This window comes from Takifugu flavidus, chromosome 15, assembly GCF_003711565.1.
Source record: "Takifugu flavidus isolate HTHZ2018 chromosome 15, ASM371156v2, whole genome shotgun sequence".
In the NCBI taxonomy this organism is placed as follows: domain Eukaryota; kingdom Metazoa; phylum Chordata; class Actinopteri; order Tetraodontiformes; family Tetraodontidae; genus Takifugu; species Takifugu flavidus.
Genome location: NC_079534.1, coordinates 10,094,499 through 10,236,171, shown reverse-complemented (window position 1 = coordinate 10,236,171; position 141,673 = coordinate 10,094,499). Strand labels below are relative to the sequence as shown.

The following is a 141,673-nucleotide window of genomic DNA, read 5'->3' as shown; positions in this document are numbered from 1 at the left end:
GACTATTCAGCCTTGACTGTGTTAAAAAAAAGAAAAAAAAGACTAAACCGGCCCCTTTGGAATCCTTCAATGGTCATTATTAGTATTCTTCAGGGAAATAAAAGAGCCCATCTGTAGAGGTGGGGATGGTGGGCAAGCGGACAGGAAGGGGAAGTGTTGGGGGGGCTCCCCTGAGAGTTGGAGGGATTAACCACTGACACATGGAGCCTGCTAATAAGGTGTCCTTACACAAGATCTGTAGATGCATATGTAACATGCACCTGACATGCACACAAACACCCTTACATATATTTATTTATATCAACCTGGCTTTCAGTTAACAAACTGATTCCAAGTCCTTGGAGCTCCTGTCTACACACACGCACACACACAAAGGAACTTGCAGCTCTGTGTCTTTATTAAATTTGGAATAGGACCACATCTGGTCATACACACCCGGGCAACAAAGCAAAGATGGCAGCTGCGGGGGTGTTAAGCATCAGACATGGAGATTGGAGTCTTTGCTGAAAAGTATTAACGCGTGCACGTCCCAAGCATCTGTCACTTATATAATTGGAGGGTGTCAGGTGCGGACATGGGGTGCAAATTCAGTCCACCCTCAACACAAATGATCTGCTGCCATGACTGGTAGAATATACGTGCCACCATGTATATTTATTATGGTGCTGACCCAGAGGTGGGGCTGCTTATTGGGGGATGAATGACTCCCAGGATTCTCATGAATCATTCTGAAACTCCCTGCAGACTGGGGCATCTCGTTTGCGGCACTCTCCGCATTGTTATTGATTGTCCAAGACAGATTTTTGGTTAGTTGAGTTAAAATAAAGGATGGGGAAGGGGCGGTCTCCACGTCTGTCACATTAGACATGTTTACACTTGAGCTTAATGGAGCATCGCTACAGGAGCAGTAAAGCGGGACATGTTCCAGTGATCTTGTGGCCAAGTGAAACACACGGTGTTCCAAGAGAAATGCAGATGAGGTGCTTCAGCTCATGAGATGCAGCTACTGGTCACTGCATCCACAAACAAGCTCCCGCAATGGAAGTCCCCCACCCCCGAATCATACGTGGTGGTAGCCGCTTCAGCAGGTTTGATTATGACACTTGCTTCACAAGTTTGCTCAGGATGTCACTGCTGTGTGTGCTGCTCATTACTGTGATCGTTCATTCATGGAAGGGGGATGACAGGGTTGATGACACCGATCACAGCGGGACTTTACTCGCGGGGCTGGGCAATTAGCAAGCCCCAAAGAAAAACCCACCAACGATGCGGCAGGGGGAGCCTAAATTTAACCCAAATGACGATAAAAATAGATCACACTGATCAGAGGAGAGACAAGGTAATGTATTGTCACTCGAAGTAAATAAAGTCATTGGCTTCCTGAGACACAACACAGAAATAGAATTCTGCTGACACAGGAAGGTACTGGGACTAAAGATCGATGCCACGCTGCTCAGCTCTGTGATGGTTTTTTTGTTGTTGTTGTTGTTGTTTGTTTGGTTGTTTGGATTTTTGCTCTGATGCTGTCTGCTAGTTCAAAGAGAGAGATAAATATAATTATACAAGAAAAATGTGCTCACAGAGGCAACCTGCTTCTAAATTCCTGTATTAGACTACTTGATATTTTTAGATTTAATTCTTGAATCAAAGCCATTTATTGGGTTTGTGAATATATAATTATACAGTGTTTTCTGTCACTATTGATCAACATGTATTCTACATACACTTTGAACAAAGTCTGTTATAAATATAGAGTTTATCATCAAGGGAACACCAAGATTAAAACATTTTTTGCTTCATTGTGGTTGACTGTCATCTTCCTTAAACTTCTATAACCTAAAACCTAAATAATTTGTTCATTGAAAAGATTTCAAAACAACTGTCAGCCAGCTTTATTTTGTCACAGTATCCTGCAACATTCTTCAGTTACGTGTGCATATGGCCCCAAACATGCTCACAAGCTGCTGTCAGTCAGTGACTCGCTGCCTCCCACACCAAGCTCTCAGAGTGATGAGGGCCTATGCAAAACGGCAGCAGATGGTGAATATTCTGTTTCCGTGAGCCATTGAGACGGACACCTCCGAGACTCAGGCTGAGTGACAGCTGTTTCTTAGCGTGCCTCTGGTTATTGCGCAACTGTGCCGTGACTGCCGTGATGTGACCTGCAGGTCGGATGAGCAGCAGGTCCAGCAGATGTGATGTCACCAACATGAACTCTTTTTGGTAACACTAATAGCGAGTGGTCAGATGATTGCACTATTGCATTTGCACTGCTGCATTTATTTTAGAGCACAGCTTGTACACATAAGTCGTACTTCGTAGTGAGGGAAAACCAGTTAACTGCTCTCTGATATTTTTAAAGATGCCAGTTGTATCATTGTGGAGTATATATGCAGTTGTTAGATGCAAACTGGAGTGTGTGAGCAATAATACCCACAAATATTTAAGAATGAAACAGTCACATTTAAAAATGTATATATCAAATCATGCTTTATACTTTTTCCTCCTGTTCTGGCATTTGTTTTCTTTCTTTTTTTTAAAGCGTGAATGTGTGTTTGTGTATTTGAATGCTTGTGTATTCAGCTGTTGAGTCAGGAACATTGGCAGAGAGTCCTGCAAATCCCCCACCCCTGCACATGCTTTCTATAAACATTTAGAACATTTTAAAGACCAGCATTGAAACCATATTCAGTCAACTAGATTATATGTAATAATTAGCGTCAAATATCTATGCAGGTTTATTTGGCTAATAATTAGTGAAAAATCTTAATTTATTAAAGAAAATGTTGCATGTGTGTCTCTATCCTGGGCCATACAGTCAATAAAATTATCTTACACTAATTATCTTCAGTCTGTTTTTACTCGATGGCTTCATGGATGCTGAGCAGTTGTTCCCAGTGAGGGTGGTGCCAGCGTACAAGGTTATCTTCTGACTGGCCATGGATGACCAGTCGACCAAAATAGCCTAACTTGACAGCAGCAGGAAACAGGTTGCTGGAAATTTTGAGAAGAAGATTGAAAAGGCAGCAGAATTGTCGGTGATTCAAGTTACTATGATCTCTGCATCAACCCGACTTGTTAGGGTTTTTACTTTTCGCCTTCTCTCCAGTAGGCTTCTTCAGTTCTTAACTCACTGAGGGCAGAGCTTGAAAATATAGCCCTTGTAGTCTGTTAACATGCTAATGATCTGGTTGGTCACCTGAGAGTTCTTGGCAGGGTCGTTGGTCAAATCAAATCAAATCAACCTTTATTTATATAGCGTCTGTTACAATCAAAATTGTTTCTAGGCGCTTTACAGAATCCCAGGGCCTGACCCCCAACCACCAACAGTTGCAAGGAAAAACTCCCCTTGAACAGAAAGAAACCTTGAGCAGGACCGGGCTCATGTAGGGGGACCCTCCTGCTGATGGCCGGCTGGGAAGAGAGAGAGGAGAAGGTGGAGGACAGGTAGTGGAGAGAATAGGCAGAGATCATAGAAATACATTAATAACACAAGTTGCTGGTATAAGAGTAGAGTGGGTCAGCAGGGTTGGAGGTCAGCAGGCCGGCATACAACTATAAAGGCGGCTAGACCTGTAGATGGATACAGAGAGGGGGAAAGAAGCAGAGAAACTATACAAAGAATAACATCATCAATGATCTACGTGGAGAGGAGAGGAGAGGAGAGGAGAGGAGAGGAGAGGAGAGGAGAGGAGAGGAGAGGAGAGGAGAGGAGAGGAGAGGAGAGGAGAGGAGAGGAGAGGTAGCCATGACCTAGCAGGGTGACAGAGGTCTTTCAGGTGATCATGATTCTGGACCCCGCCAGCCTCGGCCTATAGCAGCATAACTAAGATGTTAACCTAATAATTACACGACCCCCTAAGTATGATAATTTGTCTGTCTAGGATAATAACTGAAACTACAAAATTAGTGATAATAAGCTTTTTCAAAGAGGAAGGTTTTAAGTCTAATCTTAAAAGTAGAGATGGAGTCAGCCTCCCGTACCTGGACAGGGAGCTGGTTCCACAGCAGGGGGGCAGGTAGCTAAATGCTCGGCCCCCCATTCTACCTCTAGAGACTCTGGGGACCACAAGTATACCAGCATTCTGAGAGCGGAGCGGTCTGTTGGGATTATAAGGTGTCACTAGCTCCTCCAGGTAGGATGGAGCTAAGAGGACCTTAAGGGTCAGAAGAAGAATTTTAAAAATTATTCTAAGTTTAATAGGCAGCCAATGAAGAGACACCAGTACGAAGTAATGTGATCTGTTTTGTCAATACCTGTCAGAACTCTAGCTGCAGCATTTTGGATCACCTGGAGGCTTCATAAAGAGTTGTTTGGACACCCTGATTTTAGAACTGAAGAAGCCTTCTAGTGAGAAGACAAGTCCAGTTGACACAGACATCTTACTTTGATAATTACTGATTCAAGCAACATTACATAAAAATGAATGGTATTATCATAACAGCAGGGAGTAACCCTTGATTGTTATGGCCAACATGAACTTGCACACATACGTATGTTAATCACCACTTTTCTCATAGTGCAACGTGAGCCTCAACATGTGACTTTGAGTCACTGCAGTTCGGGGCAAAGATGAAGAGTTTCCTGACGTAACAGAAGTATGAAACAAATCCAGCTACAGACTGCAGATCCTGCAAATCATGTGCAAACGTTTGAAGGGCTGCCTCACAACTCGCTTATTTGTGCATTAAACCCCTTCATGCTTAAGCAAACTGCCTCCATGCAGGCAAGAGTGTGCTCGTAGCTCCTGAAAACACAAAAACAGGTGACATCAATCATCAAAAATAAACTTTATATGTAATACAAGGTTTGGCACTGAATCCGCATTTTTTAAAGGATGGGGGAAGGGGGGGTCTCCACTTAAATTATTAAAACTTACTGAAAATTGGAAGTGAAAAATATTACATTCTGGTATGACACTGCTCTGCACTCAGGTCAGAAACGATTATCCAATGAAAAGATGACCACAGGGGCATATTTTAATGAGGTACAGTTATGTTTTTGGCTGTTATGGATGTATGCATGTACTTTGGTTGGTTGGTTGGTTGGTTGGTTGGTTGGTTGGTTGGTTGGTTGGTTATGGTTATGACATAATAGAAGCTAGAGTTAGATTTGCATGGAAAAGGAGCGGTTGAGGTAGCTCATGCTGTTGACATCAGACTGTAATCTTCCAAGTTACCATAACAACTGCAAATGTAAAGAAAACACTTTCTCCAAAACACAAACCCTACGAGCCATCCCAAAGTCTAATTAACACAGGATCATAGTGAATCATTAGAAAGACAACCACTTTAACACTTTTAAAAAAAGCGTGTTCCAATTTATGCTCCATTTCTTCATTTATTCTGCACTTAAAACAAACAGGATAAAAAACCCCGTCATGAGAGGGTGTGAATTTCTGCGAATGCGCAGCTCGCTCTTTCACACTACGATGTGTCGTCAGTGCCAAATCCCAAACACGTTAATAAAAGCACACAATGGCAAAAAACAATGCCAATGTGATCATTTTACATCACAGCTAACTGACAAATACAAAAACACACGACAGTTCTTTCATTTGGTTTTGATTGTATCCCTTCACAAATGTGAGCAATAAAGGCACATTTCCTTACAAAAAAGCCCTGATTTGCATCCTATGATGTTTGCCTCTCAGTACAAAAATAAAAACAGAATGCAAAAATTGCACCAAAGCAAAGAAAGAGAACCATCTGTCTGTCTTTCCATTAAAGTCAAATATGCAGTGAGAGGTGAGAGCTCTCTGTCATCACACTGAATGTTTACATGAGGCAAGTTGGAAAGAAGTCCCATCAAGCACAACAGGAGCCTAGAAATATTGTTATGCTTCGCACAAGCTGATTTATCAGAGAACTCATGTTTATGCAGATGTTGAAAGTTATTGATGCTGGATCATTTCGATCCCGTCTCATCTATAATGCTAGTGATGAGTGTCCATGTCTGGAGGAGACAGCCAAGAATATTACTGATCTTCCTTTTTGTATGAAAACTAGTGCTGTAAAAAAAAAAAAGAAAAACATTTAACCAGATTAATCAAAAGGTTTCTTAGGATTAATTTCAATTAATCATGATTAAAATATCATTAATTTTTTTTATCTACTGTATCTTGATTACATTTAATTTCACATTAGAAAACGGATTTGAAAAAAGTGGAGGGTGATTTGTCACGCGTTTGCCGAAGTGTTGGCATAATCCCCGACTACCATATGCTTTGTGGTAATGTGGTATTTTAAGATGGAAGTGCTTCGGTGAAACAAGAAATTCTTCCTGCAGAGTGTGTTTAGTATTTTATGCCGGTCGACTGTTCCATCTTGGGTTTTTTTATTTGTACATCAAGAGAGCCAACGTGCTGCTTAGCATCTTTCATCTTTAGCAGTAGTTTCTGCTGCCGGTCACTATCAGATCAACTGCCTCTTTGTGCATGCATGAAGGTAGCTTTACTTAAGGTAAACTGCTTGAAATGCTTAACTAGAGACTTTCAGAGTCTTTCTCTGCTCCAGATGGGCTATTTTTGTTGAAATTTTTCATAAAGTTCATTACAGTGATGGATTAATCCACGTCAGCCTGTTAATTTTGTCAGTCTTGATTAAAACCAAAACATGTAAAACAGTTTTTTATGTCCAACCTAATGATATCAACACAGGTGTCGCAGGTGTCTTAACATTCTTTCTTTGTGTCTTGTTAAAAGGATATTTGATCTCTGCATTCCATCCCTCATTGCATCCATTTTATGTTTGACTGCATGGATGCTCGTCCACCAGCAGCTGACCATTATAAATTCATCATGGCATGAGGGTCTTACAGTGATTTGGAATGTTTGGACAAACAGGTGTGATCCATAATTCCACAGCACATATTCAGGGGTCTAGAGGAGTCCATGCCTTGAGGGGTCAGGGCTTTGTTGGTGGCAAAAGGGGTCCCAAAACATTAGGCAGGTGGTTATAATGTTAATTCTGATCCGTAGATAAGCATTACTCTTTTTTCTTCACAGAATCCTACTGATGCGTCATAATTTTGTGTAATTTCAGATTGCGGGTCTGTGTGACACAGACAGCCTGAATTTTTTTTATTTATTTATTTTTTGGGAGGGGGGGCACTTCGACTGGTGTAACTCAGAGAAAAGATAACACGTCAGGTTAGCAGAGAAGTCACAGTGACTGTGGAACATTTGTCAAGTAAAAATGATTGAATCTGAACCAAGCATCATTCTCCCAAGAATGCCAATTCTGGACTGAACTAGCTATAACAGAAAAATTGACGGGTCATGATCAGAAACGACTGCTTGTTTTAAGACGACAAATTGAATTATGATCTGCTTGGAATATTCAGAGCCAAATTAGTCCCACTTTAGCTGACATCTCACTGGGAAAGAGTGAACAGACACTTTTTGAATGAATCTACTGTATCTTATTTATTTAAGTGTGATTACAATATCGATGTAGCAAAACCACAAGAGCTTAAATGTTTTTATCAATGTGTCAATCAATACAACAACAGACCCCCAATGGGAAGAACTACATGGGAGGAGAGCTCTCTGACAGAAGGGGTGGGAGACACAAAGGAACTACTTGGAGTTGCAGGAAGAACCTGTCTTCCTCCGCTGTGCAGATGCTGGCCCCCATGGAGTTGAAGATGTCGCTCACTGTTGAGAATGAGGAGATTGGTTGGGTTCCTGACGCCTGAAGCTTTGCTTTTTCCAGACAGTTCCTGAAGACATATAGGTGTTTCTCTGTTGTTTTTTTCCTCCTCTGTTTCTCTCATACCTATGTGTGAAATGGTGGGAAAAGCCTGCGTCTGTTCCCCGCCTCCGCCACCACATGAAAGAAAAGCTGCTGTGCGTAAGAGATTTGGGATCTCCAGGATCTCGTTGGGTAGAAGTATCGAAGCACGGCAGGATGGTGAATGCCTGAAAGGTACATTTTGCAAGAAAAACAAAGGCAATGCGAGAACTGAAAAAAAGAAAGGCTTCTAATTATGGCGTAAGATGTTGCGATAACAACGCCATGTGCATTTTTAGAGGCTACATTACAACGGTCTTCTCCACAAACTTCCTCTTTCGTTTTCACATTCATTTTACCGTCTATTTTGTAGGCTTTATTAAGATTTAGACAACATCAGACCATTGTCCACCCAGCCACCAGGTGACATAAACACAGACCACGATCCAGTTTGAAATGTCTACCCGTGAAAGCCTGATATCTCATTCTTAACAAGCTTCTCATTCACAAAATTGATCACAGCGTCTGAGCAAGGGTGAATGACCTGGAACCATGACTGTCTGCAGGGGGGTTAATGGCACGACAGTCTCACAGCCGAGAGCAATGGGGAGTAGACTATAACAAGCATTAACATGATTTCCTTTTTCTCACCAATCTCACACTGTGGATTTAACACCTTACTGCTTCAGTGATGATACATTATTCAGTGTTTGTGCAGCCACACCCAGGCCAGAATGAGACGTGTGTTAGTGTTAATGTATAATGAAATATATTTTTGGCAAAAAAACTTCTTAGGCTCATGAGAATAGGTATGTTTGTAGCAGCTCAAGACATCACGCTTGAGTGGGACACATGCAACCAGGACCCCCACCGCACTGACATTATGGAGAGACATTTCAAAGTTGAATATGGGACATGATACGGCTCTGTTCATGCCCATTGGAAAAGCATGCTGGGAGAAGAAGTCAGCTTTCGAGAAGCATTTTTGATGATAAAGGGGAAAACGGAGCCGTGAGCTTCTGAGACCTTTCGGATGAAGCGCGGCGGGGGATGAGGATTCTGTTTTAAAATGTGCGCCTGAACAAATTAGGGTTTGCACTGGCTTTCACTGTTATAATGGCCTCAGCTGTGAGAGTTTAAAAAAGAGGAATTCACTCTGGGATGTGTTATGCCTTATCTCAAATCATTCATGCCGCTTTAACGTCTGTTTATATAATTGTACATCCACCTTGAAATGCAGGTATTTTCTTCAATTTGTTAATTTTTGTATAATTTATTTATATCATATATGTATAATATGTATTACCGGTATATATTTTATATTTTTTTCACAGCTGGAAAAAGGAGGGTGTTGGTTCAGTTCGATGTCACCACTAGATGTCTCTGAATCTTCCACACTACAGCTTAAAGAAATCTAGCTTTAAAGATTTGGCATTTATGTAGTTTTCTACTGGTTTCAGAGCTTTAAGATTTTTTTTTTTGCTAGTTTAAAAAGAGCCCTGGGGATTATGTTTTCTGATTCTGTTCCTGATTAAATCTGAATTAATAATCAAAGGACTTGTCCTTATATCTCTGTCCTTCTAAAGCTCTCAGAGCCATTTCAATGTTATTGTTTTGTCCGACAACAATAATTTATGACAAGAATAGTGTGAAAATGGAATCGCAAATGATGAGCAGATTGCTTGTTGGCGCAATAAATCAAGTCAAATTTATTGTGCCAACAAAAAGTTAACATTATTCTGACAATTTCAACTTTTTTACACATAAGAGCCCTTCATATCTTAAGGATCAGTGTCACAGGAAGTCAAATCTGTACATGTGGTCTTCAAACATATATCCGAGCTGGGAAAATGAAAGTGAGTGTATGCCATATTGCTTCCTCACCATATAGCCTCATTATAAATTATGTTTAGCAGTGTTTTCCTGTGAGTACACAAGCAGAACAGGTGAAGTGTCTCTGTCCAAACCGAAAGCAACTGCTGTTCAGTGGTTGTGTCTGGAAACCCTCAGCTCGGGGGGCTACTGTTCACAATTCAGTTTAATAGTGACGGAGCCCCAAAATTGTTTTAAAGAGGTAAGGCCAAGACTGTTAGAGTCTCCAAACCCGAACCACTGAATCATTAATCAAAAGATTGTGCCTGTGTGTTTGTGTGTGCCTCCACGTTGCCTCTCTAGTGAGCACTATTTTCTTAACCCTGACACACAAGAGGGATGAAACAGGTGTGGGAGGAGGAAGCATTGTTTGTTTTGCAGGCAAATAATCATGCATGTGCACACGTGCATACACACAGCAAACAGTCATAAATAGCATGCAGTGGATCTGTATTACACAGGCATACACGCTCCTGCTGGGACATGGCCATTAGGCACATGGCCACAGATGGATGTGGCGGTGTTGGTGCAGAGGGAGGGGTGGGGGCATGGGTATCCCCACTGGAAAAGCCCTGAACACAAGCCACCCTTCCCCCCTAACCCCTTATACATAATTAAGACATGTCCAGAGGCACAGGAGGACAGAACAAATTATTAAATACTACGTGTGATTTAAAGCTTCGCAACGGTCTTATTTCACAGCTGCCTATCAAGAGGCTTTTCCTAGTTTTTTCCTCAGAGATACAACCAGACACATCAGTTGGCAATGCAGCCTAAAAGGCAGCAATGGGGAGAAGAGCCGTGGAGGAGCAAAAGGAGGAGCCACCATTTCATTGATTCCGTTATTAATGTACATTATGCGCAAACTGGTGGAGGACGCCCCCTTCATGAATGCAGCCACTCAAACATATTGGAGGATTTGTCTCTATATCATATTCACTTATGGGTGTTTCAGGAAGTGGGGGTTGAATCCAGTCAAGAAGCTATTTAACTGTAAATGAATTCAGATTCACCCTTCACATGCATTTAAAAAAAACAGTCTTTTTGACAGGGGGGTTAAAGAAATGGAAACAACCCAGCACGTCACCTGACAATCAGTGATCTGTCAACCTTTTAGCAACCCGGCACCTCCAGTGAAGCAACATCCCTCAAGGGAAGAAAGACAGACGTATGTCTTCTGTGTATGTTGCAGGTTCTCACTCCTGATTAATTTACTTGAATTTCATTAAATATAATTACCACCTGCTCCAATGTTGCTGCTATTAAGGGGGCATCCAAAGCAACTCTGCAGCACAGGATCATAATTCTGTCATGAATGGCGTGTACAGAAACCTCAATGTGGGATGAAGGTCTGCCTGTATGAAACACACACATAAAGACTGCACACACCGGCACACTTCACACGTACATACATACAACTGAGTCCCTTTGTGAACCGTTGCCATGCAACATTTCTCTGATTGGGTTAGCCAGGCACTGGTGCGTGTGTACGTCTTTTCTGCCACACCCATCCTCCCCTCTCGTGGGACACAGCTGCACTTCCAAGGCCAAGGATGACGGGAGGGAGAGAGCAGAGCTCATTCCTGGAGGAGGTTAAACTCTCCGCTGCTCGGTCCAGGGTCACAGTTTGCCTCAGCTGTCTCCTTGGAGATGTTGAATGGTGGCTTGGTTTGAAGTCTGGGTGTATTATATACCTTTATACCGTCTCTTTTGTCAGGTTTAGATTTTAAAATATGTGACTTGACAGTCTAAACGCACCTGGAAATGTCATAGCATCCAAGGATTAATCAATAAACTGTCAAATTGGATTTTTTTTTTCCACATAGGAATTTGACTTCATTTTACAGCTGCTTATACAGCTATTTTTGGTTTTACCACTTTTTTTCCATGATATTGCTCTGGTGTTGAAAGGGGAAAATAGAAGACAGAGCGTTTGCTGGATTATTCGACGCTGCTCTCTCTGCCACTTGCCTGGTTCATGGGATGACCTTTGACCTCTGACAACCAGTGATGTTTTAGAACCCCAGAGGTTATATTCTGCTTGCTGACGTGTAAATTGCAAACAACGGTGAGCTGTGTGCCACGCCAATTAGCTCTGAATTGTATTAAAAGTGGTGAGTACCAAAGATTAGACATTGATTAGAAAAATGTTGTTTACAAAAATTTATTCATACAAATCTTACAACACTTCCATAACATTGAGAAACGTAAAACTGGATATAAGGACTCCTCTGTTTATAATAATGCCACTGTACTATAAGGTTCACTTTAAAACACATTGTTTTCAGATAGATAAGAGGTTAAACATTGAAGTAAGGCGTTTGGCGCTTTCAGAAATATCAACAGGCATTTTCTATGATATAAACAACATTTCTGTCATGTTCGGAAACCCTTTTATTCTAAGTAATGATCAAGAAAAGAAGAATATACCAGGGCTATTTTCTGATTCATAAATTACTGACTAATATTAACGTAATGAACAACACCTCATAGTAAACAGGAACAAACACTGGTCATTGTTCACAACGCTCACAGACACAGAACACTCCAAACTCATGCACACACACATCGCCACCAGCTCCACCAACATATAGATCCTATTCATTTAGGGTTTTTTTTCCTCATAATGAATCATTGGCCATGCTTTAAAAGAAAGCCTAATTCTACTACTTTCAGGGGCATACTAAGCAGAACAATTAAAGAGAGCAAACAAAAAAGTTTTAATGCAAGCTAATGGACTGCAGCATCGTAGGGCCACTAAAATTGCCATCTGTCATTTGTGGCGATTTTTTTGTTTTTTGAGTTTTCTCACGTTGAAGCAAGGCACCGAGGCCAAAAGCTGTCTCCACCTCCACACTCAACGTGCTCAAACACCAAACGCACGCAGACTCATAGGTATTTCAGCTACAAAACACACACAAATGCAGACTGATATGCAAACATCCACGCACATTCATTCAGAGAACATATAAAGCCAATTTGAGTAATTTGAACTAAATAGAAGAGAGTTTTGATCTTTCCTATGGGGTGGGTGGGCAGCTAGGTGGGTTTGATGTACAGATCAGTGTTTGGGATGCAGGCTGAAAAGCTGTACTGGTATAATATTCAATGAAAACATGAAATAGCTCCTTGATTAAAAAACAGTGGGAAGATCTGTCTGCTAGAGGGTGGTGTAATAGCCAGAGAGTGACCTTGGCCAGATTAATCTTCCAAAGTGAAGGGAATTAAACAACTGATGCTTTTGATCAGACTCATTGACCCTGATATCAGTGGCAGTGGCCCTCTCGCCGTCTTAGTTGTCTGTGTGTCCAGGTGTGGTAGGCTTTCTGAAGATTGTGGGTCCGTTGACCTCTCTTACTTCTAACACCATACAACCTCTCCTCGTTTCTCTCTAACTTGCTCTGTCTCACACATGGCTTTCTTTGTCTCCTACTTGCTGCTCCTTCCTCACCTATCTTGTCACTGCACAAACCCAGTTGGTCAGTTTGTGGATCTACTTCATCTTAACATACCTCACTGTCAAATCCATAACCACAGAGGCAAATCTATAGTAAACTAAACATGAAAATGTCTCCTGACATGGATGCTGATGCAAACACGGTCAACAAAAGGGGGCAGGGGGGATTCCAGTGTCTACAATACCCACAACAACAGCAGCAACAAATCAACAAGTAAGTGCAGTACCAGTTTACACCACATTGAACACTCCTCATCCCAACCCATCTGGGGTGGGGCCTGATGATGATGTTGAAATAGGCTTAGTCCAGCCCACCACCCAAACAGCACAATCCATTAAAAACGAGCACACTGGCATGCATTTTCCAAGCAAAGTCAAGGTGTCAGTTTCCACATGCACCACTAGATAAGAGAAAAGATTGACATTCCCTTTGGTAACCCGGGTGCTCTTGGAAAATGTTGCATTTCCTTCATCTCACATGTTCCCGCTTTGCTCTGAACTTTCACCATGTGGACCAAAGGGCACGACCAAATCACACCTCCACATATTTTTTCCGACTCCACCACAGAAAACTGATGTTACTATATGCACTGGTGCCATTTCTCTACTACAAATAACACACAGATGGGACATTGTTTACATTGTCCTGGGGAAACCGATTGATCTCCTGCAGTGAATGACTTTGAGGCAAGTGAGCAAGCAGAGTTTGTCGCATACTTTTAGCATTTTGGGCACTTCCTTTTGTCTTTAGCAAAGGTGTGGGCACCCTTGAAGTTAAATATTCAGTTTCGGATCCAGTTGGATTGAACCACCAGCTCCATGATGACCATGCAAGTTAATGAGCCATCCATCAAAAGAAAGGCAAAACAAGAGAAGCCATCTGAATTCCCCCGCAGTATCCAGCTCTAGGCTACAGAAGCCTGCAGGGCCCCCCTGCTTAAAGGAGTGAGGAAAAGGATGGACAAGGGCAATATCCATCATTTAATATAAGCCTGATATGCCTCACATAACATGCTCACTGCTTCTTTGGGCCTGCTTGGAAAACAAACAACACTAAAAAAATAGAACGTCAGTTACAAAAATAAGTATAACATTCAATACTTTGATTGTCTTTTCAAAATCTATTTATTTTCTGCATATGTAGATGACTTTTAGAGATTTCAAGCGCATAAACGTTGAAGGTGCACACTTATGTTTTCTTCTGATTTCTGCTTTTTTTTGTCATTTTTTTCTCTTCTTCTCAACATCTAAACATGAAAAATAAAATATTGGTCCACAAGAACTGTGCAGTATCAAGTGATTTTATACAAAAGAAAAAAAAACGATATATTATTATTAAAATATTCATTTTAATGGCTTTACTTCATACATAAATACATGTTGAAAGAACACAGGCGCAATCCACTGGTTGGTCAGATATATCTGAATGACTTTGATTTAACGACTGGATGTATTTACACAGGACAGTTTGGGCGCATCTAGAGCGCTACAAATAGGCAAGTCGACGTCCTTTGTTCCTAACTCTCTGTCTGTACCTTCTTCCCAGAACGGCTGCCAGGTATTTCTGCACGGCCATCTGCTTTCTATAGCGGCTGTAGCTGTCGGTGAAGATGCCATCAGAATGTCTCTTGGATAAGGGCTCCGAATCCTCCTCCGCGCTGCTGTCTTTTCTAAAAAAAAAAATAATAATAATAATAATAATCAAAATAACAGCAATGTTAAAATCACCATCCTCTTAACCTTAAGCTTCCCACTTCTTTTTTGCATGTATACATTTTTATTCTTCATGAATTCTCAATAACGTAGTTTGGGGCCTTTTTGTGACATTTTTCCGCTTAAAAGGAAGAGCAGCAAGCAAGACACCGTGAAGAAAAAGACTGATTTAAGCGTTTTAGAGAAGTTATAAATTATTCATATGCAACCCACTGCATATTCCGAGACATCCACTGTCATTGGGGGGAAACAAACATCGATTTATGGATTAATCCACCATAAATCGTGCAGAATAGATCTCACCGTGGGTCATGAACGCAGTGCCACGCCACAACAAACACACAAACAGATGTCACAGAGGGTTTTTTTTTAAGGAAGAATGAGAGAAAACACGCACACTTCGTGTGATAGACATGAATGCAGCAGCCAGGACTTGTGCGGGGGGGAGGGGGGATGCACAGAAAAGATGATGACTGCAGGTGAACGCTGAAAAGAAATGCCCTTACCCACGAATTGTCATCAGAAAATGCCGATAATGCCTCGCTGTTAACTGACCCAGGATCTCCCTCAAGGCTCTATCTAATTCTTCCTCAGCATGCCTTTCTGGTCTGAGGTGATAAAACGCCAAAACACACAGATCGTCAGTGACCAAAAGCGCAGACAAAAAAAAATTATGAACAAAAAGTAGCCTAAAATGTCACCACCCGTCCACAAGTTATTACGGTGTTATTAAAAGAGAGCCTCGAGATCTTTTTTTGCGTTACTTTAGTTTTGCGCTCGGGCTACAGTCTATATGTGCCTATTAGCGGCATTATTTAGGCTATTTGAGCCAACATTTTAGGCTACCCAGTATGAAAATAAGACTGGACGCTATGAGAAACTCTGAGTAAAACAAAGCAAGCAAACAGTATCGCAAACGGCAAAAAAGAGGAGGGGGGTCACTGAAAGTGGAATCCAGCCCGAGCATCCCTTACCTCTGTTCCTGTGGGTAGTAGAGGGAGTACGCATCGTCGTCTACCGATGGTGGGCTTCGTATAGCAATCTGGTCGCTGTCAAAACCCATGTCGGTTAATGAATTGCCGTCCTCATCGAAGGCTCCGTTGTCAAGTCTGCGGAGTGACAGTCAGCGTCACAGATCTGTACACAAGTGGGACGCGGCTGTGCAAAATCTCTGCGTCGGTCTACGAATCAGTGGGAGTTTAAACGCTTTACGCGGAAAGAAAACTGCAAAAAAGCAGTAGGTGTTTGAAATAATAATGACTTAAAATACATTCAACGAATAATTCACGTTCCTTTCGCTAACGACGGCTTGAAATGCGTTAAACGCGCGTCTATTCCGTTCATTGCTTTTACTGAACGCGTAGACAACAAAGGAAACGTGTTTGCATCTGTGCGCCACCTCTTATCAAGGCAACTTTATTAATCATTTAAAAGTAGAAACGGTGGGTGGAAGTTGGGCAGAAATTATATATTTAATTCTGCTATTTGGTGTGAAATATTAAAATCGACGCGGACCACGCCCAGATTATGGACACGATTGTCACAGGAGGGGGTGAAAGAGAAAACTTAGATGGATAGAGATCTCCTATTCGATTCGCCTCGCCTCTCCTTGGTGACGCCAGCTCGCCGTCATCCCAAGGGCTAACCAGCGCACTGGCTGCCCTCTCATTTTTAATAAGGGGCTTTGGGTGAGCCATCCCAACGGACAATTGTCTCCACGCAATTTCCATCGCAATTTTCCACACAAGAACCGCAATTTCCCTCGTAATTCATTCATAATGCCACATCCTTTTGACACCCCAGTGAAAAAAAAATGCGCGCATAGTTTGGACGTATTCACATGTTTTTAGAAATAAAACCTCCAAAAGTATTTGATAAGGAAAAACTGTTTCTCGACATTCAATTAGGCTTTTGAAAAATTTGCAAAAAACAAAAAAATTGAGGCTGACAAAGACGCACTTACCTAATCTTGGGGTAACCTAATCCGATAGGTGTGCAGAAGACGCTGTAGTGCATTAAGATTCCATAGATGAGCAAGATTAAAGTGGCTTTACTCGAACTGGCCATGCTGCAAACAAACAGTCAAAATAGATGTAACATTTAAAAGGTAACAGTTTTTCCGGGAAACAAAGCTGTTGCCTTTTTCCCACCTAAAAATTCACATGCTGCGCTCTTGTCTGACATAAACCCTCATTGAGCTGCAAAAAGCACATCACCCTGCCACTCCAAAAACAAAAAAATCAAAAGAAACAACATTGATCTCTGTTTCAATCATCCTTTTTCTCTTAAAAGTATAACTCTGGCATCGACAGACACTTTGCATGCAGCACCAAAGTAACCGAAAGCCGGGAGGAGGATCTCTGCTTCAATTGAAAACTGGTTTCCGCTACTTTATCACGTTTCCCATGAATGGATTTATCCGAGAAGCTTTAAAAGAATCCAGAGAAAGCACATACCTATAACAGGGAAGCAGGGAGAGCTGTGCTGTGGTGTGCTGGGATCCGGGTGCGGCTGTGATGTTGTGCGTGTATGTATGTATGTGTGTGTGTGTATGCGTGCGTGTGTGTGTGTGTGAGAGAGAGAGAGAGAGACGGTTATCTTTCTCACGGCACTTCTTCCCTCACTGAAGCGCCTCCGTCGTCTCCTTGTGTTCCCCCTCAGATCAGCCGAGCTCGCTTTTATATACAGTTGATCAGGAGTCACACCGCTCAGGCACGCCGACAGAAAAAAAACTCGGTGGGAAAGTGCGTCGTGTGTTCTTCTACATATCGCGGCTGTAAACTTTTGTCCTGCGCCGTGATTGCCTTGGATTTTTATCCGCTCATCTCAAGCCTCCCTCCCTCCCTCCTCCCTCCAATAAGTCACATTAAGGATGCTATAGACGTCATCAAGTCTGCCTCCCGGAATATAAAAGTACAGTTCCTTCTTCATCGATGCATCCGTCAGACACCCCCCACCCTACCCCCCCCCGTGTGTGTGCGCGCACACATACAAACACACACACACACACACGAAAATACACACGCACACACACCTCCTCTCTGAAGTTTTCTTCCAAAACTTTCTTTTTTAAAAAGACAGAAAACGACTGCGCACGATTTGTGAAGTTTTTTTTTTACACCACAACGCCCTTCGATTTTTTTCCCTCACCAACGACCGTTGTGCGTTTCTTTTTCCTCCGTCATCGCGCTATCAGTAATACCAATTAAGGTTTTTTCCCCCTTATTATTATTGTTAGTACTTAACGGGGAAATTATTGTTTTTTTGCTGTATGATTGGGTGGTTATGATGGAAGGGAGGATGTAAATCAGGCATCCGCCAGCCCGAGGCCTCTGGGGACTCCAGAGCTGTCCGCACTCAATCCAATCTTCTCCAATTGCGGCTTCGCCGTATTTACAGTAATGTTTCATAATTTCCTTGATTCGGCCAGCGCATATATGAGTGGATTTTAATGGCCACGCAATGGCAGAACTAAAGGCCTCGGCCTGTTGGAAATATAAGAGGCTCCTAATTTGATATGAATGCCGGCTGGTGACGCAGAGCGCCGAATCTAAAAGCTTCTAGCCTGCGTGTCTTTATAAGACATTACCCCAATTTCACACTGCTCTCAAATTCTGTGAATGATTAGTGAGGGGGGGGGGGGGGGGGGGGGGGGGGGGTACGTTTTAGCGATCCAATAAGCACTTGGGCCTAATCCCCTCTCATATTCGCTGCTTGGTCATTCGTTTGGAGGAAAATTTGCGTCTGCGCCTTTTCTATATTATACTTTTTTTATTATATAGGCGCATAAAGCCGTTATAGACCCGTGGTACAAAGACATAGGAATGATAACTATGGCAACAAAGTTGAAAGGGTCTCAGATTAGGAATTAGTTAATCTGGTTGGAAAAGCGTGGCGGGTCCGTCATCACCAACTCAGGATTGATGCACCTTTTCATGCAGCACTGCACACTCAGACAGACGTAGGCCATGCCTATAGCTCGGCAGCCAAGTGAGCAGTATGCCCAAAGAGGGGCTAGATTCACGTCAGCGTTCGGGCGACTCTGACGCAATATGACGAACAGGCGGTGCGAAAATGGGGGCGGCGATCTTTGTGTGTGTGTGCGCGCGCGCGAACGTGTGTGCGCGCGGGGGGTGGGGGTGGTCCAGAGCTTGCCGGCGGGGCGCGGTACTTCCAAGCAGAACTTTAGCCGTGTGTCGGCTTCAGTGTGGACTGCTGAGTTCCAGTAGGTGCCTGCTGTGAATCCTGGGCTTGCAGCGCTACCACGAGGAGAGAGTGCGTAAAAATATCCAGCCTAAACTTCAGGAGCACTAACGTGCTATTTTTTTTTATTTTATTTTTTTTACTAAAATAGCTCATGGGTGACCTAATCTTCTTTTTTTTTTAATTGCCCAGAAGTCAACCAATGCTGGAGATAGTCTGACACCAGATCTACTTTTCCACAGCCACATTATTTGTTCGTTAGAAAGTTATGTACTATAAAAATCACTCTGCGTAGTGTAGTCTAAGACAGTAGGGGTCAGCAAATCCCAACGTCTAACGTGCTGTCTCTACAACAATGATAGGTTATTTGGGACATTTAGCATGATAGAATAATCCCATATGAAGATTTGTTTGCTTCCTCGTAATGATTTCGCTGTGCTTTTGTTGTAAAACATATACTGTGTTATGTTGATATTTACGCAAATGAACCATGCGATCTTAAAGATGTAAAAAGAAAGAAAGAAAGAAAGAAAGAAAGAAAGAAAGAACTAAACAAAACGCAACGTTTAATCGGTTCGTGAACGTACAATTCGAGGGCCAAATTATTGAGCCTTTCACAAAAAAGGCCACCAGATGTTGGAACAAGGGTATAACAATACAACCTGTATCTGATTGATAGAGTTTAAATACATTTATAATTGTTTTATATAATGTTAAATGAATGAAATGTTGAATGATTTGCAAATCATATATCTTTACGACGGACTAAACTGGATGACTTTAGCTCATTCTGGAGCCATGCTGTCGGCCATATTTGGCAGGAGGGAAAATCATTCATATTCCTGATGCGACGTTTATGTGTAGTAGGAAATAAAGCATGCGGCTATTATCTCTATACTTCATCTTACTCAGGAATGTTATCGGAATTGTTACTTATAAATGAGCGCTGTTTTATAACGCCTCTATTAATATATAGCAGGGCCTGTTTTTGTAACTTCAATTTATTCAATAAATAAAAAATAAATGTTTTATGATCAAGCAAATCCGCAACGCAGGACTGATTCAATATTATAGTCAGTGTTTAACGTGTGGTCACAAAAGAACAAAATGAGATGTGTCTATTGTATTAATTTTGTTTAGCTCTGTATTGTGTTATCCCATTTAGTTGCTGAACGGAAATGACTTTCTATTGTATTAGTGCTTTACGACTGTCTGATTTACGTGTTTAAAATTGGCACGTGAAGGCAACATTATTCCTTCTTTGGCCCCGTCCGCTCCGTGGTGCTATTGCGGCTATTGTTGTGTGTCTTTGAGCAGGGTATCCCTGACCTATCAGCGGGCTGTGATTCTTCGATATTTTAACTGTTTTGTTTTGCCCCTTCCCCGCCATTTTTAGTAGTCTTTGTCAGTGGTCGGCCAGTCGTCGTTTTGACTAAACAAAAGGGATTCCAGTGGAGGACTTTGGGCTGGTGAAGTAGTGAATCGGTATGGGACATACGGAAGATTAGGATTCACCGTTCCGAGACCGTGTCGGCGGTTTTCACCCCTTTGGGTTGTCGAGGAGGATTTAAAGCGTGAGGACAAAAGATCACAAGACGCATGTAGTCGAGAACAACGCCTCTAAGGTCACTATTAAGGTAATTATCCTGAGAAAAAGTCCCAAATTGTCTTGGAAGTGAGCGGGAAGGCCTCGTAGCACCGTTACACAGATAAAGTTGGGAAATGGCACTCGGGGAGTTTTGTCAGAGAGCTACATTACCGTAAAAAGCTTGCATTGTTTCTAGAAATCGTCTGCAAATGTTGGGAATCATGAATAAAAACTATATTCAAAGTTATAGCATTCCAATTACGGGAATGACACAAACTTTGGGAACGTTACGCTAGTTTCACCTACTCCTCCTTTTGCCTCACCCAATCTGTTCTCTTTACAGACACATACGCACGCACACTGGTTGCGGGCCCCAGCTGTTCCAAAACCTCAGCTACTGACAAAACAACTATAATTTAAACCTTGCCACAGCCATTCTGCTTCTCTATCTCTCATTGTCTGAAATTCCTGGACACTCCAACATATTTCAACTGTAAGAAGTCCAGCAAGTGCAGCATTGCTTTTGTAATGTTTAGTCGAAGCTCCACTGTCCCTGATGGCGCATACATCTCTTCCTCTGCTTATACAATGTGGTGCCACCGTAATCCTTAGTGGTAATCTCTCTGTTAGCACAGACCGTGTTGGCTGAGCAGTCGTGTTTCCCTCGCACGGAGATGCACAACTTCAGCAGAAGGGGCCCTCGACAGAGGAGTGAGAGGTTCTGACAGGTGTTGTTGGCTGGGGTTCAGGATCGTGAGTTTTTATCCCTTGAAGGATCTGGCTTGTACCTGGCTGCAGTTATGGCCACTGCGCAAAAGCCGGCACCATTTGCTTCGGTGGCAAGTTTAAGAACCCAACATTCCACAAATCTCATTTTAGCCACCTGCACCAGTGATCGCATTTTATTTTTTGGAGTATTTTGGGAAAATCAGAGAGAGCACTCACAAATGGAGCTCTTAGATTTAATTTCTAGAAAATGCCTCTTTCTTTTCTCACCCAGTCTTGCTCCATCCTCTGACAGTCACAGCAGGTGGTCTCACTGGCATGAATAGACTCGGAAGGAAGTGCATCCCCCCACCACACACTCGCCCTCCCCCCTCCACTGTGTGATTGGCAGCGATGGCAGGCTTCCCTGAAGATGGGAATGCACTGAAATGCAGATATTGTGTCAGGGATATTATTATTCTTTTACCAACTGAGCTTCTGGAATGGTTTTGGCTTCGCATTTCACCAGTATTTAATCCTGGTGGTTTTTACATGGAAGAAATACAAAGTCAAAGGTGTGAAGAATTACATTTACACAATAAAGACAGCAAGAGCTATTTTAAATGGACAGCTGAGGCTGCTGGGCTTTTGCCAAAATAGTTTGACAAATATAGTAAATGTTGAGGCACTTAGTCATGAAGGAATGCCCCCATTCCCCCCTCCCAGACTACCGTGGATATTGTTAACACGTCAACTGTAAAATCTCTTCTGAGGTGCATGTTTGAACAGGCAAATGGAGAGAAATATCAGAGTTGACCTGAGACACATATATGATGGTTTGTGCAATGTGCAAATGTGCCAAGTTCAGCCTCTAAATGTATATTGATGTTCCTCAAATGAATTTGTTTGCTTCCCAGTTTGATATCTGCACAAACGCTATTTTCACATCATATTTCTAAATGCACTATGAACCCAGTAGCTAAAAATACTAAACTGATACTGAAAATACACCCACCATTGAAAGGTCCAGACTTCTGTCAGGCTGGCACATCTATAAAAGTTACACCAGGCAGTAGCTCATAAACTAGGTCAGGTGACCTCGTTACACTCCAGAATTGCATGCTGTCTGATTAGTCAAAATGACAACTTGAGTCATCAACTGTGTCATTCCTGGTCCCTGACTCTGTCACTCAGACTTAATTCATTTATACATTTATATGCATCTGGTATTAGTATGTTTATGAATAACCTGAAATAACACAGTTAGCTAATAGCTATAATGGTGAGTTGGCTAGAGTTCAGTAAAGACAAACTGAATCATTGTAATGAATCAACTTATACACAGATAGTACACAGCTTGAAATGAGCTGTCCAGAATCGGACTTTCTCATATCGTTGGAGTTCGCTTCTTGTCCCTTTTTCCATGTAACAGAGAAAGCCAGATAACTGACAGGAATATATTCTCTTCAACATTAGGTGACGGTATGCATCTTTTCGGTGGGGTTAAGACAGCCCCCTTTCCGGTTGTCGTATTATATCGCATAATAAATGGGAATCAGGCAGCAGACCAGCATCTTTGAAAGATGGATAATTGTACGGCTGCGCTTTACTTATTGTGCAGATAACTTGTATGCCATCCCTCATGGTCATGTTGATTTTGAGAGGCAGACGGGAACAGCGTGCGCAAATGTTTTTGTTCTGTGGGTCATACGCCAATGCGAAGGATATGGAGCATGCACACATGCAGTGTCTAGTTTAGCTCCAATTCAGACGTATACATGCCGGAGGATATCGATTACTAATCCCATCATTTGCATTTCTTGGATACAGAAAGCGCTGATATCAGTTGAATTATGATTTACAACCTGTTCAACATCTTTGGAATCTCAACATCTCATTAGGGAATCTTTTGAAAGTCTGTGGAGTTTACCCCTGTGTTGGAAGCTTCCATTTTTCAAACATTCACAGGGCAGGTAAGTTCCAGCTACAAGTGAATATAGTGATAGGGTAGCTCAATGAGTATCTGACTGTCTGGGACAGCCAGACATGTCCTTGCACATATAAAAAATATAATAGTTGATTTTTATTCCCATCAGAGAGTGGACACACTGATTTCCTTTTCATTTAGTTTACAGTGAACATATTTACAGCTAAAATAATTGGGCTCTTTTGAGGCCTCCAATTACATTTACTTCCCTTTTTAAATTACATATTTTCATGTCTGGTTTTCTTGACTTTCCTTAAGGTGTCTAAGCATTTTGGTTGTCGCTCTGATGCTAAGATATGGTAGCTACTCAACAAGAACTGTTTGTTTCTTTTGGTTGTTGCTCGGTATTAGCATCATACTGGTTTAGAGGTTTGTCACAGCACTGTGTTTTGTGAGGGAAGAGTACCGTATTTTCCGGACTATAAATTGCACTTTTTTCATAGTTTGTCAGGGGGTGCGACTTGTACTCTGGAGCGACTTAAATAAATACATTATTACAGAATTTCACATGTTATTTTCACACTGACAACCACAAGAGAGCGCTCTAGGCATGTGTACCTGAGGAACGAGTTCCTTTATCGACGCAGAAGAAGAAGCGGTGCTTCGTCTATGGAGTTAGACTTGATTGTTTGGTAAACTTGCTCGGATGTTCTTTATGCTATAGTTATCTGAATAACTGTTAATATGTTACGTTAACAAAGCAGACACGTACTCAGTTCGTTGTGGGTCATGTAGCTGAATTTGTTACGTTAGCATACAGTAACCCTATTGCTAATCCATGCTAATTGCCTTTCAAGATGAAATGTATGTTCTTGGTCTCGGATTATATCTAATAAATTTTCCCCCAAAATGCGACTTATAGTCCAGTGCGACTTTTTTTTTTTTTTTTCTTCTTTATTATGCATTTTTTGGCTAGTGCGACTTAAACCCCGGAGCGACATATAGTCCAGAAAATACGGTACATAGTGTTTTTTCCATATCCATATCAAAAAGCAGCTAAACAGTGTGGCAAGTGGGAAACCTGTGCTTGTTGGGAAACAAGCTGACTTAAGGGAAACTATAATGGTTGGATTTCTTTCAGCTCCTTCTCACATGAAGAATGTTACATCATTAAGACAGTTATTCACATAAGCCACATTTGTGTGCTCAGGACAAGGGCTGGGTTATATTGGTATCATGATTTGTATATTTGAAGGCGGTATGTGTTATTTGAATTATCAGCGTGGGACAATTTTATTCAATATCATATTGTAAATGTAGGCTAAGTGTATCAACAGCAGATTCTTGTCCCACAGTGATTGTTTCAGCTTTTGCTTTATTTAGTGTATGACCAGCTGGACAGGAAGTCATCCAAAAAAGAATTCAGTCAAGCTTCGCAATAAAACAATTTTCAAAATAAAACACCCCACCCAGCCATCTGCAAATACAGAGCAGAGGATTCTCCTTGTTCTGGCCAGATATGCCTCTTATTTGAAATTTTTGGGTTTCACTTTTATTTGCACAGCGCTGTAAGAGCAGAGCCATGACTTTCCAATCAAGAATGCTATGTTTTTTCTAGTTTTATTTAAATCCGATTTCATGCTATACTGCAGTCTGTTTTTAGCCAGTGTTGGCCGATTATTTATGGTTTGACAGCTGGGTGAATAAAAGTTACTGTAAGTATTACCCTGTGTATTTTATTCAGTAATATCTGTATATAATCCTGTTTTCTTATGTCACAAGCATATGTAACAATGGCAGCTGCTATTTCTTTATTTCAAGAGATAGCAGCAGCTGTGAGCCATTGCTACTATGAGGCACTCACATGAGCAATCCGTGCCTTGCTTAAGCTAAGTGCGACAGTAATGTTTGCTTAAGCACAGTGCGGATGGTTACGCCTGCGTACAAGCATGTTGCATATGCACAAAAAGTTGTACCTATGTATGAACCGAGTGAATCGTTGTCTCCTGCACTCAGTAAATCCGGACATTTGTGAGGGCAAACTTTATGGGAAAAGCCATGTTTTTATGCTGCTGTAACCATGCATAAGCAACAGATTTAATGGGGCTGCTGCACCGTGCACATGTTGTTTATCAGTGTGATGTCAGGAGAATCTGTGCTTGGGCATGGTGTAGTTTGAATGCAAGGCAGCAGGGGACAGGTTTGTTGCCTGTTTGTTTGCATTAGCTGTAGGATCAGGGGCTGTGCGTGTAGGTTGTTTGGACGCCGGCTGTGGTTGACAAGTGATAAGGTCACAGGTGGCTGTTGTGTTTGTGTTGTGTGGGGCCCCGATGTCAGTGGCTTCTGTTATCACATGGTTTAAAACTTGTTTTTATGGGTGTGTTTACTCCATTGGAGACATCGCCCAGTACAGCCCGTAATGGAAATGTCCATTTAGTTGTGAAAAAAGGCAAATTTCAATTTGAGTTGAAGCAAAGGAGCTTGTGAACTTCTTAAAATGGTCTAGTATGTATATATTTTGAGGTTTTTCTTTTATGCTTGAGAATATTAACTTTATAATCGAGGTTTGTTCTTGTATTAGCGCTGTGATCTTGATCAATACATTACATCTTTGATAAACCCATTTTCTCTCTTGTTTGCTCTAATTGCGCCAACTGCGTTTGCTTAATAAACCTTCACTCCCCCGAAAACAGCACTTTGAAAACAGGGAAGTTTAAAAGTGCATCATAAAAGGGAGTCTGAATGGTTTACAATGCTTTCTGCACGTATGTGGCAGTCATTTCTTTGATTTTTTTTTTTCACACTGGCCACAAATTGGATTTTTAAGTAATTCTCCAGCTGTCGCTCCCAAGCCATTCTTCACCCTGCTGATTTTCCCCAGCATCAGCTGTGGATTCCAGTCAGGAACGCTTGCTCCTCAGGATGACTCAATACACAGTGACAGTCTCTTTTCAGAGATCAGTTCTTGCCCTGTAATGTTGCCATTCCTGAGCCAGGCCCAGGATTTCTGAGGAAATTCTTTTTTTTTTACTTCCCCAAGATTCATTCTTGGCTCTTATTTAACAAAAATAGAATAGCAAAATCAAAAGATCCATTATATACTCCCTTTAAAAAATCCTACTTGTCTTTTTATTACACTATGTGCTTTTTTTGTTAAATAATGTTTGGTTTTTTTCCCCAGATCATCAATCTTCCTCTATTATAACCAATATTGTACATTACATATGCTAGATAGCACATCGTAATATTCAAACTGACCATATTGGTCTGTTTGTGTTTGCCATCTCTGAATTAATATTCTCTCCAGCAGCCTCAGCTTTAAAGGCAATTTGATCTGATTATGGAATCAAGGGTCATTATTAAAGTTTGTTTTATAGTTGACTTCAGAAATGGAGTTAGTCTTTAGCTACACACACTGAGTCTTCAAACAGCACACACAACTTTTTATGTACCAGTTATAGTTTCACATATGTTATTCAAACAATGGTTGTCAAGACAGGTTGGTTATATAGGTCAAAGTAAATTCTTCAACTTTACAGACCCCAGTGGAAGCATGTACAGCACAGCTGAATGGTCTCCATGGGCAGACCGGACAGCTGACCTTCTGTTAATTGTTTTCTGAATATACGAAAAGGTGAAACGGTAGATGACCAAATAGGTCCAGAAAAAACAAGAATAATGGTAAGCTGAGGAAAAACACACACATGGCTCATGTATCGGTGAACTCAAACCCCACCTCTACTAGTCATAAATCTGTGTCAGTGATAATGTGATCACAAGACACAGTTGACGTGGCTGTAGGCTGTAATGAGATCCAATTTTGAGCTCGCCCCACATGTCACCTTTTGTCGGGAGTTTGTGGGAAGATATGAGGTCATTGTAGATCTGCAGGCTTTATTTGATCCATGGGAGAGTCATGCCAAGATGACCACTCGAGAGCTCGAGGGCACTCTGAACTATGGTGTCATGCATCATTCTGGCCTTCCATTGATGACAGCAGCTCATTCTCATGACAAAGCATGAGATAGAAATGTACTCATTATTTAAACATTTACATAGAGAGAAATAAAGATTAGTCATGAACAGGAACTCTCTTGAGTCCATTTACATCCAGCTGGTCCGAGCACGTAAATAAATTCAATGAATGTGGTATTGTGTTTATTAGGCTTTCTTCCAATCCGATTGCCTTTATCGGATCAACCGATATGTCATATTTTATGCATATTATACAATCGGCCATAATGTCTTAATGTACTGATCCAATCAATGATGTCATTGTGTTTTGGAACTTTTCCAAATGCTCCCATTGCATAGATTGCGGATAGCTTTGTGTTTTATTTGTCTCATTTACTCCAGAGACGTTTCACTGCACCGACATGATTGCTTGCCAGTGTGCGTCACATAGTTGTTCAAAAGATAAATGATACAAAGAGAAAAAAAAATTAATTAAAAAAAAAAAAGCACATTTTATGTTTTAATGTCTGTCACTATGTGACGGATCAAGTTTTTGGAATCTGAATAAGTCAGATACAATCACGCGTGTCGGATCAGTAATTAAATCCCACTAAAGTAATTTACTGGTAGTTACAGTAAATTGGGTGGTTGCGACCTAATATTTTTGTCTCAAGTTTTTTGGTTTGTTCAGATTGAACACTGAATTTATATATGGCCAGACCGGAATGTTCTGTTCAGGCCATTTGAACCTTTTCATCTCAGTCAGTTTGGGGTAGAGATTGTCAAACATTGGCAAAAAAGATTAAGATACTTTTTTGTACCCAAGTATGTAACCATTATTTAAACAGACATATTTCTCCCTCATGTGATTGGATTCTGATCTGTTATTGGTTATTAAAAATTCTGATCAGATAGCTTAAATATCAGACCCAGCTTTAAGCATTTATTTGAGTTGTTTCTGGCTCCTAGTTTTGGAAGAGTAATAGTAAACACACAGTTTATGACAAGTGTAACTAATTAATCTGAAATGTCCTTCCTGTAGGCTTGACGATGGGTTGTGTCAGAAGTAAAGAGGACAAGGGACCGGCTCCGAAGCACCAATCCGATAACCCAAATGCAACAACTGTCAATGCCCATCTTGGACACTATGGGCCCGACCCCACCCTGATGGTTCACTCGCCAGCCATGAAGACACACAACAATAGCTACAACAGCCACAGCGCTGCCCTCGCACCATTCGGTGGGGTGTCTTCAGTCATGACGCCCTTCGGCGGGGCCTCCACCTCTTACACATCAGTGGCCGTGAGCAGCCCCTTCCCCAGCATCATCACAGGTCAGTTTGGGGGAAAGCTATAAGGTTTCAGGCAGACAGAGGAAGGAGGATCATTGTGCATGTGTTTACACAGACAGACACACACCATCCACCGGTCTGTCTAGTTCTCTCAGAGGATTTTTTTCCTGAGGAGTTTGCTCCAGATACCATCCAGCTCATTTAGTTCTCAAGACAAACGTTTGATTTGTTTCCTCTCTCTGTTGGCTCAGACCGCAGATGAATCAGCGCCTTTCATCATTCATCATTTTTTTAAAAACAGCCTGTTGTTTTTTCAGGCCACGTTCTGCATTTTGGTGCAGGGAGTTTCAATTCAATAGAAGTATTAATTACTATTTGGAAATTAAGACTTTCCTGCCAAAATTGTCAAAAAGTAAAAAAAAACAAAAAAAAACTTCATTTTGTTGTCTGTATTTGTAGATCAAAGGTCTTGATGCAGTTTTCATATTTTTAGAGCATTTTAGAACTGACGCAAGTGTAATGGGAGTATTGAGTTTCCCCCTTCGTTGCAGGCGGTGTGACATTTTTTGTTGCTCTGTACGACTATGAAGCCAGGACGGCAGATGATCTGTCGTTCAAAAAGGGAGATCGTTTCCAGATTATTAACAATACGTGAGTGCATTTGCTTTTTTATGAGTCGCTGTGTTTGTGTGTACAGTATAAGATTTTAATCCCTCAATGTATTCAGTTCTGATAAATCCTGAATCAGTCGGGGTTAATGGCTTCCTCTAATGGACGAGCTATTATGTCCCCATTGCTTTTTAGCTCATCCCCCACTTTAATTGTGTTTAGGGTACAGTGCAAAACACCCCATTTGTTGATTATGCACTGTAGCAAAATTCCAGCTGTCATCTCATAAATGACTGTTGACAACTGAGCCTGTAGCAAGATGTCGCTGAAAGTATATCTGACATGAAATTGAATATTGGTTAACTCTTCTCTGCATTACTACTGCATACCCTCTTTGAAAAACTCAAAATCCAAACTGATTCTTGATTTGTAATATCTGTTTTCTGTTATCTCTAGGGAAGGCGACTGGTGGGAGGCTCGCTCCATCAACACTGGACAGAAAGGTTACATCCCCAGTAACTACGTGGCTCCAGCCGACTCCATACAGGCTGAAGAGTGAGAGCTCGCTAAGACATACACATACATCTTCTTTTTTCCCTTTACAGTTCATTTCTTTGAACGTTCCTCTCTTGAAATGCGGTCAGGTCTGTTTGCACTGGTTGAATTTGTGCGATGTGGATAGCTGTGACTAACCCATCATCTAAGTGTGGTGGCACTCCCTTTGGCTCTTCTTCTGGTGTGACAGAAACTAGGGGATGGGCATTTCAAGGAAAAATACTGTTCAATAAGCGACTATTTTTCAACCAATCCTTCCCTGGAAACCAGCAATTTTCATAACCCTTCACTTTTGATTTCCACAGTGATACAATTCTTGCTGGAATAACTTAGAACTCACAACACAACATATTGTAACTTAAACTTTTAGACTGTTTAACTCCATTAAACACAATATTCTGGTGACTGCACTGACACAGCAGTTCTCTTTCACAAGACAGACTATTGGGAACCAGTCTAACATATTACAACTCAGTCATTGGCAAAATAGTTCTCTCTCCAGGCCCAACAAAAGTTAACAAAAAATTATGCTATGTGCCACCGTCACAGCCAAACACATCTTTTAATATCCTTCACACATATAACTAAATCAACAGTGCTTGTGTGGGTTTAGCTTCTCGGAATTCAGGTAAATCACACCAAATTGTGAACACATTATCAGCGATAATGCTGATTTTGAACATGTTTCTGGTTTTTCTAAATGTGGCTGAGACAGCACAACTGACATGAACATTTGGAGATACCGTTCTCGCAGAGATCTTGGGCAGCTACCTGACTGGGTGATTCCAGATCAAGAATTAAAACAACTGGTGAAACCAGTCAGGCAGCTTTTCTTCATTTAAAAGCGTGACTGAAATAGTATTTGGTATTTCTGTTTGGTTGTGTCTGGAGGAAGACATGCCTGTGTGGTGAGCCTGTCTTACATGACTGAACTTGAACTGCATTTGGAACCCTGTAGATGTTTTCAGACAAAGTTTCGTCTGTTCTTGGATGTTACCAGTGGTTTGTACCTTGTTTTGAACTCTACTTACATTCATAAAGGCGTAATGATGAGCTGTAGCAAGCACTGCTTGGTGGGTAAGAGGCCATAATTACAGCACTGAGATCTAACTGTACTTAAATTTGTTCATGCTAACTGTTAAAGTAACTACAGTAGAATTAGCCTGAGCTTCTTGGTATTTACCGGTAATGATTTCTTTTCAAAATAATTTTTTACACTTTTTTACATGTACATTATTTTCCTCATATCATCATTCATTAAAAATTAAAATTTTAAGCTATCGCACACCATCTACTAACACTCGTCTTTCTGTATGTCTGTCTGCTGACTGATTTGACTCTCCCCCTTCCACAGGTGGTACTTTGGCAAGATGGGCCGCAAAGATGCTGAGCGACACTTATTGCATCCAGGGAATCTACGGGGGACTTTCTTAGTGCGGGAGAGCGAGACAACCAAAGGTACGCCAGACCACTAACGCTACTACTGATATATGATATATGTGCAAGCTATGATCTTATTCAAATATTATAACTGAAAGATGGTTTTTAATCCAACATGAATCCTTCAAATCATAAAGGTGCCTACTCTCTGTCTATCCGGGACTGGGATGATGTAAAGGGAGACAACGTCAAACACTACAAGATCCGAAAGCTCGACAATGGTGGCTATTACATCACCACACGGGCCCAGTTTGAGACTCTACCAAAGCTTGTGAAACATTATACAGGTATGCCATCAAAAAGTTGCTGTTACTCAGAACGGGATTGTTGATCTTTTTTGTTTTGCATGTTTGAGGATCATCTCCTGTGTTGTTTGCTATTTATTATTTCAACTGAATAACTAAATGCTTTCAATGAAAAGTGCTTTTTTAGCTGAGATAATGTCCCATAGAAATCTTTTGACTACACAGGCCTTTGAAATGGACGTGTGTTTCTAAACGTCACCATGTTGATTGTCGCAAGAAAGTGACTCGGACGTTAGGTCATCAAGGACAAACCGTTTATTGAGAAGGCCCAGGAGCTTGACACAAACTGACCTTTGTATCTCCTGTTGTTTAACACTGCTGTTCAATGCCATATAATTCATATAATTCTTGCGGAGACCCCCTAAAATAACAGGTTATGTGCTCACTGTTTTCATCTGTCCTTGCACATAATCCATGTAAAGCGATGCATTCCGCTGTTCTGTTACAGTAAACTGAGTAATTATTGAGGAGTGACTGCGGAAAATGAGCTTTTCTGGGGTGTTTGGTGCTTATTAATCTCCAGCTGTCAACGTAAAACTAGATTAATCGCATGTGCTCTGATTTGCCCCTGGTTAATGTTGTCATTATTAACTAATCGGGCTAATCAATGACTCAGGTGATACAAATGTAAAATGACTCTTATCTTTATTTTTCCAGAACATTCAGATGGTCTGTGCTACAGACTGACCACTGTGTGCCCGACTGTGAAACCTCAGACTCAGGGGCTGGCCAGGGATGCCTGGGAAATCCCACGAGAATCCCTCAGACTGGAGGTCAAACTGGGCCAAGGCTGCTTTGGAGAAGTGTGGATTGGTGAGATTTTTTTGTAATCTATTTCTGTCCCTGGGCTTTGAGAAGTAGTGCACAATTTGTATTTTTTTTTTAAACTATCTGTTCCACAATCTGCAGAGTGAAACTTGAGAGTGAAACCCAGAAATGGGGCAGTGGAGTAATGCTGACTCTGCATGTGTGGAGGGAGGAACACAATTACAGGATACATTTCCAACCATTTAGCTCCAAAAATAAATATTACAATCGAAATTAGCTTGTAAATCCGAGGAACTGATCTAAAAGCTGTTCCGGTAGCGCTGATTCACTGCTGATGTAAATGTCCGTTGGTTTTCACGCACCCAGCCCAGTAATTAGAGGTCACCTCCTACACTTCACTTCTCAGGCAGCATGAGAGAAAAGCCTTAGAGCACGCCTGCCTCTCATCTTCCATCACTTGGTCATCCATTAGGCTTGGACTACAGCAAGTCTTGACCTGCGTAGTTCTGCTGTGAAATCCCAGGAATCCCACACTGATTTCCTCCCCCTGCTTTCTGTTTTGAGTGATTTTTTTTTTTTCTTCCCTCTGCACAGTTTCAACTTGCTGGTTTGTCGTATCAATGCCACTGTACTCTCTCTATCCACGCCCTTGTCTTATTATTATTATTATTAGATCAAGCATGCGTGCATAATCTGCTTAGTGTGATTCATTCCTGGAGGGCAGCCTCATGACACAAGCAGCATAGCACATTGTATGTAAGCAGGGCGTAAATAAGTGACTCTCAACCAGGAAGTAGATGATTGTTTAAGCTGTCATGTTCGTTATCTCGCTGTGAGCCACTTTTTACACACAGGAACTTTGTCAGAGTTCAGCAGCATGATGGATTGATGGTTCGCAGTCATAGCAACAGTTTTACTGCGTTGTTATGCTGCTCTGTTGATTTGATTAATTTACATGAAAAGGAATCATATTTTCACTTTATCTTACTTTAGGTACATGGAATGGAACTACAAAGGTGGCCATTAAAACCCTGAAGCCAGGCACAATGTCGCCAGAGGCGTTTTTGCAAGAGGCTCAGATCATGAAGAAACTGCGACACGACAAACTGGTGCCGCTCTATGCTGTAGTGTCTGAGGAGCCCATATACATTGTCACAGAATTCATGGGCAAAGGTAAATGAAACGTTTTATCCTTTTAGCCAGATTTTCTGATAAGGTGTTTCCCAGATAACTGTGGTTGGTGTCGACTGTGCAGGTAGTTTGCTAGACTTCTTGAAGGAGGGAGATGGTAAATATCTGAAACTTCCTCAGCTGGTGGACATGGCTGCACAGGTAAGCTCTAAATGCATGCCCTGACATTACCATTGCCATCACCCCTCCAGTCACATGGAGGCCAAATGCTCAGGAATCAGTGGTAAAACAGAGAGAGCCACACGCCAGCTATGAAATATGCAAACCTTGTGGTTTGAGATTGTTTTACACCAGGCTGTAATGAAATGTCTCCCCACCGCCACTGCTCCACTGCATGTAGCAATTAAAGACGTCTTGTCCGGAAGCCTCTTGAGTTTCTGGTTCTGTCACCTGCTGTGATCTGATCTGATTTTAATTTGCCACTCTCAGTGCTCCCAGGCAACCCCTCTCCTCCCTGCTTAATGATGGGGGCAGGGTGTTTGAGAATGAAACCAAACCGGGCTGAAACCCTCAAATGAGGTTGGCAGTCTGAGTGTTACATGGTGTTAAGTTGTCACAATTCACACTTGTGATATCTGTCAGATATTAGCTGGCATGTTTTTGCAGTTGGATCTTACTGCAAAATGTTTGAGGTTTTTTTGGGGGTTTTTTGGAACATTAATCACAAGTCATATTTTACTCTCAGAAGACAAATTGATTTGGATTGTACCTTGATGCTCCCTCGCTGTTCTTGTTTCCCTCAGATCTCAGATGGCATGGCTTTCATCGAGAGAATGAATTACATCCACAGGGACCTGAGAGCTGCCAACATATTAGTGGCCGATAGCCTGGTGTGTAAAATTGCTGATTTTGGCCTGGCTCGACTCATTGAGGATAACGAGTACACTGCTAGACAAGGTGCGTTTATGTACTCTGTGTGTTGTACAGCCAGCATTGTGAGGACTAGATTGTCCAGTTTATCTACAAAGTGAGGACATTTTGTCTGGTCCTCACTGTGACTTGATTGGGGCTAGGGTTGGAGCTCAATTTAGGTTAGGGTTGGTATGTGCATTTAGTTGGTTCTCGTAAACGGCTGGAGAATACATTATGTCAATAAAAGTCCTCACATGGATAGAAATACAAACATAATTGTAGACATGTTATGAAAATGAATGACTGTGGCACCACATTGGTATAAACTCTGGTTCATTAAATCCTTGATGCAAGTAGCAGCTCAAAGTCTGCCTTGTGATGTTCTTAAGGCTCCTTCCTTCTGCTTGACTTGATTCCCTCTTTCCAGGGGCTAAATTCCCCATCAAGTGGACGGCTCCTGAAGCTGCTCTGTACGGCCGCTTCACCATCAAGTCTGACGTCTGGTCTTTTGGTATTCTGCTGACTGAGCTGGTGACCAAGGGCAGAGTACCATACCCAGGTAGGAACACCGAATTTAATGTTCTGCTGTGTTCTCATCGCACTGTTGCATAGGAAGTTTAAAATGTTTGCAACCTTTGTACAGTAGTCCTTAACCGTCTAATCCCACTTTCTCATCAATCTCACTGGAGCCGCCACATCATCTAATGTTGATCATGATTTGTTATTCTACTTAAAAGTATTGTTCAATCGCTGAGAAATGAGGTGTTGCTCCTGCCTGACCCCTGCTGACTAGGATCTGTATTGCACATTGACAGTATCGGCTCTATATACGGTTTGATTCAACAGGGTACGGGGTCTTCATCACGAGGTGGTCCAAACCCGCTCCCTGACGCCATTGGCATCAAACACAACTTGTTCATCTCTGATAAATGCTTCTTTTGTACTGTTGGCTGTTTTCATCTTTAGCATTTTAACCAATACAATCGAAATCATGATACAATATAATATAAAATACAATATTTTATTATGGGCTTTAAAATCCACACACAGGGTGCAAAGTCCAAAATGTAAGACGACTGAAAATACACGCCCAACTTAAGTAAGCACACAGCATAAAAACTGTGGTGCTCAGAAACCCTCAACTTTTTAAGCAATACAGTGAACCCTCGCTATAACGCGGTTCACCTTTCGCAGCTTCACTGTTTCGCGGATTTTTTTAGTGCAGTTTTTTTATGCTTTTTTTAAACTGTACATTGTGTTCTGTATCCTGATTGGCTAAGGGACTGACCAATGTCGATTTTTGAGAAAATCTCAGTGTTTTAGGTGCGCCTTATAGTCGTGAAAATACGGTATGTGGCTGACCTCAACAGCAGCTCTCCTCAAGTGCCGTCTGTGGGTTTTCTGCTGCCAGCACAAACCAGTTGGTGAAATTGACCCGCCTCAACATCAGGGCTCCCTCTATTTATTTAATCAGAACTTATATTTGACTGACCACATTAGCAAACATCTGCACAGGAATCATATTAATCCCCCACAGGTCTAAATTTGGATGAACGGGCTTGTTATAAGACCTTGAGATTTTGTAACCTGAGGGCAGAAATCAGGCTGGGTGCCTGATGTTCCACTGTCACCATATCCTGGTTTCAGCAATTGTTCTGGAACCTTTGCTCTCTCCCACTGTGAAATAACCCGATCCTGATGGTCCCACAGGAAGGGGGCAGATGTGACTTTGAACGTGCCATCAACTCTGTGACATAACCAATTTTAGCTGCAGCGGAGATTCCCGTGGAGCTGTTTCTGTGTCATGTCACCGGGTTCAGCATTACTCTTTTCCTGTCTTCGGAAGGAATCTACAACACTGGTCCCAGACCAGAAAACGAAGCAGGATAGAATTAGGATTGCTGTGATTGATGATTAATAAATGGAAACACGATTCTAGGCGGAAATCTTGCGGTTATAATCATATTTATCTTGTAACCTTTTTTTTTTTTTTTTTTTTTTTTATGGAAGGTTTGATATCTCCAGCTCATTCCTGTGTTTTCGTGCAGGCATGGTGAATCGCGAGGTCCTGGAGCAGGTAGAACGAGGCTACCGCATGCCCTGCCCTCAGGGCTGCCCCGAGTCCCTCCACGAGATGATGCTGCAGTGCTGGAAGAAGGAGCCAGACGAAAGGCCGACGTTTGAATACATCCAGTCCTTCTTGGAAGACTACTTCACTGCCACAGAGCCACAGTACCAGCCTGGGGACAACCTGTAGACCGCAGGGTAACCGTTCGCAGAAGTGCTTAAGCCACGCACAAAGGCTTGACGAGGCTGTAGAAGGTTTTTAAATGACCAAGAAGGCCTCCACAACAGCAAGAAGAATATTTTTAAAAGATGATTTCTCTCGATTATGGACAGAAACCTTAAGAGTTGGAGAAGTGTCTTTACTGAGCTCTGGGAACCCTGTTTATCAGAATAATCCATATGAACTGGCCTCAACACTGTGATCAAAAACAAAAGGTTCTTCCCTCTTAATTTCAAATTAGCAACCACATCAAGGTGCGGTTTTTATTTTCTAAAATACAGTTTCCCTGTCATCAATTTTCTATACATATGAATTTTGGTTTGAACACGTAGGATGATGAGGGTTTTTTTTGTTTGTTTGTTTTTTTAAAGTGACCGACAACTGTGGTTGTTTATTCGTATGTTCTGTGACTGTCAGACCGGATGAGGGGAAGCTGAACGAAAAGGATGGAAGACTGTTCTAAATGAGCCGAGGTGATATTCAGACATTACTGAGCTGGGTGTTTTAGCAGGTGTTATCAGGTGGATGAATGCAAGCTAATAAAACAGACTTATGATTCTTTTTAGTGCTCAATTCCCTTTTTTTTAAATTTAAACTACAACTTGAAATCGTAAAGAGCTAGTGTCATAATATACAAATGCAAAAAAAATCCTTTAACATTTTATAAATGTTTTAAAATTGACATTTTAGCTATGAATTTTGAAAACTTGAGGTTGTTTGTCTGAAATTCCTCGTCCTGTGTTCCACACACGTAAACATATTTTTTTTTTTCTAATAGCGTTTAAGGGGAAACCCATCAATCGTGTAAATCATTTCCACAGCTGCTTCATTTTTAAACCCTCTGATCTCTGTCAGACCACCGTCTGAGGCTGAGGACAGGTTGGAGGGAGTCTTAGTCAACAATGCAGAAGATTTTTTCTCTGATTTCTTAATGACACTATGCAAAATCAGGCAGCAATGCTCAGATTCATGTATGACCTCCCATCAGGGATGGAGACATCAGGGATGGAGTGAAGTAATAAGACTCAGACAATAAAACAATATTCCATTTAAAAAGAACAGTTGTTAGAGGTATTCCCACTGTGTATCCAGCAGGAAGTACATGTAGAAAGTGGGCAAGAGATGTGATGTTTCTTTTCCCTGTCTCCTGTCAAAGAATCTAGATGATTGTTCCTGAAGAGGGGACTAGAGTTAGTGTGGAGATGATGAAAGGACTGAGAATGGAAGCTAATGATTTTTGTACAGAAATTAAAATAAAGGTTTTACTCAAAGGTTTCCTGTAACGCTCTTTCTGTATAGTGAGTCAGTCATTTTTTGGGTTTTTTTAAATGTTTTTATTCACACCACTTGACAAAGATTATGGAGTATCTTCTTTTTTCATCCAGTGTATTATAAAGGTGGGTACTATTTATATTTCAACTAAACTGACACAGTTACACCTGCATGGGTTCTGATGGAAGCCTTTAAAAGGAGTGGGGGAACTTTTATTCATCATCATACCTGTAAACAAAGAGATTTTCAGAAATTCACACTATTCAAGAATCATTAATGAGAGCCAGAGGATGGTTGAAGTTCTCACCGGATCAGTTCTTTGTAGTTGTTCAGAGCCTCCTGGGTCACATACTGAATGAAGGCGGGATCGTGCATCTCCAGATCCCCCGGAACAGACACGATCAGCGGGGGAGAGTTGAAGATTTCGACTTCTACCTTGCTCTCGTTCACAGACACGTTTTGTTCTTCCTGAGTCTTTGACACCACCTGGGGGATCCACGTTATATTACACTCATTGATTAAAAACTTGCACTACGATTAAAGTAAACTATAGTCTACCTTGGAAGTGTTTGTACTTGATTGCATTTTCATAGTTTAGAATAGATATTGTATTTTTTCTAGTTATTTTTATCGCTTTGCTAAAGTTGAAGTTAAACAGGTGTCTTCCAGATTTAACACTTAATCAAAATCGCCTCACACTATTTACTTCTATTTCCTATTTAATTTTCCCTTCCCAAGAGATAAGTCGTCACCAGTGAGATGATGTAAAACTGATGTTCAGTGTCATGCTTGTCTGGGCCCCACTTGTTTAGTGTTAGATGAACCATTGTGAAGATCTATTTCTGCCTTCGCTTCACCTTAGTGATGACAAAGATTCTGTTGGGGTCTGTGGTGCTGTTGTTCACAGTCTGCCCAACCCAGCTGAACTCGGCCGCCATGTTGCTGAGCCAGTTGACCGTTTCATCAGTGTGGTGCTGGACGATCGACAAGATCTCATCGTACTGGTCTTTAGACACATCCAGCAGCTGGGAGACCTCGTCGAGCTCCAGGTGTAGCTCTCGAACGCTGGGGCACTCTGAGGAGAGGACGTGGAGGGGGCCAGATCAAATGCTGAGTCATTAAAAGGTGAGAGAAACATGAGCTGTGTGGTTTGTGATGGTGGCAGCGCATCACCTGTGAGCAAGGCTCCATGGCAGACTTCACATTGGCTCTGTAGCTGCCAGCACTCGGAGGACTGTTTGCGAAGGTCCCGGCACAACTTCCTGTTCTGCAGGAAACGGGAGAACTTTTCCCTTGCTGCACCAAGAAGAATGTAGTTAGGCCTGACGGCTCCTAGCTATCGCCTACTAGTTTTCAAGTACAGTGTTATTACCAGTCTTCTTCTCCTCCTGCACCGTCTCAGAGATGCCGTCAAAGACCTGCGTCACCACAGCTCCAAACTCATCCAGTACACTCTTCCCAAAGTCATAGAAGGATTCCAGCACCTCCTCCAGCCCCACCCCTTGCAGAAAGCCAGAGTCTCGGGCAGGATTGAAGGTGTCATCAGTCGTCTTCTCCATTGGGGCATCCAGATCATTCAGGAATGCCTTCTGAAAGACTTTGCCAAGCTTTGCACCCATCCTGGAGACCAGCATGTCACTGAGGGCTACCAGGGAGCTGACCTTATTAGCTAGGCGGTTAAAAGATTCCTCAATGCGGACAGCCTGGGCGTCTGTGTTGTTGAGGTCCTGGTTGACCAGGATGTCCCCTCGCCCAGCGCGGCGCTCACGGTTGCCAAAACGGCTGGATACTCTGCGGAAAAAGTTCTCCACCTTAAAAGGAAATGACAACACTGGTCACTTAGTTATAGGAGCAGTATTTAAGAAATGGATTTAAAGTAATCATAAAGTTGCCCCTGATATGTCAGCAGACATAGGAGGAGTCATGTTTACTTCAAAAACTTGTACTACTGATCACCCAAAGCTGAGATAGAGAGCAGGATATGAATGTATAGCATTAATATTTTGGCATCAAGGGGACATGTGCTTTGATAAACGTGCAGCTCTTTGAGGGTGAGCTTCCAAATGTGCTAAAGACCTCCATCCATCAGGAGAAAACTGGAGTCAGAATAAGTCTTATTTCCTCCGACAGGTGTTTTCTCCTGACTGATGGTTTTCCTATGACTTGCTGCTGTGCTGAGAGCTATTTTGAGATACTTTCGTGCCTTGGTGTGGAAAGTGGCGAATCCCCTGCGGCAGGTTGAGGTGTAGAAGTTTTTACAGGCGTCCTCCAGACAAGGCCTGCACTCTTCCCACTCAGTCTGCAGGGATTCTCTGCACTGCTCCTCCGCCTCCTCCAGCTTCTCAAACACCTCCTGAGCCAGTTTGGCTGCCTCCTGTTCAGGGAAAGCAAACCTCATTTCCCTCTGCTCACCGTTCCTTCTGCCGTTCTGCCTCTCCTGACGCTGCTCTTACCTTCTTCTTCTCGCCACTGTGCACAAGGGATGTCATGAGCTGTTGATGCTTCTGTGCATTCCGCCACATTACATCCCTCATTTGCTTTACCCCATACAGAGCCCTCCTCACCTCCTCGTCCACAAGTTTCTCACCATTCATGGACAGCTCTGATGAAAAGGAGGAGGAACAGTAGGAAAATATAAAATACCATATTCCACCTAGCCATTGACCCCCACTTATTCCTAATCACAGCCACAAGGGATACTGGAGTCTGTTTCAGCAGTCAGGAAGACTTTCTGGACAGGTCACGTGGGGAAAATTAGCCAACTCACGTTTTAAGGTGTCCTCTGAGATGTTGGAGGGCTGTTCCTCAGGGGCTGAATACAGAACCCCCACTGTCACCAGCAGAACTATCAAGCTGAGCGAGAGCTTCATGCTTGAGCTGTGTGTGTTTTACAGTACAAAACCAGCAGAATCGCATTAGGACACTGTCAGGGGTGAACACATTCACGAAAAAACACGTAAAAGCTTGCGTACACGTGCGCACTGACACACGTACACACACAAACACACACACACACATCCATGTCCTTCTAGCTTTGCAATGACTTTATTAGACATAGTGTTCTCCCCAGATTCTTATCCTACACCCCCCCACCACCACCACCACCACCACCCCCACCCTAACTCCTTGACCTTAACCTAAACCCAAATCTAAACACACCCGTGTTTAAATAAAGAAACTCAAACAGCAGGTGCTCCCTTTCTGATCCACAAGGCTAATGGGATTTGACCGTGATTAAACATCAGTAATGTACACTGCTATCCCCAAACTATCCACTAAGTGGAGCTGCTGGATCTATTGTAAAGGATTAATATGACAGCAACGGATCAGAAAATATTTAATTTAGTTATATCGTAATAAAATAATTTAACATTGATATTTTTACATATTTTCCTCCATGACAGCATTTATCCACATCATTCTTTGGCAGTTTTCCCAATACTGGATTCTGTAGTCCACAATTTTTAAATCAGACAAACATAAATTACAGATCTGTTTTCAATAATACAAAATATTTGAGGAAATGTATTTTGGGGGGGCTTCTTTGTACTGTGAAAATGTGTTTTCCATCTACTCTGATTACATTCACAATCAATGTCTAGTCTTTACTTCAGCATACTTCTACTCACACCATATTTGTTCAATAAACTTTTATATCTCACTATATACGTATGAAGGATTACAGAGGCACTCAGAAGCACAACTTCCTTCTTGTGTGGACATTTGTGCACAGTGACGAACACAACAGGAAACAGAAGATAATGCCATGTGTTCAACTTTACAGTGTGTGACACTTATTGAGACCCATCGCAGTTATCACTTTGGAAACAAGCAGGCACGCCATGTTTATGCCAGAGCCATCAGATAGAAAAACACTCCCCACCCACTGGATACTGCAGATGTTGCAATGATAATCTTATTGTTCGAGATAAAGTTTCCTGTTTTGTTATATTGTGCAAGTTATAAAAGTTGTCATCCTGCAGGAATTCACTGTGAATGAGGATTTTCCCATCTTGCTTGGTCCTCCGTGGATTCAAATCTGCTGAGCCCACAAGTCTTATAAACTGTATTCTACATACAATTTAAAGAGGTTAAAGTGCACCAAATCACACACTCAAGTGGGCGATAGTGGTTACAAATGCAAGCAGAATAAGTCCAATAATAGCTGTTATGATATCGACACTAACAAACACAAAACAACAACCTGAATAATCTCTGACTGCCCACAGAGAGAGATGTTGGTACCTGAAGGAGGGTTTCCACTGACAGAAACAGTCAGACCACAGCTTGGATTACAACGCGAAGTTACCTTGACTTCCTCGAGTCTGTTTGTGCTCTTTGGTCAACAGACTTATCCTCTTATACCCATTAATCCAGTATTCTGCACACCTGCTTTGCTTAAGAGGAAGCTTAGTCATGGCTGGCACAGGCCAGTGTTTACACTTTGGGTTGCAGAGCAGGTCGTTTCAGCACACTCAGAAAAAGATTTGAACAACAAACCTGCTATTTCTGATCTACATACAGTCAAACTGATATGATACTGCAGATGAAACCAACCACCAAACCTGAGTGTTGATGTTGTGACGTCTCTTAGGGCTGTATCCTTGTAACAAACGTCCCTCTTTACAGGGTCTCTACCCACAGGTGAAACCCAAGTGTTTTCAGTCAACGTGAACTTTCCACTCTGTAGGAAATTCACTCCTGATGGCATGTCAGGGCATTGGGGTTAAAGGGTTCCTTGGTCCTCATCTTTTCAGCGAGGCGCCATTTACCCTCAAAAAATGTGCCCCCTTTGCATGCTGTGACCCCAAAAATGGGGGTCCTAAGTCGATAGTAATAAGAAACATCAGCGTTTTCACAGAGTGCAGCTTCCAACACCTGGTTCCTATATGTGGAGAAAATTCTTCTGCCCCATCTCCTCTGTAAAAGACAAGAGATGATGATATTCAGGAGGTTCAAGGAAATTAAAGTCTGAGCAGTAGGAGCATTTATTCATTAATTGGTCTGATTTGAAACGTTTCAATGCGCCCTGAACTGAATTTGGTGGTGATTAATTGTTTTACAAGCGCCTGACAATCAAAAGTGGAAGAGGTGAGATAAATACTGGGGCACCAGCCCATGTAAGGCTTTAAAACTATCAATATGATTTTTGAATCAATTAAAAAATGATGATGTGTATCACCACCCACCTGCATCTGTTTTGTTCATTTTTCTTTCAGTTATTAATCAAATTCTTGCTGGAAAGACCGAGAACCACCTCTGGATCCCCCACTGACAAGATAAAAACCAAAAGTGTAAATAAACGTATTTATCAGAAAATTCCATTTACTTGTTTGGTTGTTGGCCTATAACCCAAGCCACAAAAAACAACAAATTTACTTCATATAGAACCAATGCCCTTCTGAGAAAAGAAGATAAATATCACAGTGTGCCACCTAAGGAACACTGAAACATTTCTGCAACTCTCTCTCACACGCGCGCGCGCGCGCACACACACACACACACAGTAGGCGCAGATGTGGGAACACGTGGTTTCTCGGAGCAGCCCTGGGGGGCGCGACACCTCCTCTCACGTTAAGATTCCTGCACTTTTTCCACTCTTCCAGTCCCGGCTGCGGGTACCAGAGGAGTGCTGAGCTGGGCAGCGACACCCCCTCACCTCTGCATCACCACCCCCAAATCCACCAGACAAAGACACCCACCACACACACCGGCTCTTCCATTCAACATACCCCTCCTGCATCCCAGCTGGACCTTTACGCACCGCCGTTTACCTGCGCAACAGGAGATAATTCTACAGTTTGAAAAGTCACGGATGGAGCTCTGACGCGTTACTCGCTGCTCCTGAACAGCTGGATCCCGGGATCGGCGCTGATCGGGGGGGTCACCGAGATGATGTGGCTGTAACTTCAGAAGAGTTCCGTTAAATGGTAGCTTGCTTTAAGCCACGATGAAAGGTAGGACGTTTTGGTAAAAAAAAATAATTACCTTTATTTTTCACCTTTATTGCCTTTATTTTCCTGGGAGGAATGTGTGGACTCGCGTCGCAAATGTGGTTCCAATTAAAGCACGGGATACTTTTGCATTGTCGGCTGTTGTTCATCAAACATTAACCCACAACGCACAGCAGTCCTAAATGCACAACAGCTCCGCTGCAATAGTTGCGTTTGTGTTATTAATTCGGGCCCCATTTGAGGTTTTCAGTTTTGCACAGAAGCAAATATTAAGTGGCCGTGCATCAGGAGCACAGACGCCTGTTCCATGAAGCAGAAACATGTCATGTCATGAGGCTGTTCCTTGCAAAGTTTCTCTGTATATGTGCACTCCTACACGTGGACTGGCGACATGAACACTGTGCACATCATCCTCAATCACCCAGGAGTGCCCAAATCCAGTCCTCGAGGCCTTTATCCTATCCAGGTTTTCTGTCCTCCCAGACAGAAAACGCTTCCTCCAAGGAACATGGGGTTCCAGGTGAAAGCCATGTCTCCCTAGTAGGACAGAAAACCTGGCTCGTCCATAGCCCTCTAGGATTTCCCCTCCAGACCTTCACAGACACTTGACATGCCTTATTTCCTCTCTGAGATCATTCCGCGCCTGAAATTTTACCTCAAATTGCTTAGAAATACCATGCAGGTTGATGATGAGGTTTAAAGTTTTTGGGTAGTATTTGTCATGCTCCATTCTGAAAATCATGTTTCCAGCCTGTAGATTTTCACCACAAATATTTCCTCAGTTTCATTACTGACATGTTCGTCTGTGACTGACAGCCACTGCTGCTGTTTCACCCACACCTTCACTTTGTTTTTTATACTCATTGATGAAAACCTTGTGTTTCTGTTCCTTGAGATGCTAGAGTTTTCTATTTATGCTCATCATGGAAAAATGCACCAGAATTTTAAAAAGTAAATGTTTTGAAATTGGGGTAAAAACCCTACTGTGTTGTCCCAGTAAAAGGGATGACTAGAATGGGAAATAACATTAGCTGAGGGAGATGGAGCATCTTTCTTGGTCAAACATCAAAGGTTTTTCAGAGATTGGCTGTAGTTGACGGTGACTCAGGAACAAAACATGTTCTGTGTCCTTCTGGTTGTTTGAGAACTGGAACATGTTGGTGCTTTCCAAACAGGATTCTAACAGATTGCAAAAGTTCATTCTTGTCTTTGGAAAGTGTAGCTTGCTTTAAGCATGTATATTTGGAGCTTATAGCACTTTAAATAGCATGAAAGTTGTCCTGAGTTTGAAGAGTGGCCCAGCACTTGTGTATCCTTTATTACAGCTGTGAAGTGTGTTTACCATGACGACAGTCAAATCTTTTACTTCTCTTCTTCCCCAGACGATTTTGCTGATGAAGAGGAGGTGCAGTCTTTTGGTTATAAGAGGTTTGGTGAGTATTAAACTCTCATCTTGTGAGAGTATTTTTATTGAATAAGCAGAAGCACAGACCCTGAAGATGTTGTGAAAAGAATCGTTTCTTGCTTGTCTTGGCTGTTATGCACACACACTGATCACAGGGGTCAAAGGGCCACATCTCATTTTCCAGAAGCACTGCTACTGTTTTCGTTTCTGTGTGGTGGGATTACAGTAAAAAAGAAAAAAAGGAAAAATGGGTAATAACACCGTCCTGGGTGTTCCTGTCCGTCCGTCTTTTAGAAATCCATCTTCACATCACTCTGGTCAAAACCCCAAAGATCTAGTTTAAAACAGCCTCTTGATTTCCTCCAGCAACACCTGAGTTCGAGATTCACATTTCTGCACCACTTATCGGGAAAGAGGAGTCCGAACCACAGGCCAGATGTTGGAGGCTCTGTGGCTCTGTGTAAGAAGCCAAAAAATGTTGTGCAGAAATCTAACCACAATCATTTCCTCTCTAAGCGTTTACACCGAAATATGCAGATGATATCGCATGTCGGTAAATTTATTGTTACTGCACAAAATACTGGAATCTGCAGTTTTTTCCACCCACCACTGTTATGTATATCCAACATCTGGAGTTAATTATATTATTTTCCAGCTTCAGAATCAAAGTACAGGTATCTCACATAGTCAGATCAGTCTACACCACGCTGCTTGTGCATTACCTTGACATCTAAAAAAAACCCTACCATGCACATTACTCGAGGCTAGTGAGGCTAGCTGACAGCCTTAGTGTGATAAAGCTCCTGTTGATTAATTACAGCTTTCTCTTTTTCCCCGTCCCAGAGCACAGATCAAGTTTCAGCACTGCAGGGTAAAATTTAGCATCAGTGTACATGTGTGAGTAGGGATGAGGGGAAATTGTGAAGCCCTTCTTAAAACCAAAATAAGATTCTTGGTAATTTGGTGGCTGAAAAGTGTAGTCATTCGCTTTTATGTGTGTGAGGAGTTTTTAGTGTTTAGTCTGTGTTCAGGCACAGTCCAATGTCAAATGCGCGAAGGTTCTCTTCCTGCAGGCCTGCACGAGTTCCACACTTGAGTACATGAAAACAGAGGCTAGACTGAGTTTTTAGTTTGGTCTGACTTGTATTTAAAATACTGAGACTTCCAAGGAGGTGTGGCGCGTTGTTTTACTGCCACCTGCCACTAGAGGGAGATCAAAATGTTTCAGTCTTTGTTTTGGGAAGCTGTTAGATCAGCCATCTGTGGCTCTTTCTCAGACATATACTCTCTACAATAGTTCCATTATTCTGTTTCCTGTGTCTGTGCTGAAGGTTTATTTAACATAAACGTATGCGGCAGAGGCAGTGGGCTCGATAGCCTCCTACGCTCACAGTGTGCTGTGTCAGCAGTATTCCAAGGAAAGAGGGAAGGAGGAATGGAAAAAGAGAAAAGTACAACCTCAACTGCAGATGCATCTAGTTTTCATTCATGTATTTTACAACCATATTCCTTATTTGTGTTTTACCTTTCTAATTTTACTAGGCTGCTTTTGCCTTTAAGATGACATGCGAGTTGACTTTTGTCCGCAGTTTTATTTTCAGGCAAAAAGTAGGTTTCCTGAATTCCAGACTTATTTTGGGAGCAAAGCAGCAAGAGGTTTTAATTTACAGGGACTTTATTAGCTGACACGAATGTTTCAGAATGGCGGCCCTTTACTTACTACCTCCTGCTCCAGGGCACATCGGCATTCTTTGTTCTGTTGTCCTCATGAGTGAGCGCAAACTTATGTTTTCAATAAAGGATGCAGCAAGTTGGAGGGAAAGAGGCTGGGAAACTTCAGCAGCAGGTAACAAAAGGAAGGCAGAGAGAGATTACAGTGAGTTCCAGGTTGTCCAACGTCAAAGGCTCAGGTTTTGTTGGCTGGTTTAGAGGGACGAAGACCCAGTGACAAGCGGAGGGAATACAGCCCAGACGGGACACAAATCACACCGTCAGACAGAGGTCAGCTGCAGGGCATCTGAACCGGATGATGCAGGCAGGAAAATTGTAGACTCAGCCTTCAGAAAAGTTATCCAGCCGAGACTGATGCAGGGTTTGTTTAAAAGAAGTTATACATAAAGACTAACAAAGACTAAATTAAATCATTGATATGGTCCGTTATGATGTTTCAATTCTTGGTATTCTGCAGCGAAATTGAGATGTGGATGACTCTGCTGGACCCGACCCTGCCTGTGACTTTCATACATGAAATGAATCGTCCATCATCTCATCCTATTTAATTTGCCTTAATTGAAAGGTACATGAAGATTCTGAGCAACTCAATGCCTCTATTTCATTTGTTGTGTTTGACACATTTTGCCTGTTAATGGCACAATTTTATACACAGATCTTCTATCTCTTGGTGTTTATGTATGCATGTATAGAGACAGTGGTGTTTCTCAGGGGTTTTAGTTGGGTTTGTTGAACTGCCATTAAAATAAAATCACTTTTAACACTTGCTGGAACATTCCGTGACAGAAGGCATCTGCTGAAATGCTGGCTGGAATGCCACGTGTCCTTCCAGATTAGTCCATGATAGTAATGACCCTGCAGCCAGCCGTCATTGACCGGGTGTCTTCCTTCACATATTACTGTAGATGTTTACTAAGCTCTTCATGCTCTGCAGGGTTGGAACTGCCACAACAATAACACTGTCTGGATAAAGAAGTTCCACATGTGACTATTATTGTTACATATTTCACCTCCCCAGAACAACATCAGAATGCCTGAATGAAAGCATCTGTATTTTTCTTGATTCTGGGCTGTGACTCTTGTTGCCGTGCTGTGTGTGCTGCCGTGATTATGTCGGCGCCACGCCAGGACCAGCTTTTTCATGCCAGACGCCCACTGTATCCATCTGAACGGCTGCAGAGGAGGAAATGACTGCAATGCCTCGATCGCCCCCAAAGGATTGTCGGCACCATGAAAATTAGCAGGATTGGGAGTTCAGCTTTTTCAATTGTAATCAGAATAGTTTATAAAACTTTTGGGATCATATATCTTTAGATAAAATTTGATGTTTGAGTCCAGATGATCCCATTATCCTCTCCATAATTTCTAGGATGGCAGGAATATGCACTATCCTGATGATATTGTGTTCAATGACACCTGACGACACTTTGTTTTATCCACAACTCTTCAATGAACAGCTTTGAGCTGGCAGACAGATATTCATTGCCCTCTCTGTGGTTAACCTCTTCCCACACAAGTTAAGCCAGATTTGACAGACCAGCTCATTCCGACTGTGTGGTTGTTTTGGGGCCTTGGAGCAGTAAAGCGAAATGACGGCCATCAAGTGTCTAGCTGATGATGATTTGCTGATTCAGTAGCGGAGTAATTCTGCTGCCCAGCAGGTGTGACCACAAGAAAACCAAACAGCACAGGTGGTTCACAGACAGTCATTCATTCCGAGCATTTTTACAGCTTTTATCTGGCCGGTTGGAACATTTTGAATCTGATGCTCGAGTTTATAGTGTCACGTGTACCTAATGAAACACCCAAATCTTAACATTTCAGGACCAAAATATAAGCAGGAGGAGCCAAGGGGCGTTGTGTTTTTGTTAGGATCGGACTCAGACATAACTCGGAAAACAGATACAAAAACCAGGAACAGTTCAAGGGTTTAATCACAACCCAGGTTTGGATCCTGATGAACCAATGCAAAAAGTAACCAAATATAAACCTTGAGCAGGGGAAAGGGCTAAAAATAGTACAAAGAGGGCATGAATGAGGCACAGGTATAAGGCTGAGGGTATAAGGTCAAAGGCAGAGTGAATTGAAGATGAAAGAATGGAGAGAGAGAGAGAGAGAGAGAGAGAGAGAGAGACAGAGAACGAGAGAGCCTAAACAGACTAAACATCAAACTGGTACAACCCTCCACTTGTCTTCAGGACTCAAAGGATAATTTATGGTGTTGAGGAATTATTTTTTCTAAATACATAGACTTGAACGATGCACTCTTGATTCAACAGGCTGTTTTTCCCTTATGAATATTCTGTATTTCATTTGATTTTACAATTTTCCAGATGCTTGAAAGCTGAACTCAGTATCAGTACTGGGTATATAATTATAGTATAAATTGTTTTTAAAACCTTAGTATTGGATTTATTCCATTATGGCTCCAAGGTTGGATTTTATTTTCTTTGTTTATCTGGAATTATGTAAGCATATGGTGTTGCTGACAGTCCCCACTGCTTCCGGATTTAATTTAGAACTGGGATATAAACAGCATTCATTGGAAGTTCTGACAAGAAAGACACAACAATCCTCTTTAATTAGAAAGTCTTCATCCAAACCTTTTTTCTCCACACGATGGCCAACTGTCCCACCATGTCTCCAGTCAACCAAAACTAACAGAGGAGAGTGAAATTGTACCCACTTTAATGTGGTTACCTCCAAAAACATCAATCTTTTAATGCATACATATGCATAAGGAAATAAACTGTTTGTCCAACAGTCCAGGGAATATTCATCTTTAATTCCAAAATTCTATCTGCTAGGTCATATTAGACTAACCTGGCATTCTATGTTCCAGACCCCATTTCAAAACTATTCAATTCCAGTATCTACAAATCCCATCCTCCATAGTGAGACCCTGAGGTTCCTCAGATGGTTTTGGATATGAAAAGCTCAGCAAAAAACATTCCGATAATCCCTGCCAAAACAAGTCCAACACAGTGGCCTGCGTCGATGGGTCAAGCACACTAGAACCTGTCCATGGAGATCATAATTTACAACCAATTTGTCAAAGCAGGTCCTCTTTTAACTGACTACAGATTAGATGACAAAACCAGATCCAGGCAACTGCTTTACTCGATCCATACGTCCATTTAATAAGCCGTCAAGCAATTAGGTCCACATGTAGCTTTTATTGCTAAAAGAAAATGCATAAACATAAATTTTCTCATAACCCAGGGTTCCTGTTGACCTTGTTCATGAAAAGTCAGCCTCTTATATTTTAACTGTGCAGCAAAAATAAAGAGACATGCAAAGCTCATCTTCCATTATTCATCTTATCTTGCATATCAGCAGAATGGAAAATGTTGCTGACAGTTTTTAATAGCCCTGTCTTTTTTAAACTTATTCAGATGAATTTTTTTTTTAATGTGTCTGCAAGAGGCCTGATCTGATTGGTCATCTGGAATAGCTTAATAGTGATACGAGTATTTGGATCAAATTGCTTCCATCACAATTTTGATTTAAAATTTCAAAATTTCAAACCTTTAAAATCCTATCAAATTCGAGAAGAAAAAAATATATAATTGTGAGACGACACTAATGGGGAAAGGATTCACAAAGAAAGGTTTGTTATGGCTGGGAGACATTTTGTAGTTTTAGTAGATTACAAAATAAACTAAACTGAACTGAACTGAACTGAACTGAACTGAACTGAACTGAACTGAACTGAACTGAACTGAACACCTCTGCTTCTACTTCAGATGTCTTGGTCCCACAGTGTTGGGACATACAGACATCTGTGGTAGATTCTCTTTATATTCTCTTTAGCCTCGTCAGCTTTGGCCAACAGCTATGCGTGCAATTCTTACCTCATTAATCATGAAAAGGAACCAGGTACCATTGATGGTATTTCTTATAAAATAAAAAAAATGTCAGGACTCGCCGACTAAAGGGGAAAGTCACTCTAAACAAATTTGTCAGTGTTCAGCATGGAGGGATGATATATCAAATGTTTGGAGGCTTCCTTTAAATTGGGCTCTGCAGTAACAAGCTCCAGATGTTCTAGTGGACGCATGGCCCAGTTTAAAGTGTAATAAAGCCGTTAGTGCTGAGATTTAAAAAAAAAAAAAAACCAACAATAAACAACAAACAAGTCAGATATACTGGGCTAGCTCAGCAATTCACCATAATGCTTTAGTAATTTGTCTCATTGGTCACTACCCCTGCTGGAGAGTGTTTTTTTAGAGAGCGTTAACATTCCAGTTGGCAGCTGTTAATGCTGGAGTGGCTATGACCCCCCCCCAAGGACACCTTTGTTAGCACCACCTTCTTATGGTCTCAAAATGAATTTCATTATTCATTTGAAAAAGTTATTTGAGCGTGGGTTTTTTTGCAGCAGCAGCAGCAGTCATCTCCTCATCTCTGTTTTTCTACTTTTGACAACTATTTGACAATATAGGAGAAAAACATGGGTTCCCTCTGGAGATGGAAGACACCTGTTTGTGAGGCTACTGGGTTTTAGCTTGAGCTCTTAGTCAGCGGCCAAATAAAACAAAATATGATGTACCGGTAAAGTCAGCCCCGTGGTCACTGCCTGGCTGCTAGAACACAGTATTAAGTCTGTCCAGACGCTTCACACACCAAAAGCACTCATCCACACAGACTCTCTTTGTGTTGCTATGGGATTTTCCAGTGCCAGCAGAGAGACTGGCTATGCAGACCAGTTGAATGTCAGGGAGTCTCGGTGGCATAAAGGAACGTGTGTTGAAAATGTAGGCTTTTTTTGTTTGTTTGTTTTTTTCCTAATTCCAAATGGTCCAAATGACATACAGCTGTTTTACAGACAGAAAACTGGACCATCCCCATCCCACTCCCAGCCCTGAATACGCCAGAATGGGTCAATTCTCACATGTAGCTTTCCGCAGAAATATGGCTGGACAGGGGTTGTGTGTGACTACGAGAACTGATGTTCTCAAGAGTAACTGGTCACAGATTGGAATTTCCTGGAATGGATTTTGTTGTGAATAAAAGCAGAAATATTACTGGGAATCTTCTGGGGTTAGTTTTTACTGTGGGGGGGGGGGGTGTGGGGGGGTATTTTTTACTGTGATGAAAGTTTTTCTGATTCACTCAAATGTTTTTATCTTTTGGTCATACATGCAAGAAAACATTAAAAGATTAAATATCCATTTTCCTGCCCCAACAATGCTCCAATGCTCCACTCTCTACCTTCACATTTCATGTGGTGCTAACAGGCCTGAAATGAGAATATTCTGGAATTGAGCCACATGTGAGATGCAGCTACTTGGCAACTGCTTCTTTAGGCTGTTTTATAAAAGATATTTCTTAAATCCCACATTTTATACCTCTGCCTACTGCATTTACAAAATACTTTAGTACAGATAAGCAGTGGTAATTCAGTGGAGTTATGTTGAGTTTCACTGTATAACATTACCAAACATTTGCTAACACAGAATACAGCATACAGCTGAAGGAAATGAGCCATTATTTCATTCTACCTTTTAATTGGAAAATGCAATTTGAAGAGCTGAGATTATGAGAATTCCTCTTTTTAAATGCCTGCATCTTTCCTTGGTTTCTCAATACTTCCACAGGAAGCTTGTTGATAAGGAAATCCTCGCTGCTAGCCATGTATCGAGTCTACAGAAGCTCAATTAGCTGAGCAGTGTGTTTTCCACATGTCTCAGTTGGCACTGAAGGTGGTGTCAGCAACAGTAGCTACTTGGAACCAAGATATTCCTATTCTAGTAGGGCAGGTAAAAGGACAATTGCGGTGCTATGATTTTTAAGTATTTTTGCGATCGTCTCCCCTTTTTATTTTAATTTGAAACAATACTTCTCTGTAATGGCATTAAGGCAACATGCTGAAATATTTGCATTTTAGAGCACCGTCTTTTGAGTATAGTGGAAATGTGTGAATATTGCGGATGTATCATCAGGGGCCGTAATTGTGAAGTTTATCCTGTGGCTCACTTTATCAGAAATAGAGTCTCTAGGAATGAACCTCAGTATCGAGGTAGCTTTTAGTCCTGACAGCTAATTAGTTTACCATCGCAGACGTCGATTTTTCCCATGAAGTGGGGAAAAAAGCCCTAGCTTTTGATTTGTTCCACACTGTGGTCCCAAGGGGATTAAGAGTTTTCCACCTCTGCCACCTCACTCACTCTGGAGGAGTTATTTACAGGCCATCCATTAAAGTTTTCAGATGCTGTTAATGAAGTCTCAGTCAATGCTTTATGTTACACTATGTGTTATATTAAAGTGGCTCCTTACTCTCGCTTCATACCTCTGCTGGCTTTGCTGAGGCATCAGTTTCCATAGTTACTGAGGTTTTGGTTCATGCAGGGACAGTGAGACACAATTTGAGCTGATGACCAACGCACAGGTAACATCTTATGGTCCATTTTGTGTTATGGAAGCGTGCGAGCCCTAAGACCATTGAGATTGTTTACATGTTGAACAAGTGTTCAAGGCCAAGAGAGTTGGGGGATGGGGGGTGCAGGCAAGGACAACATCCATGTCTGAATCCTAAGCTGGGCCCCTTTGAAGCAGTCAGACATGCTGTTTGCACAGATGTGTGAGTCCATAGCAGAGAGGCCAATCTTCTTGTACCTCCCCCTTGTGACAACCCTCCCCCCCCTCCCACGCGCCCCAGGCAGGGAAGTCTTTTGGAGCTGCACTATCAGTCCCATCACGGGTGTCTTAATAGTTACTAGGGTAAGAGGTCAAATATCTGTCTGCCTGGGGGCGAATTGTAGCTTCCTTAAATGGAAAAAAAATCATTCGAAAGCCCCAAAAATGTGTTTGAATAACCTCAAATACTCATTGTAGCGTCCATAACAATGATTTAGATCAGTTAAATGATATTCCAACCTGAGGGACCTGTTTATTAATGCTGAACTAAGGGTGATAGGGCAATAAAAATTGCCAAAGAAAATCACTGATCACTGCGGCCGCTATCATACTTGGACTATTGATTACACCCCCCCCCCCCCCCCCCCCCCTTCCTTCCCTCACTGTCTCAACGAAGCCATGTAAATGTCATCCTTATGGCTTCCAGCATGGTCACATGATGTTATCAGTTTCCAGGAAGCAGCATTGAATCAGCGAGGGTCAGGACCACAGATGACCAAAACTGTTTCTTCACCTTTGTTTGGTTTGTCTGGTGATGAGGAATGATGTAGAACTGGGCTGTTGTTATGGTTTTGTTTTACCGTCATATGGTCAACACATGTGCACTGTATTTGAGGTTTCAGGCTGGCTGTCCCTGCTTAAGATCGACTGATGAAAGGCACATTATGTCCTGTTTCAGACACACACAGACACTAAATTTGCCTATGAAATAATTCTTAAAATGTAAACACATTTATGAATGAAAATATTTGCTTTTTTTATGTCAGTGTCTTCTATCATTCACTCAGAAGATTAGTTGCTTTGCCTAATCACAGTATTACTCTGATCTGTTTTGTGTTGCAGGAATTCAGGAAGGCACAGAATGCACCAAGTGTAAAAATGATTGGGCGCTGAGGGTGGCCATTGCCCTGCTGTATGTGCTCTGCACCCTCCTCACCATCGCTGTGGCTGTCCTGGGATACAAAGGTGGGTGACACTTTTAGTGCATGCTTTTATTGTCAGTATCAATCAAATGTGCAATGAAATTTGTCACCCAGATGGACAGTCAGCCCTGAGCAACTGTAACTGTTTTGTTATGGGATGTGGGATGTGTTCGTGAAAAGTCCAACAGGGAAATTTTCCTCAAAGTAGACTCAAGGTCTTCAGGAAGTTTCACGCTGACTGTGGCCTTTTGCTGCCTTTAACCTTCAGTGTTGGGCATCTTGTAATTAACTTGTCTTCATCTTGTGCCTCCAACAGCATGCAGAGTTGAGAAAAAATGAGAACAAATATTCCTGCTGTCTTTTTAGAAGGATCTGACAAAATTCCAGTTTTAGAATGTTGAAATATTTTATTCTTTTTGTATAACTTTAATAGTGTTCATATTATCATAAAGGAATACATGACATTACTGGGTGCACTTTGTGTATTGTGCACATCCACCTGGCAGCTTTGTGGCCCTCTATAAATAGTTATTACACTGCAAATAAGAGAAGGAATAGGAAAAAAACAGCTGAGTTTGCATTCCTGGAGTCGGAAAGAATTCACTGTTCATTTTATGATCCGAATCAGTCGGGATTGTTTTGAAATTCCAGCTATGTTTCCGTGTGAACATGGAGCCCATGTGATTTAGATGGCTGCTCAGCTCTAATGTCTACCAGATGACCATGCAGAGCTTAAATGGCCTAACAACCAGGAGATGATTTGATGGCTTGGTGGATGTTTGTTGTCTTGTGAACTACAGGTTACCTTACAAAAGGCTGCAACTGTCCAAGTTATTTCCCAAATGAACAGTAGCTTTTGGGCCCCACCACCACCAAAACAACCAACGGCCTTATATGTTTGCACTAAGCTGTTTGCACTCAGTGTAGCATCTCCTTCTGCAGCATCAATCATTAATCTGCTCAGCCTTCTGTTGGGTAACTGTCTAATTCAAGCTCCAACAGTAAACCTTTACTCAAATTAGCAGCCTTATGTAACCTATCATGGCTTTTCAACACAAGATCATGGGGGTGGGGAGTGGAGGGGGTAAGAATGTATGTTGAGAGGACTTTTGGCTTCAAAATAATTGACTGGAGTTCTGTTTTGAAGACGGTTTCACCTCTTATCCAAGAGTTCTCTTCTACCTGAATGGATGACAACAGTCATTTGTCCGTGTTGTCATGGAGGCCTGGATAAATACAACAGCGGAACAGTTTTTACCCAAATACACGCTATTGTTTGGTGTTTCTGTCACTTCTGGAATGATGAGTGCGAATGTTCTGGAGGCATTCCAGTACAGTATTTAGACACCCACACTACAAAATAAAAGCAAGCAGCTGCGGAGGAGTGGAGATCAACTCTTGCAGATGTGAGGAAGAGGAGAAGAGAGAATGAAGGTTTCGAGATCGCTTATTCACTTGGATTTATTTATTTTGACTTATTTATTTATTCTGTGCAGTTGCCTCGTCATGAAAAACTGTTCAACCTGTTCAACATTCTATTATTTGGATTTGCTTTAACCGGAGAGATTGAAACAACGCTAGCAGCCTCTAGTGGCATAAATTAATATTACATTTTGATATTGCGCTCGTTTATTGTATTATGAAGGTCATTGTGTTTTACTTATTTATACTGCATTGGTTTATACCCATTATAATGTCATGTCACCAACCAGTGGTCCAGAGGATGGACAATGTCACAGAGGGAATGCAGAACTATGGAGGCAAGATTAATGCTGTTGAGACAGACTTAAAGAAACTGGGTAAATCTCCTTTCACAGAATATGATGTTGAATGGTGAATTTACCTACACTGGCTTTGAAATTTGTGTTTTTGAAAAGTGCTTATTTTAAATCTCCCAGATGACCAGGCTGGAGTCAAGTCAGTTAATGCCACAAATGAAATCCAGACTTTTAGGTCAGATCTGGAGACCTTGCAAAACCAGCTGAATGGCATCACCCTAAGGGTCACCAAAGACAGAGACATACTGCACAATCTTCAGAACACTGGTGAGGACATGAGAAACAGTCATGTCTCTGTTCAGAGTTTTCTGGAGAGCAATGCCGCCTCACTGCGTGGGGTCAACCAGACACTGGCCTCCTACAGCAACGTAATTAACAAACTCCAGACAGACACAGCACGGCTCCAGTCTGAGATACAAGATCAGGTCAGACTACAGAGCCAGAAACAAGTGAGCATCAGTGCACTGAACATCACACAGTCCCAGCAGAGAAATGTGCTTAGCACGCTGCAGAAGACGGTAGAGGACACAAGCCAGGCAGTGCAGAAGCTCAGGAATGAATATCAGGAACTGCAGCAGACAGCCAGGCAGAACTTGGCTGACAAAGAATGGCTAAAAGAAAAGGTCCAAAACCTACAGGTAATGGCAGCAAATAACTCAGCCTTGATCAGATCCAATGGAGAAGTGCTTGATTCCTTGGGGTCTCAGCTCAGTCTGCTAGTCAACCAGATCCAGAACACCTCCGTCCTCACCGAGGGACTTGATCGGAGCCTGCGTGAACTGATGGACCACCAGAGAGACCACGATAACCTCACATCATCAAAGTTTGATGACATGGAAGTGAGATTAGACAGACACGAGTATGACATGGATCGTGTTACTGGGAACATGAGCTTCTCCACGCAGCTCTTGGGTAAAATTACCTCTGACCTGAACAGCCTGAGGTCCTGCGCGGAGACTGTGATGAGACATTCGGAGCTGTTGCTGGGACTGAACACCAGTTTCACAGAGATCCAGGATGACAATAAAGACCTGCATACCCAGCAGGACCTGCTAACTGCCCGGCTGGACACAGAGGTCAGAAGCCTCTCGATGGTGATGGAGGAGATGAAGTTGGTGGACAGCAAACACTCACAGCTCATCACCAACTTCACCATCCTGCAGGGTAAGTGCAGAACACACGCAGAACAGTTGAACCCACAACCTCTTTGCTATGTGGCAGCTCTGATCTCTGCACTATGTTAACCGACATGCAATAATGCTTTTAATAATTATATTTAAGGTCCCCCAGGTCCAAGAGGTCCAAAGGGTGACAAAGGTTTCCAGGGACCAGTGGGACAGATGGGCCAAAGGGGTGAGAAAGGAGACAAAGGTTTGTTTGGGCCAGCTGGAGCTAAAGGAGAAAAAGGTCCTCTTGGACCATCAGGTTCACCAGGACCAAAAGGTGCATCAGGGCCACCGGGTTTTCCAGGATCAAAAGGTTCAAGAGGTGTTGTAGGCCGACCTGGAATTCCTGGTGAAAAGGGGGACCCGGGTCTTCCAGGACTTCCTGGTAGGGATGGACATACAGGTTTACCAGGACCAATGGGAGCACAGGGGTTCAGAGGACCAGAAGGACCTGCAGGAATAGATGGACCACGAGGTCTTCCTGGACCTATTGGTCTTCCTGGTCCTCCAGGGCTTCCAGGTATACCTGCACCCCATCCTGTTCCCACAGCTCAGGCACCAAAGCCCACAAAGCCATCAACGCCATTAGCACAACAAACAGGCTCAGTGACTCAGAAGGTCCAGCTTCCTGCTGCCACAACTCCAGCACCCGGTGAGTTCCACCAACCCAGCACTTGAAGAGAGAATCCAAACACACTCTATTGAAGACCTAATTATTCCACCTGGAACTTCTTCCAGGTTGTCCCCTTGGGTTCAGACGGTTCAGGGACAGCTGTTATTACTTCTCATCTGGACCTCAGAGAATGAACTTTGAGGAGTCGCTTCAGTTCTGCACCAACGCGTCGTCCCACATGCTGATTATCAACAACTATGAGGAGCAGGTGAATAAAGACAAGTTTCATCCTTCCATTTCATTTGATTTCACATGAGCTGACATTTCATTCGCAGTAACTTCACATTCCATGTCGTCTGCCGTGCTCTTCTCTCTGCAGCAATTTGTAAGAAACGCAATTGCAGGAAAAGGTTATTTCTGGCTGGGACTTACTGACAAAGAGGCGGAAAATGTCTGGAAATGGGTGGATGGCTCCATGCCTGCGTACACGTGAGTCATCATCCATTAAGTCACAGAATTCAAATGTCACCGGATGTGAGCCAGTCCCCTTTATGTTGTTGCTCTCAGAAATTGGAAACCTGGCCAGCCTGACAACTGGACCCACGGCCATGAAGAAGGCGAGGACTGCGCTGGCCTCATCCACAATGCTCACTGGAACGATTTCTACTGCACTGACCGCATCGGCTTCATCTGTGAACATGTCGCTGACGGTCAGTAATTTCGGAATGTCTGCAGAATTTCAAGAATAAACAGATAAATAAATGAATAATACACACATCATATGTGGTTTAACCACTCTTTTATTGTTAAGCAGAGAATTATTGTGCAAAAGCAAAAAAAAGCCAGAATTTTGTACCTTACAACCTCAAGTTTATGTGCAGGTGTCATTTTGTGGCAAATTTCATTGCAAGAAAAGGTCAAATATATGATCCTATATGACCTTTTATCCCAGCCCAATAGCAACAGTGGAGAACGGAAGATGTGACGATGATGAAGGGCATGAGGAGGAGCTTGGAGCCTGTTGAGGACTCAGAAACTCGGACTTCCCCTAAAGGCACTTTTCTCTTGCAGAATGTGGACAGACGTAGTCCACCATAGAGAGACAGAGAATGAGAATGAGGCCATTTAATCTGGACGATACTCAATCATTATTCTCTACAGCCGGTGTTGTGCAGGCATATCTGTCTATGATATTTCCTAATTCGACAAAGATGTGAGTTGAGTCATCATTCTGAAATGACGCTGGGACCTTAAGCATACATGTTTTTGGTTTTTTGATAAACTGCTGGGTATTGGTTTTAATGTTTGAAACATCAGTAAATAATTTGTAATTTTTGTTGAATTATGGGAAAAACATTGTTTGAAAGGTGATACATTTAAGACGTGCATAATCATTTTGTTAATGTTGAATTTTGTTAAAGGGATTTCAATAAATGTTTATATCCTGACTCATTATAATGTTATCCAACTTACCGGGTTCAACTTGTACTGGCAGATAAATAAACAGTTTTACAAAAGAAACTACTTTTCACATTTCTCTCAATTTTCTGTCCATGCTAGTTTTGAATGCCTTTCCTTGACCTCCCCCTCTCTATCCATCTCCAGGTATCTCTGACTTCATAGCTGTGCACTGACTTGCTGACCGCTGACCCACTCAGCTATTGTACTGATAGCATGTTGTAAATGTACTTCCATGATCTCTGCCTATTCTCTCCCTGTCCTCCTCCTCCCCTTCTCCTCTCTCTCTACCCAGCCGGCCATCAGCAGGAGCAGGAGGTTTATTTTATTTAGAGTCCAAAATCACAAATGCTTGGCTCGGAGGGCTTTACAAACTGCACAGTTGGGACATCCTCTACCCTTAGAACTTCTAACTAGGTCAGGAAAAAAATTAAACCCTTTTAGGGGAAAAAGAAGAGCCACAGATGAGGGATCCCTCTCACGTGGATGGACAGATATGCAATAGATGCCACATGTACAGAGTGCATTGACATTAAACTCAGCAATATACAGTGTACAGAAAAGAAATCCAAGGGCCCAGGTGCATTTTGCATGCCTTCATGTGCAGAAGTGGCCCACTCATCCTTCAGGTCTTGGTGGACCCTATCCAAGATCAGCAAAACTTAAGGAAAACAAGGGCAGTAATATGTGTGTTTAAGTGACATACATTTTTAATTTTGGGGAGGGTAGGCCAGAGAGGTGCAGGTGTATTATAGAATCACCCAGCAATCTGGGCCTATAGCAACAGAACAGTGCATTTCTGTGTTCACCATAATTATAGGCCTTATCAAAAAGGAATGTTTTAAGTTGTGTTTTAGATAATGACACTGCGTCTGCCTCCCAGATCCAGACTGAAACCTGGTTCCCCAACATTTTGAAACACTAGGAACTTCAAGTAAACCTGTGTCTTGAGAGCGCAGCAATCTGTTGGATGACAAATGGTGAGTTCATTTAAATAACAGGCAGCTTGACTTACTAAAGGCAGTAGTTTTATTACTTTTAAAATTACAAGTCTAGTATTGTACTTAATAATTGACGAAGGACAGTTTGAATGTGACAAGATGTCAGATCCTAAGTACCATATTGTTCTTCCTGTACAGTTTTAAATGCCTGTTATATTGACAGTTACCACATCCATTTTCACCAGTCTCCTTTCACCAGTACAGTCTGTTGATCTACTGTAGGGGTCAATGCGATGACACAATATCACATGGTCACTGTCACCTGACAATGACATGCTTTTTTTAATTGTTAAAAAAAGAAAAAGAAAAAAAAAGTTGCTTATTTCCCCGCAGATTTCAGACAGTACAGTCGCACAAGCAGAGAGCCTGTCCGTGTTTGTCAGAATTCCGTCCGTCCGTCCGTCCACCGCAGCGGGGACATCTGCGCCTATTACCCAGAATGCCTCGTTTGTTGCCGTCTCGCGGAGGAATGACTGTGTAGATTCGGCTTTGGCATTCGCGGACATGTCATCACGATGCACTTTTATTTGAAAAAATAAGAGACAGGGGGGAAATAGAATCACAGGGGAAGGTGAGATTCGTAGCTGCCTACACCCTAGCAATGCCTCTCTTCGCGACAAACCCATTTGACCAAGATGTTGGTGAGTTATCGCGACTGGAGGCTACTTTAGCAAGCTAGCTAAACTAGCTTCAGTCATTCAGCTTTGTTTGTGTTTTCCAAATGTCTCTATTCTCGATCCTTGTGTGCAGCACCGTGGTAACATTATCTGGGGACCCTTTACACAAACAAAATCTACATTTTTTATTTGATTTAAAAGCATTTGGTGTATTTAGAACACATTGGCTAACTAGCTTGGGGGTATTTTATTAAAGCTAGCTGCAGCTATTGTGATATTTACATCAACATGCTGACTTGTAAAGAAGCGGCGATAGATAATAACACAAAAACATAGTTATGGGTGAGGTTTTATGTACATGTAGGTCATTTGTTCAGGTCAATTATCGCCCAAATTCTCTAATTCAAAGTAGCGAGCTAAACCTTATCGTTGCCTTCTTTCATCCATCGAATATGTCAAAATGTTGACGTTGCTAGGAGTGAAATATGACAGGATAGCATCCAAAACCTAAACCACTTTATGTTCTTTCTTTCTCGTTTTTTTTCCTGTTATCGTACAGTCCCTGGTCAAAGTGCACAAATACCTCATAAGGCAATACTACGTAACTAGGACACACGATTAGTAAAGGCAAGATGTTAAAGCGAATTAATTATGTATGATGTTCATGTGCAAATGTAATGTGTTAATATTTAATGAAGAATATGTTGTATTCCTCTTTATTGTTGTTGTTTATATACTTTCAGTTGCTGCCGATTAAAGAAATTATAACATATTCTCAGTCAAATAAATCAATGGGCAGAGGTAATGGTTTGTACTCATTAAATCGATGATGGTAGAATGTAGAAAGGTCAATATAAGGGGTAAATAAATCAATATCTCAGGTAAATGTCCAAAGCAACCAGTTATGAAGAGTACAATCTTTCCTACGGGCAGTGCTTTTTGCAGGAATTGCCGATATTTGTCTTTCTGTGGTTGATCCGACAAATAGATAAGAGGGGCAAAGAATGAAATGTGCTGTAAACAGCATGTAACCAAACTGTGAATATCTTCCAGCATTCATGCTATTTCTCTGTTGACGTGCACTCTCTCACTCTTCTGGGTCCTGCAGAGAAAGCGACCAGTGAGATGAACACAGCCGAGGACTGGGGCCTCATCCTGGACATATGTGATAAGATTGGGCAGTCACGCTCTGGGTAGGTTCACCATATTTAAAACAACCAAAAAAAACAGGCACTAAAATATTTATTGTGTCTGTAAATAATCCTGAGTTTCAAGACCAACATAGCAAACTGTTCGGTTAGCTCCGTTCTTTTAGCTCTTTTTAATTAATACAATTTTGCTCCAGCCCTAAAGAATGTCTTCGCTCGATCATGAGACGAGTAAACCACAAGGATCCCCATGTGGCCATGCAGGCCCTGACGGTAAGCAGAACCCAAACTAATATGAGTCTTGATGGAGGTCTTGTATAATCTTATGTTGTGCCCTGAAATAACCCATAAAATATAAGTTCTTCCCACATGCACAGCTGTGTTGTGTCTAATGAAGCATTTATACCAACGTGTTCACAGCTCTTGGGGGCTTGTGTCTCAAACTGTGGGAAGATATTCCATTTGGAGGTGTGTTCCAGGGAGTTTGCCAGCGAAGTCAGTAACGTCTTAAACAAGGTAAATGATGCCATTTTGTTCCCACAAGGCTTGTGTCCTGCTACAATCTGCTTTTACTGATATATATATATATGTCTTTTTTTCAACGATTATCTCCAGGGTCACCCCAAAGTATGTGAGAAGCTGAAAGCCCTGATGGTGGAGTGGGCGGAGGATTTTCGCAATGACCCCCAGCTCAGTCTGATCTCGGCCATGATCAAGAATTTGCGTGAACAGGGTGTAACTTTCCCTGCTGTGGGATCGCAGGTGGGTTTGCATGTGACCTGTTACATCACTGCACTGTACTAACATCAGTATTGGACTGCCTGAAGCCTCGTTTATGCAGAAATCTTTTTATTTTTTTTTTATAAGTGCCTCTTTCAGATGGAAACATTTTTCAAACAAACAAGTGCTGTTTACATAGGAATGTACAAAATTTTAAAACACAATGCAGTTTCCACGCTAGGTCACTCGTTGGGATGCAATAACATGCGAAACATGGCCAGAATTGGCCAAAAACGGGGTCTGATTGTATAAACGCCAGTGTTGTTAGCATCAGATAGCTCAAAAAATCTTAGAAATCCATTTGAAATTAACGTTGTTTTTAGTTAAAAAATCAGACCTTGACATTTCCTCATTGCTGTTTCTTCACATCAGTAAGCGATAACATTTATTTCATCAAGGCTGCAGAGCAGGCCAAAGCAAGCCCGGCTTTAGTGGCAAAGGATCCTTCTACCTCAACCAACAAAAAAGAGGAGGAAGATTTGGCCAAAGGTAAAGCGTTTTTGTCCATGTGGTTTGTTGTTTTCATCACCAAAATCAAATCATGAGTCTACAGCTGTTGGCTATCATAATTATTATCTTGTGTTTTTACTTTTCTCGTGTCTACGGGCATAGCTATCGAGCTCTCGCTGAAGGAGCAGCGTCAGCAGCCACAGACCTCCCTGTCCAGCCTCTACCCCAGCGCCTCCAGCCTGCTTTCCTCGCACAAGTCCGATGGCAGGAAAGTCCGCGCCATCTATGACTTTGAAGCCGCTGAGGATAACGAGCTCACTTTCAAGTCAGGAGAGATCATCACCATCTTGGACGACAGGTGACTTTAAATTTCACCCTTCGATCATGGGTAGATGTAAATATTTATACTAGTAAATATTTATACTTTAGACGGTGCTGGATAGAAACACTGATGGAGGAGGAGAGAGATGATGTGTGTTTCTATTCATCTGCTCTTTTCTGAAAATTTTCTTTCCATTTCAGTGACCCAAACTGGTGGAAAGGCGAAACGTATCAAGGTGTTGGACTGTTTCCCTCCAACTTTGTCACAGCAGATCTCACTGCAGAGCCTGAGATGAGTGAGTATGCTCACATATACACACAGACACACACAAATTCATTACCAACTTATACACCTTAGCAACATTTGCTAATGTATATTGTAGAATATTGAACAAGAGGTTTGAGGGGGGGGAAAAAAGAGAACAGGGTTGGTTTAGTAGAAACAAATGGTGGAGTAAACTTCAACAACACTTAAGTGTGGGATGGGCTGGTGACCCGTTAAGGGTGTATTACTACCTCTTCCCAGTGACCTGTGAGATAGTCATCAGCACTCCCAGTGAGTTTAATCATGAATAATGTGATGTTCATAATTTAACTGGGTTTGTTAGTGTTATGGATTTAAATCTGTTGCTGCTTTATCTGCTCTTTCTTTGGAATTTACAGTAAAACCAGAGAAAAAGACTGTACAGTTCAGTGAGGATGTCAAGGTGGAGACCATAGAGCCTGAACAAGAACCTGTGTTTATCGATGAGGTATTGTCCTTTTCTAATTTTTCAAAAAACACATTTGTGTGTATATAAATATATATATATATTTAAAAAAAAAAAAATCTAGACAGACAGATCTAGATAGACAGAGAGATCATTTGAAATACGGTCGGTATCAGCCCAATACCGATCCCTAATCAATTTATGTACACACACCCTTTCAGGACAAAATGGACCAGCTGCTTCAGATGATCCAAAGTGCAGATCCCACAGACAACCAGTCCGACAGTGTTGAGTTACTCCAGTTAGAAGGTAAAGAAATGCAATACTTTAATTTCCTGATCCTGTTTTCTTCATCCTCTGATCAGCTGACACCAAGTCATGGTGTCCTCTATTTTCCTCCGTGACCCCATCATGTTGTGTTTTTGATCCCACCAGGTTCCTGCAATCAGATGGGCCCCCTCATTGACCAGAAGTTGGAGGACATCGACAGGTACGTCCTGTTGCGTGAACGTGAGGAAGCTGTCAGACCTCAGGTTTTAATGCGTTGCTGGTGATGGACGTGTGCAGGAAGCACTCGGAGCTGTCGGAGCTGAACGTGAAGGTGATGGAGGCTCTGTCTCTGTATGCCAAGCTGATGAACGAAGACCCGGTCTATGCCATGTACGCCAAGCTGCAGAGCCAGCAATATTACATGCAGCAACCTGGCAGCGCAACACAACCGGTACAGACCAATGCTCATACAAGACATTTTATACAATTACATATCAAAAGTGTAGGTCCACATTGAACTTTGTCCTGGTTCCTGTTCAGTGTTTGGTAGAATATTGGTAGATTGTCCTTTAGAGCAGCATTAATTTAATATGTTCAGGACATTTTTGGTACCTATAGATTTAGAGAAAGATTTAAAAAAAAAAAAATACTGTCAGGATTTAGTCTGTTTCACATTTTCCTATTTTTATCAGTAATCTTCATCAGCTACTCTGTCCGCAGGTGTACCCAGGTCAGCCCACATCAGGGTCGTACGCCATGAGTGGCACCGCCGTGCAGGGTTATGTCCCCATGGAACAGCTTCCCGCTGCACCTCCTATTCCTGGTCAGCCAGCCCCAGGGTGAGATTGACTCACTAGCTCCCCTTTACAGTCACACCAGAGAAGCGGGAGTGCAACTTTGACACAAGTCTCTGGGTTTTTTATATTTTTATTTTTGCCCTTTTTGCCTTTCAGAGATAAGAACAAAGATTCCCTCTTATGCTGGTATTGTAACATCTCTTTGCTCTTCTCTACAGCGATGTTCATATGTACATAGGCCAGCCGCCAGTCTACGCTGGTGCTCCAGGAAACATGGCTCCAGCTGATGTTCAGTCCTACCAGAACCCCAGCGGTGCTTCTGGTGCCGTCTCCGGTACAACTCCATCAGGCATGACTCAGATGGCCAACTACAGTGCCCCCTGTGGCACGAGCACAGCACCTTCTTCAGATGCCCCACAGGCCCCCTACTCGGAGAAAGCCTTACTATAGGGCCCCCTACAAAACCTTCACTAGACCTGTTCAGATAGAGCTTATAGATCATTTCTTATTTTAATGATTAGATTTATTATTACATGGAAGAAAATTTCTGATACAGCAGTGTCTAAATAATTCTAAATAATTATTGACATCAGAGGTAGAAATGATCAAACCACTACACTCAAACTCCGAACAAAACTTTTAGGGACTGTATTTAATAAGTTATTATTCTGTATCAACACATCACTCAGATGTGAAGACTCTGAGGAACATTTCAGTTGCACTTCATCAGTTTTTTCCCTTCATTTTAAAGACTGATCTCTGAAATTTAAATCTCCTAGCAGTGATTCCTTTTCATGATGGGACAACTGAATGAACAATTAATATAATAGTTGTTTCCTTTTATTTTCTGATTCTGTACTTCTGTTCAAAAAACAAACCTCATTTTAGAGGAAGTTCCTTGTCAATATTTAGCTGAACAAGCAGACTTCAAAGTAAATATGAATTTATTTACTATTAAACTACAGTGTTAGTATCATCTTATGGCATAATCAGTTAATAATAGAATTTAATAGAAGATATTTATGTTTTAGAGTAAAATCCACATTTTCCAGAAAACTCCCAATAAGATTGACAAGTTACAATTTTATAGTATGTAAGCAAAGCTAAAACAATAGTCTCGAGGAATCGGCATCTACTGTATATACATGTTGACATTTGATTGAGTGTAAAACCGTCACAGACCCTCCACACTAACTAACGTGCACACATCATACTCAGGCACAGTACCGGCATGTGTGCACAAACTAATAACTATTGTTATAACAGTTGTTCAACATACTCTCAGTCCAATGTAAGTGACAACATGCTAACATAGAGGTGAACTCAAGCAGCATCCTCGAAAACTCAAAAATGGGATCTAGAAAAGAGCCGTTTTGAGAAGCTACAGCACCCTTGTTAAGACACTTTTTAAGTTAAAGCTGCACGTGTAAATAAACTACTAATCTAGCAATGGAGCTGCGTGATGACCTCATGGGAGAGCTGTCAATCAGCACCGCCCCTGACTCCTCCCCACAAATTAAAGGCGTAAAAGCCAAAGATGACAAAAAAACCTATCAAACCACAAACACAATATACTGTTCCTGACTCCTTCCTTCAGAGCATTTTCTTTTTAAAAGGTCTGTCACTGCTCAGCATCTGTGCTAACAGGCTTCAGACCAGGCTTATGATGCCCACAGTGTCTTCAAACTGTTTTTTATTTTTCTTCCAGTGGTGCAAAACACATTTTTGGTAGTACATTTTTTTAATTAATGTTTTGATGATTGCTATTCTATTTGAAAGCGCAGCAGTGCAGGATGTATGTATTCAATGAAGGAGTGTGGGCTACTCTGCCCACCTTAGTAGTATATATAAATGGCTAAACGAGAACGTGGACGTTTCTCTCCGTGTTTGGCACGTTCTTGTTGTTCTGTAGAGATAATGTGAAAAACACAACCAACCTCCCGCTGCATTTCAGGCCTGTCCGAACACTAAAATCCTCAAAGTCCCTCTAGACTACCAGCTCTCCATTCACCTCTTTGACAACAGTGTCAGTAAGCCAGTTGCAGCAACTCGTTGAGGCTTTTCTGATCAGTTGCGTGTTAAAGCTCACCTTTTCCATCGGTTTAGAATCAGTGAGAATGAGCTACAGAACAAGTTGGTAAAAGTAACGAAGGATTAACGAAACAGATTTTTCCATCTGTGCAGATTTGATCTTACATCTCTTCCCCTCATCGCCATTTTGTGCTGGTTTTTGGGTTCATGTTTGGCTCGTTTTTTTCATCCTATTAAATTCAAAAACCAAAACAAGTCCTGTTTTGTCAGAACTGCCTCCTTTATGAAAGCCAAATGGTGTTAATCAAAGTGGAGCAAATTAGTGAGTATTCTGGGACTGAAAAAAGCCAGTTGATTTTCATCCAGTTGGAACATCTCGTTGCACGGCTCCAGCCGGATGTGACTTTATTGCACAGGATTGAGATGCTGCCTGATGTTTTTTTGTTTTTTTTTTAATGTAATAAACATCATCATTGTAAAGTTTCTGTCCAATATTGTGCTGTTTGTACGTATTCTTATAATTATACTTATGGATTGGGATTCACAATAAATATAGGCCAAATGTACAGGTTGAAATGAAATACAGGCTTGTTTTTGGGCATTGTAGTTACAGTTTAAAGTTGCCTTTTCTGCAGGTCTTTCAAGGACCTTTTGCTGAAGAAAATGTAAATGTTTTCACATAATTTACAAAATAATCACAAAGATTGGCTAATGACAAAGGAATCAATTCCAACAGCTATTTAATTGAGACCCAAAATCCAGTTGATTTTATTACAGTGGAAATCAAGTGTCTTACACATAATTACACCTATGATTTTAAAAAATGAGTTTATGGTGTAACACAATATATTCAACAGTAGTTAAGTGGCGCTTCTCGTTCTCGCCACTAGACGGCAGAGTTCGTATATCATTATGTACATAATTCTCTTTTACAGAAGTTTTATTTGCCTTATGTCTCAACTCAGTGGCTTAGGTCTCTGCAACTTTGTTGTAATAAAGACTCTGATGGAATAAGAGTCATTCTCTGTGAGGCAATAAAGAAATGAGCATGACCAGCTCATTACTTCAGCAATAAAAAGGGAAAAAGAATAGAGGCTCCAGTGCAGTGTAAGCAGTGTTCAGAGTCCAAGAATGTGATGAGCTGTGTTTTTTTTTCTTCTACGATCATCAAAGATTTTGAGTCTGAGCTCAGGTCAGTCGCAGGTGTTTAGAGAGCATGGCCTCTGGGAAGACAGTCAAACTGGTCCTATATGAGCTGTTGCAGTTTGTTGCCCTCACTGTGCCCATCTTTGTCATCATGGAGAGGTTCGGGAGGCTCATCCGTGAGGTGAGAGGTGGGGATCACACGGCCTACTGGTTGGTGGTGGCCGCCTCCATCGCCTACGTGACCTCTGTGACTCTGCTGGTGTGGGTCCCTGTCAAATACCTGAGCCTGAAGAGGAGGGGGTACATCTCCGAGATCACACAGTGGTGAGTACGGCTTTCAAAATGTGATAATGATGGGAAAAATATGTTCTGAGAAAAAAAAAAACACAAACAAAGCTTGAAGATAATAATAACGAATCTTTAATACATAATGATCTGAATCTGAATCTATTTCTGTCATAATAGGAATGTCTTCTGACCTAACGGTCAGTGATGTTTTTCTCAAATATCATATGTAATACACATAAACATGGTTTTATTGTGTATTACAATGTTGACATTCTATTATCTGTTCATTTTTATATTAATATTTAAGATGTTTCTGTAAACATTGACACCTCCCCCCCTTTAAATTAGTACTTAATTCGTGCAGTTTATATTATGACCGCCAGATGTCAGTAAAACTCAAATTGAACCTTTAAAGATCACCACGCAACGGTGGGACATTCGTGTTTGTCATGAATAGAGGAATCACTGAGGTTAAAGTGAAATGGTGGTCTAATCAGAATAATCTTCATTCACGTAAACTTAGACATCCTGTCTTGTTTTGCAGGAGACCTACAGTGCTGGCCCATGTCATCCTGTGCACGTTTCCCTGCTTTGCTATTTTGATAGTCAGCTCCAAGGTAATGTCATCAACAGTGACTGGCTCCAAAAGCACCTGTAGCTGATTTGCTCCGTCATGCTCCGCAGGGGGTCCTTGAACAGGCATTTCTGTTGTTAACTGTCCATTTGAGGCACCGGCTCATTTTACGTTCTCCCCTTCAATGTATGAAAAAATAAGTTCACAGTGCTGTAATTACTCACCGAGGCATGGCAGACACGGCTCATTGCACCACAAAGAAAGACAAATATCCACTCTCAAGGTTTGGCTTTAGAGAAGAGCCTGAATGTTTGCTCACCCAGAAGTGAGGGAACTTTGGGAAGGTGACACGAGTAAGAAAAAGAAGGAAGACATATGTCCAGTCACAAGACCAAAGTGCCGTTCTGAGTGTTCAGTAACCTTCACTGAATACAGCAGTTTGGACATTAACCCCGACTTTAACACATTCTGACAGGATGTACGTCGTTAACTTTATCACTACGGAAGCGGGGCATTAATCTTAACTTGTCTGTTGCCAACAGCAATGATGGATCCTAATATCCGCCTTTGGAGTTGCAGAGTCTGTCATCTTATTTGAATTTTACTGGTTTTGCCACAGGTGCAGGTGGACGCTGGACGGAGGCTCGACCATTTCAGTGAGCTGCCCGTGTCGCTGGTGCTGTTTGCCCTCGTCTGTGTGGACGTCATAGAGAGGCTTCGCCCCTGCAGGCTGATTGGACACTGTGAGTCCTGAAGCCATTTTTAATAAAAGTGTCCCCTCGATTTGCAGTGGTTGTGATAACTATAGGTACAGATGGCAGGTTGTCTTGGTGTGCCGGTTCTAATTTTAGCAGTTATTGATTAACTCCAATAGGATTTAATGTCAGGATAAAGTGTCTGCAGTATTGGACTTCTCTTTTTCCAGAAGGCCAAAGTTACCTGCTGAGTCATTTCCTTTATGATGACATCACTTCATCTTAATTGTACATATGTGTTTGTGTTGTGTGCAGCAGACAGCCTGGATCCATACATCCACATGACAGGCCCGGTCCTCACACATCTGCACCACGTGACCACTGTGACCGACCAGCTGCAGGCCGATACAAGCCAGACTGATGTGACCTCTGAGGTCAAGAACGGCAGCGCCTCAAGCATGTACCGGGACTCAGCTGGGTCGTCCGCTTCCAGAATGCGAGCAACCGGCACCACCTACCTCTACTCCCCATCTCAGCACCTGCGCCCGCGGGCCCATTCTGGGCGTTTGGGTTTCCTCTGGAGGAAGGATGCCAGGGCAGAGGTATTCATGGAAGGCTTCGTGTTCTGGTTGGATACGGTGGAGATGGTGAGGGTCGCAGGGGAACCGTCGGTCTTCTACTCAGCCTGGGTGTTCCCGGTCTACATCTTGGCCTTCTTGTCCACTCTGCGGGCAGCCATCACTCCCAACAACCCTTTGTTGTCCTTCGCAGGCTTTGCTCTGCAGGACGTCCCATTCTTTGTCCTCCGGGTCGCTCTCATCGCCGTCTTTGGTTATTTGACGTCAGTCTTCTATCCCCTGAAGAATGTGCTCATCAGCATCACTTTTATCTACTTTACTTTCCTGGCAAAACTCAGGATTTTCAAAAGACACAGCTTGTTCTGAGGAGGACTAAAATTTTTTGACAGATCTTTAATTACTGATTATGTTCTTCAGTGAGGCAGATTATTCAACTAGATTTGATTCGACTGACATATATTCTGTACAGAAAGTCAGCAGTTGTCATTATTATGTATTTATTGACATTGATTATCTTTATTTACTACATTTTCCATGTTTTTATCGTAACAGCTGTCTAGAAAGATCCCTGAAACTATTTTATTAAAATACTTATATTTGATACATTTCAATCAATCTTCTCGGGTCAAATAATGAGCAAAGACACAAAATACAAAGAAAATTATCAAAGATAATTGCCACAAAAACAGCTGAGAGATCGTGTAATTGTTTTAGATTTAATTTTGGAATTTTTTTTTTTGTTTTAAAAAGAAAGCCAAAAAACAGCAGAATTTTTATATCACGCGCTCTTCAGGTCTCTTTCTTTATGCTTTTTAGTTGTGGTCTTTGCATGTGTTTGTGTGTGGGTGGGTGTGTGTGATTTAATTTTCTGTGAGGTAATTTGTTTTAACCGGGACGTTGATGCTCACATAAACACTCATGGGGCGTAATCAGAAGGCCTCAGCCATCACTCTGATGAATGAGCAGCAATATCTTAAAACACTGTGCAGCATTTATCAGCTGACTGGAAATTGTTACAATACACTGGGAAATGATAACACATGAGCAGCTTTAAAGTGATTATTTAAAGCAATTATTGATGAGACCTTCAACAGACTCCATAATTAACGCAACACAATAATCAGCTGAGGAAAAGACGAATGATTTTCCTGTGACAGTTTATTCCACTTACCGGTACTTGTTTTTCTCAAGCATATTTATTGCATCTGGTGTTTTTCTTTTCAATGTACCGGTATGTATTCTAAGGATGCAGAAATCTGTTCACGATGTTTTGACCTGCAGCAGTAAATACTTTGGTTCCCTTTTGACATGTTTGTAGCACATGAAATCTCTTTAAAAAAAAAAAAAAGAAAGAAAAGCTTCACAAAAGGAGGGGTAAAGCGGTTGGATGACTCTTGTGGTCCTTTAACTACACTCTTCAACCTTTAATTAAAGTCTTTCCTAGATTTATCTCCACCTCTCCGCCCTGTAATTCTATGACAGTGACTCAAAGTCTTGCAGGATTTCTTCCTTGGGAAAAATGCTATATATATACTGGACCTCATCTTCCCTCTGATTCTTGCAGTTCCTCTTCTGTCGTGCCATTTCCAATGGATCGTAACACAAAAAAAGGGAATCTTGTTAAAAAGAAATAAAGGTTGCAAGTGTGTTTCTACTGGTCACTATCATAGTATGCAGCCCCAGACCTGTCAAATCTGAAGGGTTCTAAATGCTACTAGTTGTTTGCTTCAGAGAAAGCTGGAATTTAATTTTTGTTCTTCCTAATTTTAGGTGAAATTTACTGAAATGTACTTTTTTCAGATCAGTTTCCTGCTAGAAAAGATCCAAATTATAATCTATTTAATCCCTCAACTGAAAATATTCCTCTGATTCACTGTTGATCACTGGGATTCAACAGAATCCAGTGATGACCCAATCGAATCCAGCAGGATAGGAAGATTTGAAACACCTGACTGCACCTGAGCCCACTGCTCCTCAACCGGCCAGACCTTCGACAGCTGAGTGTGCTTCCAAACAATAATCACACATCCTTAAAGAGTTTTATAGCTAGCTGGCATCAAAAATCACAACCAATCGTCCCTCCCATTAGTCTGAATTTCTGTATCCTTCTCATTTACAAATGTTAACAAATCCTGAAACACCTTCACACTGTTCAGTGAGCAGCAGAGACAAAATGTTAATTTCCCTTGACACAAACATTTATTCTGTAAATCTATGAACCTGCGCACTTTTACAAAATATGAAGTCTAGTTATTTCTTTCCAAAAATCCTGAATGAAATATTTTTTTTCCTTCATTCAGCTCTGCTTTCAGCTTGTGTATAAGTACATTTATGCACTTTATGGAAGAATTGATTGTCTCCTCACTTCCCATTCCAGAAAGAGAGTGAGAGTGAATAGATGGCATGGACAGAAATGGAGAAAATTAGTCACAAGTGGAGAGTGATGGAGGGGAGTGCAGAGAGGGTGAGTGTTGCTGTCGAGGATGGGCAGGTTTTTTACTTGGAGATGCTGGAGGCGCATTTGAATTCAGGCTGTGTGTCTCCTGCGCTAGCTGACTGTTACCTGCTGTAGCATGGCAACAGGGAGAGAGAGAAAAAGAGAGAGAGAGAGGCTGCAGCAGTCTGCACACACATGCACAGTTCCAACAGGAGTGCAAGGGGTGGCTCAGGTAAGCAGGAATGGTCCTGATGAGAGAGGACGCTCATGACAGAGAGACATTGGGGTGGAGTGAGAGAGAGAGACATTTCTGGAGGAGGAGCCAGAGAAACCGGGGAGTGTGACGAGGAAGAAGAGAGGAATTCGAAAACGAAGCAGATAATCTCCAGAGCCGGACTCCTGGGGTGGGCTCAGGAAGCAGGGTCAGACAGGGATATGATGAAGATGGATGTGGAGTGATGCCAGAGCTCTGGTTGGAGGAATCTGATCAAGAGCAGCAAGAGTTACATGACAAGGAAGATGACATTTAGTTGTCTGAGTTTGCAGTATGAGGCTGGGGGAGACGGAAGGATGAACTGGGTGAAACAATGACAGACAAACCACCTGTCCTTCTCAGAGGAGTTAACCAAGAACACGTTGGACCTTGACAGCCATCAGGAAGTCAGACCAATTCTCCCAGCACAAACCACTGGTTTTGGAATCCCTGCCAAGCGCTGGACTTTGAAAATTAGTCGCCTGTGACATCAGAATGGCTCAGACTCACCGATGGGAAGAAGTTATGAGGGGGTCCGCCTGCTGATTACCTCTGAGATCTACAAAAGAGTAGGTTCCTTTCCATCCAGTCTCGGCCGAGGATAGCAGCTGAACCATGAGGACCCTGATCCTGGCCTGAGACCTCCTACCTCCGGGGCCCTGTCAGCCTGCCACCCCACTCCTCTCCCCCCAACTGGATGTCTTGATGTATTGCTGTGGGCTGGGTCACTGGCGGAGAGTGCAGTCCACCTATGTAAGTGACCATCAGATGCACAGAAGCGTCACTGGCAGCATGGGTAGCAGTGTTTTTAGTACCATAGCAACAGCGGTATAGTGGGTGGGAGGGGGAGTGATCTGATTATGGCACACACGGTATGCATGTGTATTCAGGAGTCAGCATGTAACTCAGCAAATACAGTCACCTTTACCTTAGGTGCTCCCTACAGTTCAAATAAAAGTTCATTATTATTCAATATTTAATAAATTGCTCATTCGAGTCATGCTGTTATTTTTATTTTATATAACGCAGACTAAAAATGATTGCATCACCAAGCGGGTACCAGGGTATCAGTAATAAGTTGATTGTGTACAATATATTACAACTCATTTTGTGGCATTAAATCACAAATCTCATATTTTTAATTTAGTGTAACCCCAAAATAATAAGCAGCTATCAACATAGATTATTAGAGGTTAAAATGTGCCACATTAAGGAAGTAAAAGACAAACAACAGAGTGCAAATAAAGGAAGTGTTTTATATTATTCTAACCTGAACAGAAGAGCTCATTTTGACTTGTTTTTCAAAATGAATAATTTTTTTTTGCTTGCATGAACTTGAAGATCTGTTCTTCACAACTGGTCTGGAGAAAGACAGCGAGGACCAGAGCTTTATTTCTCTTTCATCTCGCTTCCCCGTCGCTCTTCCTAAATTCATAACCAGATTCTGATTCGGAACAGGATTACTGTCAGCTTTGGGCAGGCGGTCACAGATTACCTGTAACACTGCAGGCAGCATTTCCGTGCACACCTCTGCTGCAGACATGGAAACGCAGTGGGATGGGAGCAAAGTCAGTGCATTGAATGAAAATGAGAGGGTACCTTCAAAAATGTACAGAGAAAGAGTATGTTTCTGTGCAGTCAGACAGAGAAGGTTGCAGTCAGTGAGCACCAAGTCCAGAAAGAGTTTTTTTTGGCGTAGGTGAGCTGAGTTACAATACACCCCGATGTATTTATACTGTCGTTTAGTGGATAATTCTATAAATCATCAATGAATCACATGTGGCATTTTAAACATTTTACTATTTTTTAACATGTTCTATATCATATTGTGGTAGCTCAGATTGTAGAGGAGGGTTCCTGGTTCAAGCCCTGGTGAAGAAAAAACTTGGTAGGTGTTCTGGTTTAGGGATGCCTTCAGGTACCCCAATGGTCACATAGGGCCCTGGACGAGCTGGCAAATTAGGGATGTACCCTGTCTTCACCCAAATGCACCTGGGACAGGCTCCAGCAGCCTCCATATGGCTCCAAAGTGGATTAATCGGTCAAGAAAAGAAGAAGAAGCTATCTGATGTTGTTCAATGTCAGTTTTTAATTTTAAAAAAAAGTAGCAAAACATTTTCTATGGATGTATATCAGCCAAGTCACTGTACGTTTAAAGGAAATGTCAAGCTGCCTCCCTACATCCTCATCAGGGCGAGGTTCAGTCTATGATTTTCATTTGTGTTGCCCCACACATGGTGTTTGTTGGCACAAAACATGGCTGGATTAACTTAAGTGCTCATCTGGCTTAAAAAAACAAAAAAAAACACATTTGCTGCTGTTTTTGTGGTGCGTGCGTGCGTGTGTGCATGTGCGTGCCTGTGTGTGTGTGTAGTTACAAGGTGAAGGACAAGATGTGCTGATCATCTGCTCGAATGTTGGCAGTAGCAGAGACAGTTTCAACCGCATTTTCTCGCTGAAATAGATATTTGAGGAAACCATCAGCTCTGAAGAAAGTGTTCTGCTGCAACATATTGAATCAAATTGACAAGCTGGATAAACTGAAAGTGCTTGAAAGATTTAATATGTTATCCCGTTTTCAGCCACTTTGTCATTTTGAGTGAGTGGGATTATTTTTCTTTTTATGCCGCAGAGAATTGTGGGATTGCTTCCCTCCTGCAAGCTTCGGTCAAGGTGAATTTTTCCAAGAACGGCTGTGATTGATTTCCCGCTAAATCAAAAGCCTGTGGATGGTAAACATGCTTCAAGCTCAGTATTGACCAGTTTCCACAGTTATTTCCAGAGGCGATAGCATGGTGGATTGCCGCTGGCAGGAACACACCACCAGGAAGGAAGGCAGTCTATCACAGGACACACACCACTAACCCTCACATTCACAGGTGAATGACACAAACACCCCTGAAAATAATGATAAATCGAATTATTTTCAGTCTCCTCTGATATCTCTGTAGTACAAATATTGAGTCTTTTGTGCTTATTAGAATGAAGTGCTGTATTTGCAAAGACGCCTCGTGTTCAAATCGGATTTTGGAACTGTGATTGGGAGAGGGAACATGTTCATCTGTCTGTAATACCATCAATCTCTCTTTCTGTGTCTCTGGCCAACCACTGTCGAAGAGCTTAGCGCTGTGATTACAACCGACATGAACGCAAATGACATGAATCTGAAAAATGACAAAGTTTTGTGGGTTTTTTTTTGTAATTTCCCCAGTTCTGTCCGTATTGTTACTCCGCAGAAATATTCAGAGCTCCACAGCAGTCCCCTACATGTGGCACGTGGGGTTTTAATCTCATGATCAGCAACATGAGTGACTCTCTCAGGGTGTCTGTCCTCCCGCCGTTGTCCCTCATTCGTCCTAGCGTCCTCCCCAAATAATTCTCCTCTCAGGCAGTCATTCTTTCCACATCCCCATCATCTCCTCTCCCAGATGTTGGGAGGGCAGGATTGGCTGTTTATTGGCCCCAGCCTCAGGCATCGTGGAGGAGGGGCAGCAGCCAGATGTTTGCCTGTATATCCATCCCATCTTTGTGAGCTTGAAGGCAGCGTGCAGCATCTGTAAGGAGGACTCAGGTGAGAGGGACTTTCCGGTGTGTTTCTGCCTCCCGCGCCTCCTCCTCTTGTTTGGGATCATGTTTGTCGGGTGCAACGGGTGTCGATTGGCTGGTGAGGACTGCTGCCGTGGGAGGGCGAATGGTGGAGGACATCACATGTGAGAGGACCACTTTTGCTGAGGGTGTGCTGGGATCTGCATGATCTAGGAGTTCACGGGGTCGGGCCTTTGGCCTCACTACCCTGGCAGCCATGTCAAAAGTGCACAAAAACAAAAATGTCTCCTGGGTAAGTACTGCCTCTGTGGCAAAGGAGGACGGGGGGGTGTGTCAGAGGAAGAGGACCTTTATGTGCTGTTTTACTTCACTAACTTTTATTAGTTCATTGTGTTAACCCCATTTAACAATAGTTACAATTTCAGGTCGATTGATAAAACCTTTTCATTTGGACATCTGCATTGTTGTGCACTCTGCTGCAGCTACTTTTAACCCACCTGAGACAGCATCAGGCGGACCGGCGCTGATCAGACTCATACAGCTGTGAGAAGCGCGAGAGCAGCTCACACACACTGAGTTGGCCCGCCATGCGTTGGTTGCAAACGCCGCAAGGTTGTTTTGTGGCATGCTCAGTGGTTACATGGAGCCTGTAGAAGACCGCAGGTTGAACATTTGCGTGCCAGCATCTCTGCCCGGCCCTGCACTGCTGGGCCCGACTCGATGCACACACACATACATGCACATACACACATTGCGCGTAAGAAGCTTAGGGACAGATGTTTGTTTATGTGTGTGAAAGAGCACATGTGGACACAAACACATGCGCTGTGCAAGGATGGGGAGAGGTGAGAGGACCAAAAGAACAAACTAAAAGGTATTTGAAAACAGCATCATTTGTGACTTCAGGATTATCTACAGTCATTGCTTATTCTTTGTCCTCCATCTTTAATTGTGGTGTTTCCCTCATATGTTCCGTCTGTGGCTGGACATGGGCGTTGTAACTCCAGATACGTGCATGATCCAGAGGTCAGTGTCACAGCCTCTTGCTCAGTGCTGGCATAGCTGATGGCGTGTTTCTGCTCTTGGTTACGTAACGCTCTCATTTGTGTGCCACGCAAAGCTCCCCCACAGGAGGCTTTGATACCTCAGTGAGCGTCCATCTGCCGACGTTCTCTGAGGAGATGCATTCATAGGTAAAACATTGATCTTAGACTTGATCAAAAGTTCGACAGTGTGTTTGAATTAAACTGTCAGATTTGTTGAAGAAAAATCCATCTCTATTGTGGTTTATGAAGAGGAATCCTGGATAGAGACCACTCTGGGCACATCTCAAAGTGACTTTCTACAGTTGAGAAGCAAATTTTTCAGGATGCTCCATCTATCCATGATGTGATGCTGGTGCTGCTGTGTTGTAGTCATACTTTGCAAACAACAGAGCTTTAATTACTGAGAATACAACTGAATAATGTTTTTTTGGTGGAAGGAGGATCAAGATTTTTTCTTTATCATGCTGCAGGCATGGCAACGCAGAGGATGATTTCAATTCTGTGTTTTAAAGGGAGCCCGTCATAATAATCCAGTTTGGTTCGGAAGTTGTGTTCAAACACGAACGCACGCGCGCGAATGCACACAGACACACGCACAGAACCGTCCAATAGGATGGGCGATCTGGAAGCGGTTCGGACAACTTCTTGGTTTGTTTGGTTTATGCGGTGCTTGAGGTCAGACTGTGCGGGTTTTGCGACTGAACAGATGCCGCATTGAGAAATAAGCCTTTAATACCCCCGGTAGCACTCGGGGAAGGGTAACTACATTCATCGCGCAATGAAGACTTGAGCGACAATCCGCTCCTCTGTGTCCGCGACGGCGCCGGGATATACTTCACATTTTACGCGCGGCGCCCAAAGACAGATCGGACGTATTTACCTGTGTCAGAGGTGAACGTGTCTCTCATGGCAGTCTTTCCCCGTATCTTCTTCCCAGCGGCCAGTTGATACATTTTGTTTTCACCGTGGAAGAACGCGCGTAGCCGCCACCATGCCACCAAAGAAAAAGGTAAAGTGGGAACTGCTTTGGGGTATTCTTGCGATATTTTCCTGCCTTTGCGTCTCTCTGCGTGTGCGTGTTGGTTCGGGCTCGTGACAGGAAGAGTAGAGGAGCGCACCATCTGTTGCACCGCGCGTTAATCCTTGTGTCTGGCCTGTCCACATCACTGCACTGAGGTGATGTGGACAGGCCACCACATATCATGTGTGGAACTGGAAACTGCAAGCTCACAGACAGTTACATAAGCTGCCGCCTGTGCATTGGATATAATCTTTGGAAATTTTGAAAGGTTTCTACTTTATGACTTAGCTTTTCCAAATTTAGTCTGAGACTCCCCAAATATATATAATACCCTGATTAGAACTTATTTTAGGGAAAAACATTGTTTACTCGTTATTACCATCTAATGTTAAGAGCATTTATTTTAGCTTTCAGAAGTGAACAATCTGCTTGTTCATCTGTTACTTCTGTCCTTCTACAGGAGCCATCATAACCTAAATTATTTTATGTTCACTTTATCTACACCTTTTCATGCGTTTGCTTTTTCTTACTTTTACTCACTCTGTGCTTTTGAATTTAAGTGGGATTTTCACATCCATAAGGAGCTAAAGCAGAAGAGGTTCCTGTTCAAAGCTCCTTTGAGTAATGCTGAAGTGACCACAAATTTAACAAAAGCAGCTCTTGTGAAGTTTTCAGGTCAGGGAGATGGAGAGGGTGACTTTTTTCTTGGCTTTGGTGTGTTTTAGAATAAAACAGCATTCGCTGGCACAGATATGAAACACATCCTGGAGCACAGATTCCTCCCTTGTGAATGGCCCACATGGTCTTTGCATACTGTTGCCTGTTGCCCAGAATAGGAAAAGCTTCTTAGTAGCAGTTACTCTGGTATTACATGCAGATACCTGGGAGCAAGAAGGAGGGGGCCCTTTCTGGAACCCTTCCTGATAATGCAAAGGTTGCTGGTTCTATTGTATCAGTAAACACAGTGATAATAACAGTCATAATCACCCCCACCACCACCCCCCCCCACACACACACACACTTTTCCCAACAGTAATCATGTTGCATCACAACATCTTGCAGTGCAGCACAGCAGAGAAGATTGAGTCCATGGGAATGAAACGTATCTGTCACGCCAGATTACGCTGTCTGGATGATAACAGGTGATGCAGCTGTTGTGTCTCTATCTGGTGGCTACTCAGGTGCGTGAGCACGTAATGGTCCTGCAGAGGGGTTTGCATCACTCCCTGTCACTTGTCTCTCTCCTTAGAAATCCTGGATTGACACATGGTATCTTAATCTTCTTACTCAGAGACAATCATGACCCAGAGGAAGAGAATAGAAACTCACACACATGGCGGTTTATTTCTTAATTTGCTGACCTGCTGATTATATTGAAATTGTTCTAAAATATTGATGAATAACTGTAAAAGAATAGGACACATATTTTTACATTAATTGGTTACCAGTTAGACAATCGAAAAAAAGTCGGACATACTCCTGCATTCTATAGATTTGGCAAATCAACATTACAGTTTTGTTTTTCAAAGAAGTTTAAAAGTTACTGGGCTGTCAAATACCTTTAGTTTCGGCTAGCTTCGAAATTAGCTGGATTTTATCATTACCTGGATTATGGTGGTGCTGAGCGCTCTTCCAAATTAAAGCAAAACAAGTTTAACTGACATATTTAACCATATGTGATGTTCCTTATAATTGATATTACAGCTGAAATACTAGTGCTGCTTTAGGTGAGATGCAAACTTGTCCACCTACTTTAAAAAGTTTCACCTACTAGAAAAACCCTGTTTCCCCTGCTTTCTCAAGCATGAGAGTAGAATGACACCTATGTCTGTTCTAGATTATTTATGTATTTATTTATCAGAGAAGATTTTACTTTAGCCATTTAATTGATTCTGGAAGAAAGTTCACATCGATCCAGAACTAGAGCTAGACTGTTGACAATCAATGGCCGCTGGTCAATAAAAGCCAACTTCACCCTAAATTTTATGCCTGAAGCACTGTTTGAAATGGATGTAATAATGATCAAACCTGTTTCAATACACAGAGAAATCATCGATTGCATTTAGTCCTGCACCGATTTTCTGCCACGCTTGATCTCTAATTAGAGATCTGAGGCAGCCTTTGGGATGGACACCACAGATGGACACTGGTGCCAGAGGATGGTTGGCATACCAGGCCAATAGCATCTGCCTCATGGCACAGTCAGGAACTGGGAGTGGAGCCAGTGTCTATGTGCACAGTTTTGCCAATCAGCTGATCAGACAGAGCTTGAAGAAGGGCAGGATCACGCACTGCGCTTACATGACCAGGTTGTTAACAAGGAGATGACGCAGTGAGGAAATGATTGCAGCCCTCCAAACGACCCCACAGAAGAATATTTATGGGAGAAAATTGCCAGCACCAGCAGCTCATTGGTGGGTTGACAGGAAATTAGTCACAATTAGGCGAGTGACCAGCAGCACAGAACTCAAAGAATTGGCTGCATGACAGGATCTACACTCCAGATTTACCGAGGCCTGTTGTGGAATTTTTAGCCGTTTGGAGAAGTAAACGATGAATCTAAGTTTCTGCGTAGGAGATGGTTTATTCCAGTCAGTCGGTCAGGATACACACACGGAAGTATGCGGAGAGATCTCTACTAAGCGTACGCAGTTCTGATCTTATATAGCCGAAGGCCCGCCTCTGAGGCGCGGACACAGGACGTCTTCACAGCATGTGTGCGCTTAATGCACAGGACACAGGACGTCAACACAGTAGGTGCACACTGCATGCACCGCAGGTGTTTGGTGCCTTCACAACATGTGTTCCGGCTGGCACAAGAAGTTGAATGACTGAGAATGTCCCCCCCCATCAGTCGTTTGACGCTGGTCTTCTTTGAACCTCAGGGTGTCTTTGTTTCTTGCAAATGCATGAGGTGGCAAAGAGACTGCTCTCCCAAATTTCCATTTCAACCCTACCTTTTGCACTCAATTTACATTTCACACTCAAATTCCATTTCAGGCATCCCAGATTTCCTGCTGCTTTAGTATATATGCAGATGCGAATATAAATATTACAGTCTGGGGACTCGTTTAGAGCAACCAACCAAACCAGACGTGCGTCCATGGCCCCGCTTCTCTGCAGTTGATGCTGTGAAGAGACTCTGTCAGACTGTTTGTTTGGTGCACTGTCTGAACGATGCACCTCCCACTCTGAATAACATGCAGAGTTATCACCTTCAGTCGTTCTTGCATGCTTTGGCCTGGAACATGCTTGTTTCATAGACAGATTGATGCCAGGATTGTTAGATTTGTACCTTTAATCATAGATGGTGATGACAGTGTAAAAGAGGATCTAATTGAGTCCTGATGAACGTCCAAAGGGAAGTGATCATTTCTGCTCAGTTGGCACATTTCTCTCAATGGTTGCCATGGAGATGTCTCTTCTTTTTTATTGAGGGAGCGTGCGGGCGGAGCTGGCATCCCGAGTGACCCAAGTGTAACACAATAGTGTAGACGCCAAGCAGAGCTTTTTTTTACTGACATGTTGTAACCTGAAAAATTGGAAATGGTCATGCCTTTTTAGTGTTGCTGCAAAAATACACATTTTAGAATAATGGTGTCAAGTTTTGTTTCTTTGAATTGCTATGTTTTGTTATTTTTATTATCATGCAGCTTGTTTAAATCCTCTGCACGCAGATTCCATATCTTTTATCAAGATAAATATCGACAAAAAGATATCATTAAAATGAGTCTGTAAAACATAAAGCAGGAAGCTAAAGTTCTGTTGTAGATGTAATGGAGTGTGATGTCATGCACTCCGACTACTGGGTGTTCATACTGGCATCATACACTGGAACACCACCTATTTCCAATACAGAGAAGGCTTCTACAGGCAGAAACATGGCTGTGCCATGGGCTCACCAGTATCCCCCATAGTTGCCAATCTATACATGGAGAAGGTGGAATCCCAGGCCCTGGCATCCTTCACAGGAACTGCGCCAAGCCACTGGTTCAAGTATGTGGATGACACCTGGGTCAAAATTCAAACACAAGAATTGGAAGCGTTCTCCGATCACCTCAACAAAACAGACCAGTATGTAAAATTCACCCGGGAAGATACAAAAGGAAACAGTCTGGCCTTTCTGGACTGCGCAGTCAAGATCACTGAGGACAGAAATCTCACCATCGAAGTCTACAGAAAACCTACACATACCGACCAGTACCTTCAGTTTGACTCTCACCACCCACTGGAACACAAGTTGGGAGTGATCAGAACTCTCCAACACCGGGCCAGAGAAATACCCACCACATCCCAAGGCAGAAAGAAGGAACAGGACCACATTAAGACAGCTCTCAAAACATGTGGCTACCCAGACTGGGCCTTCACCAAAACCTCAAGAAAGCGAGACCCCAGCAAAGGAGAGGAGGAGAGAAACAAACGCTGCAGTGTTTCCATCCCCTACCTGTCCGGAGTCTCTGAGAAGTTTAGGAGGATCCTCCAGAAACACGACATACCGGTTCATTTCAAACCCAGCAACACTCTCAGACAGAGGTTAGTACACCCAAAGGACAAGACACCAAGACCCAAACAAAGTAATGTTGTTTATGCTATACAGTGCCAGGAGGAATGCAAGGAACTGTACATTGGTGAAACGAAACAACCTCTCCACAGAAGAATGGCACAACACAGACGCGCCACCTCTTCGGGTCAGGATTCAGGAGTCCACTTACACTTAAAGGAGAGTGGGCACTCCTTCGAGGACAGCCAAGTAAGGATACTGGCCAGAGAAAACCGCTGGTTTGAAAGGGGGGTCAAGGAAGCTATCCATGTCAAATTGGAAAAACCTTCCTTCAACAGAGGTGGTGGCCTGAGGCACTTCCTATCACCCACATACAATGCAGTCCTCCACTCCTTCCAACAGCAAAACAAACATTCACACCATTCCAGGAAACCCAGTGACTCACCACCATGGGATCCAGCAGACAAAGGGGAGACACCTCAACAGAAACTAGGTGAACGACCCGACCAACGACCCTGCTAATGAGGTGACCCTCTCAGGTGACCACCCAGATCATTAGCATGCAAATGGTCCACAGGGGCTATATATTTTCAAACTCTCCCCAGCGATTTCAGAACTGAAGAAGCCTTCTGGATAGAAGGCGAAACGTCTTCAAGAGAAGAAACCCAGTCCAGTTGACAGAGAAAACTACCTTGGATACTGGCATTGCACACTGCACACTGCAATGAATGAGAGTAAATGCCCCTCAAAGCATGACATCAGCAAGACACCAGCAAGGGGGGGAAAGTTTCAACTCAACTGGCTTTGCAAACTCATGACATAAAAAATATTTAGGGTTATTGTTAGGGATAGAGTTTGACATCAGGGTTAGGGTTGTGTTTAGGATTAGGGTTCGACATCAGGGTTACCGTATTTTCACGACCATAAGGCGCACTGTATTAAAAGGCGCAGTCTCAGTTATGGGTGCTATTTCTGTATTTAAAACATACATAAGGCGCACCATATTATTAGGCGCATGCTGAAACATACATTAAAAAATGACAACGGAAGTAAAACAGTGTGTATCGACACATTTATTGAACAAAATATTCATTCTTCCACCACAAAACCATCAAAGGATAAGGATAAAAAAAACTTTAATGATCCCACATCGGGTAAATTACACGTTACAGCGGTAGCCCGTGGTATACAATACAGAAAAGTACTAAAAGAAAAAAGAATAAAAATAAAAAGACTCTTATATTATGTGCATTGCAATGTACATTATACAGTATATACAGAAATTAAAAATTATGTACACAAGGAGTGTCGGACAGTGTGAAGAAAAATGAAGGTGCAAATAAGATTTGCAAATAAGACATTCCAGAGGTAGGATGATTAGTTAGTGCAAATATGCCAACCCTGGGTTATTGGTGCTACAATTAAGTGTTGTGCATGTTGAACAATCTGTCAGCAGTTGGAATAAATGACCTGCGGTAACGTTCCCTTTTACACTGTGGGTGTAACAGTCTCCTGCTGAAGGAGCTGCTTAAGGCCCCCACAGTCTCATGTAGGGGGTGAGAGGAGGTGTCCATAATTGATGTCAGCTTGGCTAACATCCTCCTCTTACCCACCTTGTCAATGGAGTCCAGAGAACAGTCCAGGAGTGAGCCAGCCCTTCTGACCAGTTTGTTGAGTCTTTTCCTGTCCCTCTCTGAGCTTCCACAGCTCCAGCAGACCACAGCGTAGAAGATCACCGATGCCACCACAGAGTCATAAAAAGTCCTAAGCAGTGACCTGCACACTCCAAAGGACCTCAGTCTCCTCAACAGATGAAGACGACTTTGGCCCTTCTTGTACAGGGCGTCTGTGTAATGAGTCCAATCCAGTTTATTGTTGAGATGAACACCCAGGTATTTGTACTCCACGATCTCAATGTCCAAACCCTGGATGCTCACGGGTGCAGTGTGAGAAGCCTTCCTACTGAAGCCGATCACCACCTCCTTTGTCTTGCTGGTGTTGATGCGCAGATGGTTCAGTTCACACCAGGCGACAAAGTTGGTGATGACCTCCCTGTACTCCAGTTCGTTCCCCTCAGACACATGTCCAACGATGGCTGTATCGTCGGAGAACTTCTGGAGGTGGCAGCTGTCCGAGTTGTGGCTGATGTCCGATGTGTAGAGAGTGAAGAGGAAGGAAGAGAGAACTGTACCCTGCGGTGCCCCCGTGCTGCAGACAACCACGTCAGACTCACAGTCACGGAGCCTCACGTACTGTAGTCTGTTGGTGAGGTAGTCTTGCTGTCCACCAGCTGTCGGAGGTGGGTGAGAACAATCCTCTCCATGGTCTTCATCAGGTGAGAGGTTAAAGCCACTGACCTGAAGTGGTTGGGCTCCCTGGCGTGCTCAGTCTTAGGAACCGGAACCACACATGATGTTTTCCACAGTAGTGGAACTCTCTCCAGACTGAGGCTCAGGTTGAAGATGTGCAGGAGTACTCCACAGAGCTGATCTGCACAGTCCTTGAGTAGTCTGGAGTTGATGCCATCAGGGCCAGTAGCTTTCCTTGTCTTGGTCCTCCTCAGCTCCTTCCTCACCTGATCAGCTGTAATGGAGAGGCGAGGTGTGACTCCTGGTGGGTGAGGACGGGGGTGGGACTGTGAGGATCGATCTGGCAGGGGGTGGAGGGAGGTAGCGTGGTGTGAGGAGAGAGCTGCCGGTGCCGGAGGTGTTAGAGAGGGGGGATGGTGATGTGACAGCACAGTCAGGTCTGGGCTTTGATGAGTGGGAGAGGGAGGGGCAGCACAGTCGAATCTGTTGAAAAAGGAATTCAACTTGTTTGCCCAGTCCAGGCCCCCAGATCCAGAGCCCCTCCCGCTGTCCTTTGTGTGACCTGAGATGGTTTTTTGACCTCTCCAGACTTCCCTGGCGTTGCTCCCCTTGAGGCGCTCCTCCAGCTGCACTATTTCAATGTCCAACATCCCAAATTCCTCTTCTTAATCATCTGAATCGGACTCACCGACCGGTTCCGGTTCAGCATTGATTTTGTGAAAGCTCTTCCAATACATGAAGACGGTATCATAGCCCATGCGTCTACAATCCACCCGCATATGGTGGCATAACTGGCCCGCCACTGCCAGTCTTTGTGAAGGAGTGTTCGCCTTCCATCATCCAGCGCTCTGTCCATTTCCGTGGCAGCCGAGAACCACGGTGAACGACGGCTTCTCGTGCTCCGTTGTGCATATCGCCACCATGCTGGTCCCTTTTTCTCCACTTTGTGGGTCAAAGGGATGTTAAAAGTTGGAGGGATCTCATCCATGTTGGTGATGTGGCTGGGCGCGGTTATCTTGTCACGGCAGTAGGTGCGGAAGATGGCCACCCTCTCCTGGTAATCCACGGGCAGCCGCTGCGCAACAGTTGTCCTCGCGCGTATGGAGAGATGCCGCCTCGAAGATTGCTCGATGGCCATTTTCAGCCGCATATTCGGTGGCCTGCAGTTTAAAGTAAGTCTCATTCATACGCGTCTCGCTTGACCGGCGCCATTTTAGGGGATCCTTACGTCTAGGTGTGCCGCTAATCGATTGGCGGAGCGTTTACCATAGTGCACCCATCAAAGGTGCACAGCAGATTTTGGAACTCAGTCCACACACAAGGTGCACCATATTATAAGGCGCACCGTCAATTTTTGAGAAAATCTCAGTGTTTTAGGTGCGCCTTATAGTCGTGAAAATACGGTATGTTTGGGGTTACGGTTAGGGTTGAACATTAAGGTTTGGGTTAGGGTTAGGGTTTGACATCAGGGTTAGGGTTGTGTTTAGGGTTAGGGTTTGACATTAACGTTAGGATTTGACATCAAGTTTAGGGTTGTGTTTAGGGTTAGAGTTCGAAGTTAGGGTTGTGTTTAGGGTTACAGTTATGGTTGGACATTAGGGTTAGGGTCAGGCATTGGCTAACCCTAACCCTAACCATTTGAAAGGCAAAGGGATCGGGATAGTTCTCCTAACATCATGCTCGACTAATTAACCCACCAGTGTGCCGGGCAAACTGTTGTTGCTGTTATAAGGTATGAATGCTTTGTGTTAGCCTGCTAATCCCCAGGTGTGGAGAAGTGGTTATGGTCCACGATTGAGAGTCAGTTCGGAATGAAACACTGTGATTCCCAGGCTCCCTCGTGAGACACATCATCAGTTGTGTGACTTGAGGTGACTTAGAGTGTTTGACCACTTACCACAGGACACTCAACCAAGGATGTTCCCGCTGAAGATGCGTCGTCTCGAATCAGTGCGTTCCAAACGTATGTCGAAACATTTTTGTGTGCCATCACAAAGTAGAGACGGATTATGCAGGGGTTATGCCTGAGTACTAAATATTACTGATGGCATGCAAGATAATAATCCATCTCACTTTGAGTTAAGTTGTTCTTTTGTACCTTCCCCTGAAAATAAATTCAGGGGATAAATTACATATTTCTGTTTGGTTTTTGATTGTCTGTGAGCCTGTGACACTCTGATTTCTGGCCCATTTGAAATATTTTAGACTCCGATCCATTTTCCCAGAACATTTCTGCATGCAGTGTCATCAAATTGATGCTGATGATTTAACAAATGTGCTTTCTGGATGTCTTTCTGGCAGGGAGAGCGTCAGGACTTGGATGCAGCAGAGGAAAGAAATGCCCAAGTGCAGCTGGAGAAAGCCAAGGTATGTCTGCATTTATCCACACCCTCATTTTTTTCAGGAAAAACATGAGAGACCTACAAGCAGGAAGCATCAGGATTAAAAAGATAAAGATTCTGTTGTGTAAAAGTTACTGATTTTTTGCTTCAGAAGATCAATTATCTTGCAGGGGCTGAGAATTGCTATATGAAATATCTTTCATTCATTAAACACATCACCAACACAAATTTTTTACAAACTACCAGTTTGACATTTTACAAAGTACAATTTAAAAAAAGAAAACAAGTTTACATTTAAAAAACAAATTGACAAAAATGGGATAAACTTTTATAAATTTACAAGTTGCTAATGGCATCGCAATCGCTTCTGACTGCCTTGTTTTGACGACCACGTTAAAGGGGCACTGTTAGGGCTAATGTGGCATGCGCACAGTTTTGATGAACTGAAGCCATTTGGTTTGGCTCTTTCTGAAATGTTTTGTGGTTTCAGTGTGAATCCACAATGGAGAAAATATCATCTTGAGAATATTCACTCCAGAAAATGGACAAAACATTCAATTCATCTTTTTATGTACATTACATTATTAATGTCGTTAGGAAGGATGTCACCGACTAGCCATATGTTGATTGCCGTAAATTCCGTACTATAAGCCACTACTTTTTTCCTCACACTTTTACCCATGCAGCTTATAGATGCATCTTATTTATGGATTTTTATGACTTCCTTAATCACCCACCCGCGCTGTTTGGAAAAAGTTTTATGGTTTTCTAATTTTATTGCTGTATTATGGCTATGTTATCTATGTTATGTATAATCTTTCTGCCTACCATAAGGATCTCATGTCTCAAAGTTACGACCTACGGCCTATTGGTCTGACTTTTTCCTTGAATTTTATGAAATTTGCATGGTGCGGCTTATTGTCAGGTGCACGCTATAGTGGGGAATTTACGGTAATATTTTGATGTACGTTTTTCTGTTGTAATAAAACCATGTTCTGTATGTAAGGTCTGTTATTAAGGGCAGGCAAAAAAAACCAAACCGATGCCAAGCATTTTCTTCTACTTTGATGATAAACTTTCTTGTAACAGCGCCAATACGAAAAATGTAAAAATGTTTTATATTTGTTTCAAACTGTACCGTTGCCATGAATATTATTTTGTATTGCACTTCTTGGCCACAGTAACTATTAATATGAGGGTACAATAAACAGCTGTCAGTTTAATTTTCTGATAAAATCACACTTTAAAAAACTTTTTTTTAATTCACAAAATATTTTTAATTATTATTGAGAATATGGCTGTTACATCAACAATTGAAGTTCTCTCAATCAGGTAATTAATCAATCTTTATTTATATAGCGTTTGTTACAATCAAAATTGTTTCTAGGTGCTTTCTCTAAATATAATCATTTCAAAAGCCATTATCCCTAATGTTTTGATTCTAATCATTCTATATAATGTATCAGATTTATCAGATTTATTATTCCACTAACTAAAACTGATCATAATCAATGTTAAATCCTTGACGTCTGTTATTGAACTCTTGACCTGTGTCTGCAGTACAAACCCGTGGCATTTGCCGTGCGTTGCAACTTCTCTTACACTCCAGCCGACGATGACAATGTCCCCGTCCCAGGCCACGCTGTCACTTTTGAGGCTAGAGACTTCCTCCACGTTAAAGAGGTTTGAGACACAGATTGCATCGTCTGCCAGCCTACAGCGATTTAGCTGCTGAAGCTTGGCATGGAGCAATACCGTCTGGATTACAGTGTAGACTGATTTTACCGGGAGGAATTAACGTGACCCAAAGCACCTCATTCTGTCTTTCCCTCTCCATGAGCAGAAATTTAACAATGACTGGTGGATTGGCCGGCCGGTGAAAGAGGACGGCGTGGTGGGCTTTGTCCCTAGTCCAGTCAATCTGGAAACCATTCTCATCAGAAGAGAAGTCCAGGCGAGGAAAGCTGCAAAGGCCTTAGCCAGGTGCAGCATGGGTCTCCTTTGGATTTGGTGCCGGGCTGTCAGAAATAAGCCCACGTGACAGTCTGTCTCATAATCCTATTCAGAATTTCAAGCAGCACGTGCACAAAATGACGTCTCTGTAATGTGTAATAGTGGATTATACGACATTCCCAGCATTCCGCCGAAATCATCCTCAGATTAGTTAAAGTGCATTTAGAGAGGTGTCAAAGTCTCACCCAAAGAATTATTAAATGAATTGTGGATTAAATCCACTGTGGTGAGCTGGAAATACTCTTGAATCCCCCTCTCTTTTGTACAGTTATTACTTTATTCTTGCACCGATGAGCAAGGATGCTTCACACACACACACCACACACATGATTTTGCCATGACCAGTTTGCCTGGAACACATCTGGGCAGACGTTTGGAGAAACGGGATCTATTTTATTCGATACAGACACAGGGAAGAAGTTTTTACTTTAGCCAATCTGAGCTAATACAGGCTCTTTTATGTCACCTCAGTAAAGCAGCATCTCAAGCAGCTCTGGATATGAACTCAAAGAAGTACACACCTCCATCCCAAGGTCAGTGTGTGTGCTAACATTAAAATAAAATAATCGCATTTCTGTGATTGACCCTCACCGAACCTCCCATCTTTGCATATGAGCAGCCAATCAGCAGGTGAAGAAGAAACCGGTAAGTGGGGAAAAGTCAACTTATTTTCAACATCTAGCTGGTAAAAGTTGCTGGATGGCACCAATGTCCTGCCTGAGATGAACCTTTATCCTTTCTTGGCATGTTCCTGCGAATGTAGGGGGAACAGGTGGCCATGTATGATGTCGTGCCTACAATGCGACCTGTGGTTCTAATGGGACCTTCACTCAAGGGCTTAGAGGTTAGTTTTTTAATTTAGCCAATTTCAAATAAATTCTAGAATTTTGCTTTGAACATTTACAGGAAAATGATTTACCTATGCTTCCTATTCACCTGCAGGTTACAGATATGATGCAAAAAGCACTGTTTGATTTTTTAAAACATCGATTTGAAGGCAGGTATGTTCTGATTTAAGTAGTTAAAATGTGACAAGGAAAACTCCAATTACAGTGACGCATGTGTCACAATCAGTATTGCTGTCTCTCCTTCAGGATCACCATTACGCGAGTCACTGCAGACATCTCCCTAGCCAAACGGTCCATTCTGAACAACCCGGGAAAAAAGGCCTTAATGGACCGATCCAACACCCGCTCCAATTTAGGTATGCAGGACGGCGGGAGTCCCCCTCATTTGCAATTATTATTAGGTTAAAACGAACAACTGATGCTGTCTGATGACGGTATGGTCATCCAATAAGAGGACATTAATCACTTCCTCTAAATCTATTGAATATTTCACAATATATATACCTGCCTTGTAATGTATTACATGTGCCTAAATCTACAACTAACTAGTTGATCAAAACAAACAAACAAGACAAATAACATGCCTCCATTGTTTCCACTGTTAAAATGATATGAACATATTAGGCCTTTTAAACTTTTGCAGTGCAATCAGGTGTGCAGGATCCACACCGCTGAGACCGTCAAAAATGCTTTTAAATAGCAGCTAAACATGGCAGCATCACAAGTGAAGAAAAGCCAAATTCCAAAAAACCTTCTTGGCTTTTTCAAATACTAGTCCTCTTCTGGTGCTTCCTTCTCCCCGATCACGAGCTCCATGAACAGGCACACAGCTGACAAATATAAAGTGGCAAAAAAAGAGAGGTGGGGTAAAATTTACATGGTTTTCTCTACTCTTGTCTCTCTCATTGCTCTCTCACCCAGATGCTGCTGGTATGTATGACTGAAAGCTTTGGTAGTCTCTCTGCGTGTATGTGTTCACTTCACCATCCCACACCTCTCATCACCTGCAGACGCTGTGAGTGTGTCTGTGTGTTAGTACTCATGGACACTTGCAGCTGCTCTTTTTGTGAAGTACAGCACGTGTCAAATTTAATTCATACTACCGGTACTCTCCTTTCAGAGTTCTTCTGTAACACAGTCAGATTCAGTTAAAGGGTTCGGCAGGCAGGTTGTTTAATCCAAGGCCACATGTGTAGTTTCTGTCACGTACTTATGATTTAATCAAAATTTAAGAATGAGTCAGACTACAGGAAAACAATTGTAACTCTTCAAACCTTGTATGCATGTACCTTTTTGGGCCCGCAGATCTAACGAATGATGGATGAAGGACCATGTGAGCTGATCTTAACTTGCTCACTTGTGGAAATAATATTTGTTTTCCATGTAGGTAGCTAAGAGTTACCTGCACTGAGTCTGGTCAGAACCATCAGCCTGATTATCCTGTAGTCTGAGCCCAACTTTCGTCATTGCTGTGATTTAGGGCTTATTTTCTGGAGTAGATCTCAACAGTCCATCTGGAAGGTTTATGATATAACAGCTTCTTCCTCTGTTAAAATAAATGGGATAAAATGTTAAATGTTTTGAGTGACCATGAGAATAGTGCTCAGAAGAGTACAGAAGCACTCAGAAGTACAGAAGAGAATTAATACCCCCCTATGAGAAAAACAAATAGAGGTAGTAGATTTTTTGGGAGAAATGTCAAGAATAAAGAGAAGGAATAGTTGATGTTTTGAGACTGAAACAAGCAACAGAAGTAACATACCATTTAGGCAGTAAGATGAACTGATGAATCTATTTAGAGTCGGCTGTAGTGTTTTGACTTTTTTTTGATGTTTCAATTTTTTTCCCAAAAATGCATGATTTTTAAAAAAAATCAACCCCCTCTCATTTTTCCCACTCATGGGTGGCCCTAATACTTTCCTGTACTCATGACTGGACTCTCTGGATGTGCTTGTTTTCCTAGTGGACTCAATGTACGGCTTATCAGTTTGTTCCTCAACATGAATCTGCTTTAAAACATGATTTGTTTTAATTTTTATTTGTTACATCAGCAACCTTGCTTGTAACCTAAAGGGTCCCCATCTGTTATGATATAGCAGTAGGCTGCAGAGAAAACCCCCCAGAAAACATTCAATACTGTTTAAATGGCATGCCAATAATGGGAGAAGCTTGAAGAGTTTCTGCTGCCTGTCGGGTGGGGCACAATTTTTTAATGTAAAACAATTGAATCTAAAGTGATTCTGTTCTCTTTTGCAGCCCAGATCCAGGGGGAGGTAGAACGCATCTTTGAGCTGGCTCGCAGTTTGCAGCTGGTCGTTTTAGATGCAGACACGGTCAACCACCCTCTCCAGGTGGCGAAGACCTCACTGGCACCAATCCTAGTCTATGTCAAGATCTCTTCGCCAAAGGTAAGGCGGACATGAACTCTGCCTTTCACTGACTACTGGCTCCTCTGTGACACAAATGTGTTTTTCTACGGTAATTTACTGTGAAGGTACTGACAAGGCTGATCAAGACAAGGGGGAAATCACAGAGCAAACATCTCAACGTTCAGCTGGTGGCTGCAGATAAGCTTGCCCAGTGCCCACCGGTCAGTGCCCCCTACTGGAAAATGTCAGAATTAACGAACACAATTGAGTAACACAGCATTTTAAAAGATTGAGCCATATTCAAATTTTATATATCAGTAATGCTAATAGATTAGACACTGAATAAATTTGTTGTTTATTTTTTAAGTTTATTTTTTCCTCTCTGTAGGAAATGTTTGATGTGATCCTAGATGAAAACCAGCTAACCGATGCCTGTGAACACATTGCTGATTATCTGGAATCTTACTGGAGAGCCACGCATCCGCCAGAGATGGAACCTGCCAACGCTCTGGTGGCCCAGCTGGCTGAGAACACACTGCCCACCAGCCCTTCAGCAATACCAGTATGTGAAACAAAGAAGCTTTTGAAAATGTTGAGAAAAAAAACCAACATTTTCATCCCTACATCTCATTCCTTCCATCTCATGGTGGTCTAGGATATATAGAATTCCTGCTTTTAAATGATAAGCTCAGCTAGAATATTCGGTTCTCATGCGTTTCCATGGTCTTCATCTAACATTCTCATCTCATTTCTCCTCATCCTCCTCCTCCTCCCTGGAAAGTTCAGGAAATGAGATAGATCTACCTCTGGTGAGTGACAAGCATTGTACATACATTACAATAACCTGCACTGAACATGCATTAAACTACACTCATTGTACATACTAATGCTTACATTAATGATGCCATCTTTAATAATCAATTTCAATTTCAAAACAAAGGTGAGATTTCTAGACACTATATGAGATCATAAACAATTTTCTCAACTATTAATAAGTGAATATAAATGCTTGTTTCACAAAGCCAACCAATGCTGAGGTATTAAAAGGTATGTCATTATAGTCTCTGAAGCTTCCGAGGCTGAGGTGTAGTTTTGTCTAAGGATTAAAAAAATTCATCTGAGAATTCAAAAACTCAATTCAAAACTGTTGAACATTGTGAAATTTGTCATTTGCCAACATGAACTCACCAGTCATTAGACACATCTTGCTAGTGAAAGGTTGGGCCCGCTTTTTCTTTCAGAACTGCCTTAACTCTTCATCGTATACTTCCAACAGGGTGTTGGAAACATTCCTCAGAGATTTTGGTCCATATTGGCATGAGCGCATCATATAGTTGATGCAGATTGGGCTGCACATCTATCTCTATTGGATTTTCCCGTGGAGTGCACTGAACTCACTGAAATGTTCCCGAGTGCATCAACTATAAACAGTACAAAAGACCATGCTTTTATTCTTATTTTAATATTGTATTGCATTTGTGCTGGAATTAGAATTAATGCTTATATCAAAAGAAAGTTGTAAACTTCAGTCTAGAGATGTCCTGGTTATAACTTTAGGTTTGCCAACTACAGATTAACGCTTTATCATATTCAATTTTCTTTACTTTTTACATGATGTCCCACATATTTAGAAGGTTTTTGAGGAAAGTTTTTTTTTTTTTTTAGTTTTAGTTTTAGTTTTTTAGTTTAAGTTCATGTTGAAACATTTATTCATTACACAACTGTGAAAACTCTGTTTCATTTTCTTGTTGAAGGATGGGCAGAAAACCAAGAAATCTGCAGCCCCCAAGCGGAAAGGTTCCCAGGAGAACCATCTAGACCAGGAGGCCCCTTCAGCCCCATCACAGGACCAGCGGGACGAAGAGGGCCAAAGAGAAGAAGAAGAGCAGCTCTTGAGAACTGAACCAAAGAGACCTCAGCACACCCACCATCACCATCACCACCATCACAATCACCGCAGGTCAGAGCATCACAGCCAGACGCAGCACAATCATACATCCAGCAGTCAGGGAGCACAAACCTGTCGGGACCCTGGTCAGAGGCTCCGCCACAGGCACCTGCATGTGGAGAGGGATGGAGAGGTGGGCGAAGCGGCGCAGGCTGACAAGGCGGAGACTCGATATGATGACCAGCAACATAATAGCAACCACCACTATCACCACAACCACCACCGTCACCATCACCGCGGCTACAGCCAGCCACATGTCGGGGAAGACTATGACCGTGAGCACAACGAGCGAAACCGTCAGCACAGACATCATAATCCCGCACGGACCCCCCACAGTGATTACCACTCTGTACAGAATCACCACAGCTATCACCATTACCATGGCAGGGACAGGGACAGAGACAGAGACAGGGACCGAGATAGAGACAGAGGGAGGGATAGGGATAGGGACAGAGAAAGGGACAGAGACAGAGATAGCAATAGAGACAGGGAGGGACACAAGGACAGAGTAGACAGAGATAGAGATGCACGACATTGGCACAGAGATTCTTAAGTCTATTTTTGACCGTTTGCGGGTGACTGGTGCATGATTTTATGCTGCTCAAATTCTAATGCACAGAGACAGGGCAGTGGTGCATCATTTCTATGAACAATATCCCTGGTTGTGGTGTTATTTTACATTTATTTTCCACTTTTACTGCCTGCCTCTTCCACTGTATCCTGTCGTCTCTCACCAAAATGCAAATGATGTCTTTTCCTCACTATGTTCACATAGCTCCATGTCGTTATTTTTTTTCAAGTATAACTGTAAATGGTGTGCTTCTGTAGCATGTCTTTAAAGGGGTTTTAAGTTATCATAAAGTTACTTAATTTTTTAGCTCACAATAGTGTATAAAATCCAAGAACGGGCATCAATTTCTTTAGAGTTGCCAGCGACTGATTCCAATGAGCAACGCCTGCAAAACTGCACCCTCCTTAAGTTTGGTTTGTGACTGTAGTATTCAGCCTCATTTTGCAGATTTGCATTGCGGAGGGAGGGCCAACGTCTTTATTATTGGAAAAAGAGTCACAAGGTTTAAAAATTGCTCATAAGCAAGAGTAAAGTCCAAAAACATGCAGTCCAGGTTGATTGACGACTAAATTACCACTAGGTGTGTGCATGTGCGTGTGTGTGTCCTGTGATGGCCAGGTGACCTTTACAAGGGGCTATTCCACAGCAGCCCTGATGACCCTGGTGCATGTCTTTTCATGAATTGGTTTTCACTTGTGTGCATGTGAGCAGCCTCAAAATCTACATCTTTAACATTTTCACATTAAGCCACAAAAGAGTTTGAAATGAACTGCATGTTGGGACAAACAAGGAATTTGAGACACCTGTACATTAAAAGTGGGGTTGTGGGGATCAATGTAATAAACAGGCTCGTTCCAACTTCTGTACCACAAATTTATGTGGTTTCGGTTCCTTTAAACTTGTACAATTAATTATGTTGTCACTGTTTGAATGAAGTTTGTGTTCAATTCTTTGTTAACAAAAGTGCAACTATTTTTCTACACGGCTCTAAATTGCAGCCGTCCATTGGAGCTGTTCTCTGTGGAAGCATGAAAACTCTGGTGACACTGATTTGTGCTCTATGCTGGATTACTCTATGCATCCTCTTGTGATAAAAAAAATACTGCTTGAATACAGTTTCTCTGTTCTATGTTGATTTGTACGTACTTCACAATTGCCTTGTTGGGATTATGGACGGCTTTATTCATGTATTCTACAAACTGATGGGCTAATTTTCTTTGGTACAGATTTCAGTGGTTACAAATATGCATTCAATTAGCAAAAATGTGTAGTGGTATTTTGTTTTGCTACAATGTCAATTTTACTTCACTTTCTGAATTAAATAAGAACAATTTACTATTATTGTTGTTAACTAGGTGAAAATGAAAATGAAACTAAATCCACGTCAAAACAGAAATGGGGTTGGGAAATTATAATCCCAGTGTGCAGACCACCCGTCCTGATGGTTCCTGCTAACAAACACCATGTTGCTTTTCAGTTTTTATTACATAGACGCTGAAATGCACTTAACTGCACTTAAATACAAATAACTGCTCAGGTCACAAAAGAGTAATATACAGTATATGCATAATTTCAAATTTATTTAATTGCTTCTGTTTAAATATAGGTAACTCAAATTATATAATGCTCATGACCAGATAATTCTCCTCTTATTCCATCAGCAGCAGGCTCCTCCCCCATAACTCTGGTTCTAATCACGGCTTCTACCTGTTTAAGGGGAATTTTTCCTGTCACCATTCATTGTTATAGGGCTGTAGCTCTGGGTTTCTTTAAAGCACCTAGAGACAATCTTGACTGTAACATACCTATATAAATACATTTGGATGGATTTAATAACAACAAAATTACCATCAAACCATCCTGGGAAATTTTCCACAAATTAACACAAAATTGTCTTTTTAAACTCTTTGCCTCAGTTTTCTTATAGTTCACTTAAAAAAATACCACAATAACTGATGAAAAAGCTCAGAAAAATAGTTCTCTGACTCACATAATAATAATCACATAAGTCTTCTTTCATAGTAAAGTCAAAACACCAGAATTTGTTAAACAGGGAGTTTAGTGACAACATGCACAGTAAACTTAAGACTGTTTACTTATTTTTTTTTTTAAAAAAGACACATTTTTGCTATGGAACTTAGTACCTCTGCAATGTGAGAGTCTTTGGGTCATCCCAAAAAAATGCTCTTCACCCCTGATTTTTCAGAAAAGTTACGTGGGGGTCAGCTCGTTGCTGAAGAGCAGGTCAAATCGAAATGGTATGAGGCAGCCAGACCTTTTTTACAACGAATACGATGATCACTATAGCAACTGCAGCCAGACAGATAGATAGCGTGACTGCTAAAGTAACGCTGCTTGAGGTGCCAGTTTGACGAACTGTTGTGGGTCTCACTGCATGGATACAAAACTTGAATGTTGAATTAGAAATAGTAGAAATGATAAATAAGAAAAGAGTTTTGCTTACCAGTTTGTGGCGCTTGAGGTAGTACTGCAATAAAAAGATGCAAGATCATCATAATTTGAAGGGATGTGTTCTTCAGAGTTATTTTATACAGATAGTCTAATCGTTGTGTTTCTGTGACATAGCATGAAGACATTTCTATAAATACTGACACGATTTACATTAGTCTGTCAAGGAATTGAAGAGAAAACAAAGTAGACTAGTTGCACACGATATTTACAGTGACAAAACTCTGGGCTAATAATACAGCCTCTAAAATACTACAGATTACACCCGACACCCGTAATTGATAACCTCTGAACTCACTTTTGGGCACTTTACAAACATAAGGTTTTGAGCTGTGCTCGCTGTCGCTTGTCCATTGCCCATCTTCACTGTTGATTGCCCCACTAGTGAAAGAAGAATCAGTACCCCAGTTGGTATAGTCCACGGGAGTTTTATCCACCCACTGCCACATTCCTAGGAGATAAACAGAATTGGTTTGACTTTTTTAAATTATTGGTTACAAACTAGCAAACATAACATTCTTTGCTATTTAGTTCTGATTACTGGAATGAAGACCAGGTGACATGACCGTACCGCTGAGTGTTCTGTACAGGCCAATCCAAAAAGATCTGTAGCTGTTGCTATATATGAAGATATTTCTTTTAATGAACTCCTGCTCTGAAGGGTCTTCAATGCTGGCAAGGGTTGCACCTTCACAAAAAAACAGAGGCGTAAAGGATTGTGCTCAGTGTATGTGTGTGTGTGGGAGGGTTATACTCACCCAATCTTGCACAGCTGACAGATGCATCTGACCAGTCAATGGTTCTTATGACAAAGAGGTAACAGTAGTCTTTAAATGGGATCCAGCTGTAATGCTCTGATGAATGCATGCGTGGACTTTGGTACTGAGGACAAACTCCTCTGTAAGTGGACCGTGTAGGTGGCACATCTGTAAATGACAGTTAGTGATGTCACCGTCAAAAATATGGCAGGATCCTTCTCATTGAATTGTCCATATGTTTACCATCTATAGTATTGTCCATTTCTTTACCTGTACTCTTTATACAAAGGCTGGCCATCTTACGATCACAGTCACCAGTCTGCCATTTACCCTCCTGATTGACATACACACAGTGATAACCTGCACGTGGTTGGAAGTGATCCCAGGCTATTGTGGTGAGATCAAATCCATCAATAAATCTGAAATATCCACCAGTCTGAAAGCAAAGTCAAAAAACGTCAAAATCACCCTCACCTATATCATAAGACTAAGGATTTATATTCACAGTTATGCTTTACTGTTACAAGGGGCTGTCTGTACTATACCGCTTTCCTGTTCAGTCCAATCCACAGAGGAGTGTTTAGGTTCAAAGACATCATATGGCTATAGCTCTTCGCCCACTCATTGCGTAAGCTGGCCAGTTTGGCGCCCTCACTTTCACAGAACCTCTTAGCTGCATTCCAGGACATTTCTTGGGTATTTACCCGAAAGGTATCGTTAATTACTGGGACATAATCCGTGTAAATAATTGGTTTAACGTTGTCTGGGATCAAAGGGTCTGTGGACAGGAAAAATAATTTGTTTAATCAATTATTCTTCGCCCAATTGGAGAAGGAGGTGACACACAATTTGGGGAAAACAACAGGCATTCGTTGTTTCATTTGATCCACTCACCAACATTTCGAAGACAGATGTATCCACATCTTTCATTGCAAGACTTCTTGGCCCATGTCCCAATTCCAGATTTAACATTAGTACTCATTACAAAACATTCTCGCTGATTTAAAAAAATAAAAAAGCACAATAAATTAAAGATATAACTCTACAACATCCAGTTTCAAAATGAAGCAAACATGCAGAAGGGAAAAACTGGGTTGTGTTAACTTTCTTTGGTTTACGCTTCAGTAAACATGAAGATATGCAGCATATTATAAATTGTTAAAAAAAAAAAAAAAAAAGTTAAAGAAAGCTGCTGTTTATGCAAATAGACTGAAATAAAACCATTTAGTTAACGAGAGTATAAATTACCTCAACGGGTTTTGAGGGATTCAATTCAGGCTTCTGTGTAGAAATATATATAGACACAAATGGAGAAAACATGTAAAGGTAAAGTCACAATGAAATATTCTGCATGTATAGCCAATCTATCCTTGTTTGTTTTTGGAAGGGATTTAACACAATTACTTGACAATCGCAGAATCTGTCAGAAAGATTTACCTCAAAGTAGCTATGATGTCTGTGATGAAACATCTAGAAAAAGAAAACAGCAGTTGTACTCATTTTATCCATACACTTAAATGATGTCTTATTAAACTATGTGATAATAATAATTAATTAATTAAACTTGTATTGGGAACACTTTATTAGGCACACCTGCAGGACTTAGTGGATTTGTACATGTAAACAAGGCCATTAGGTAGTTTGATTTCAATTCATCTTTATTTATCGAGGTCTGTTACCGTCTAAATCGTTTCTGTGCTTGACAGAACTTCTGAAGTTCAAACCGAACATCAGAAGAAGCACCTAATGAAATGGCCAATTTAAAATAATAGTTGTAACAATGCTGCACATTAGTCTTCTATCTAATGTAAGAAAAGAAAAACTGTGCACTTACGTCAGGCTGAAAGTTTGTGTATTTAACGGCTTGACCATTAGTCCAGTAGTAAGGTTGCTTATTTATACTTATCAAACCAATCCACAGGTCTGTGGTAGGGGCCTCTACCATGGCAACTGTTAAAAACGCTGAAAAATGTAGCACAAACAGTTCAAAGAAATGATTAGTAGGAAGGAATGAGTCTTTTAGAATGTTGTATATCTTCTGCAAACATCGGAATTTGAAGATGGTTTCAATCAATCAATCAATCAGTCTTTATTTATATAGCGTCTGTTACAATCAAAATTGTTTCTAGGTGCTTTACAGAATCTCAGGGCCTGACCCCCAACAAGCAACAGTGGCAAGGAAAAACTCCCCTTTAACAGGAAGAAACCTTGAGCAGGACCAGGCTCATATAGGGGGACTCTCCTGCTGATGGCCCTCTGGGTCGAGAGGAAGGAGACAGGGGGAGGACAGGTACAATAGAGAATAGGCAGCGATCATGGAAATACATTAATCTTAACAAACTGCTGATGTAGGAGTTGAGCTACTGTCCCAAATATAAACATTCACAGGAATTACAGTCAAAGAGTGGTGCAGTATTTACCCAGAAATCTAACTCAAACATTGTTTTTGAGCCTTTAAGGCCACAGCAACAGTTTGAACCTTTTCAGCTAAAAGAAAAACATGATGTTTATGGCACTTAACACAACTGTTGAAAATTAAGGGGAAACTGAATAAAATCTGATGCCTCAAGCTCAAAGTACTCAAAGTAATACCAAATGAAACTGCACCTGACTACCTCGTCAAAATTGTCTAGATGAACAGGTAGCTATACTCCTCAATCAGCTTTAGCGACCTAGAAAGTTTTGTTGTTGATATGGTCACAGGACTGGAGAAAGAACATTATCCAGCTGATATTTCCATTCCATTGTATTACCCTTGACCCTAATATTCTTCTGAAAAAGTAGCATCTGTAACTTTATACTGTTAGCTATTCAAATGTACCATTTAAATATCACATTTTAAAAAATGCTAAGCGCATCAAAGTGCATGGAGGGAGATAACTATGGTTGAATACAGACCAAACGGATTCTTGTTGTTGCTAGGTGATGGGATGGACATCTGCTAAACATCTGCAGAGGTTCAGAGTTGTCATGCAATCTCTCCCAGCCAAGCCTCCCAGAATCCAGAATGCAAGACACCAGGCAGGACCCATGTTGAGAATTTATTTTAGACATTGCAGCATTTGACACAAACCTTGTGTAGATTTTGAGTCAATTGAAGCCAGATTTCCTCCCATGGCCTTACAGTGTGTCCTCGCACCATCCCACGTCGCATTCTCTTTATTAACAAACTTGTAACACTATATAAAAAAGAAAAATAATGCTGTGGGTTTCCTTTAATTGCAAGATTAATCAGTATTTTGAGTGTTCTTGATGTAATATGTGAACAGGATGTCTTACCCCTGAGGCCAATTTTGTCCAGTTTGCAGGACACCCACCAATTGGACTGACTGTTGGAGCGGCAGCTATATAGGTTTTTCCGGAGCTCCGTTTACAAATGGCATAATTTTCGAATCCACAGTTTAAGTTATGCCAACATTCTGTTAGATAATACAGAAAATGATGTGTCATTTTAGCGCCACTGAATAAGTACACAAAGTACAATGAACTTACACACCTGTGACGGAAGACATTGCAACACAGTGTTCATCATTGTTTAGGAAATGAGGTTGATTTTTTTCCCACATTTGAAATACCACAGGAGACCCATCCATCCATCTGTAGAAATATATTATATTTTTAAGACATATTCATTGCACAAATCTGTGCCCCAAGTTTGTTTTTATATAATTAGATACTCTCCAATTTATACAATTTCTATATTATTCATTCAAAATTATGTAAAATAATTACCTGTAATTAAAGTTTTTGACTGTACAATAAAATTTCAGCATGTATTTTGCATTAGAAAGGCGTGTAATTTTAAATCAATAGGAAAGGGATTTTTCCCATTTCGTCCGAGTTGTATTGAATGCAGCACCATTGTTGTTGTCCCTTCAGAGGCAGAAGATCTGTGGCTTAACAGTGTTGATGAAAGTGGATGTAAATAGATGAATATTTTTGTCCAGCAGTGGTTGGATAGCTTTGCAGGATCTAAATTGGGAGAACCACATTAGAAGTCTGCAATCCTCTGATCAGATGTGACATTGTGGCCCATTAAGGTATCTGGACTTGTGGTCCTGCACCAGGATGTCAGCAGCAGACTTTGTCATTTGTGTGGTCGAGCCTCAACCTGTTTTTTTTTCCTACTACTAAAAATTATTAGAATTTAACATCTACTTTTTAATTCCTTTTCATTTGTTGGTGAAAGCTTGCTTATGCTGCGGATTTCCTGCAATTAATTGGAAGTCCTGCAACAAACTTGACTATGCTAGTGATGAAAAAACACCTACATTATTGTTTAGATTTTTAAACGGCCCTTCCCAGTGGTCGGTACTACAATTAGTGCCATCTTCTGGGCGTAACTTGACATTGGGAACTGCTTTCAGTCCCACACCTACCTGTAAAAACAAGGACCCTACTCAGTTTCAATGTTTCATTCTTGCCATGAGGTCTTCAGGTTGATGGTGCACGTCTAACCATGAGCAAACATGATTCACCTGGACCTCCTGAGTATTCTGATGCATCATTTGTACACCTTTACATCCTTGGTGAGTTTTAGCTGCAGTAGTTCATCCATTGGATGGGACCACCTGGGCCAGGCTTTGCTCCCAGACATGCACCAATTGGCATTCTTCCTTCTTTTGAAAAACTTTTGATAGATTTTGACCACTGCAGCCTAGGAAGGTTATGAACAGGGATCTAGCCATCAGTATTGAAGCTTTTTTGCAGCTTGAAGGCCCACTTAAAAGTTTCAGTATCAGCTTATACAAAATATTTATTAAAGTTTATGCACGACTGAAAAAAAATCCTTCTACAAGTTTTTTTTCCTCCTCTGATTTGTCTACTATTTTTTCATACTTACATGGCTGTTTTGTTGAGGTCCACTGTAAGGCCTATCCAGAAAAGTCTTTCATGTGTGGATATCTGATTGCACAAGAGAAAAAGTGAAAGCAGAAATCCTGCTGCACTTTCTTTTCTTGACAGGTAGTTTCACTCACAAGGTTCCACAGCAGGATACTTTCCGCTTCACTGGTGATTGATACCAGGTCACTGTTTTTCTTTTTGCAATGTTGACGAGCCTGCTCTATTGACATCCTGTCAAGCACAATGCTGTACTCATTCCCGTTCCACTTCAACCACCCATTTAAGGTCTGACTGTATGCTGCAGGTATGAAATACAACCGAGTGTTTTTAAAAAAAAATAATTTTACCCTGTAGAAGACAGGCAAAAGGGTAGATATGCAAAATACCACAGGATGTTTTTCTATGGACCCTGATAAAGACTGTAACATGTTAGTAATGTGTGAACATTGCACAAAAAACACATTAACACCAAAATCCTCAATTACCAGGTGGCACCCTGGTTGGGAGTGGATTTGGAGTCACTCCTAATAACACAGAGAGGGTCATTAGTTCAGTAACTTTAATGTTTTAAATAGAGTTTATGAAAGCCTGGTTTCCATCCCTCAATTACCTTTAGCAATCTGGCATGTCCACCCATTAGTCTTCTCACAGCGTACATCATTCCATGAGCCATCAGTGTACTGGTGCCATTTCATCATGATTTCAACACAAGATTGCACATTGTTTCTGTTGTCTGGCTGTCCAGTTAACCAGTGCTGATACTGTAACTGTTTGAAAAACAGGTATTTATTGTACTCATTTGGATTTTAAATCTAAAAACAAATACTAATGAAGTCTACTCACAGGAGATCCATCACTCCAAACGAAACCGGTTGTTGGGTCAGGGGCACTAAGTCCGATCCACATTGAAGTAAACCTTAAATTCACAAGCACAAACATTTTTCACTGGTAAACACAAGTGAGAGAATGCTGCCTTTGAGATAGTGGGAGAGGATGGAAACTACAAGAATCAAGACATCAACTTCAAAGCAACACAATCAAGTCAAGACATGTTGACTAGAGCTAAGCTACAACAGAAAAAGGACTTTAAAGTAGATGGAAGAGACACACATGAACAAGGGAAAAGGTCAGAGCAAGAGCTTTGTCTGCTACTGAGCACCTGACAATGCTAAGCTAAGCGAACCTAAGCAAACTTGTCTGCTGGCTATCTTCATTATGGATTGATTGAGTAATTTATAAAAACTTTTCCCAGTATTCAGACCAGTTTTTGCACCAAAAGATTAATTTTCTAGTTTTTATCATCAAATGCATATGTCGTAATTGTGTCCTTTGGGTGATGTACTTACGCAGTTCGGACCTGTTGCAGTTGTACATAACTGTGGATACTGACCAGATCTCCTCCAATGGCCCTGCAGAAATCTCTGGCCTCAAACCAGGTTCTCCTTTCCTTTGTTTGGCTAAATTCCTTAAAATACAAAGAAAAATTGCATATTTGCCAGTGTCTTTCCAAGTCCAAAATAGACTTCATTAATTGGAGATCTCTAAATTGCTCTGAGGTGTGAGTGAATGATGTGCGTGAGCACGTTTGTGTTCTGGGCCTATTTGTGCCTCTCACCCTGTGATTGCTGGGACAGACACTTACACCCCAGTGCTCCTAAATGGGATCAAATGGCAATAAAAATATAGAGATAAATTACTACTGCTATCATCCAGCTGCAGCCATATGTGCCACACTTGCCCATCAAGTTCATGTTCATGTTCATGTTGAGTACTGCCTGTACTGGATGCCCATGTTCCTCACACGTCTGCCTGTAACAAAGCCTGATTGTAGATTCATGACAATACCTTAATACAATATTCACTTGATCTCAGCGGCGTCCAATTTTTGGCACAGTAGTCAGGAGTGAAAGTGGGTGGTACGGTGGTCAAGCCTGCCCCCTCTGCTAGCTGTTTGCAGATGTAGCCTAATGTGTTGGTGCAGGGTAGCACATCCCAAAGGCCAGCAAACACTCCCGTAGTCATGGCAACGCACCCTTTATGATGACCTTGGGCAAAGAAATGCAAATTGTTCAATGGACTCACGTGATGCAAATATCTACTGTATGTGGGTTTAACTTTACCACCAATACCTGGCATTACAACATTCCAGTTGGTAAATGTCACTTTGTCTTTGTTAGTCCAAACAAATCTGTTGATGTTTTTCTGGTTCGTCAGGCCTATCCAGAAGTGTTTTTCAGGCCTCATTCCCACCAGGCTCACAAGGAATGCATTATCAACTCTGTAAGAAAAATCTTTTTAAACTGTGCAAAATATAGTGTTTATATGGTGTTAATACAATTAATCCAAAGAAAAAAATATTAAATCCTACCCTTTGGACACATCAGCCAAGTAGGAATTGTAACTCTTGCAGTCAGCTTCGGCCTCAGGGAAACTTTTGGGCTTTGTCACGATGAAGTAGCAATAGGAGTTCTGTCTCCTCCATCCCTGCATCGTACAAAATGCATGACCTGTTAAATTTCTGAAAGCTCAATAGAACAGATCTAACAGTATATGCAACTGTTTGATAGTTAATATGTTACAGACAGTAGGTCTCTGAAGTGTCACCATTTCAGAAAAAATTTTGAACTAATGTCTGTTTATTGGCTATTAAAAAGATGTTTAACATACAACACTTCTCAGTTTGGGACAAAAGAACAAACAATGAAAGCTGGAAAGGCCAAAGATTTGGAAGCAAGATCAAATTTATACAAAAAAGTTTACAAGAAAAATATATTTACAAGAAAAGTAGAAAAGCACTCAAAGGGCACAGACCTAAAGCAGCTTATTTTCCCCTATTTGGTGACTTACACCTGTAGTATAGTGTTTATATAGGCAGTAGTAACACAAGGTTACATAACATAGGAGACTGCTTTATGATCAAAACTTCTTGACTACGATCTTTGGAAAAATCAAAGGTCAAAATTCCCTCCAGTGTCCAGGGTATCACCAAAATGCAATTATCAGTCCCTTCGTCCTTTATCAATATAGCCTAAACATTTCAGGAAAATACGTTCATAACTTTTTGGGTTACTTTGCTGACTGACCAACAGTTTTAAAGGTGACAAGAAGTTGTGTTATCCTGGTTTTAGGAAAGCCATTCTGAACAAAAAGTGCTTCCCAACTTTTGGCCTGCATTAAAACTAGAAAGAGGCAAAACGTACATATTTGCAGCCTATATCCTTTGACACTTCCTCTCCAGACGGTGTTGAGGTGCTCATCTTCATACAAATAAATTCGTGTTTCTCATTGCACATGCGGTCCACCCAGTTCCCATTCTACAAAAAAAATACAACAGAAAAACAAAACCAAAAAAATCATTTAGGTTTTAATTTTTTATTTTATTTTTAATGTCAGTCAGCACCATTTATTCATTTTCACTACCAAAAGTTATTTATAAGTTCTAGTCATCCTCACACTGATGGCAGTGGGGCCTGCCACCTGCTCATCAGAAGATATGAAATATGCACAGACTAAACAGTACATTTCCCTGTATTTCAAAATTATGGCATTTTTCTCCTATAAGTAAATAATTACCCACTGTTCCCCAGAGCAAATTTTGTAAAATGCAGTTCAATGCTCTTTTATACAAACACAGACGAGAAAAAGTTCAAGAGGACTTTAACTTGAATAAAATGACCATAAGACAGTCTGGCCTGTATGGATGTAAGGCAAATTACCTCTCCCCTGATAAGAACACAATCCTTTATTTCACTCAACACATCAGGCTTTCCATATTCCCAGCTAGTGAAGCTGACAGTGGAGTGATCAGCCCATTCAAAAAGACCTTCTGACTTCCCGTCATTTAGTCCAATCCAAATTTCATCAGTTGATGCTGAAGCACATAAAAAACACCCTATTTATATTGCATTAATGCACGATTATTTAACAATTCAATCTTAGCAATTATTGCTAATTATGCAACACAATAGCTGATCAGTCTCACCTGATATTCAGTCATGCTTACAGTGACATACTTTTAGAGACAAAGTTAAAAAATCTACCAACATGCTAAATGTTCTTATATATAAACCTTACCACTCTGATGAGCTTTAGTAAAGGTTTGCATAGACTGAATGATAATCAGCATTATGTGGACCTAATAAAATTCCCCTGTGACTCTGTCATGTGTTTTACTCACACTGTTATCAGCGTATGGAGCACCAACTGGTGTATGGGATCATTTTCCTTTCAGAAAAAATGGGTCTGGGATCTAAAAAGCAGGTCCTATTAAAGTTCTCTATCGTACGGCTTCAAGCAAACTCCAACATATTCTCCCAACCCATCAAATAATGAAGACTAACTGAACCTTGCCTCAACAGGCCTTTCTTTAAGAAGGACCTGTACACAATGCACAATATATTGGATGTACTGGCATCATTAGTAGTAAAAGGTATTTTAAAATACATTAAAATTGCTTTTAATAATTTGAAATTTTTATATATATGCCTTCCCCTACACTAAATTTGTTGCTTCACTTCTTGAGAAATGGACCCCCAAAGATGTTTATCAGTGGCCCATTGCGAAAGAGCTGGGTCAGAATTTAATAACTCTAGTTCATATTTTATGATTGCATACAGATATCAACAAGGTGCATCTGTTGCTAACATAACCTTTCACATGACCTGTAAGTGTCAGCACTGAGTCTGAACATCTATGTTTCCCGCTTGCACATTTGTACATTTGCCAGGAAACAAACTACAGACTCGAGTTTAAGAGTCATTGGAAACTACCCAAAATCCTGTGAAATTTACAATGCTTATATACAGTATATATAATTTACTTTACGACATTCTTGCGATATCAAGCCAGTGCTCACAGCATGTAAACGCACCCTTTCGTGAACTCTTAAGGGTCAAATTTTATCTAACTCAGTTAAACATTTTTGGTGAGGAAGAGTAAAATGTCCAACAGCAACGAACCTAGAGACTTCTTTTTTTATGGCTGTTGTTTTTCTTATAATATTTCTATAGGATTTTCAAATTTGTATTGGTTACATACCATATCCTGACTGAGAGATTAAAAAGCTTTGGTCTTCTATACTGTGGACGCTGGCCAGGTCTCCTCCTATTTTCCGACATTGCCTCTGAGCATCAGACCATGTGTTCAGAGTCCGGATGAGTCGAAAGCAGTGGGTGTTGAAGGGAATCCAGGGAGTCAGACAGAAGCCTGCCTCAGCAGCTGCAGTAACAATAACAACACAACTGATACTTTGCAGCTGAACTCTTTCCCGCATTATACTGCACAAATAAAAGCAGCACATTGCCTTCTGTTAGCAGTCGTTCCTCTTCCACATAGCTGTAGCAAATATATCCAAGTTTCTTGCTGCAGGGAGTATTTTGCCAAAAATAATTTGCAGCTGGATCAACAATCACACAGTTGTGTCCCGGATTACCAAGTGGATATCCTGGAATGATATTAATGATACATAACATGTTGGCTATGGCTTTGGTTGTTCTAAAACACTGACTTCCTGCTATATTGTGTATCGCATTTCAATTCGCATTATTTTATATCCTATTCATTTCCACTTAGGAGAAGGATCTTAATTTTACTAAAGTACTAACAAGGGTTGTGTTATTCCAACATTCTAAACATGAACCTCAGCAATTGTTGATGTTATTTGACAGCTGTAGTAAAACTGATCTATTTTGTAAGGTTGTAAAAAGGTCTACGGCACTTTCTTGTGGATGGAGCAACCATAAGTACTCTAAGACACTTAAAGAGGTGAAGTCGGGTATGAATTCTTAGACTCCTAGTTTCCTCACTGCTGAATTGTGCTAAATCAGACATTGTTATTTAGACTTATATATCAGAATTAAAGAAAATGGAATGAAAATGGAAGAAATATCTACCCGAGTCCCATCTCATATAGCTGTACGGCCTCCCATTAGACCATTTCCAGCTATGCTCTGGATCCAAAATCAGTCCAGACCAGAGTTTACTACCCGAAGTTCCGAGAAGAGCTGTTGTACCGGTAGATGTGTGGGTGGGTGGGGGTGGGGGGTGTACAGAGACAAAGTAAGTAGTTCCCATTTATGCATTTTCATATAACATACTCAGAGTAAGAAATGTCCCTTTACCTGTGACATAAGCCTGCTGGTGAGGATCGGTGATGCTGAGCAGGGAGGCCCCCTGCTGTCTGCAGCTCACCTCAGCCTGAGGCCAAGTCAGAGCCGACTCTGTGTTAAGCTGGTAATACGATCCTGTAGTTGGGTGTCTGTTCCAACTGTGTTTGGCTTTAAATGTAAGGTTAAAAAGCTGCATAACCTTGTGTCGTTCAACTGTATTCGGTTATTGATAAAATTGTTTCCATTAATAAACAATGATAGATGATGTAAGGCCAGTTAAGCAGTTTTTTTTAATTTATAAAATTACTGCTTGCAAAGAGGATTTAACAGCTTTAGATTTCAGATTCTAATAGTTTAACAAATAATGGAGATGTAACATGTAGATGTAACTTTTTTTTCTACAGGGACAAGTCTCGCTGCATTCAAACCAGTGCATGAAAAAAGTGGGTTATTTTTGATTGCCAATCAAACACCATGGCAACTAAGAATCGTGCAAAAAGACAGTCACCTTTGTCAAAGCAAAATTAAGTAGTAAAGAGCTTACATCCAAATCTCCTATTGATCTATTTAACATGCAGCTATTGTTACTACTTGACAGGTAAAAACACACAGGTTTCCTCTCATTAGCATTACTTACATGTTACTGGGCAGTAACCCCAGTGTTCACCTTGGAATTTGGTTTCAATGGCACACCAGAGCCTCTTCTCAACGGAGTCATGACTGGTGCAGTCGGAATACCACTGGTCTTTGTACAGGAATGGAAACATGCACGGCCTTCCGGCTGCATTGCCTCCAATGGTGTAAAGTTCTAAAATCACAGAGCACACGCACACACACGCGCACACGCGCACACACACGCACACACACGCACACACGCGCACACACACGCACACACACGCACACGCGCGCACACACACGCACACACACGCACACACACACCAGTTCATCACAGGGCCCTATAGGAGCATTTGTGGGTCGGGAACCTTGCTCAAGGCTGCCTCGGCAATGCTCTTAAGTTGTTCTGGCACCTTCCACCACTACCAGAACACCTTTCATGTTTTGTGTGCAGTGGGGCTCGAACCGAGAACCCTCCACTTCTCAGCCCAGTTTCCAACAGACTGTAAATGTTCTAAATATTTATGTTTGAACTGTGTTAGAGGAGGTCAGTGAATGTTATATTAAAGCATTTTCACCTGTGAAAACTTTACATCATGTTCTGGAGAGCTCAGAAACTGGGGACTTAAAGGAGGCACACAACACCTAGTGCATGCTGTACTATACCTCGGTATGTCCTTGTGCAAGCGCCACTGTCCGTCCCTCTAATTGTGAGGTGATTATTGGCTCCTATGGTTTCGGAGAGAACAGCTGTGTTGTCTGCGGTGAGCTCGACATAAAGGTCTTGATCCTTGAGGGCAAGGATCGTTTCGTTCCTGCACTCCCACTTTTGAAGCTCACTGTTCTCATCACAGTCATACAGTTTGATTCCACTTCCTGCACTTTTCGATGGGACTCCCAGGCACTTCTTGGTTTGCTCAACCAGAAGCCTGTCACTGTTTGTCCATCGGATGTCATTGCACTCGGCTTTAATCTTAACCAAACAAAACCCACCGGCACTGCTGCTTAATTGAAATTGTGAATCTGTGGAGGAATAACAACAAGAAAAAGAACACTAAAGAAAATTTCCTTAAAATTGTGCATAAGAGAACTAAACTAATATCAATACACTTCAATCAGGCTTAAAGACAAATATCACTTAAGGATTTTAGAGGATTGTTAAGGAATACTGTACCATCAGCTGCCAAACACTGCAACGTTTGGATGAAAAGGACGATGAATGTGCAGCTTATCTTCATGGCTAGAGTCTCTCTGTCTGAACACCAAGTGTGCTCTCCAAGCTTTCCCAACAGAGAATGCCACAGTTGTGCAAATGGCCCCTCCTATGTTTTTGCGATGCAACATTGTTACATAATGAAATCAAGTAGGTCAATTGTATAGTATACATAAATATTAGTGTGAACACAGAAATATTTCTGGGAAAGATTCTCTTTGCCACTTCAAGAGCTTTTTGCATATGATCCAAGAGGACATCTCTGTTTAATTTGTATTGGAGAAGTTTAGAGTCCAAAAGATGCACGTCATGTCATGTGAATGGTGTTTATGTCCTGTGATGGGCTCCAGACCTGCCGGGAATGTATTTGGTCCTCACATCCAGTTGCTGCTTGGACAGACTCCAGGACCCTTTGACTGTGAACACAGTCATGTGTGTGTGTGTGTGTGTGTGTGTGTGTGTGTGTGTTGTGTGTGTGTGTGTGTATAAGGTCAGACATTTTCATGTCCACAAAAAATATATATGGGACATTAGGTTTTAAGACATCTACATATATGTCTATATCCACGTGGATATGGGCAACAGTTCAAAGAAATGATTAGTAGGAAAGAATGAGTCTCTTAGAATGTTGTATATCTTCTGCAAATATTGGAATTTGAAGATGGTTTAAATCAATCAATAAATCAATCAATCATTCTTTATTTATACTGTATAGTGTCTGTTACAATCAAAATTGTTTCTAGGTGCTTTACAGAATCCCAGGGCCTGACCCCCAACAAGCAACAGTGGCAAGGAAGAACTCCCCTTTAACAGAAAGAAACCTTGAGCCGAACCAGGCTCATATAGGGGGACCCTCCTGCTGATGGTCGGCTGGGTAGAGAGGGAGGAGAAGGTGGGGGGGATGGGGGGGCAGGTAGAAGAGAGACTAGGCATTGATCATGGAAATACATTAATTATGGTGTGCTGGTGTAGGAGTTGACTGGGTCAGCGGCATCGGAGGTCAGCAGGTCAGCTTACTGCTGTACAGTAAAGGCGGCTAGACCTGTAGATGGATACAGAGAGGGGAGCAGAGAAACTACACAAGAAATAATATCATCACTGATCTACTCAGTGGGGAGGTGGGCAGGAGAATAGAGTAGAGTAGAGTAGAGTAGAGTAGAGTAGAGTAGAGTAGAGTAGAGGAGAGGAGAGGAGAGGAGAGGAGAGGAGAGGAGAGGAGAGGAGAGGAGAGAGAGGAGAGGAGAGGAGAGGAGGAGAGGAGAGGAGATGAATGGGTGACAGAGGCCTGTCAGGTGATCATGTCTGGACATGATCGGCAGCCTCGGCCTATAGCCGCATAACACGACCCTCTAAATATGATAATTATGTCTAGAATAATAACTGGAACTACATAATTACTAACAATAAGGTTTTTTAAAGAGGAAGGTTTTAAGTCTAATCTTAAAAGTAGAGATGGAGTCAGCCTACCATACCTGGATAGGGAGCTGGTTCCACAGCCGGGGGGCCTGGTAGCTAAATGCTCAGCCCCCCATTCTACTCCTAGAAACTCTGGGAACCACAAGTAGACCAGCATTCTGAGAGCGGAGCAGTCTATTGGGATGATACGGTGTCACTAGCTCCTCCAGGTAGTATGGAGCTAGACCTCCGAGGACCATGTAGGTCAGAAGAAGAATTAAAAATTATTCTAAATTTAGTGGGCAGCCAATGAAGAGATGCCAGTACAGGAGTTATGTGATCTCTTTTGTCAATACCTCTAGCTGTAGCATTTTGGATCAACTGGAGGCTTCTTAAAGAGTTGTTCGGACATCCTGGTAATAAAGAATTACAATAGTCCAGCCTGGAAGTAACTAGAGTGATAATGTGATCCAATCTATCCCTGAGAGGTTCAGGTTCAGGAGGTTTGTCCTGATTTAAGGAGAAGGAAATTTGAAGACATCCTGGACTTTATGTCTCTTCATTCAGTCTTCATTCTTTTGATTCAGTTTTTTTGCAAATGCAATGTTTGAATTAAACAAAACTGGTGTCTGTTTTTTTTTATTTTTAAAAAAATCCTTAAATTTCTTTTAAAAAACTAATTTTTTGAACTAAAATGTAATGACACACTAAAACCATTAACAACGCATGCTATACTATCCAAAATAATCATTGTTAGATTTGTTCCTCAGAGGCTTTAATTCCCATTAAAAGACGGAATTATACAAGCTAAGGGGACCGTAACAAAATTTCTGAGATCTGTACAAATGTTTCTAACTTCCTGCATTTTCCCTGCCAGGCTTTCTTTGCGCGTTACCTGGTCTCGGGCCCCACTATGCAGTATCAACATTAGAACGACAGAGGGCGCCAGTGGAGCTTAGTGAGCGAGGAGCCAGTGACGTCGGCCCTTCGTCATCTGGACTTATCCGTGGTGGTCACCGCGGAACAGCTCCCTTTTGTTGCAGCTTGGGAAGGAATTCATTGACCCAAAAAGCCAATCTGCATCGGGGCTTGAACTGAGATCCCTCAGCTTCTACAACCTGAGCTACTGCCTCACACAATGTTATGTTGCATTTATTTATTGTCCAATGATAGTAGTGCACAGTTGCACAACAGCCCTATAGCCCTGCACTACAGAGTAAAGATGAGAACTCTTCAAAGTTGCCTCCTCGTATTTCATCAGCTGCTTTAACCTTTAACACTGCAGAATGCATTCATTTATTGTATTCTCTGAAACTATTCAGATATGCTTAATAATATAAACATGTCAATTACTGATTTTCTTTCCTTCTGACTGTGATTGTTGTTATTTTGTGATTGTTGGTGTTTGATCAGGTACCTGTAATGTGAAATTATGATTGCAAATGAAAAAGACATCAACTTTCAGGAGTGCTGACTTGCACTTTTCTGCAAGGTCATAAAACCTCCCCTGAGTCACAGTGTGTGTGTGTGTGTGTGTGTGTGTGTGTAGGTGTAGATAACACTTTAAACACAACACCCATAGTAAATCTAGAAATACACAGCACTCTCGTACAAACAAATTTTTCATTGAAATACTGCCTGTGTAATTCTTTACATGGTAACCATAGGTTCAGGATTCTCTTCTGCATTCTCTGCAATCAAGCGGGTGTCCGACCTGTTCTGCTCATTGCCAAAAAACAGTGGGTTAGGGAAGGTTAAATTCTCGAGGATGGGCAAGTGATAATGTCTTCTGAGAATGAAGACAATGGCAACGGTTGCCATGGCAATCCCAGCAATCACCAGCAACGCCGTGAGAGCAGCATAGCTACGGTGCATTGACTCCATTACTGCACAGAGTATAATCAGACAAAACATTTAGCTTTTCAGAAATTAGGTGAGGAGTTAATAAGGGAGGTAATGAGGGACAAGAGCATACCAGCTGGTAATGATGATGGTGAAGATGTTGGTCGTGGCACTGGAGAAAAGAAAAGAAACGCGGCTATATTAGCACACATTAGCTACAAATTACCTTGACAGCCATCACCTCTTTCAGTCACCAAAAACATGACCATCAAATTTATTTTTCCATCATTGTGTGAAATTGTATATTCTGTTTCATTTTCTTGACCACTTTATCCCTTTCACGGTCACAGGGAGGATGTACCTATTCCAGCTGCATATGGGTGAAGGCAGGGTACAAAGAATGCGGCACCAGCTCACCAGGGCTACATGTGAGCATTTAGGGGTTTGGTACCTTGCACAAGGGTACCTCAGCAGTGCTCTGGCCTCCACTACCTCCCTCCACATCTCAGCCCAGTCCCCTTCACACTGAGCTATCATATTGTAAAAATGTTAAGATAAATCATCAAATTGAATCATTAATTAATCAACATTAATTGTTAACACACCAGTTTATCTATGTGAATAACTAATCTAGTTTCTCACATTTCTGGTATAAAAATTACGCCTTCATCATAGCAGCAGCTGTTGCCTGACTTTTAAAAGTTACCTTTTTGTTTCTTGCAGATATACGGTCTGTATGACTGCATTTCAGCTGTTAACCACATCCCATCTGAAGTGCTGATCTCTCCATGAATGTGGTCAAACGGTTGATCCTTGCCCCAGTTAGCATAATCCATAACTGATGCATCTAACCATTTCCACTCTCCTGGCAACAGATTTTATTTCAATGTATGTTAAAGTTCCATATGTATTATTATGGTTGTTGTTAATAATTTCAGTCAAAATCAGTTGCTGTACCTCTGCTGCTTTTAAACAGACCAATCCAAAAAGATGAATGAATGTCTTCAAACACTTTTATGTGCTTTTCAATGAATTCTTGCTCTGAAGGGTCTCCAATGCTGGCTAGTGATGCACCTTGACAAAATGAAAATTGCTCATTGTCAACTTCATGAAAAAATTTGCAACCAAATAATACCAGCAAATCCTGCAGGGGACTCACCATGTTGTACACAACTAGCACATGCATCAGACCACAGCTCTGTTGTTGTGAAAATTTTGTAACAGTGACCCTTATAAGGTATCCAGAAGAAATGCACATCTACCGAAGATTGTACTTCTTCAGCACAATAACCTGGATAATCGCTCACGTCTGTTGGGGGGACATCTGTGAATGATAGCAACGGTGGTGGAAACTCTTTTTTTTTTAGCTCTTTTATGAAGAGTATCTTTTGTATCTTTATCTATTTTTATGACTGTGGATATATTAGTTAGAGGTACCTCTAGACTTCATGCAAACACTGTTCATTGTTTCATTGCAGTAAGCAGTCTTCCATTTGCCATCAATGTCCACATAGACGCAAGGTCGCTTCTTGCTTGGTTCTTCTATTCCCCATCGACTTAAGATCACATGCCAGCCATCGATAAATCTGAAATAGCCGCTGGTCTAAACACCACCAACAACCGTGGCTGTTAGCTAAAATCCTGGCTTGTGCTCAATGACCAGTTCATTACCATTTTTGCTGCCTGAGAGGCTCCATGGCTCCTACCTGCAAATTGTTCAGACCGATCCACACAGGAGTTTTGAGCGTCACAGCCAGCAGCTCCACATACGCCTGCAACCACCCGTTCCGCAGGCTGATGAGCTGGGCATCGTCAACCTCACAGTGGTGCCTGGCATCTTCCCATTTCATCAGCTGAGTAACAGCCTTAACGGAGTCATTTAATATTCTGACATAGTCTCCAGAAATTGTTATTCCGGGGGTTTCTGGCAAAGATGGGTCTTTTGAGGAAAAGAAAAACATTTTACCTTTTGAATGTCTTTATCAATACTCATTATTTCATGTTGCTGGTCTTTCTTTGGGTTTGTTGTTTTGGCTTTGTAATTTTATTCTGGCCAAAAAAAAACATGCACATTAGTGTGTTTCCCCTCTGATGAACTGGTGACCTGTACATGGAATATTCCTGCCTCCTTGGATAGACTCTGGGATCCCATGACAAATGAGCAGCAGTGACCGAAAACAGATGGATGGATTTTCTCATCGTCACAAATTAATATGAGATCACACAAAAGATTTCTTTGTAACCCACCAGTATACATAAACAGAAGAAGAGTAGCGGTAGCAGCAGAGCAAAAAATAAAAAATAAAGCATTGAAAGGGAAATGAAAATGGAAAACATAACTTACTGATATTTTGATGACAGATATAGCCATTTGTGTCATTGCAGGACTTTTCTATCCATCTGGTGACACCAAAAATGGCATCAGTCCTAAAGGCTACGCATATTTTCTGGAGAATAGGAAAATGGTAAATATTGATCAAAAATAGTCCCTGAGTAGTAAGAATTTTCTGTAAACTGTAAATCGTAATCATCAAAATTCAAAACACACATCTGTGACTGTCGAAAAATTAAGTTGTAGCTATGGTGTTGATTTCTTGGGGCTAAGATGAGAACTCTAACCTAAGGTATCTTAACTTTCAGACCATATGAATGGAAGGAAGAGAATGGCTGAACATTTCAAAAAGTTATGTGTCATTACACCAGAGTAGGCTTTAATATAGAGAAAGCTTTGTTTCACAGACATGGAGACATGAAATGCTGACTGCGATCAACAATGAGATTCAGCAACAGCAAGCACACATCCCAACTGGGTCAGATTGAAATTGTGCTTCAGACTACTTTAGTCTGAAGTTGAAATGCATAGCATAATCTCATTATTTGTCCTACCTCATTCTCATATCGTCCCGCAAAAAATTTCCATTCATTATGGTCTTTCTGAAATGGACAACAATTGAAATGATCAGGCTCATCACACACAATGCACATCACATAGTTTAAACACAAAGTAGGTTAAGTACATTTAATTTAAAATTATATCCACACACTGCCCTAAACAGTTCAAACCCAAATTTAGAACTTTTTTTACGATAGAAAGGAAAAAATAAGAAAAGGTTCATAGCAATTAGTAAGATGGAGGCCGTCCTTTCTACATATATATAGTTTGTACAGCTCTAGAATAGAGATAGACCTTACAAAGTATGGCAATGAACTGGATCGGTTTAGGGGGAAAAAATCAATCACATCAACAAATATGCTGCATAATTGTAAAACCAGATAAATTTCATAAATGTTGATCAACTGTAAAGGCAATAGAAAAATAGGATCTTACATATTTGCGAAGGTGCCATTTCATCCAAGGGGAGGTAATCTAGAGAAACAATGGTGAGTGTTAGCTTTGGAAACTTACTCATAATTCAGGTTCTCTGTACCCACCTTCAAATTCATGTTAATATATCGCCTTTTTTGTCCGTCACTCCAAAAAAGCCAACTTGATTCTGAAGCGAACAAACCAATCCAGTGGTCGGAGGCAGGCTTTTCCGCCATTCGATTAATCAGAAAAACTAAAATTTCAGCAATTAACAAATGTATGCATATTTGCATTTATGCCAGGTTATTTAATAAGTTTTTTTTTAAAAAAAAAGATTAAACAAACCCTCCACTTGTCTTGAAGGAATGGAGACCAGATTTCCCCCCATACTCTGGCATTGGATTCGGGCATCATCCCATGTTACCTTTGGATTTTCAATGATACTGTAACACTGGGAGTGAGAATGATAATCTTATTTTAGAAAGATATAATTGACCAAACTGGTGAGGATGGACAAACACACAGAAACATACTACGCAGTTGTTACAGTTGTGCATGGTCAGCAATGGGTAGATAATCTCAATCGTAATTTTTTAAGAAAACACAGCAGTGCTGCAGCATATAAAGAATAAAATTGCCAACACCCAGACCCAGCCATCTCCCATAACCCTTCAAAAAATGTAACCTCTGACCTTAGCATTAAATTTGACCCAGGAGGGTGGGCAACCGCCTTTGGGGATTTCTGTGGGTGCCACGGTGGTGTTTGCAGGTACTGAGCCAGTCCGTTTACAAATGAAGTTGTGCTCATTTCCACAGTTTCTGTTGTACCAAAATCCTGTGAACCAGTTAAAAGTTGATAAGTATTAATATGTTTTTACTCTAAAGTAGCTTAATTACCATTATTTTGTGTTTGTGTTAAGATCCTATTAATTAATACAGCTTTACTTCATAGTGAAGACGGTACTCACCATCAAGTATGACACCGCATGTTTCATCGTAATTGCTAAATTTGGGCTGTTTGTCGTCCCACAGTTCAAACACCACTTGAGAGCCATCCATCCACCTGAATACAAGCAAGATACTTGCTGTCTTACAAAGAAAAACTATTTAAAAAAATAAAAAATAATGAAACTATAAATGCTTTACTCACTGAAATGTCCTGTCAAGGTCCAATGACAACCCTATCCAAAAATAACCAGAATAATGGGACCTCTTGCTTATCTGCACACAGAGACATGTTTTACACCAACTGTACTTACCAACTTAGTCAGTGCATTGTTTTTTTACCCAGTAGTGTGTGTATATCTCCAAGTAATATGAATCATACAAACAAAAAAAATTGTACAACTATTATTTCCATCCTTGTCCCGGCAGTTCAATCATCTACTAGTGTTATAGAGTTTTATAATCTCGGGGTGGTGAAAATATCATCCTTGCTACAGAAATTTCAGCAAAAATCTTGTTTTTTTAAAAACAAATTATGGGTGCTGTCAGTCAGTCAGTCAGAGGGATGATGACAAGATAACAAGCAAGGTGCAGCTTCCACTGAATTCGTTGAGATCCTTGTTTATCTACCATTTTGCAAGAAGGCCGATGGAAGAGAAAATCACTGTCAAAGAGCTGGGACCTGACATGGCCGACCTCATCATCACCCAGCAGCTCTCACCCATAGAGAAAAATTAAGCCTGTAACTGGACTTTGGTTGGTTTTAGCATTGACAGGTTGGTGGGTTGGTTGGTTGGTGGGTTGGTTGGTTGGTGGGTGGTTGGTTGGTGGGTTGGTTGGTTGACAGTAATAGTTAAGTTTTCTCTTTTCCGGTCACTCATCACACATTAGAAACAAAAACATTGTCCCTCTTACTCAGACACAGATTCGTATGGGTTTGGCTGATCTTACCCTTGCTGTAATGTTCTCTCAAGGACTAGTGTAGATACCATTAATTTCTTTTCCAACTGTGAAAGTTTATTTTGCTTCATCTGTGAAACTGCTCAGGATTGCACCCATCTGACCGTTCTTCTTGACCGATTTATATGTTGCAGCTGCATATGAGCAAAGGCGTGCACTCTGCCTTGAATCAGTTGCCAGCTCTACATTATGTTAGGACAAGACATTTGGAAGGTTCTGTACATTGCTCAAGGGTACCTCTGAAGGTTGTCCTGGTAAGTCCCATTGCTACCAGAATACCTGTCTACACTGGGGCTTGAACACCCCTCTTCTTAGCTACCAGCTACTAAGCCATCAATGCCTCCAATTGTTGATTTAAATTCTTATACTGAACTAGGCAAGGAGATGCATTGTCACATCAGCCCCACCATCAATATTTTTCACCAACCATCAGTTGTTATCTGTAACATTTTAGCTGCTTAACCATCCTGTGTAGCACATGCGTGGCTGCTTACCTGTTGCCACAAAAAGATATTTTCAGCTTCACTGTTAATGGACACCAAATCCCCGTGCCTTTGTTTGCAGAAGTGACGAGCATCCTCCACAGCCATTGGAGAGTTATATTCAATGAAGTATTGGTTTCCTTTCCATTCTAACCACCCATCTGAGGTGGTATTGTAGTCTGAAATCATGTCAGAGTTAAGTCAGATGCTGCAGTTTGATCAACTTCTATAATAATCAGCAACATTTCTCCTACACTGAGATTTGGTTTCTGCTCAACAGTATTTAAATTAATTATTATGGAGTACCCTTTTTAAAAAATATATATTATACAATTATAAAGCACACCTGATACCTGAAAGGAACTTAAATGTGTGCAAAATACTGGGAGACATATTGGTGACATCACCAATAGAAAATAAATAAAAAATAAAATAAATATAATAAATATAAAAACCACCATCAGTCAAAGACAATAAAATATTCTGACATTATTCTCACAGATTGAAAAATCATGTTCAAATGATGTATTTCAGTGTAATGATGTAATCAGATACCTGGCATAACAGGTTCTGGAGGTTGCTTTGGAGTATCGCCTATGGATGAGAGACAACAAAAAAAAAGGTGCTAGAGGTGACAGTTGAATACTTTTTTTTAATCCACAAAGTCCATTGTGTGAAATTTACCAGCACGAATTTGACACAGCCAATTATTGTTTTTTTCACAGTGTATGTCTTTCCAGGGCCAACGTTGACGGTATATACTCATTTCAGCACATGATTCCATATTGTTTCTGTTGTTTGGCTCGTTTTCAGCCCAGTTTTGGAAGTTTACCTGAAAGCAATGTATAATGTGTTCCCTATTCATGTTCAATAAATGATGAATAATCTTAATAAGTGGAGATAGTTTACTCACTGGAGATCCATCGCTCCATACATAACCAGTACCTGGATCAGGGGCGTTAAATCCAATCCAAAATGTCTTGTACAAAAACTCTGACTTAGAACTGCTGAATAGAGTTTTTAGCTCAGTTGTACTGTGAATGCTGAGGAGTTCTCCTCCAATAGCAATGCAGTAATCTCTGGCCTCAAACCAGGTCGTCTTGTTCGCATGTGGCTCTAAAAATGCCTTCAATGCATGACAAAAAGGTAAAGTATCACTCAGCTTTTGGTAAATTGATTTTTTTCTTTCAAAGTGATTTAATGGATAATTCACAAAAACACACACACACACACAATAGCATTTCTTTGCCACTTTGTTCCCATTTTTCCTGCCTAAAACTGTCAGTACATTTATTTATTTATTTTTATGTACCAGATTTACGTCAGCAAACTGAAACTGAGTAGTTGTCTCCAGGAGGTTTTCTATTAAAGCATCTTTTTCATTAATATTCTTGACTGATGGAGGTGTGGCCTCACCTTTGCACAGTAGTGTTTTGATGGTAGCGGAGTCCAACCTTCTGCACAATCAGGAGGGAAATTGGTCGGTTGGACAGTAGTTAAAACTGCTCCCTCTGCCAGATGTTTGCAGATGTATTTTGTCTTATTGGTGCATGGCAGCACATCCCAGAGGCCAGTGTGAGCCCCGGCTGTCATGGCGACACAGCCTTGAAGGTGACCTCAAAAAGGACAAAGGGAATAGTTAATCATAAGTTTACTTGCTGATTTGAGGAGAGTTCCTTTAATTCCATACCTGGCATTCCACGATTCCAATGAGTAAATGTAACAGCAACTTTGTTTGTCCAAACAAAATAATCCAAGTGTAGCCGGTTGGAAAGGCCTATCCAGAAATGTTTCTCCGCTCTCATCCCAATCAGGCTGATGAGGAACATGTTATCCATCCTTGATTTAAAGAGGTTTTTAGTAAATGACGTGTCAAAATTACACATTTCCTTTTGAGCACAGTCATAGACTCGCTGATAGCAAGAAGTTTACCCATTCGAAACATCAACAAGGTAGGAATTCAAAGATTTGCAGTGGTCTTTGGCCTCATCAAATGTTTTTGTTTCTGTTCCTACAAAGTAACAGTAGGAGCCATGTCTTTTCCAGTTCTGGAATGATGGGGAAAATGTTTTGGAAGACATAATATATAAACACAGAAATTTGAAATATATATAGTGTATATATAAAATTATTAATACACACAGATTTGCAGCCTATATTCTGCACTATCTCTTCTCCTGGGAGTTCAGGGGCACTTCTCTTTTTACAAATGAAGCCATGTTTTTCATCACAAAAGCCATCAACCCAGTTCCCCTTCTGCAAAATCAAGCAAAGACATTGACAGAAACGTGAGTTGTAATACTCTCTATGAAATACAAATGCATCTTTCAAAATTTGCAGTTGTTACCATCCCTGCTGAGCAGTACATTAGTCGATAAAGTGAAAAGGGTTGCTGTATAGCAGGTGTGCCCAAATCCAGTTCTCGAGGGCCATGTTTTCTGTACTACTAGGCAAAAAATTCTTCCTTTTGTGCCCTATCAGGTAGAAAACATTGGATCCCAGGTGATAGTAATGTCTACCTGGTAGAACAGAAAACCCGACCCTCAATGACTGAATTAGGGAACATTTGCTCTTTAGGGCCCTTATTTTTGGAGGGGGTCAAATATTTTGAACTTGGAACTTCCCTTCTTACCTCTCCTCTGATGAAAACACAGTCTTCCTGGTCAGATTTGAGTTGAGGGTTTCCATACCCCCAACTAGTGAACCTCACAGTTGAGTGATCTGTCCAGTCAAATAGTCCTTCCACCTGTCTGTCATTCAGTCCGATCCAAACTGCATCACCAGCTGCTGCACACATAGCCAAAAAAGTAGCTTTTAATCTACACCTATTTATGATTTCATCCCTTTTGTAATTGATTACAAAAGTTAAGTATTTTTAATACAGTGGAGCTCTATATCTCCTCTTTATTATCTTAATATTGTTAAGAGGCAAATGATTAAGTGTCCTAAAAGTGTACTTATGTGCAATATTTCCAGTGTTGCATTTTTTAGGTTTCTTACGTACCAAAGCCAAGCTGAGAGATGGCAAAGCTTTGTTCCCCCATATTATGGATGCTGGCCAGATCTCCTCCTTCTTTGCGGCAGTCTTTGAAAGCATCGGGCCATGTCCTCTGAGTCCGGTTGAGGTAAAAGCAGTGTCCACTGTAAGGAACCCATGGGCTTGAACAGAATCCAGTTTCAGAAGCTGATTGCGGGGAAAACCAGGTTAGCAATATCTCATAAAACAGAGTAGAGATACAGCAATGGAGCAATGACATATTTTCCACCTACCATCAGTCGGATGAGAGGTGACTCCTTCAACATAACAGATATACCCCAGTTTCTTGGTGCATGTTGAACTCTGCCAGGCATACATCACAGCACCATTCATGATTGCACAGTAGTGCCCTGGATTAAGGAGTGGATATCCTACAAATGGAAGAAAAAAAAAGTTATCATCCATCATTTTGAGTTAAAAAAAAATAGGCAAATAGATTTATACAACAGATGTTACATAATAGAGAAGTTTTGGATAAAGTATATAAAACTAGATACAACTGCATAGTATTGTTACTACTATTTAAAAATGGTAAAACAAACGTTTATTTTTTCAAAGACTTTTTAATTACAACTACTGGCTGAAAAGCAACACAATAGGTGAGGAAAGTAAACATACCCGAGTCCCAGTTCATGTAACGGTAAGGCTGCCCATTAGACCAATGCCAGCCATGTTCCTGATTCAGGATCTGCCCAATCCAAAGCTTGTCCTCACGTCCTCTCCTTGCATTCTGGAGTAGTACTGTAAGGAAACAGGTACGTTGGACAAAAATAAATACATTTTGCCATGAATGTAAAGACCTGGAGCTAAGCAGAAGCGTTTACTTTCAAATGTAAGCACCTGTGACATAAGCTTGCTGGTGAGGATCGGTGATGCTGAGAAGGGAGGCCCCCTGCTGTTTACAGCTCACCGCAGCCTGAGGCCATGTCAGAGCCGACTCTGTGTTGAGCTGATAATATGCTCCTGTAGTTGGATGTCTGTTCCAACTGTCTTTGGCTGCAAAATAGAGTTGTAGAATTATGAAAATGTATTATGCATGTTGCATGGACAACGCTGTAGAAATTTTACTTCTCTTTTATTATAGCCATTTATTGTTGTCCAATATGTTTCGAATATCCCACATTGTGAGACTTATCTTATCTTATCTTATCTTATCTTATCTTATCTTATGGCAGTAAAACAAAGTTTTAGGATCTGCACTTAGCACTTACTGTTCGTAGGACAGTAGCCCCAGAGTTCATGCTCATATTTAGTCTCAACAGAACACCAAAGCCGATTGCCTGGGGAGTCATCAACTGAGCAATCTGAGTACCACCGGTCCTTATACAGGAAGGGAAACATGCAGAACTTTCCGTTTGCATTTCCTCCGATGGTGTAAAGTTCTTCGAATTCAAAAGAAATATTAAAATATAGATTTAGCCATTCAAAGGAATTATACCACATGAGCCCTGTTTCATCCATCACCTCGGTAGGTCTTCATGCAAGCACCGCTGGAAGTTCCGGAAATTGTGAGGTGATTATTGGCTCCTACAGTTTTGGAGAGAACGGCTGTGTTATCTGCGGTGAGCTCGACATAAAGGTCTTGATCCTTGAGGGCAAGGATCGTTTCGTTCCTGCACTCCCACTTTTGGAGTTCGCTGTTCTCATCACAGTCAAACATATTTATTCCGCTTCCAGCGCTTTTCGACTGAACTCCCAGGCACTTCTTATTCCAAGGAAAGAGAAGTCGATCTCCAGTTGTCCAGCGAATGGAATTACATGACGTATATCTTTTAGATAAACAAAAACCAGTGGTCCTGCCGGTTAGTACAAATGTTGAATCTGTAGAGAATTATGAGATAATCAGCATTAAAAAAAAACAACATCTAAAATAAGGTCACCTAAAAGTAAGGTTTATACTTATTTTCATTACGCAATATTGCAAGAGCACAACAACAAGCATTTGAAAAAAACAAATTGGTTCTATTTTAGTAGCTCAAATGAACCACTCATATTTTTTAAAACAATAGATATAAATTAAATGTGAGGATACCATCGAACGCCAAGCAGTTTAATGTAAGGAGGACAAGCAGAAAAGCAGTAAATGTGACCTCCATTCTTCAGATGTCGTCCATGCACTCCAAGATGTAAGGTTCAGTTTATGGAAATTTATAAGCATCTGAACCACCCTACCACCAGCAAAATGTGTCACATGAATATTTCACCCCTCCAAGCTTTTTTTTTTTTTTTTTTAGATTTTCCCGGAAAGATCATGCTGGTGAGCCAATGAAAAATTCTGACACAGGGTTGAGACAGTGCTTCTTAGGAACATGTTGACAACAACGTGTGTTGCCCAACCCGACATTTGTTTCTGTTCCTCTTCTTGAAACACATAGCCTGATTTTTGATTGATATTTATCTTGACCTATGGTCAAGCATTTCAAACTGAACAGGATTTTAGATGCTACTAAAAGCAGTAGAAACAGAATAAAGAAACCTTAAGCTATTACTGAAACAAAGTCAAAACAAGCTCATTTCCAAAGCTCCTGATTGAATTAACACATTTTCTTGTCATTTTGTGCTTCTCTCGCCCCTCCTCCTCCACCTCCCCTTCTCTTCTCCCCTTCCCCCATTATTGTTGACTTCATAGCTGTGCGCTGATCTGCCAACCTCTGACCCCACTGACCTACTCAGCTCTTACACTGACAGCTTGTTGCAATTAATGTACTTGCATGATTTATGTCTACTCTCTTCTATCTTCACCAGTCATATATGGACCTGGTCCTACTGAAGGTTTCCTCCTGTTAATGGGGAGTTTTGCCTTACCCATTTTTGCTTGTTGGTGGTCAGGCACTGGGTTTCTGTAAAGCACCTAGAGACAAATTTGATTGTACTTTTGATTTGATTTTGATTTAATTGATTTACATGCTGTCAGGAATTTATGTTTCTTGATCTGCTGACTAATTTTAGCAAACATTATGCATCAGTGGTCATGTATGAGCTTCATTTGTTTTTTGCCACAGGAGGAAAGTCTTATCTGAAGCATGAAATGTGGGTTGGTTTTTAGTCTTTCTTTATTTCTGAGTTTATTTGCCATACACTTCCTAATAGGACTGGACTTTGCATTTTTGCAGTTTCATACTCCATCTATGCATTTTTGTTTACTGTTTACACTGCGATGTAGCAGACAGCACTAGGAAATCAGCTCTACAGCACTTTAACTTTAATTGTTCTCCAGTACACCAGCGCTTTAACCCCAACTCTCCTTAAATGTTTAGCTTTATGTTTCATGGGGCATTTTTATTATTATGCTAAGATTTTTATTTGTTTTAATCTATTTATTATTATAAATGCAAGGATCAGACATGAGGGTTCAAATTATTTTACTCAACTATGTCTTCATATTTTTGTACATTTCCCATAATATTGAGTCACTGGCTTGTGGAAAGAAAAACCTCTCTTCTTTTTGAAGTGAATCAAGACCGTTAGACTGAAATTGTGACAATAATGCATTTTATTCACAAACGGGCAATTAATCGCGCTCAAACGTGAACCGCGTGCCTGCAGTCTGGCCCCATCATTGCGTCAGGACACACATCCTCACGGGGTTGTGGCTCTGTGTCCAAACACATCCAGCGCCCCTTTAAAATGCCGATGGTGTGTTCAATGGTGGAGCGACTGCGCGCATGCATCTGATTTAATAAAATTTCCTGTGGAGTCTGAGGGTTGGTCAGTGGTGTCAACAACCAGGGAGCCAGGGCATATCCTCGATCCCCTAATAAAATAAATCAAGATAAAATCAAATAAAAAGACAGTTTTGGCATGGTTTCCAATTTGGTTCATTAATGTTAAGTCATTGGCACATTTACGTAATTCTAAAATTCTCAAAAAATAGGAAATAAATAAATAAATAAATATGACAGAATTATCATTGTAATATTGAATTTTATTGAACTGCACAAGAGAAGAAAACACAATCATGCCAACATGTCGGCACTGAAATGTGCGTAAGAGTACTCCTTAGTGTTCGTAGGATTTGTTCTTACCTACGCATAAATCCAGGATAAGAAGAAATTGGTGAATGCCACAATCTTCGTAAAATGTTCGTAAGTGGGACTTAAGAAAAAATTTGTTCGTAAGAACGGTTCGTGAATGAGGCCCAATTTCCCAAAAGTGAACACTAACTAAAACCCTAATCCAAACTACAGCATCTTGTGATACAACATATCAATAGCCTTGCATTTGTCCATTACCCGCAAATTTCAGGTTGCACGAAGGACATCACCTCTTCCAAGCATGTGGACAGCGGCGGGGAAATGTGATGTTACATTGACCTCATCAAGAATATTTTTTACCAGGTGCCACTGGGTGAGTGTCAAGTTCTCACTCTCACTCATTTTCTACCGCTTGTTCCTCCACTGAGGGTCGCGGGGGGGCTGGAGCCTATCCCAGCACAATGGGCGGAGGCAGGGTACACCCTGGACTGGACGCCAGTCAATCGCAGGGCTAACACATATAGACAGACAACCATTCACTCTCACACTCACACCTACGGGCAATTTAGAGTTTCCAATAAGCCTAATCCCCAATCATGCATGTCTTTGGACTGTGGGAGGAAGCCGGAGTACCCGGAGAGAACCCACGCAGGCACAGGGAGAACATGCAAACTCCACACAGAAAGTCCCCAGCCTCAGTGCCAACTGGGGATCGAACCCGGGGCCTTCTTGCTGTGAGGCAACAGTGCTAACCACCACACCACCGTGCCGCCCTGAGTGTCAAGTTGAAATGGAATTTTATTGTGAAATGTAAATTGAGTGCAAAAGGGGGAAATTGAAATGGAATTTTATTGTGAAATGTAAATTGAGTGCAAAAGGAAGGGTTGAAATGGAAATTTAGGAGAGCAGATGAAGTCCGTTTGCCACCTCATGCTTTTACAGGAAACAAAGGTTCAAAGAAGACCAGCGTCAAACAACTGAGAGGGGGGGCCTTCTCAGTCATTCAACTTCTTGTGCCAGCCAGAACACATGCTGTGAAGGCACCAAACACCTGCGGTGCATGTAGCGCACACATGCTGTGTTGACATCCTGTGTCCACGCCTCGGAGTCGGGCCTTGGGCTGTATAAGATCAGAATTGTGTACGTTTAATAGAGATCTCTCCGCATGCTTCCGTGTGTGTATCCTGACTGACTGACTGGAATAAACCATCTCCTACGCAGAAACTTAGATTCATCGTTTACTTCTCCAAACGGCCTAAAATTCCGCGACAAACTTGGTGTCAGAAGTGGGATCCTGGGTACGTCCGTCGGGACCCGACTGAGGGGTCCACCAAAGGCGATTCATCCTCAAACCCCGCAATTTTAAGGAGGAGGAGTGTTGGGTTCTGGGAGGTTGCTTACGGTTTTCTTCATGCAGGGGGCGTGATGAAGCTTCTCCTCTGCCGCAGCTGGAGCCGCAGGCAGACGCACCTGTGGCCTATCTGTAATCTAGTCCCCTATTTAAAGTCTGTACTTCTGTTGGCCAGTGTTGGAGTGTTTTGTCCCTTACGCGAAATCTTTGCGATTTTGCCTTTTGTGATTTTGCCAACTGTGATTTTGCCAACTGTGATTGGACTATCGTGGTGAGTTTCCCCCGTGAACTGTTTGCTGGATTCTTCCGAGGTCTCGATGCCTCTTGTGGATCGTTCGTTGGCCTGTTGCCTCCAATTAAAGAGTTTTTCGGGCACCACCCTCCACTGTGTGCTGCCTGCTTTCGGGTCCTCGTACAACTGCTCCTAACATTACATTCCAACCAGGATGGACCTGGCGGATCAGGACGCAGTGCGCCGTACGTTGGAGGCTCAGGGAAGGTTGCTGGGCCAGCACGACCAGCTTCTTACGGACATCTGGACCTCGCTTCAGACCCTAAATGCCAGTGTGACGAACCTGCTTTCCTCTGGACGGTCGGAGCAGGGTCCGCCTCCGCCACCCGTGAAGGTGCCGAGAGTCGCTCCGCAGCTGGTGGCCGCCGCGCCGCGGAAACCCCATGTCCCCATCCCGGAGCGGTATTCTGCTGAGGCGGGTTACTGCGCCAGCTTTTTGCTTCAGTGCTCCCTAGTTTTTGATCTCCAGCCTCTCACCTACCCCAGCGACAGGGCAAAGATCGCCTTTGTCGTAAATCTTCTCTCCGGGAGAGCGGCCGTTCTGGAGAACCAGTCGCCCGTTTCCTCCAGTTGTCTAGCCTTCATGGCAGAATTAAAACGGGTGTTCGACCACCCTGTCCAAAGCAGTGAGGCGGCCTTCCAGATCCTGTCCCTGCGCCACGGTGCCAGTTCAGTCGTGGACTACTCCATCCATTTCCGCATCCTCGCTGCCAGGAGTGGGTGGAATGACGCGGCGCTTCGGGGAGTCTTCATGCAGGGGCTCTCCAACGACCTAAAGGATGAGTTAGCCATGAGGGATGAGCCAGGGAACTTGAAGGTGCTCATCGGCCTGGCTACTCACTTGGACAATCGACTCCGGGAGAGGTGTCAGCAGAGGACAAGGGAGCGGGCGGTGAGAAACTCAGGAGACGTTTCCAGCGAACCGATGCAGTTGGGTCGAACTCATCTAACCCTGTCAGAACGTCAACACCGGCGCACGGCAGGTCTGTGCCTTTACTGTGGCCACGCGGGCCATTTTCTCGCTGACTGCCCAGTGCGGCCAAAAGATCTTTTCCAAGCTGGATCTTCGCAACGCATATTATTTGGGGCGGATTCATGAGGGAGACGAGTGGAAAGTGGCTTTCAACAACCTGTTGGGACATTTTGAATACCTCGTTATGCCTTTTGGACTTACCAACTTACCAACCGTGTTTCAGTCTCTGGTCAATTATGTCCTCCGGTACATGTTAAATAAGTTCCTGTTTGTCTACCTGGATGACATTTTGATTTTTTCCGCGTCTGAGGAGGAGCACGTCCAGCATGTCCAGCTCGTTCTCCAACCGCTCCTGGAGAACTGGCTTTATGTGAAGGCAGAGAAATGCGAGTTCCACACCTACTCCGTTTCTTTCCTGGGGTTCGTGGTGGCACGGGGACAGCTTTCACCGGACCCGGCCAAGGTGAAGGCAGTGATGGAGTGGCCAACTTCCTCCTCCCGTAGACAACTACAACAGTTCCTGGGCTTTGCCAACTTCTACCATCGATTCATCCGTGACTATAGCAAGGTGGCTGCCCAGTTCACCAGACTCACCTCCACATTACAAAGCTTCCAATGGTCTCCCGAGGCCAAAGCCACCTTCAACAAGCTGAAAGGCCTGTTCTCGTCGTCACCCGTCCTCGCTCACCCCGAACCCAGTCGGCAGTTCGTGGTAGAGGTGGATGCCTCTGATGTGGGAGTCGGGGCCGTCCTGTTGTAAAGGAGCAGGGAGGACCAGAAGCTCCATCCGTGCGCCTTCTTCAGCCATCGGCTCTCTCCCGCGAAGCGGAATTACGAGGTGGGAAACAACAAGTTTCTCTGCAGGTGCTCCAGTAACTGAGTCACCACCACCTTCTCAAGAATTTTAGAGATAAAAGGAAGGTTGGATATCGGCCTGTAATTTGCTAATACATCAGGATCCAGTGATGGTTTTTTAAACAACAGCTTAATCACTGCCACCTTGTAGGACCGGGGTACATAACCTGTCACTAAAGAACAATTGATCTGGTCCAGGATAGATCTGCCTAAAACATCCTTCAACAGGTGTGTTGGGATGGGATCTAAAAGACACGTGGTGGTCTTGGATTTCTGAATTAGCGATGATGCCTCAGAAAAATATATAGGGGTTTAAGGGCTCGTTGGAGAACCTGTATGTTCCCACAGTCAGCACATCTGGTGATGGTCCAGTTGTTGGGATGGCCTGGTTAGCTTTCTCTCTGATAGCTAGAACTTTATCAGTGAAGAAGCTCAGGAAGTCTTCACCACTAAGGGAAGAAGGGATACGTGGATCTAAAACACTGTGACCACAGTGCTGAAAAGAAACCTGGGGTTGTTCTCGTTTTCTTCAATTAAAGAAGAAAAATAAGCTGTTCTAGCCTTACGGAGGGGCTTTTTGTAAACTAATAGACTACAGCAGGGGTGGGGAACCCCCGGCCTCCGGGCCGTATACGGCCTACGAGACCATTTCTACCGGTCCGCAACGCAATAAGATTTTTATATTTTTTATATGTGCACTTATACAGTGGGACCGTTCGCTAAACTCCGCGAGCTGCGAGTAGCAGCGGTAGCGTATTTTTGCCTTTCGTATCCTGAAATTTCATTTTTTCTTCTTTTCCCGTTTTCTGAGATAAAATAGACGGTTATGTTATGTCCGAGTCAAAGTCAGGGTCAGTGAACACAGCATGTGATGTACGTAGTGGGCTGGACTGATTGACACGGACGAAAAATGCATAGCGAAACACGCTAAACTCGACGAGTTGAAAGGACAGATGCGTTTGGATAAAATTAACGTTCTTCGTCGGCGTGTGGAGGCTCAACAAGCAGCTTTCACACGACCATGTACCGACAGAGAGAATATTACGCGTGCAAGTTTTGTGGTGAGTGAATTAATAGCCACGAAGCTGAAACCTCACGCCGAAGGAGAGTTCGTAAACGTGCCTCGTAGCCGCCGCTGAGGCGCTCGCGCCGGACAAAGCAAAATTGTATCAAAGCGTGAATTTTTTTTGTGAATAACTATTGAACTAAGACATATTGTTATGATTCCAGTGGCTAACGGTATGTTTTTTATGGTCAAGGAATCTAAATATGTAGTCAAAGTATATGTGGGACTAATATTTATGGTGGAAATCACAATATGCCAGGAATTGTTGCGCTTGGCGGAGGTCTGCGCTCTCCAAGTGCTTTCTAGTTGTTGTTGTTATTATTATTGTCTTTATCTTTCTTTCTTTTCATTTATTTTCTTGATTATCTTGTTGTATTGCAGTTTTTGTGAGTAGAGGCCTCGAACAGGCCCTTACGGGTCTCTTGCCTCAACTCTGCACCTCTTTTTTTTATTATCTATGATCATGAAAACATATTTTACTTGTTTGTCATTTTATTCTATTTTTTTGGTGATTTTATATGCATGTGTGCTAAATAAATAATTCAAACTCAAATGCAGTAATCATGAGACTTAGTAACACAGTGGTTATAGAAATTTTTTTTGTCTTTTTTTGCATCCCTAGGTATGTGTTCATAATAGTATGGCCCTCAGAGGACTTTATAAAAATTGAAATGGCCCTCGATATGAAAAAGGTTCCCCACCCCTGGACTACAGGATAGCTATCTATTTTACAAAAATGCCACTTCCTTTTTAGTCTGCGCACTTTCTGCTTGAGGGTCCTAATGTGTGAATTATACCAGGGGGCACACCGCCTCTGATTTACTATTTTCTTTTTCAGGGGGGGCAACAGAATCAAGCGTGATTCTCAGTGAGGTTGCTGCACCTTCAGCAATAGAGTCAACCTCAACAGGGCTAAGATTATAATGATTCATCCCTGGAGAAGCACATGGTGGTCCTGGGATCAGCACAGGGATTGCTTCCTTAAACTTAGCTACAGCATTATCTGAAATACATCTGCTACAGTAAGACAGAGTTCTGAACATAGAAGAATCCTTAATCATAAATGTAAAAGTGATCAATGAATGATCTGAATGGAGTGGGTTCTGAGGGAACACTGACACATGTTCTATCTCAACACCATAAGTCAGAACTAGATCTAGGGTATGGTTGAAGCTATGAGTTGGTTGGTTTATCTGTTGAATGAAACCAACTGACTTAAGTAATGAAATGAAGCCATTTCTAAAGCTGCCATTGGCAACATCTACAATCTGGTGGTTTACTTTGAGTTTTATTGTTTCTACATCATAGATCCAAACATAGAATATAAACAATTATCCATCCATCCATCCATTCTCTACCACTTATCCGGGGTCGGGTCGCGGGGGCAGCAGCCTAAGAAGAGAAGCCCAGACTTCCCTCTCCCCAGCTACCTCCTCCAGCTCATCCGGAGGGATCCCGAGGCGTTCCCAGGCCAGTCGAGAGACATAGTCTCTCCAACGTGTCCTGGGTCTCCCCGGGGGTCTCCTACCGGAGGGACATGCCCTGAACACCTCACCAGGGAGGCATCCAGGGGGCATCCTGACTAGATGCCCAAGCCACCCCATCTGGTTCCTCTCAACGCGGAGGAGCAGCGACTCTACTCCGAGCTCCTCCCGGATGGCAGAGCTTCTCACCCTATCTCTAAGGGAGAGCCCAGCCACCCTACGGAGGAAGCTCATTTCAGCCGCTTGTACCCGTGATCTTGTTCTTTCGGTCATTACCCAAAGCTCATGACCATAGGTGAGGGTAGGAACGAAGATCGACCGGTAAATCGAGAGCTTCGCCTTTCGGCTCAGCTCTCTCTTCACCACAACGGACCGGTGCAGAGTCCGCATTATTGTGGACGCTGCAACGATCCGCCTGTCGATCTCCCGCCTCATTCTTCCCTCACTCGTGAACAAGACCCCGAGGTACTTAAACTCCTCCACTTGGGGCAGGATCTCCTCCTTTACCCGGAGAAGGCACTCCACCTTTTTCCGGTCGAGAACCATGGCCTCGGATTTGGAGGTGCTGATTCTCATCCCAGCCGCTTCACATGCGGCGGCGAACCGATCCAGTGATAGTTGGAGGTCACGGGCCGATGAAGCCAACAGGACCACATCATCCGCAAAAAGCAGAGACGCGATCCTGAGGTCACCAAACCGGATCCCCTCAACACCATGACTGCACCTAGAAATTCTGTCCATAAAAATTATGAACAGAATCGGTGACAAAGGGCAGCCCTGGCGGAGGCCAACCCTCACCGGAAACAAGTTCGACTTACTGCCAGCAATTCGGACCAAACTCTGGCACCGATCGTACAGGGAGCGGACAGCCCGTATCAGCGGGCCCGACACCCCATACTCTCGGAGGACCCCCCACAGGACCCCCCGAGGGACACGGTCAAATGCCTTCTCCAAGTCCACAAAACACATGTGGACTGGTTGGGCAAACTCCCATGCACCCTCGAAGACCCTGCTGAGGGTGTAGAGCTGGTCCACTGTTCCACGCCCAGGACGAAAACCACATTGCTCCTCCTGAATCCGAGGTTCAACTATCCGGCGGACCCTCCTCTCCAGTACCCCTGAATAGACCTTACCAGGGAGGCTGAGGAGTGTGATCCCCCTATAGTTGGAACACACCCTCCGGTCCCCCTTCTTAAAAAGAGGGACTACCACCCCGGTCTGCCAATCCAGCGGCACTGCCCCCGATGTCCACGCGATGTTGCAGAGTCGAGTCAACCACGACAGCCCTACAACATCCAGAGCCTTAAGGGACTCTGGGCAGATCTAATCCACCCCCGGGGCCTTGCCACCGAGGAGTTTTTTAACTACCTCGGCAACTTCAGCCCCGGAGATACGAGAGCCCATCTCCAGGTCCCCAGGCCCTACTTCCTCACTGGAAGGCGTGTTGGTGGGATTGAGGAGGTCCTCGAAGTATTCCTTCCACCGATCCACAACATCCCGAGTTGAGGTCAGCAGCACACCATCACCACTATACACAGTGTTGACAGTGCACTGCTTCCCCCTCCTCAGACGCCGGATGGTGGTCCAGAACCTTTTCGAGGCCGTCCGAAAGTCGTTCTCCATGGCCTCACCGAACTCTTCCCATGCCCGAGTCTTTGCCTCGGCAACCGCCGTAGCTGCACTCCGCTTGGCATGCCGGTACCCATCTGCTGCCTCAGGAGTCCCACAGGCCAGTAAGGCCCGATACGACTCCTTCTTCAGCTTGACAGCATCCCTCACCGCTGGTGTCCACCAGCGGGTTCGGGCATTGCCGCCACGACAGGCACCAACCACCTTGCGGCCACAGCACCGGTCAGCTGCCTCAACAATGGAGGCACGGAACACGGTCCACTCGGACTCAATGTCCCCCGCCTCCCCCGGGACATGGTCAAAGCTCTCCCGGAGGCGTGAGTTGAAGCTCCTTCTGACAGGGGACTCTGCCAGGCGTTCCCAGCAGACCCTCACAACACGTTTGGGCCTGCCAGGTCTGTCCGGCATCCTTCCCCAACATCGGAGCCAACTCACCACCACGTGGTGATCAGTTGACAGCTCCGCTCCTCTCTTCACCCGAGTGTCCAGAACATGCGGCCGCAAATCCGATGATAAGATACAAAGTCAATCATCGATCTGCGGCCTAAGGCGTCCTGGTGCCAAGTGCACATGTGGACGCCTTAATGCCTGAACAAGGTGTTTGTTATGGACAATCTGAGACGAGCACAGAAGTCCAATAACAAAACACCACTCGGGTTCAGATGAGGGGGGCCGTTCTTCCCAATCACACCTCTCCAGGTCGTAATGTCGTTGCAAACGTGAGCATTGAAGTCACCCAGGAGGACGAGGGAGCCCCCAGAAGGAGCACTCTCCAGCACTCCCTCTAAGGACTCCAAAAAGGGTGGATACGCTGAACTGCTGTTTGGGCCATAGGCACAGACAACAGTCAGAATCCGTCCCCCCACCCAAAGGCGAAGGGAGGCTACTCTCTCATCCACCGGGGTAAACTCCAATACACAGGCACTGAGCTGGGGAGCAACCAGAATTGCCACCCCTGCTCGTCGCCTCTCACCATCGGCAACTCCAGAGTGGTAGAGAGTCCAACCCCTCTCAAGAAGACTGGTTCCAGAGCCCTTGCCGTGCGTCGAGGTGAGGCCAACTATATCTAGTCGGAACTTCTCAACCTCGCGCACCAACTCAGTCTCCTTTCCCACCAGAGAGGTGACATTCCATGTCCCTAGAGCCAGTTTGTGCAGCCGGGAATCAGACCGCCAAGGTCCCTGCCTCCGGCTGCTACCCAAAACACAATGCACCCGACCCCCTTGGCCCCTCCTGCAGGTGGTGAGCCCACGGGAAGAGGGTCCCATGTTGCCTCTTCGGGCTGCGCCCGGCCGGACTCCATGGGCAGAGGTCCGGCCACCAGGCGCTCGCCAACGTGCCCTACCCCCAGGCCTGGCTCCAGGAGGGGGCCCCGGTGACCCGCATCCGGGCAAGGGAAACTTGGCACCAATGTTGTTCAGCATCATTAGGGGGTCCTGGGCTACGCTTTGTCTGGTCCGTCACCTAGGACCTGTTTGCCATGGGTGGCCCTACCAGGGGCATATAGCCCCAGACAACGGAGCTCCTGGGATCATTGGGACACGCAAACCCCTCCACCACGATAAGGTGGCAGCCCAGGGAGGGCTTATTATACTTTAAAATAAAACTGATGAAGACAGGATGTGACGCTGTGGAAGTCAGGATGTAGAGGAGGAGGAGGAGGAGGGCTTTGGGAGCGCTGGAATTGATCTTTACTTCATTTTTTCCAGAACTTTTTTTGCAGATCCATCTACAGAAGCATTTTTTCTTCTTTTTCTTTGATACCTGAAGCTGCAGAAAAGAGAGATTGTGTTTTAGATTTCACTGAATATCATCTGAAATCTTCTAGAAGAGGAACAAAGGCGAAAGCATCTCACCTCAAGTTGGATGATCGCTTCAGAGAGCCTCTGGAGCTCCTCTTTGGTCTTCTGCTCGTCCTCTTGCCTCAACCATTTGCCCTCCTGGATCTTCTGCTCCAGCTCTTCCCTCATCTGGACCCATGTCTGAGCTGTCCTTTCCCAGCGCTGACAAACATCAGCCAGCATCTTGTTATAGGTCTCTTCTTTAGTCAACAGCTGCTGCTTCATTGACTCTTCTTTTTTAACGATTTTCTCGTTATATTTGTGTTGCTCTTCTTCCAGCAGTTTGTTGAACTTGTACAAAGAGCTGCTGCCTCAAGGCCTCTTCCTCTTTATTACCGTATTTTCACGACTATAAGGCGCACCTAAAAGCCTAGAATTTTCTAAAAAATCTACGGTGCGCCTTTTAACCCGGAGCGCCTTTTGTATGGATTACGGTAATATTGGTTAATCGCGGCTACCGTAGTCAGTAGGCGTGGCCGAGGTAACGGCAGTAAATTCAGTCCCAAACCATTTCTGTCTGTAAAGACCCCAAAATGGCTCCTTGCAAGAGACGCGCTTACGACGCAGAGTTCAAACTGAAGACTATCAGTCACGCAGTTGAACACGGAAATATAGCAGCGGCAAGAGAATTTAACGTGAACGAATCAATGGTGCGGAAGTGGAGGAAGCAACAAGACAACCTGCGCCAGGTAAAGAAGACTCAGCGGAGCTTCCGAGGAAACAAAGCAAGAAGTGGATTAACAAAGGAACTGCAGCCGCTAGATATTGGTGTCAACGGGGCATTCAAAGCTAGACTGCGAACTGCGTGGGAGCGGTGGATGACGAACGGCGAACACACGTTCACCAAGACGGGGAGACGGCGCCGAGCGTCATACGTCACTATCTGCCAGTGGATCGTAAATGCCTGGGCATCGACCATGGTCCGAGCTTTCGGGAAGGCAGGGATTGTCACTGAAATGCCAGACAACACCAGCGACACCGACCCTGATGACGACTTTGACGAGACGGAGCCGGCCATGTTGGATGCCGTATTCGCACAACTGTTCAATTCGGACACCGAAGAAGAAGAATTCGAGGGATTCCTGGATGAGGAATGAACTGATAAAGTGATCTTTACGTGTTTCTTTTGTGTGTTTACAACTTAACAAGGCTGGTCATACTGTGAATATGGAAATTACCGTTTGAACAACGTTGTTATATTGCTATTGTTATATTGCTATTGCTATCGCTTTGCACTACTTCGAGAGTTCGAGTTACCGTATATTGTTTGCACTAACGTTTGATTTACCGCAACGGTACTACGTGATAAAAATGTTGCACTAAATCGAAGATTTATTAAACTCCACTATCCACTTGTGATAAAAATGTTGCACTGCCTGTTATAACTCGCTGTTATTAAACGAACTGTGTTACGCGAAAACACTACGTCACTCGGGAAAAATAATAAAACAGCTGTTTATTCGTTTTGGGAGTGAATAGAGTTGTGAGAACGACGGTTTGTATTCTATTAATAAAGTTTGACTGACTTATCTGGCTGTTTTATTGACATTCCTTTTAGCGCAGCTCGATCTAGTGAACACGTCATGAAACCACAGGCACTACGCAGTTTCTATGCTATGCGCCTTATAACACGGTGCGCCCTGTGTATGAAAATATTTCTAAAATAGGCTGTTAATTGAAGGTGCGCCCTATAATACGGCGCGCCTTATGGTTGTGAAAATACGGTAAATCTTTGCTTCTCTTCCTCCAGCTTCCTCTCAAATTTCTCCTCGATCACAAGGAGCTTCTGATTCAAACTTTCCTCCTGCTCCATCAGCTCTCTCCTGTGTCGCTCCTCTTTCTCCTGCTGCTGACTGTGGAGGGTTTTCTCCAGGGAAGCACATTTGAGTTCGCTCTCCTTCAGAGCAGCTTGTGTGTTGTTCAGCTGGGTCAGGGTCTCCACATGGGCCACAGTCCTCATCTGTCACCTCTTCACTGCCCTGCTAACCTACTCCTCCTTATCTGCCAGGGCTTCTCTGAGGTCCTGGACCTCTTCCCACCAAGTCTCCATGGATAATTCCAGTGGTTCTTGCTCTGCCTTCAGCTGCTGAGTTCCTGTCTGTGCCATTGATGCGTCTGCTGGTCACCAGTGTGGTACAAGAGTGTTGAGCTCCTCAGGCGTGTGCTGAAAGAGGTAGAGCTGTTTGTTTGATCTCCCAGTTCTGCTTTATCCTTTTATCTCTTCAGTCATCTGACATGAAAGAACAACTTTGACATCAATGACATGAAGGAGATCAAAGACTAAAATGCCAACTTAAGATCAAAGAGAAAAATGCCAACTGATTAAACCAACTGACTCAATGAAATGAAGTCATTTCTAATCAATTTCTAATCAGTCATTTCTTCTCCAATGATAATGACTTTATCTGATCTAAGGACCAAGTCAGATAAGAAGTCGGAGAACTCAGATAGAACTCTAAGTGTGGCCCAGCAGGGGGCCGATATACAACTACAAACAAAAGTGGCTTTTCTGCCTTCCAGTTCAGATGTGTGATGCCAAGAGTCAGGCTTTCAAATGAACTGGAGGTCTAGGATTAATTAATAACTTGGAGTGATAGATTGCTGTCACTCCCCCTCCTCAACCAGTGACATGAGGAATATGATAATTAAGATGGGTAGGAGGAGTAGATTCATTTAAATAACAAACGCCTCCTGAAGCCAGGTCTCAGTAAGACAAAATAAATCAATGTGATGATCCACTATCAGGTTGTGCACTAACAGGGATTTACGCAAAAGAGATCTAATATTTAACAGTCCACACTTAATTGTGATATTAGTTTCTCCAACTTGCTTGGTGAACTTTTAACCGTGGAACAGAGACTACCTCTATAGTGTTAAATATGTTATTGTTGGTGGAGGGTTCTAAGGAAGCAGCAGAGAGGTGTGTAAGACTACAACTCTGCATCTGCATCCTGGTCTGGGCCCTGGTTTGTCAGGTCACTTTGGGTCTAATAAAATTAGCCAAGTTAAAGAAATGAGAGAGGCACCATCCCGTGTGGGATGGACACCGTCTCTCTTAATCAGACCAGGTTTTCCCCAAACACTGCTCCAAATGTCTACAAAGGACACCTGGTTTTCGGGGCACCACCGTGACAACCAGCGACGACATGCGGCTAAACATTTCATCGGTGGCCAGATTTGGGAGGGGGACCAGAGAATGCTACGGAGTCCGACATTGTTTTTGCATAGCTGCACACTGACTCTATGGTAATTTTGGTGACCTCTGACTGCCGGGTGTCGTTTGCTCCGACGTGAATAATAACTTTACCAAATTTACGTTTACTTCTCGCCAGGAGCTTTAGATTGGCTTCTATGTCATCCGCTCTGGCCCCTGGAATGCACTTAACTATGGTCGCTGCAGTCGGCTTCACGTAGCGCACAACAGAGTCACCAATTACCAGGGTTAGTTTCTCAGCGGGTGTGTCGCCAAGTGGGGAAAAACGGTTAACTACGGGAAGTGGGTGGTGGTGCACCGTGGACCTTTGGTTTGGGCTACGCTTCCTGCGAACCGTCACCCAGCCGCCCAGGCTAGCCGGCTGCTCAGCTGCTGCCGGGGGACCACTGGTTGTAGCTACGCTAGGCGGCTCCGCAGCAGCTAGCTTCTCCTGACTACTTGACGCAACTCCAGCTAACTCCAAGCTGCGGAACCGCGTCTCAAGCTAACTAAGTCTCGCCTCCATAGCCGTAAATAAACTACACTTTCTGCACCTATTCCCTTCACTAAAAGAGGCAGAGGAGTAACTAAACATTTCACACGCTGAACAGATAAAGACACCGGGTGAAACAGATGGTGAGGCCATGCTAATAATAATGATAATCGGCGGAGCCCTGTATTTGTTTAATATGGGTTATTTCTCACTGTTATCAGGTGACTAGAATGTCCCAATTGTTCAAATTTTAATTACAGTGAATACAACACACCAAGTGTTCAATTTTAAGTGAATACAACACACCGTGCACAGTGCAACCAACAACGATTGAGAAGACAGGAAGTGACGCAAACACGTTACCGGAAATCACACCTGACGTCCCTTTGAACACTAAAGCAAAAGAAATCGTGGACTTTTACTCAGGTACAGTGTGCTTTCTTCTTTATTTGTAGCATATAAACTTGTTTAGGAACAGAGATGTCCTGATTTGTGTAAAAAAAACTTTTGAACTTTGTATATTGTAACTTTTGAATGTAAAAAAAAG

The 141,673-nt window shown here is 42.3% G+C and overlaps 8 protein-coding genes and 2 long non-coding RNA genes across 20 annotated transcripts; 5 read left to right on the top strand and 5 right to left on the bottom strand.

The window, feature by feature from the left end:
- Positions 1–11,754: 11,754 nt before the first annotated feature.
- adcyap1b (adenylate cyclase activating polypeptide 1b) lies at positions 11,755–17,591 on the bottom strand. Of its 2 annotated transcripts, XM_057057090.1 has the most exons (5): positions 17,233–17,591; positions 16,740–16,844; positions 15,751–15,885; positions 15,283–15,384; positions 11,755–14,733 (listed from the first exon to the last, which is right to left on the bottom strand). In XM_057057090.1, exons 2-5 carry the CDS (start codon positions 16,841–16,843, stop codon positions 14,550–14,552), a joined length of 525 nt encoding a protein of 174 aa, XP_056913070.1. In that variant the 5' UTR covers position 16,844; positions 17,233–17,591; the 3' UTR covers positions 11,755–14,549. The 2 variants fall into 2 exon arrangements, with proteins under 2 accessions (XP_056913070.1, XP_056913071.1); XM_057057091.1 differs by lacking the exon at positions 15,283–15,384 and having other exon boundaries at positions 17,233–17,588.
- Positions 17,592–20,241: 2,650 nt separating this feature from the next.
- yes1 (YES proto-oncogene 1, Src family tyrosine kinase) lies at positions 20,242–37,726 on the top strand. Its single transcript, XM_057057717.1, has 12 exons — positions 20,242–20,616; positions 28,196–28,486; positions 28,996–29,095; positions 29,510–29,608; positions 30,963–31,066; positions 31,186–31,335; positions 32,011–32,166; positions 33,115–33,294; positions 33,377–33,453; positions 34,056–34,209; positions 34,592–34,723; positions 36,213–37,726. Exons 2-12 carry the CDS (start codon positions 28,204–28,206, stop codon positions 36,419–36,421), a joined length of 1,644 nt encoding a protein of 547 aa, XP_056913697.1. The 5' UTR covers positions 20,242–20,616; positions 28,196–28,203; the 3' UTR covers positions 36,422–37,726.
- Positions 37,727–37,761: 35 nt separating this feature from the next.
- clul1 (clusterin-like 1 (retinal)) lies at positions 37,762–43,241 on the bottom strand. 4 transcript variants are annotated; one of them, XM_057057720.1, is made up of 10 exons: positions 42,913–43,241; positions 41,928–42,643; positions 40,491–40,600; positions 40,177–40,325; positions 39,927–40,097; positions 39,096–39,534; positions 38,897–39,019; positions 38,581–38,798; positions 38,031–38,209; positions 37,762–37,951 (listed from the first exon to the last, which is right to left on the bottom strand). In XM_057057720.1, exons 3-10 carry the CDS (start codon positions 40,591–40,593, stop codon positions 37,936–37,938), a joined length of 1,398 nt encoding a protein of 465 aa, XP_056913700.1. In that variant the 5' UTR covers positions 40,594–40,600; positions 41,928–42,643; positions 42,913–43,241; the 3' UTR covers positions 37,762–37,935. The 4 variants fall into 4 exon arrangements, with proteins under 4 accessions (XP_056913700.1, XP_056913698.1, XP_056913701.1 ...); XM_057057718.1 differs by having other exon boundaries at positions 41,969–42,643; XM_057057721.1 differs by having other exon boundaries at positions 42,033–42,643.
- Positions 43,242–43,356: 115 nt separating this feature from the next.
- On the top strand, positions 43,357–67,995 carry LOC130539015 (collectin-12-like). Its single transcript, XM_057057080.1, has 24 exons — positions 43,357–43,680; positions 45,060–45,110; positions 54,296–54,418; positions 56,088–56,174; positions 56,274–57,317; positions 57,435–57,971; positions 58,058–58,200; positions 58,312–58,421; positions 58,500–58,642; positions 60,530–60,594; positions 60,873–61,032; positions 62,117–62,201; positions 62,354–62,429; positions 62,577–62,672; positions 62,772–62,918; positions 63,335–63,425; positions 63,549–63,744; positions 63,909–64,003; positions 64,371–64,459; positions 64,639–64,726; positions 64,853–64,907; positions 64,985–65,138; positions 65,408–65,526; positions 65,703–67,995. Exons 1-24 carry the CDS (start codon positions 43,674–43,676, stop codon positions 65,932–65,934), a joined length of 3,993 nt encoding a protein of 1,330 aa, XP_056913060.1. The 5' UTR covers positions 43,357–43,673; the 3' UTR covers positions 65,935–67,995.
- Positions 67,996–68,243: 248 nt separating this feature from the next.
- On the top strand, positions 68,244–72,245 carry tmem236 (transmembrane protein 236). The gene is made up of 4 exons (XM_057057722.1): positions 68,244–68,985; positions 69,494–69,566; positions 70,143–70,266; positions 70,534–72,245. Exons 1-4 carry the CDS (start codon positions 68,732–68,734, stop codon positions 71,160–71,162), a joined length of 1,080 nt encoding a protein of 359 aa, XP_056913702.1. The 5' UTR covers positions 68,244–68,731; the 3' UTR covers positions 71,163–72,245.
- A 1,089-nt stretch (positions 72,246–73,334) lies between these two features.
- On the top strand, positions 73,335–97,111 carry cacnb2b (calcium channel, voltage-dependent, beta 2b). Of its 5 annotated transcripts, XM_057057716.1 has the most exons (14): positions 73,335–74,239; positions 88,211–88,276; positions 89,812–89,934; positions 90,095–90,234; positions 90,736–90,797; positions 90,884–90,909; positions 91,028–91,108; positions 91,207–91,265; positions 91,359–91,468; positions 93,369–93,520; positions 93,607–93,702; positions 93,870–94,043; positions 94,263–94,290; positions 95,236–95,529. In XM_057057716.1, the coding sequence occupies exons 1-13, from the start codon at positions 74,192–74,194 to the stop codon at positions 94,272–94,274; spliced, it is 1,149 nt and encodes a 382-aa protein (XP_056913696.1). In that variant the 5' UTR covers positions 73,335–74,191; the 3' UTR covers positions 94,275–94,290; positions 95,236–95,529. The 5 variants fall into 5 exon arrangements, with proteins under 5 accessions (XP_056913696.1, XP_056913692.1, XP_056913694.1 ...); XM_057057712.1 differs by lacking the exon at positions 94,263–94,290 and having other exon boundaries at positions 73,345–74,239; positions 95,236–97,111; XM_057057713.1 differs by lacking the exons at positions 73,335–74,239; positions 94,263–94,290 and adding an exon at positions 78,312–79,087 and having other exon boundaries at positions 95,236–97,111.
- Positions 75,556–80,080, bottom strand: LOC130539405 (uncharacterized). The gene is made up of 2 exons (XR_008954117.1): positions 78,959–80,080; positions 75,556–78,205 (listed from the first exon to the last, which is right to left on the bottom strand). It is a non-coding gene; the product is annotated as an uncharacterized LOC130539405 (long non-coding RNA).
- A 355-nt stretch (positions 97,112–97,466) lies between the features above and the next one.
- LOC130539399 (macrophage mannose receptor 1-like) lies at positions 97,467–112,150 on the bottom strand. Its single transcript, XM_057057711.1, has 32 exons — positions 111,969–112,150; positions 111,461–111,817; positions 110,817–110,987; positions 110,192–110,347; positions 109,964–110,074; positions 109,375–109,515; positions 109,110–109,289; positions 107,789–107,943; positions 107,273–107,386; positions 106,441–106,556; positions 106,202–106,350; positions 105,918–106,117; positions 105,419–105,537; positions 104,916–104,988; positions 104,683–104,839; positions 104,558–104,596; positions 104,207–104,370; positions 104,071–104,132; positions 102,724–102,824; positions 102,507–102,646; positions 102,301–102,406; positions 101,062–101,189; positions 100,665–100,697; positions 100,476–100,508; positions 100,122–100,224; positions 99,773–100,005; positions 99,498–99,663; positions 99,228–99,395; positions 99,041–99,157; positions 98,768–98,920; positions 98,465–98,488; positions 97,467–98,391 (listed from the first exon to the last, which is right to left on the bottom strand). The coding sequence occupies exons 1-32, from the start codon at positions 112,030–112,032 to the stop codon at positions 98,246–98,248; spliced, it is 4,179 nt and encodes a 1,392-aa protein (XP_056913691.1). The 5' UTR covers positions 112,033–112,150; the 3' UTR covers positions 97,467–98,245.
- A 2,393-nt stretch (positions 112,151–114,543) lies between these two features.
- On the bottom strand, positions 114,544–126,147 carry LOC130539398 (macrophage mannose receptor 1-like). Of its 3 annotated transcripts, none has more exons than XM_057057708.1 (31): positions 126,008–126,147; positions 125,440–125,796; positions 125,187–125,357; positions 124,816–124,971; positions 124,594–124,716; positions 124,209–124,346; positions 123,943–124,122; positions 123,571–123,725; positions 123,081–123,194; positions 122,871–122,986; positions 122,629–122,777; positions 122,355–122,554; positions 121,852–122,064; positions 121,623–121,770; positions 121,494–121,532; positions 120,951–121,117; positions 119,702–119,772; positions 119,520–119,614; positions 119,244–119,386; positions 118,897–119,002; positions 118,677–118,804; positions 118,573–118,611; positions 118,131–118,178; positions 117,589–117,691; positions 116,951–117,183; positions 116,682–116,847; positions 116,404–116,568; positions 116,202–116,318; positions 115,951–116,109; positions 115,378–115,416; positions 114,544–115,288 (listed from the first exon to the last, which is right to left on the bottom strand). In XM_057057708.1, the coding sequence occupies exons 1-31, from the start codon at positions 126,069–126,071 to the stop codon at positions 115,053–115,055; spliced, it is 4,338 nt and encodes a 1,445-aa protein (XP_056913688.1). In that variant the 5' UTR covers positions 126,072–126,147; the 3' UTR covers positions 114,544–115,052. The 3 variants fall into 3 exon arrangements, with proteins under 3 accessions (XP_056913688.1, XP_056913689.1, XP_056913690.1); XM_057057709.1 differs by having other exon boundaries at positions 123,571–123,722; XM_057057710.1 differs by lacking the exons at positions 115,951–116,109; positions 116,202–116,318; positions 116,404–116,568; positions 116,682–116,847 and having other exon boundaries at positions 115,147–115,288.
- Positions 119,472–121,832, top strand: LOC130539406 (uncharacterized). The gene is made up of 2 exons (XR_008954118.1): positions 119,472–120,312; positions 120,344–121,832. It is a non-coding gene; the product is annotated as an uncharacterized LOC130539406 (long non-coding RNA).
- Positions 126,148–141,673: the final 15,526 nt, after the last annotated feature.

Coding starts and splice junctions, on each gene's coding strand:
- clul1 (XM_057057720.1), bottom strand. CDS start 40,593: ATGAAGCTCTCGCTCAGCTTGATAGTTCTGCTGGTGACAGTGGGGGTT. Junction 40,326..40,490: donor CTCAGAGGACACCTTAAAAC/GTGAGTTGGCTA, acceptor CCTTTTCATCAG/AGCTGTCCATGAATGGTGAG. Junction 40,098..40,176: donor ACAGTGGCGAGAAGAAGAAG/GTAAGAGCAGCG, acceptor TTCCCTGAACAG/GAGGCAGCCAAACTGGCTCA.
- yes1 (XM_057057717.1), top strand. CDS start 28,204: ATGGGTTGTGTCAGAAGTAAAGAGGACAAGGGACCGGCTCCGAAGCAC. Junction 29,096..29,509: donor TTCCAGATTATTAACAATAC/GTGAGTGCATTT, acceptor TGTTATCTCTAG/GGAAGGCGACTGGTGGGAGG. Junction 31,336..32,010: donor GCTTGTGAAACATTATACAG/GTATGCCATCAA, acceptor TTATTTTTCCAG/AACATTCAGATGGTCTGTGC.
- cacnb2b (XM_057057712.1), top strand. CDS start 74,192: ATGTATTGCTGTGGGCTGGGTCACTGGCGGAGAGTGCAGTCCACCTAT. Junction 90,910..91,027: donor AGCAGGTGAAGAAGAAACCG/GTAAGTGGGGAA, acceptor CTGCGAATGTAG/GGGGAACAGGTGGCCATGTA. Junction 91,469..93,368: donor CAACACCCGCTCCAATTTAG/GTATGCAGGACG, acceptor TCTCTTTTGCAG/CCCAGATCCAGGGGGAGGTA.
- LOC130539398 (XM_057057708.1), bottom strand. CDS start 126,071: ATGGAGGTCACATTTACTGCTTTTCTGCTTGTCCTCCTTACATTAAAC. Junction 122,065..122,354: donor CAAAACACTACTGTGCAAAG/GTGAGGCCACAC, acceptor CATGCATTGAAG/GCATTTTTAGAGCCACATGC. Junction 119,615..119,701: donor GACCTTGACAGGACATTTCA/GTGAGTAAAGCA, acceptor GCTTGTATTCAG/GTGGATGGATGGCTCTCAAG.
- LOC130539399 (XM_057057711.1), bottom strand. CDS start 112,032: ATGAAGATAAGCTGCACATTCATCGTCCTTTTCATCCAAACGTTGCAG. Junction 104,371..104,557: donor CCCAACCAGGGTGCCACCTG/GTAATTGAGGAT, acceptor TCATACCTGCAG/CATACAGTCAGACCTTAAAT. Junction 100,509..100,664: donor GACATCATAGCTACTTTGAG/GTAAATCTTTCT, acceptor ATTTCTACACAG/AAGCCTGAATTGAATCCCTC.
- adcyap1b (XM_057057090.1), bottom strand. CDS start 16,843: ATGGCCAGTTCGAGTAAAGCCACTTTAATCTTGCTCATCTATGGAATC. Junction 15,886..16,739: donor TTAGGTTACCCCAAGATTAG/GTAAGTGCGTCT, acceptor GTCACTCCGCAG/ACTTGACAACGGAGCCTTCG. Junction 15,385..15,750: donor TACTACCCACAGGAACAGAG/GTAAGGGATGCT, acceptor TTATCACCTCAG/ACCAGAAAGGCATGCTGAGG.
- LOC130539015 (XM_057057080.1), top strand. Junction 57,972..58,057: donor TGCCACAACTCCAGCACCCG/GTGAGTTCCACC, acceptor AACTTCTTCCAG/GTTGTCCCCTTGGGTTCAGA. Junction 62,430..62,576: donor TGGCCATGCAGGCCCTGACG/GTAAGCAGAACC, acceptor ACGTGTTCACAG/CTCTTGGGGGCTTGTGTCTC.
- tmem236 (XM_057057722.1), top strand. CDS start 68,732: ATGGCCTCTGGGAAGACAGTCAAACTGGTCCTATATGAGCTGTTGCAG. Junction 68,986..69,493: donor ATCTCCGAGATCACACAGTG/GTGAGTACGGCT, acceptor CTTGTTTTGCAG/GAGACCTACAGTGCTGGCCC. Junction 69,567..70,142: donor TTTTGATAGTCAGCTCCAAG/GTAATGTCATCA, acceptor GTTTTGCCACAG/GTGCAGGTGGACGCTGGACG.